The sequence below is a fragment of the Tachypleus tridentatus genome, chromosome 2, assembly GCF_004210375.1.
Source record: "Tachypleus tridentatus isolate NWPU-2018 chromosome 2, ASM421037v1, whole genome shotgun sequence".
NCBI classification, from domain to species: Eukaryota; Metazoa; Arthropoda; class Merostomata; order Xiphosura; family Limulidae; genus Tachypleus; species Tachypleus tridentatus.
In genome coordinates this window covers 97,834,989-97,945,787 of record NC_134826.1, presented here as the reverse complement: position 1 = coordinate 97,945,787, position 110,799 = coordinate 97,834,989, and the positions used below count along the sequence as shown (strand labels likewise).

Here is a 110,799-nt window from a genome sequence, read left to right as displayed (position 1 = left end):
TAAGCTAATCTAACTTAACCTCGCATCTATGTATCTGCATGGTGTCAGTTCCAAATATGCACCATTCTTTGATGTAAGTTACCCTCACATCGTAAGATGTATGGAAGCTTTCACAATGGAGCTAACTTACAGCCATCTTCTTGCTGGAACTTTAGGTCTATCTGCTGTTTTCATCAATTCCTCTTATTTGACTCAGGAAGCAATCTTTCACTGTTTACTATAAAATTAGGTTGAATATTTGTAGTTCTAGAACCTATGTCATTCATCACACCGCAAAGTTTTCCACCAATAAACCAATCAACTCTTGTACGGGTTTTTCAAATAATGGACTTTTTATTTCGTTTGTCGTGGATAGTGTTCTCAGTTGAACTTAATTCTCCTGATTCCTGTTTTTATTATTATTGATTAACTCTTTGTTGTTCCCTTGATCTGATTGAGTTTTATCTCTCTGGCCTATTACCAGCTGTTAATTCCTCACAATCTTGGCTGTAATGCTTCCTTTAAAAAGAAAGAAAAATTTATTTTGAATAAACCTAATTCTCACACCCTCGCTTGTTACGAAATTTATAAATTGGTTATGTGTTAACAAATGCATCATTTTACGTGAAGTGTACGGGTAAGACAATTGAGAAAACCTTTCAACATCTTCAGCAAGTATTTCTAAAGCCTCTTCTTTCCTTTGTACACTTTTCTGAAACTTTGCTCCAGATACTTCGTTTTGGTGTGTCATTCCAAATTTGTTCAAATATGTTTGATAGTTGTTGCATCTCTCAGCTGGAACATTACTTGATATCATTAAAGACTGTCCCTTTTAAATAAACAACAAGATAAATAACCTGTTGTTTAACATTCCACCTATTCATTCTGGAAATTATTTCAAACTGAACTTGATATGCTTCCCATGACACATTTTGATGATTGTCCATTATTTTCACTATGGCACAAAGTCGTTGGAAAAGCCAAATAAATTCTGGAACTGGATGTAATTGTGATGTGGCTGATTTTTTCTTCGCATTTATCAATTTATTTTCCAAGTGCTTTAGTTTGTCATTAATATATTTTTGTACTTCTTTGATCTTCTCATTATAGTATTTTTGTTTCTTGTAGATATTTTTTGTGCGACTTCAATTTAGTTTTTAGTCTTCATGTACTTTTTCAATCTTGTTATAATCTTTCTCTATATCTTAAATACCTTCGTCAATCTTGTCTTCAATTGGATATTTTATTGCTCTTAATTCTTTGTTTAGTGTCTTTTTCTTTTAATTCTTAAGTGCCCGTTTTTACATTTTGACTTTTTCAAAGATTTTATAAATTAATTTTTGGTCTTCGTTACTCTTTCTGTAATTTTTTCTCATTCTTCTTTTAATTTTCTGTTTGTCTGTTTTAACACAAAGCTACCCGAAAAGCAATCCGCATTCTGTCCACTACTGGAATCGAACCCTGCACTTTAGCATTATAAGTGTGGAAATTTACTGGTGGTCAACTTACAAATTTAAAATTTTACTTTGTATTTGAACATTCTTCATCTTCCTTCAATGCTCTTTCTCTTTCTATTTGTTCTCCTCATTGTTTTATCAACTCTAAATTTGTGCACGTGTGATCAGTTTTAAGTCGAAATTTATGGCCCGGCATGGCCAGGTGGGTTAAGGAGTGCGACTCGTAATCTCAGGGTTGCAGGTTTGGACCCACGTCGTACCAAACATGCTCGCCTTTTCAGCCGTAGGGGCGTTATAAGGTTACGGTCAATCCCATAATTAGTTGGTGAAAGAGTATCCCAAGAGTTGGCGGTTGGTGGTGATGACTAGCTGCCTTCCCTCTAGTCTTACACTGCTAAATTAGGGACGGCTAGCTCAAATAGCCCTCGAGTAGCTTTGCGCGAAATTCAAAAACAAAACAAAACAAGTTGAAATTTGAAGCTCAGTCAAAATTCTGTTCTATTTGATTTTACCAAAATAATCTCACTTTTCAAACCGATTATAACACATTCTATCATTAGGAGGATTATTTTGGAACATGTGTTGAAAACAAAAAGAAATCCAGTCTACATAGCAATTAAAAATCAATTTAGTTTTTGTATAATATTACTTTAGCCTTTGTTCAACTGTTGGCCTAATTTCAATTATGTAAAGTTTCAACATAATTTTCGAAACTACTGTAGGCCTAATATTAATACAATACTTTCTCCATCAATAATAAACCGGACTAAATTACTGGTTAACTGACAGAAGCACTAACTGTCAACGACCTGAATAACTTTATTCAATCCGTCTTATCTCAATTATTCACCCTTGCATTTATACTAGACAATGAAGTCTACCATGTGTAGAAAAGTTTTATATTCTGGGACTACTTTTATGAGACTTTTAGGTCTAGCATCTCTCTCTAAACAATTACATTATAACATTGAAAATATAGATTACAGCATCGCTTTGGTTGTAGCTTTGAATTTTGCTTTTGTTATATGTGTATTTACAGCCAAATACACTTTCGCAAGTAAGGTACTAGAGTGCTCATAATCCAGTTTCAAGTTACAGTGGTTTTTTTACAGATTTTATCTTATTTTTCCTTCTCTATTTCTTGAATGTTTACTCAAGTACTTAAATGCATGTATTTATTATGAAAATACGTACTGTAGTATGGTACTTTTTTCACTGGTAAGTTTTTCAAATTACATGTTTTACAAACTCGAGCGGTCGTATAACTCCATAAATTATCAGTCTACATTTAAAATTATGTTAACTAGCATAACACAAATTAACTTGCTCAATAGCTAACACACTCACTGGTTCATTTTCTGTCTTTAAATCCCTGCACACTTTAACTGACATCACGAATCTTCACAGAACATCATATTTGTTTTAGATGTGGCAGAACACTTTACATCACATTCCTAGAGTTTTCTAGCAAACAAGTCTGATTCAAAGTTCTGTCCTCAATTTGAGCAAAGTTTTATGGGAACTCCAACTCTTGAAACAAATTAATTGAAAAGTTTTTTGTTTTTTCAAAAGTTTTGCATCCTGATTTGGAACAGCATATCTTTCCGGCCTTTGGTGAAAAAGACCATCACATTCATTATTAATCTATTCCCACTGTTATTCATTAGAAGAGAGCCAAGAATATGAGCAGCAACCCCATTCAGTAATGCTCCCACACACTACAGCTGTAGCTGCACATGTTGTTTCTTTTATGGACTTTTCCATTAACAGCACACTTCACATGTTTTACAGTAATTCTCCACAGACTATAGTGACCAACTCAGCAGAAGCATTCTCTTATATGCCGCAGCATTTTCTTAACACCACGTGTCCATCTGTTAGAAATTTATGGAAATTATGGATTGCTTCTGAGTGTAGGGATGTGGAAGTACCAATTGCAAAAAACATCATTTTATGAAGAAGTTTTGGGTAAGATAGTCGGGTAAGTCTCTCCAAATCTTCTGTAAACTAATCTAAGATCTTTTTTTTATGCCGTATTCATAAACTTCACTCTGAATACTTGTTTCTGGTGCAACATTCCGAACATATTAGATAAAATGGCCACCAATAGTTGATAGTTGTTACAACTTTCGGCTGGAAAGTTACTTGATGTTATTGAAGCTAGTCCTTTTAAATAAGCGCGAAGATGCATGTCTTATGTTCACTGTTTCATCCATTCAGTTTGGAAATCGTTTTAAACAGAAACTGGTATAACTCCTGTGGTGCTTAGCTATTAAAATTTTAATTTATAGCAATGCTTTCTACTCTTCTTCGCACTAAAGCCCTCGATCAGATCGGGAAAATTTAGAGAGTTTGATACATCGTGTTTTTTTTTTGTAGATAATATTGCTAGCGATTCTAATCTTTTTTGAGAGATGGTAAAATGAATATAAATTTTGATAAGTTTAAGATGAGTAAAACTTGTTTCTACTGAAGAAACAGTAGTTGGAATAGAAAGGGCTATGTAAAGTGTGTAACAGATTTATCGTTATGCATTTATTGTACTGCCTACGTTTGTTTCTGTCTAGTTTCCTTTTCTGATTGTGACGTGTATTCTTGATTGTGTATTGTGCAAGTTCTGCCTATTCTCGACAATTATAGGGAATTCTCGAGTAAGGATCAACAATTTACTATGTGTATATAATACTGGTGGTCGACAGTACTGTAGCGAGCTTTGGTGAATGTTCGAGAGTCTTGCGTGATTTGTATAAAAAGCAGCCAACCGAGAGACATGGAATGTGAATATCAATATTATTGGACAGATACAGTCAGTATTCTATAGGCTTATGAAGTTATAATAGTAATTAACGTCTGTTAATCGGAAAAGGTAAACTACAAAATTCGGCCAGGAACGTTTATAGATTTCGAACGTTCAACTTCAGTGAATTACTTCGAACATTAAAACTTCTACGAGGACATTAAATATATGTTTGTTTTTGAATTCCACGCAAAGCTACTCGAGGACTATCTGCGTTAGCCGTCCCTAATTTTGTAGTGTAAGACTAGATGAAAGGCGCTAATCATCACCACCCACCGCCAACTCTTGGGCTGCCCTCTTACCAACGAATAATGGGATGGACCGTCACATTACAACGCCCCCACGGCTGAAAAGGCGAGCATGTTTGGTGCGAGTGGGATGCGAACCCGCGACCCTCAGATTACGAGTCAAAACCTTAACCCATCTGGCCATGCCGAGCCTATATTAAATATCTCCCTCGGTAAGAAGTGATTTTTAAAATATCATCTCAGTCGTGGACTTAAATTACGCTGCACAACAATTTTTTTGAAAAGTTTTTGCTGATTGTGACAGGTACCTGGTGGGTATGCAGAAATATAGTTTTGGTTTTGCTTCATCGCGAAGAAACTCTGAGAAATTTACAGTTAACTGTTTACCGGCAATAACGTATTTCATTGCGTTTATGTTTCTAATACGCTATAATTAAAAGTGTTTTGCTCCTGATTTTTGTTTGTATACAATGTCTGGTGCATCACGTTGCAGTGTCCAACAGTTGTCAGCAAGCAATGGCGGATTGCAGTTGCTCTGGTATCGTTTTTTTATTGTAGCAATGTCGTGGTGACACTGAAGATTTCGATGAAACGATACGTGATGGGCAAATTTGGATGTGATTTTCGTGCTCAGCAGCCAAAAATCTATAAGGAACACTGAACAGTGTTCAAGAAGCAAAGACTTTGTTGTGAAACGTTGTCGTTAAAATATTTAATTCTAGACCAAATATAAGACACAGTATGGTTTGAAAGTTTGTAAACTCTTGTATATAAACCATCATTTGTAATAGCTATTAGTAATAACCGTTATTAAAAATTTCATTGTTTTTATGTTTGTATATTGACATATATTTGTGTTAAAAAAGAAACTGTATGTATCGACCATGTTGGCAAATAACATAAATTTAATGCATATCAACATTTAATTAAGTATAGAATTCAAATTCTGGTTATTTAAAATAGTAATACGTTAACATACTTAACGTAATAAAAAGAAGAAAACAAGTCCGAAATAAATTATAAGACCCAACAAGTGCTTCATATATATATATATTTGGATTGACTGATTTTTAAATTTCGCGCAAAGTTACACAAGCTAGCCGTACCTAATTTAGCAGTGTAAGACTAGAGGGAAGGCAGCTAGTCATCACCATCCATCGCCAACTCTCGAGCTACTCTTTTACCAATAAATAGTGGGATTGACCGTAATCTTATAGCGCTCCCACGGCTGAAAGGCGAGCATATTTAATGGGACGGGGATTCGAATCCGTGACCCTCAGATTACAAGTGGAGTGCCTTAACCACCTGGTCAGGTAGTGCCATATATTTGGATATACCTCAGTTAAATTGTTTCCTGTGACAGATTTCAAACCACACTTTATACTTGGAATCGATCCACTGAGTTTAGCATTGTACATCCGATGACCTACTGCTGTCTCACGGGGAAGGGAACATTAATATTGGTATTAGGTAGATTGATCCTGCAAAGAATTTTAAGCTCGTCGTATGTTTTTCATTCATTGATATCGTATGAATCATCAACGCTGAATTTAATCATACGATCTTTGCAATGCTGCAAAAGCTCTTATTCTGTAATAATGTGAAGTTAAAATACATCATATAAAATCAAACAAATTCCCCATATTTTTAAAAACTTCGAATCGGGTTTCAGTACTTACACAAATTGCATCAGCAGTAACATTAAAGTAATGAATTTTTAGCGCTCTTGTAAAATCATTACTACATTCATCCCAACTTTCATACGTAAACATTTTGTTTTTATTCGCTGTCACCCTTTTAAAAATTATTTTTCAATATCTAAAGTTTTCATCAAATTGTTGGCAGTTCAGAGTGCCGACTCAAAGGCCATTGATCTATTTATATTCACCAGTGTATTTTTAAAATATTCTTATGTGATATACAGTGCTCACCAAATGCATGTTATTACTCTACCATAATTTACTGATAATATATACATTTATTAAGAGATCGTGCTGTGCTATAAGTGATACTAGAAAATCATATGATATAATCTTATTAAAGAATCGTATCACAATTGTCGTATTTACTTCTACAGAGATCAATTCTAATACAAAATAGCTATGGAATAAAACTCAACCTAGTTGAAATAATTATCTTTTCATGTATCAAATTACATATGTTACATTCTCTTTTTGTTTGTGAACCGATACTCAACGTCAGGCGGTTAGGGTGCTCGATGCGTGCAATCGGAGAATTCGCGGGTTTGAATCTACCCCTACAAAACGTAATAATGTTATGATCAATACTACTATTGATCGATAAAAGTGTAGCCGAAGAGTTGGTGGTGATAACTGGCTGCTTTCTCTTTGGTCTTTGTTGCTAAATTAGGGACGGTTATCACAGATGTTCTAAGTGTAGCATTGCTCGAAATTCAGACCATAACGGCCCAGCATGGCCAGGTGGTTAAGGCACTCGACTTGTAATCTGAGGCTCTCAGGTTCGAATCCATGTCACACCGAACATGCTCGCCTTTTCAGCCCTGGTGATTTTATAATGTTACAGTCAATCTCACTATTCGTTGGAAAAGAGTAGCCCAAGAGTTGGCGATGGGTGGTGATGACTAGCTACCTTCCCTCTAATCTTACACTACTAAATTAGGAACAGCTAGCGCAGATAGCCCCCGTGTAGCTTTGCGCGAATTCAAAACGAACCAAACAAACCAGACCAAATCGTTTTCATTTTGTTCAGCTTCATTATTTAAACCACGTTAAGAAGACTCAATTAAGTTATACAATAAAAAAACACTCTCCTTATTTCTTGATTGAATATGTAGTTATTAGCAGATCTTTTTATCTAGTACTTGTTGAGCAATCAGTTGTATCTGAAAATACCAAACATGTAAACTTTAAGAAGTCTAATCAAGAATAGATTTGAGCGAAATTCAACAAACGAACTTATAATAATAAAATGTAATCATATTTGGTTTTAAAAAAATCGTGGTTATTTGTTACTTAATAAGTAACATATTTCCAGAGCATCACTTTATTGGCATTGTAACAAATGAATGAGCTATCTGTATTACGGTCCTCTAGGAAGCCAGTATACGTTTCCTTGATTTTTTTTGTAGCTTTATAAATAGTTATTCGCTTGTTGACCCGGCATGGCCGAGCGTGTTAAGGCGTGCGACTCGTAATCTGAGGGTCGCGAGTTCGGATCCCGGTCGCGCCAAACATGCTCGCCCTCCCAGCCGTGGGGTTGTAATGTGACGGTCAATCCCACTATTCGTTGGTAAAAGAGTAGCCCAAGAGTTGGTTGGGTGGTGATGACTAGCTGCTTTCCCTCTAGTCTTACACTGCAAAATTTGGGACGGCTAGCACAGATAGCCCTCGAGTAGCTTTGTGCGTAAATTCAAAACAAAGAAAACAAATATTCGCTTGTTAAAAATATTCTCCTTAGCTTGTATAAAACGAACTTGAAATGTTTAAATAGATTATATACCTAAAGAGAAATAATTTTAAAAAAATCAAACTGAATACATTTAAAATCATTTCTACGAAAGTACTAATATCAAAATAACTACTTCTTGTTAAATTGTTTCAGAATTCCAAATCAAAAATCCTAATTACTGGTGACATTTACTTTGTACCACGATAACAGATCCTGGAGACAGTCTTTAGCTAAAACTCTGTAAAACAAAAGAACCCGTTCATAATAAAAGTATGATTTATGAGTATAAAGTGCAAAAAGTATGATTTATTTAAATTTCTTCAAAAACTGTTTTAAAATTAAAATAAATACTACTTTTTTTAGAAAAACTAGCTCTGTGTGACTTGTATTTAACTTCTAATTCAATAATCTAACTTTGCCTTCCAGAACTGCATCCCACAAGCTACCAGAGGACTGAGTCTTAACTATTCATTTCGATGATCTAACAAGCATTCTTCTAACTTAAAGTTTCACTTTAATGCGATATTGGCTTTAAATCTAAGTTTGATCAAAACGATTACTTCAAGTATCTCAGTTAGACATCATCATTGGAGTTTCTCTTCAGGTTGAGTGTTTGATCAACTGCACCAAACAGAGATTTAGTTATATATAGTTCTACTTGGTTTTGTAAAGTAAATACTTTCACAGAGATCTATCTCGAGAAAAAAAATGTTAATTCATTCTCTGATCCAGTAGCAGCACTTGTCTTGTGTCGGCATCACTATGCATGCTATCTTTTTCTTTTTGTTTGACCTTATCATTCATATAAAGATTGTTTTTGCTTACACTTTACATCACGTGTCCAGTTTACTTATTTCTCACAAAGCTTAGAACAATATCGTTTAATCAAACATACAGATTTACAGATTTCCTGTTTGAATCCCCCCCGTTATTAAGCAAATGTATCTGATACATGCAGAGAAATACGTTTACCTGAGAATACCACACAGTGTATTACACATCAGCAAGTACACACATTTGTTTGTTTGTTAAATTTAATATAAAGTTAATTAGGAACTATCTGTGGTAGTCATCCCTAATTTTGAAATGATAAGATGTAGGGAAAGTAATTAGTCAATACCACTCAATATTAATATGAAGCTAGATATCAAACCAAATAGTGTGATTTGATCATACTTCTTACAACCTATCGACAGCCCCAAGATGCAGCAATTATTTCTTGGTATTGTATGCATTTAAATCCATCTTTTCAGATCTGAAATCTAAAGATCTACTGCAGGGCTAACCCACACACACACACACACACAAAATAGAAAAGATAAGGAGAAGCTGAGTCATTCAAAATACCACTTCTTCTTCTTCATGTGTCAAATCTGCGGCAGACATCGATGACCATGGCATGCCAGACTTCTCTGTTGTCAATCCTCCTTATCAACTCAATGTTGCTCATTGAGTTCATGGTGACATAGTTATTGAGGCTGTCGATATATTTAGTTCTTTGACACCCTCTGCTTTTCCTCCCTTCTATTTTTCCACATAGCATCTGTTTCTCTATCCCATTCTTCCTACAGTTGTGTCCTAGAAATTCCATTTGTCTCTTTCTTATAGTTTTCATGAGTGACCTTTTGTATCCTGCCAGTTCCATGACTTCCACATTTGTTTTTCCTTCAGTCCATGATATTTTAGCATCCTTCTAAGGAACCACATTTCAGCAGCTTCTAATCTCTTCTCTGTAACTTTGTTCAGTGTCCAGCTCTCACAGCCATATAAGAGAACAGACCATACATATGATTTCAAGGTGTTAATTTTAGTGACATTTGTTATGTTCCTGTTTGTGAATATGGACTTCATTTTATTGAAAGTATCCTTGGACATTGCAATTCTTTTCTTTATTTCTGTGTCACTCTTTGCATTTGATGTTATAGTATATCCAAGATATTTGAAGCTTTCGACTTGTTTTATTCTCACGTCCTTGCCGGTTATGCTGCGTGTGGGTGTAATTGATTGTTTTGAGATAACCATGCATTCTGTTTTCTTTGCATTTAACTGCAAGTCTTTTTCTTCACTCTCGTCTACTGTTGTTGTGAGGAGAGTCTGTATATTTCGTTCGGAGTCCGCAATGAGGACTGTGTCATCAGTGTAGCGCAAGTTGTTGATATTGCATCCGCCTACTTTGACTCCCTGATGTTCATTGATGTTTCGTATGATACCACTAGTAGCTTTAAATAACGAGTTAAAATGTATCTATATGTATCATAACAAGTGCTAGCATTCAAGACATTAAGAATTTTATAACAGTCCAAAAACAAAGTATCAACATGGAACTTTCAGGACCAATTACTGTTGAACAACATACCAAATTACTAATGTTCCAATATCAGGGCAATATTCTTGTGATCAACGTAAACAGAAAAAAAGCTGAGAAGAATTACAGAGGAATTAAATAATGTATATGCATTTTAAAGCAGTAAATGCTAAAATCATAAGTAGCAAACACAGGCCAGAGGGTTAACAGTGCTTTGTAAAGACTGTCAAAAGAAAGTAAGGTTAAAGCCCTGTTTCTAAAGTGAGAAATTTTCAGCACACTTATTATTAATCCTTATTAGGCAATTTATGGAGTCAGAAAGTATGACGTCAAACAAAGTATAACTATTTCTGAACATTGGGAATTATCTTGAGTGATAAGTACAGTGGAGGGATGACATCTTTATTATTATTATGATATCATGCAAAAATTATTATACTAAGTAAATAGATTATGCCTTTTCTACCTTTATGTTTTCGTAAAGAATATTTAAAAATTGTTCAGTTAATCTGAATATGGGTAGCTTCTATGTAACATCTTATAAAATTTCTTAAGTTTTTGTTGTAGTTAGTTTTGCTTATTATCATTCCCTTGAGATAGTATTTGGTCTGGCCATGGACATTATGGCCGTAAAGTTGTGTCTTGTGTATGAAAACAATAAACAGCAATTTCCCCATTGGCTGTTAAAGTAATATCTCAAAGTTATAATTTCCATCTGATGGAATTGATCAAAAATTAGGTGGAATTTACATTTTCAGAAGGACAGTATTATAGATTTCAGCATTCATAATGTTAAAAAAATACGTATCTCCAAAAATTAATTAAATGCAAAAGTAAAAGATTCTGTAATCTAACCACTTTCTACAGACAAACGTTTCTTCAACTTAATCCAATTGAAATATATTATACGCTATCCTTTCTAAGAAATAACAGGTAAAATTGTGCTGTGTCTCTTTATTATATTTATCATTTTCACAATAATTCACTAACTGTCAAATATTTTAATGTTAAATTTGGAACATTATCTTACTTGTGTTAATGAAAACGGTAGATGCAACGTAGATTGAAATAAAACCATCCAAATCAGTTTTCTGAACCATAATAGTGATTCATAATAGAGATTACAAGGAATTGCACAAAACTCTTATAATAATTGGGATAAAAAAGTACCATAAATAGTAAAAATTCAGTTCAAACAACACTTTAAAACGTTTACTATGGACTACTAAGTCCATACACATATAAAGAAAAGCATGTCTGTTAGACTTGCAAGAAAACGAATATTCTCTCAAAATGGTCCATTTGTAATTACTATTCTTCGTTTTATTTTTATTTTCTTGCCAGCCTTCAACAACAACGATTTTGGTGCAATATACTCTTTGTAGAATACTAAATAAAGTACTGCAAAAGCCTTGCAAGATTCGAAAAGTTGAGTTGTTTCTTCATTATTTTATATAAGTTTAAAACATTATAATTCTAGTATAAACAATGTTATCATTAACCCTCAAAGTTACTTTTCTTTCAAATATTTGGTATTTCTTTAAAACGTTTAAGTGCACAGTGACATAGAAACTACCAGTCAATTATAAATGAACATTAGATGACTGACTGTGACATGTAGATATTCAATGCTTTGTTCCTCCATACAATCAGTCTCTATAGGGAACCAACCCTTATATTATGTTGAAGTGAAAGAGTAAAAAAAAATTAGTACACATAATAATAACTTTTATTATACATGTTCGTAAAATAATTATTTTTTTAACAAGCGCGAATGTTTATTTAATGTGATGTTTTAAACTATATATTTTATTTCTAAAGGCTGCTTTTCTACTGGTAAAATTTTATCTGTGCTAAGTTGAAATTGTGTCTTAGTCGAGGCATATATTTTACCATTATGCATTATACACAGAAAATTTAGTTACACAGAGACTATAAATGCTTATTATATTATAAAAAAATCTCCATGAGAATTTCCAGCCACAGCTTATCATTTTACACCTAGAATTAGCACTATCAAATAGTCAATAGCTACAATAAATTTTCATGCTAACCACTAGCTACTTTTGTTATCAGTACGATGAATAAAGTTAGCTACCACATCAAATAATCTTTTGTCCATAGTTGAGCATAAAAACCACCAGCAAGTAAGATAAACAAACAACTGAGAATCTAAAAACTTCCATGTAAGGATCGTAAAAAAGTAAGAAAACAAGGCTGTTGATACTGTAAAGATTATTTACTAAAACTACAAATTCCAATTTTGACTTCATCAAATGTAATTCTAAGTAACACCAAGGAGTCAAAATAGTGGTTTTAGTTTGATTAAATAATGTTTACAGTATCTCCAGCTTTGTTTCCTTACTTTTTATGGTTTATATTTGGAGGTTTTAATTTTCAACATCGCGTTTAGCTTGTCGTTAACATATAGCCTTAAATCTTAACATTGCGACCAAATTATTTGTCTCCATGCCCATGTTGTATACTGTCATGTTTTTGTGTATTATATTCATTGATATTATACAGTAATGAATGACTCTGTGTAATGTTCGTATAGATATATATGTGTATGTGTGATCTCAAACACATTTACTTATGTATAAACATATATAGTTATGTATTAATGTGTCATGGTTTTATGTATACGAATGGGGATGAGATTTATCTTACAGTATGCGTCTGTGACTTGTTGACGATAAATTTGAACAATAAAGAGATAGCACACAATCCACTTGTTTTAAAATAATATATTCAAAATAAGTCAAACGTATTTGCAAAAGTTCTTTACACAGTAGGATATCATAGTTGTATCTAAAATTCTAAATAATTATTTCAAAAGTCCACATAGGTCAATTCAGTTACATGGCAGTGGCAAGACAGAGTATCTTCCTTATCTCTGTTGTTACAATACAGCTGTAAAATGCTATGGAAATCACCCATTAATGCTAATCACTCACACGATGGCTAATCTCACGTCCCTCCTCTAACTTATTTTTTTTCTATTTTAACTTTTCTTTACCGAACGTCACTTTCGCTTCACTACTTGCTTGCATTCACTAGTCTTCCTGGACTTTTAAATAAAGTAATTTGTAACTCGTGTAAAGTTGAACTCAAACGACTGGCATGCACTAGCTTACCCGTTACACAATCTTTACACTGGGATATTCATTTCTTTACTATCTCGTTATTTCACTTCTGTTTGAGTGAAACCTTTCTTAGTTGTTATCAGGCAAACTGGTGCACATTTACTAATGTAGACCATGATATCGACATTGTATGATATAATTTCGTTGGGTAGAGCGATACATCACGTCAATAGGGAATATTATTTCCTGCTCAAACATGAAAATGCTTGATGGATAGCTTCATTTGACTAGCATTAACAAACCTGGCAAGAAACTGCTTGGTGGTCTGTAATCTCTGCCTAATCTCTATACTGAAGTGATAAATTAAAGTACACAGCTTCAACACACCTAATACTTTACCCACTTCAAATGTCATTTGATCATTGAAATTGGTTCTGTAATCTACACGGATTTCTTGTGGTGCTCCACCAACATATCATCAACAGACTGTGCCATTGTTTTGATAAATAGATATCCTCAGCCTTAGCAACAAGTATCTATCAAAGACCTCTCTTAGACTCAGAAATGGACATATGACATTTAGAGCTACCATTTTCAGATTGCAACCCAACAATTTATTGTTGATATTTATCCTTTTATGACCAATACTTTCTCTGGATAGCACAGATGCAATAGTTTTATACCATTGCTGAACCTTTCCACTTAAGTGAAGCCAGCAGAACTACCATCTAATAAGCACGAGTATTACCTTCGTGCTATCAATCTTTCTGTTGTGGATATTCTCTCGCCATAGATCTCTGAGGACCACTAGCTATAGCATAGTTAAAGTACCCTAGCTCAGTGATCTTTTTTGTTCTTGTAACTGACTATACATAGGTTATGTACACCCATTCTTTCCTCCTTTATTTCCCAGCCGTGGGGGCGTTATAATGTAACGGTCAATCCCACTATTCGTTGGTAAAAGAGTAGCCCAAGAGTTGGCGGTGGGTGGTGATGAGTAGCAGCCTTCCCTCTAGTCTTACACTGCTAAATTAGGGACGGCTAGCACAGATAGCCCTCGAGTAGCTTTGTGCGAAATTCCAAACAAACAAATCCTCCTTTATTTGAGTTGGTTGGGCTTTAACTTTATGCACAGCAAGAAACAACCGTGTTAGATCGAGATCCTTTATTTCATCTTTCCAGAGTTTCCAAAGAATTAATCGCGACATTCAACCATTAGCAGACTGTTGACTGTAACTAAAGCTATTATTTATTTGTCACACAATATATGTATTTGGGGTCCATATCTATCATTTGCAATTAAATATTCTATCCCATTCTACAAATATGATAACTGGCATTGTCACTAACATTTTTTGCCTAGCAGGAAATTACTATTTCATTGGACTGGGGCACTCAATAAAGGAAGCATGTTTAGTCACATTCTTAACTCAATCTAAAGTATGTCTCAAGATAAGAGGGTGTAGGCAATGGTGCAACTTCTTGGAGACATTGACCACAAATAACCTTTATTACAATCTAAAGCTGAGAAAACTGTAAGTTTTTTGCTTAGTCTCAGGTTAAAGCTAATCTTCCCCCACTGTTACCTCAGGTGAGTCCATAGAAACTGCGTTTTTTTAATTTCGTGCAAAACTACACAAAAACTGTCTGTGCTAGCCGTCTTTAACTTAGCAGTGTAAGACTATAGAAAGGGCAGAAGACAGCTAGTCATCACCACCCACCGCCAACTCTTGGGCTACTCTTTTACCAACGAATAGTGGGATTGACCGTCACTTTATAACACCCCCACGGCTGAAAGGGCGAGCATGTTTGATATGACAGGGATTCGAAACCGAGACCCTCAGATTAAGAGTAAATCGTCCTAATCACCTGACCATGGCGGGCCTACTTTAAGTAGACCACAAAGAATACTGCTATTACATATTTTATCAGAAATGACAGTCTCCTTCTTTTTTTTTTTTTTATAGAAGTCTTTGAAGTGTATTTTTATCTTTTCTTTAGAGCCATTATCCAACACTTTAAATTTTTTGCTTGAGTAATTTGAGATGGCATAAATGTTATCAAGGTGGATTTATTTATTGAAAATGACAAATTCCATTTTCTCTTTGGGTTTCAAAGCCCTAAATTACCTAAAATTTTAAAAGTATTCAAGGCTTCTGCTTCAGTATTTTACAGATTACTATTATATGTTTTAAACTGATAAGGATATAAACCAAATAAAGCTATTCCTGATTCTCTGTGATAAAGTTATCAAAACGGTACCCTTTTTCGTCCAAATGCTGAATTTCTAAGTTAGTTAGTATATATATATTTTTAAGATACAAAGAAATAAATACATTTTGTTTTATCATAGTGATGACGAAGTTGAAACCACGTAAAAACTCTTTTTTTCAGGGACAGTTACAACATTATTAGGAAGTTATGTAAGAATCTTCCCAAGGATTATTTGGCAAGCTTCTCAAGCTATATTTGCAAACAATATCCCTATATTTGCAGTATCGCAATATGCTACTAACTATAAGTCATCAAAGTTAACATGCTTCCTTTTCAAGCATTACAGCGTAAATAACCACCAGAAGAAATTAGCTGAAATAAAAATTTTCGTCTAAAATACTAATCATCTAGGTTTAATGTTCATGCTATTACTACAGTGTATATAGATAGATACATACCTATATACTTCAAAAAAGCAAACAAACACGACATTTAATCCATTATGACTACAACTACAAATGAAACTGACAGTTAAACTTTGCAGAGTTTAATCGTATAAATTCCCTCTAAGGAAGGTGTCGACTAATTTAGCAAGGGTGTTTCTTCTGCCACAGCGATTACTATGAAATGAATCTAAGAATACAAAACACTAACGGAAAATTTACCAACAGATTGGTAAAATTAAAACAAAAATACATTTATTTACTTTTTGATGCAATAATTAAATTTAAAACTGCATAATATGAATTATTAAAATAAGATGAAAGTCCATATGATAATATTATTAAATATGTTAGTCAAACCACCATATGGCACATTGACATGTCGACAGACTTATAACGGTGGAATGTGGGTTTTGATAACGTGGTGGGTGGGCAGAGCACAAATATCCCATTGTGAAAGTTTGTGCTTAATTATAAACAAGTCAATGTTAATTTAACACTGACCAGTTTTTAAAAATATTAATTTTTTATTTTGCTGTTTTTGTTACTTTTTGAATATAATGCGCGCATCGCGTTTTACGTCACTCAGTTTACAAATACTGAATGAGGTAGGTGTTTTGTTGAGTTGAAATTGGCGGTTTTGGTAATACATTTTCATTTATTTAAAATTTAAATATCTAATTTTGAAATAAGATAAAAGTAAAAAATTTCTGAGCTTCTGCTTATGAAATGATTCAAAAAATTTTGTACCTTCTTACTATTACTAATAATATTAGTAAAGGTAAGAGTGAGAATGTAGTTGTGCTGAATTATACTGTCGTACTTGAAAGTTGTACTGTTGTAGTAAGTACTAACACTAGGAATAGTAATTCCATATAAAATAGCCCTAGTAACAAGCTAGTTTCTGTTATTATTACAGTTTGTTATTGTTAAAAAAAATGAGTACGTAGTTCTTTATTAATAGAAATGGCAATTTCGAATTGTAAAGGAGTAAACCATTTTAGATCGTTATTTAGAAATAAAGTATAATACAATTACAATGGTGTCAAACTCAAGTTTCAATAGTCTGTATTTAAATAAAGAAGAAGAGATAAGCCTACTTTAAGTACGTAGCACAATTTTTGTCCAAGGTTCATAACAAAGTACCTTAGTGCTTGGTATCTTACCGTTTTTTTTTCAATTTTAATTTATATCATTGGTATACTTGAAGGAGTGATCAATAAATAACAAGTTTGCTGATGCAAATCATGGAAACATAACTAATGTATGTAAAAGCCTGCAAGTGTTATATCACTTCATGCTTAATTCTCGATATATAAATAAATAATAAATAACCAGTTTGCTTATGCAAATCATAGGAAAATAACTGATGTATGTAAAAGACTGCATGTGTTATGTCACTTCATGCTTGATTTCTTGATATTGAGAAGTCATAGCAACCAAAATGCATTTATTCAAATAGAATAGTTCAGTTATTATTTGCCCATTATAATTTTAGTGTCAAGTTCAAGGTAGCCCATGAGGGAGAGGAGGGTGTGTGCCATAAAACCTTGTAAGTGTTGGTATAATAAACCTGAAGTAAAAATATAATGTGGGATTTGCTAGCCTAGAGCAAAGTGCATAAAATTTATTCAGTTTTCAGTTTTAACATGATGTATCATTTTTGGAATAGGAACATAAATCGTAGTTTTGGTACTTTTTCAGTCACTACATCAGTGTTTAACCAAATAGGGATAATTATTGCATAATCGGATGACAGTTTATTTGGTAGAAGTTGTTGAATTTTCACTCAAAGGAAAATAGTTGACAAGAAAGTAAAAATATTACCATTCAGACCATTGTTCACAACAACAATCTTCTGATTTCTAAGTATATTTAAAGCCATGTCCCTATATATTTGTTCTTTTTTTTTTTTTTTTACACAACACATGCAACATTATTCACCATAGAATAAAATATAAGTAGTGTAAACAATCTTTTTGTATTTCCCATTTAGATTATAATTAGGAGTCTGCAATGTTCATTTATGATCCCATGGATTACTTCAAACTCCACTGTTATTTGCTTTCAATTGTGGATTTATATAGAGATACCATAAATAACTTGGGTGTCATCATAAAATCCATCCATAAAGTAGAACAGTCACAAATGAAGTTTTCAGTAGACATGGAGGTGGTCAGAGGCACACGACAAATGACCACAGAGGCAACTTTGAAATTTTTAGAAGGGAAGGATTTATCAGTGACAGAATGCACTTTTATTACATCAGATGGTGCATGAAGCTTTATAGGAAAAAACAATGGTGTAGATGCTCTCTTTCAAGAAGCCTTAGGACCTGTAGGATGCCTCTCAGAGTGTGCCAAAGATGAAAAACCAATAATAAAAGTGTGATAAAACTTAATCCAAGATGCATTTATTTGTCAGTTAAATGGAGGAACAAATATGAGTTGTCAAATGAGACCTTTAGAATACTTCTGTGTGCTAGTAGTAATGTAGATCTATGCCTATAAAATGAAAAAAAAGAACAAATAATGGAGGACATTTCTCTTTCAGATTTCATTAATTTATTTCAGTTTGTGCAATAAAGTTGATAGAATGTGGATTCTTTTGAATCTTAATAAAAATGGATAGAATTACCTAATGCATAGATAGAATAAAAGCTGAAATTCTTGTGCTTGTGCACACAAATGTGCATCAGTTAAACTCCATCCTGCCCCCTTCTCAATCAAGCGAGGAGTTTGGCATGATACAATTTTAAAGCATCTTAGCTATTTCAACATCAGTGAAGTTTCAAAGTACATTTTCTGTAGTCATAAAACTGTTATCAATACAACACAATGACATAATCAACTTCACTGTACATGATTACCACTTAGAATTGAACCAATTGTGTACAATAATAATTGGCAATCGGTGATTCCTAATGGTGGCATAATAAATAAAATTGCATTTAACAGTATGTTAAGTATGTTGTTGTATTTCAGCATTTGTACCATATATTAGAGCAGTGGTTCTCAACCAGGGAAGCTTGCACCCCCAATGGGTGTGAGATAGCATTCCAGGGGGTGCAAGATAACATTTGTTTTGGTCACTTTCACCTTTATTCTTAAATAAATAATTACTGTGAGGGGTGCGAGAACATATTAAAATTTTGTAGGGGTGCGGGGCATAAAATAGGTTGGGAATCACTGTATTAGAGGAATTTAATCATTTTGTCAAAACATGACAGTGATAAAAACATTTTATTTTTGCAACTGTATTGCCATTGCAAATTCATAAGGATTAATAGTAGAAAAACAGTTTGGTTTGTAAATATAAATTATTAAATATTTGGATGTTCTCTTGCCTGAAACTTTCATAACTTTTAACAATGTTTTAACAAAATTTTTGTTGTTGTAATATTATAATACAGTTAGGATGCTTAACTGTATTTCTGTGCTGCCTTTTGACATGTATTATGTACATAAAACCAGTTGTAAAGTCTTATGGTCTGTTCCAAAATTAATAAATATGTAAGCAGTTGAAAAATTGAGTTGAAAGAATACAGAGTTGATACACTGTATTAAAAAAACTGCACTTATGTACTTTATTATTGTTACTGCAAATATACAGGATGGTATGTAAATATTAATAGGGAAAAAAGTTTTATAGGCCATAAAAATTTCTCATTTTTAGGGCAAGAGCACTTTCAATTTTCTCTTATTTTCAAGGACTCCAAGACGAAAAAAAAACATCACAGAAGGGCACTGAGGCCACATTAAACATTCATATTGTGGAATAAAAATGAGTTTCCCAAGAAGTTAAGTAAATATGATGATAATTTTTTTTCTTTTACTGGAGGGTTGGGAAACTGTCCTTTAAGATTATGTTTATTACGTGTATTAACTTTAACCACTGAGGAGACTTATGGAAGTAACTGTACCTCAGCTTTAAGTTTTAAAAAGTATACTTTTGAAATGCTCCTTTGTAATGGGAGCATTAATAAAATAAAACATTTAAGTTGAAATAAACAAGGATTTTTCCTTCTGTTTTTCGTGTCCAAATTCAACTTTTGCATCAGCAACATTGAATTTACTGCTTCTTGGCCTGTGTTATCATTGTGGAATTTGAGTGGTGACCAGTATGATATGCTAATCATAAATGACACTTCTTAGACCTGAATACAGCTTTATTAGGAAGCCTGATAAATAACAGTAGAATTTTGTTGTATCTGTGTAGCAATTTATTATTTCCAACTTAACAAATAATTTTTGTTTTTATATCTTTCATGTGTGAAATTTGACATAGCTTAGTAAATACAATGCACAAAAAAATAGCTTTGCAATGTCATTGTTTTCTGTATACGTTTTATTTATGATTGTATGTTTTAAGTAAAATAACTGAAGTTTATTAATTTGCAAACTAATAATGTATAGAAATGTAATCTGGTAACTGAAATATGATTGTATGTTATGAAGTAGTGGTATGCTAGTGCTTAAACCAAGAAGAGTAAGATCTTTGTGCTTTATAAGTCATTTTTATGCTATTCAGTAGAAAAACAAGCTGCACATGCATTTCATGATTTACAATTTGTGTGGCAGGATAGTAAGTCAGGCATGGTTCAGAGGTCAGTAAAACAAAATATTAAATATAAATAAATGTATATTGTTACAAGATTTATGATATTTAGAATAAAGATTTGGGATTTCTTTTACAATTTTCAGTCATTCTAGATTGGAAGAACGATTAATTTTCAGTAGTGATTGTGAAGTTATTCATATCAATTAACCCTGTATAGAAGATAAAACATAAATTTTGCCTGAAAAAAAATTGATAGTTATTTAAAAGGTTATAGAGGTTATGCAAATACAGTTTGACAATTTTCAAATGAAGAAAAGTATTTTTATCTTAAAATCAAAATCACTTTGCATGTTTGAATATTCAACTTTTCAAAGGGTAAATTTTTTAAGCAAATCTTTAACTAAAAATTGTAATACTTAAATTAAAAAACCTGATATTTTATGTTTGAAAATCTTGTGATGATTATTGCTAATTTGCAGAATCTCTTGAAGATATGCTTATATTATCAAAAATTATAGTATAGTTACATCCTGGATGCATCATGTCTAACCCCTAATTCAAAGAGTTAAAATCTTTGGGTTTTTATAAGGCTAAAACTGAATATGGATTATGGTTGTCTATATTTAATATAGAAACTGTTGTGCTGGATGAGAAAAGAAGTAATTGTTCTTTCAGCATTCAACATAGTTTTTGTGTTACATTGATTGTCAGTTGAGAGTGTTTAATGGATTTATAATTTTGGTTGTGATTCTGTAGGCTATGGAACAGTATTGTAGGAGTGTTTTTGGGTCTTGTTGGTTTGTGTTTTTATGTGTGTGTCTGATCTGAAATAATTATTAATGTATTAGATTGTTCAGAAATAAATGTCAGAATTTTAACATTGACATTTAGAAAGGGAATGTTGAATAACTGATCATTGGATGGTTGGTTTAATCCAACATTTGTCACTCAGAAGGTATTTTAATTGTCTGCTGTTCCAATGCTACTCAAAGTAAGTTTTGCGACCCCCAAGGCAACTGAAACTGTACAGAACATTAACCAGGCATTCGGCCATGTATCTGTTACTTAACATACAGTTCAGTATTGGTTCCAAAGGTTTCGATACAGAGATGAAAGTCTTAAAGACCATGAAGGTTGTAGAAGGAAGCCGTCCTTAGATAAAAACACATTAAGGGAAGCAGTTGAAACAGATCCTCACACAACAATACGTGAGCTTGCAGAAAAGCTAGACATAAGCAAATCAAGCATTGCCAACCACCTAGGTGTGATTGGAAAGACAAAGAAGTTGGATAAGTGGGTTCCACATGAACAGACTGAAGATCAACAAAATTTGCATAATGAGACCTGTCAATGATGATGCTCCAAAAATTGAATGAATTGGGAATTGAGGTTCTGCCTTATCCACCTTATTCCCCAGACCCTTTTCACTATATATTTTCATTTTTTCAAGCACTTTGACAACTTTTTGAACAATAAACACTTTCAAAATCAGGCAACTGCAGAAAAATTTTCAGGGAGATAATTGATCATAGAAACTGATTTATGCAGGTCAGTATTAGGGTTATTGGCAAAAGAAGGTTAATGCAAATGGTGCTTACTTTGATTAAAGCATTATTTACAACACTGGTTTATATTTTTCCAGACTTTGCACTTCAAAAATGACATTTATTTCTGGACAGTCTAATAATATTTGGAGTATCTATATTGTAATGGTAGTGTTTTGCAGTATTTTTGTGTTGTTTGAATAACATCAGATGCAAGAAAGTTTCAATTTGTTTTCATTTGTTCTTTTGTTTTCTCCTTTTGACTTGGTTTTGATAGGGTGATGTATCATGAAGAAGTAATGACTTCTTACATTTCTTGGAAAAATAGTTTTATGTATATATAACATCTTGAAACTTTAGGGTCACATCTAAGAAAACAGTTTCCTTCTTGGTTCAACAATTGAGTGTGAACTTTAATGTGTAGAAGTATCTTAGGAAGTGTTAATGTTGTTGTTCATTTGTTTCATGATTCTCGGCAATAAATATATTGTAGATGTATAACTCTTCTGGAGCCACATTTTGTTTCTGTATTATCAAGAGTTTTCTTTTCTAGTGTTTACCTGGATATAACTTCAAATATGACTGTTGTTTTGTTACCCATTGCTATTCCTTTCTTTTATTTGTATAAAGTGTCTTCAAATTTAAAGGATAATTAAGCATTATGTGGATGGTTTTGTTCATTGTGTTCATTGGCAAGATGTATTTAATCAAAGATATGAAGTTAATTATGCTTTTTATGCTTTCTATAGGTATGGATGGGTACAAGACAATTACATCTGAGGTAAGTAAAATGGGGTTATCATATATGAATTATGTTGGAGAACGTATTTTGTCTAAGAATTCTTTTGCATTGTTTAAATAAATGTTATGGAGCATACCTTAAACATGATTTCAACAGTTGATCCAGTAACCAGGATATTGATTCAGTTGCAGATTTGTGTGTTTGTACTGTAGTTTATGGTCTTTATGGACTCAGTATAGTTGAAGTGTATAATTATAGGAAGGTTATAGTTCTGTCAGTATTTGTTCTGAAAATTACTTCCGACATTTGGATGCTTGATTAATTTCTTGGTGTCCTCTTCAACAATCTTGATTAAATTGGATTTTTGTTTGTGACTACATGTGTAGATGTGTCTTGAAGATGTTCTATTTTACTCTTTTTAGTTAAGACAATGAAACCTTTCTCCTAGTTCAGTTCTTTCTGTTTGGAGTTTGTTTATAATAGATTTTTTCTCTTGAAATGTCTTTTTCATTATTTTTATGTGTAGTCAGAATATTTTTATCTGGTAATATAGAGAGAAGATATTCTGTGGCTACAGATTATTTTGACAGTTGATATTTCTTGGAGTTAAATGGGTCATTGCTGGTTGATAGGTAATTTTGGTTATATTTCTGGCACTATATATATCTGCTATGGGGTCTTGGTTAGTGGCAGGAGTAACATTCTCTAGAGATCTATAGTTGACTTGTCTTTTTGTGTGGAGTTTCTACAGATGTTTTTCCCAGTGGATGCTCAAGTTTTTTGTTGTTTTTTTCAAATTATTTAAAATCTCGAGATGAGTGTTACCTTTTAGTCTTCTTGAGCACAAAGTTTTGTATCTTTTAACTTAATGTTTTTTTGACTGCTTCAATATTTATTTATTTGCAGAATGGTCACTCCATACCAACTCACTCAGAAAAAAAGAACTTTTCCCAGTTCATATTATAGATTTTCTTTAAAAAAATTCAAGTAAAAACTTCATTTATTCACCCATGCAAAATCCTAAAGCTGCACTGGATGGCTGAATAAATTAAAATTAAGTTTTTGTTTGAATTTTTTCAAGGAAATGTGTGACATGAACAAGAAACCCCTAGGTGAGTTGACATGGAATAACCCAGAATATAACATTTTGAAACCGTTTCCAAGTGTATGTTTCTCACATTAGTAATTATGTGAAATGGAAAAATAGTGATGTAGTTAATATCATAATTATGCTATAATATTAGAATAATTACTAAACAGTAATATTCTAAATGCTGTTAAAAGTATATTATGAAAGTATTGATCAATGGAACTCTGAATGTAGATCAATAGGTTAATGTGTATTTTGATATCAAACAGTTCCTGTAATACTAGCTCTGATAATGCTGTAATAGTAAAATGTTGACAGAAATGAAATATTTTTATATCAATACTGGAAGAGTAAAGGTTGTCTTCTCTGACTTCATTGTTTCTATGTCAAGTACATACACTGTAGTTGAAGTGCATTTTATTTTTATTGTATAGGATTTATCTAGCAGTAATTTAATGCAAGCTGTTTAAATGCATTTTGTAATAAAGAGTGGTAGGAAATACAGAAAAATTATTAGATACCCATACTTTTTATTGATGTAGTGGAGAAAGCTTTATGTAATGTATAATTAAGAAGTTTGTCCTTTATGTACTTGTATTTCCAGTAGCCAGTATTAGTATTTCAGATTTCAGATCTCAAAAATGGACAAATTTATGGAATGCAAAGACTGTTAGTTTTTACTAATTGCTGCAATGACTTCAAAATCAAGAATCATCGATGAAGTAATTATATCTTCTGACTCTGATTCAGAATCATCTCTCAGTCAAGTAAGTGTAGGAGCTTTCATTGTTTTAAATATTTTTTACTTTTCTTAAAATATAAGCCTCAAAAATGCAACTTCACATAAAGCTTTACATTTATCGTATTTACTACGTGTGAAGACAACCTATTTCAAAGGCTAACCAGGTTGTTAAAAAAGTAAAACTAAGCTGAAAATGGTTCATGTCCTGCCAAAATTTGAAAACATTTTCTTGTCTAATGGTTAAAACAAATGCATCTGTACTATCATTTTTTTTTAATGTTGAACACTTTGGTTATATCTCTATTAACTTATTTTTCAAGGAAAATAAATTTCAGATATCCTTACCATCTTGGTAATCATCCTAGTAGCTTTCCTTTGAACCCTGTCAAGTAATTTAGTATCCACAAGCCTTTTATCTCACCTCAGTTGGAACTTACTGATTCCAGTGTGTCTCATGCAAATAATCATGGAACAACCCTCCACCAATGAGAGTGCAACACACACAATGTTCGTGATTTCCTCCATTTTATTCTACAGAACTTTCATTTTTTGTTTGGCAGTACTCGTGTTCAGATTTTTTTTCTTTGGTGCTCTTTCTGTGTTTGACATTCATGAATAATTGTATAATTTCTAAAATTGTATTCCTTCATTAATTTTTTCTTTATGATTTATGATGAAGATGCAGTTTGCTTTAACACAATTTCCTGGTGGGTTTTTTTTCATGCTCATATTTTTGTTTACATCAAATACTTTTCTTTGATATGTGTTTCTACAGTGAATTCTAAGGTTTGTGTTACCACTTTGAGTTTCATTCCTCCTACTAGCATTATGTCACAGGCTGTAGGTGGTGAAAGCTCATCATTAGATTTATCTTTGATTATCCAACATGCGTTTGATCATTATATGGGTCAACCTCCTCCTTCTGAATTTGGCCCAATTCCTCCAGACAACCTGAACCTATTTGGGCAGATGAAGATATTTATAGCCTTTTTCTGCAACCGAATTTTGCCATGAATTTTCCTACACTTACTTGACTGCAGAATCCACTTGGCCCAATACTGCATTTTAGACATAAATTCTTAGGTATGTATTATCCATTTCCCCAATTTGCTATAATCCCTTGTTCTTCTTTGTTGAACAATAATTTTTCTTTTTCCATGTTTACTTTTCCCACCCTCCCCGAATATTAACGTTCATGATGAGCAATTTGCTTCACAACTGTTGAGGATACCTGCATGTGTCATCTTCCACAGGCCATAGATCAGTTTGCATTAGCTTACCATTAAGCTCCCCTTGGTGTGGATCACCATGTACGGCAAACACATGGGTGGATATTTATCCCAGAGGAGGAGAGGATCCTGGTGGTTGAGGGGTCCAACCCTAACTCACCACTTTGGCCTTGATTTCCTGTAGATGGATGGCCTTGGGTTATTCTGCTGGTCCACTTAGGCTAGGGTCAACCAACTACAAGTATTGTGGACCCTGTATCTGATGCTGGTGTTTGGATATAGTGCTCACAAAATCCTGCAGTGTCCTTGTTTGGCATTGTAGAGCATCCCCTCGTAGGGCTCCATGGTGGGGTCAGTGGGCACTAAAATATTCTTTTTTTATTATGGATCCCTGAAATAAAAACTTAAATTAAGAAAATTGTCCATAGGTAAACAACCACATCTTGAAGATTCCAAGCAGCAATCTTAAACATCTGTACGTCATTTTCTTATATGATGTTTTTTTTCAAAAAAACCTTCAGAGCAAATGTCTCCTTTTTTTATTCAGAAGGGACTTGCTGGCTCTCCAAAGTCAGTAAAGAAGCTTTGCTTTGGTGACACTGATAGAAATACCCACATCTCAACACAGTGAACTCCTTGCATTCAAAGGCAATTTTGGGGATATACTTATTGAGGTTATGCCTCATGCTACTTTGAATTTGTCATAAGGAGTTATTGTTGAGAGGGATTTGAAGAACATCCCAGAGTCAGAGATTTTCACTGGTTTCTCCACCCAAGGAATTTCTGCAGTGAGGTGTATCTCCACTCGCAAAGATGGAATTATGATATTGACTAGTGTCCCCATTCTGACATTTACATCACTGCTTCCACCTACCACCATCAAGGCAGGTTATCTTAATTGTAAGGTACAACCATACATTCCAGATCCTTCAGATGTTTCCAGTGTCAGCAGTTTGGTCACTCGAAGACATCGTGTTGTGGTTCCTTGATGTGTCCTTGTTGTGGTGGCAAAGACTATAATGCCTATGAGTGTGAAGAAGACCCTCATTGTGTCAATTGCAATAGCTCTCACCCATCCTACTTTCGTTCTTGCCATAAATGGTTGGAAGAAAAAGAGGTGCAGTGTTTGAAAATGATTCAAAACATTACTTACCCTGAGGCTCAAAAGTTGTTGTTCACCACTTCATCTTGAATGTATGCTGCTGCACTTCGTTTTACAACTACAGTGGGAGTGCAGACAGATCTCTCTGTGCCTTCAAAAGAATCGTTCTCAAACCAAATGAAGTCTTTTGACCTCCATGGTTAAAAAAAGTTGATGAGTTAACTTCAACACCCATTTCTGTCCCCAATATACATTCCAGCAAACCTAAAGATCCACTTCTTCTGGTTCTGGGTACGGTATTTCCTTGGGTACATCTTCTTCTACCCACTCCAAGATTCAAAATTATCATTCATTCACGTCCTTAGTCACTGGAACCCTCTTCCAACAACAACAGACCTGCCCAATCGACCGAGGGCAGGATGCACTGAGGCCAACAGACTCCCTTGAATAAAGACAATAAGAAAAAGACGTGGTCATAAACAGAAGGGCTCTCCCCCCAGTTTGCTTATACATATAAATAAAAATGGCCACCTTGATGCAATAGAACTGTTGAAGGTTTACCTTCTAATCTGGATGACATAAAAGCACTGATTGCTTCCTACCATCCTGTATGTCTTTCCTTACAGGAAACATTTCTGAGACTTGCCAATGCAATCACCTTTCAGCAGTTTTATTTGTACAGAAATGACAAGCTGTGTGATGGATGAGTGCATGGAGGGGTGGCACTATTGGTTCATCAGCATGTGCCCACCCTGTCTTTGCCACTCAACACACCTTTGGAGGCCGAAGCCATCCATGTTTCCTTGGGTCTTACTATCACTGTTCTCTCCACCTGTTACCTGAGAGAGCTATGATCAATCAGATTTTGATGCTCTCATTGAACAGTTGCCATCTCCCTTTTTAATCCTGGGGGAGTTTAATGGACATCATCCCCTCTGGGGAAGTGCTGATATTGATGGGAGAGGTCACTCTGTAGAGCATATGCTCTCTGATCACAACTTCTTTTCAGTAGTGGTCCTTATACTTTATTTTCATGCATCTAGTCAGTGCTTTACTGCTATTGATCTCTGTTTGCTCCCCTTCACTATTCTCCCACTTTTCATGAAGGGTTGATAATAACCCACAAGGCAGTGATCATTTTCCTATAATTTTGAGAGAGACTGGCTTTGGTCGATGCCACCTAACTTGCGTTCTCTGGTGGAAGCTGGATCAAGCAAACTGGTCCTCATTCACTGCTTTTGCAGAATTTCATATTGCCATTGTCTGTAAGCCATTAATAGACGACCGTGGCAGTGGTAACTGACTATATTATACAAGCAGCTGCTCAGTGTATTCTTAAAATCTTGACATATTTTCCATGATATCCTTGTCTGTGGTGGAATCCTGCCTGCCACATGGCATGGAGGGCTCAAAAATGGGCCTGGGATACTTTTTGTAGTTATCCCACACTCTTCCAACACATCGCTTTCCAGCAGGCCCATGCATATGCTTGGTGAGTAAGACATCAAAGCCAGAAGGACTTTTGGATAAAGTTCACAACCAGCATATCTTCTACCACCAGTTCGAAAATCATATGGGAGAAGATTCGAAAGGTCAGTGGGCAATATAATTCTGTCCTCCTCTCGATTTTGCTCTCTGGCCAGGAAGTAGCTGATACTCTAGGTGAAAGCTTTTGCCAGGTGTCTGGCACTTCTGCTTTATCCTCCACCTTCATAGCCATCAAGACTCGGGCAGAGCGATCACGTCTTTCCTTTTGAGCTGATTGTCTTTATGACTGTAATCGTTCCTTTACATTGGTGGAACTCAAACTTGATCTTCATTGACCAGGCAGTACATCAGTCAGACCTGATGATGTACACTGTGGAATATTGTGCTATCTATCTTCTGCTTCTCTTGCTATCCTTCTGAATGTTTTTAACCGAATCTGGCTGGAGAATGTTTTTCCTGATGCCTGATGCCAGACTATTGTCATACCTTTCTCTAAGCCTGGGGAGGATCCCAAGTTTCCATTAAACTACTGTCCAATTGCTTTGACAAGCTGTCTCTGTAAGACTTTAGAGAGGATGGTTAATGTTCATCTTGTTTGGTTCCTCAAATCAAACAACCTCCTCTCATCCACCCAGTATGGGTTCCAGCAACAGAGCTCCAATGTGGACCACCTGATTCGACTTGAAACATCAATCGGAGAAGCCTTTCTCAAATGACAACATCTTGTATTAATATTCTTTGACATTGAGAAAGCTTGTGATACAACATGAAGGTATGGCATTTTGCAAGACCTCCATTTATATGGGTTACATGGCCATTTGCCCATTTTTATTACTTTTTAATGGACAGGCAATTCTAAGTTTTTGTGGGTTCGACACTTTCTCATTCTTTTATACCGGAACTTGGAGTCCCTCAGGGTTGTGTTTTGAGTGTCACACTTTTAAGTATAAAATTAATGCCACCACTGAACAACTCCCTCTTACTGTTGCAAACGGGCTCGATGTCAATGACTTTCATATCTCATGTTAGTCTTCAAACATGAGATATAATGAGCGGTAACTACAGTCTGCCCTCAATCGCTTACTGAAGTGGACCACAGCAAATGGTTTTAATTTCTCTTTCTCTAAAACGTTTGCATGCACTTTTGTCACCAACAGGGTATTCGCCCTGATCCTGAACTCTGTATCGATGAAGTTGTGCTGCCTGTGGTTCGTGAGACAAAGTTCTTGGGGCTTATCTTTGACCCTAATCTGACCTTTATACCACACATCAAGCAGCACTGAACATCCTTCGTGTCATCTCTTCCACCACTTGGGGAGCGTACCGATGTTTTATGCTAAAGATATAGCGTGCTGTTATTTAATTGGTATTAGAATATGGATGACTGGTCTATGGTTCTGCCAAGACCTTGGGCATAAAGATGCTGGACCTAATTCATCATCAGGGGCTTTAGCTCTGCATTGTGCCTTTCTGCACTTCCCCAGTTCAGAGCTTCCTTCCTTGGTAGGTTATGCTTTTTCAGAACAGATGATCTGCCATTGCTTCCTTTGGCCTTCATATTCAGGAGCAGTTGGGTTAATTGTGTCTGTTCTTGGATAATATTGCTGTATCCACTGGTCAGCCCATCCCTTCATGGTTTATTACAGTCCTCAAATGTGACCTATCTTTAAGTCATTTGAGAAAAGCATACGCTTCTCGATGGGAAATACTGTCTGTTATATGCTGAACATCTTTTGAACCATTCTTCCATTCCTATTTATACAGATAGATCGAAATTAGGTGACTGTGTAGGCTTTGCAGTGGTTTGTTGTGATTTGGTGGTTGTGAGCAGAATCCCCACTACAGTTTCTGTATTTACTGCTAAACTTGTGCCATTTCTCTTGCCCTGTATCACATAGAAGCTAAGCAGTACTCAAATTCCATTATTTGTACTGACTCACTTAGTCCTTTACTGGCCCTGGAATCACTTCATGTTAGTTCACAACCTGTTCTCCCCGATATTCAAAATCAACTGGCCCATTTCTCTTTAACATGTACTACTATCCAGTTTTTCTGGATACCAAACTACATTAGTATTTGCGGGGAATGGGCTTATTGACACTGCAGCTAAATCTGTCTGCTCTGGCACTATCACTGCTGTGTCTGTCCCATACATGGACTATGGTCTTGTATTTAAAGCTCAGCTCCGTGCTAGCTGGCAGTCGACTTGGAGTGGGCAACATGAAAACAAGCTTTTCCAAATAAAATCATCTATCTATTAGACTTTGGCTGTTTTGCTTCCATGAGGATCGGAAAGAGGAAGTTGTTCTAACTAGACTATCCATTATTCACAGTTTTTTAACTCATCATTTTTGTATTATCTGGCACTGATGCATCAATGTGTTATCTGTGTAACACTCAGGTCACAATGAGCCATGGTTTACTGTCATGCTGTCGTTACGACTCTCAACGACAGCTCCATTTTAAACATGTTTTTTCCTAAGGTTTATTTATAACATTAGACAGTGTAATTGGTAATGGTGATGCTGTCTACCTTGGAAATGTTTTTAGTTTTTTAAAGACCATTAATCATTTTAATGCCATTTAAGTTTTTTAATTTATACATCAGACACTTTTTAATGTGATTACCTTTTAAGAATCAAAGTACATCTACTTCAATTTGAAATAGGAAATGGTTGTAATGTCAAATAACTTGAAACCAGGACTAGAAAAGCCAACTTCAGATGACTGACGGTGGTTTTTGTACCTACCTGTTAGTTTTCCTGGCAAGTTGTTATAATTACAATTTTGCTACAGAAAGTCCTTTACAAGTTGTATTACTGTAGTTTTTCTCTTACTGCTGTAGACTGGATGTAAAATTTGGATTTAATGCTATTTGTTTTTAATTCAAAAATTAAACTTTACCTTGTTTTACCTTAACTTCCTTTTATGAATTTTAATAATTTTACTTTAATTTTAACTTTTTACCACATGTTTGGTGCAGATAGCCTAGTTGCTTTGAGCCATAAAACACCAAACCAACCAACCAACAAGCTGAATATCCATTTCTCAACTTTTGACACTCCGGATTAATTCTACCTGTGTTGTGAGGGGTGGTCCTTGATTTTCCTATGCATTTCACCCAAGCCTACTTTACATGCCTTTGTTTTATCTTTACTTCCCTTCCATGGTCTTTATCTACAATCTATATCCTTTCCAAGGTGATCCATTGAAACCTTGAATGTTTCACTAGGAAAAGTCTCTTCCTTGTTACCTTCCCACTTTACATACATAGTTGCTCCATTTTGGATATATAATGGATCAAGATGCAGCATTGCCCAAAGTTTGTGTGCTCCCCTTCCCTCCATTATCTTAGAGATTTACATATGGCTCTTTTTTTTTTCTTTGGCAGTATGTTTGTTATCATGTACTTTAGACTTTGAAATCAGATGTATAGTCTGTGCATCAACATTCAACCCTTTCCTCTTTGGCAGTGAGTTTGTTACACAAATTGGGAAGACTTGTTTCTCACATTTAATATTATATTACTTGTAACCAATAGAAAGCCAGAGTCTTATTCTGTCAAATATGTCATATTGCATTGATGTTTGTTCAGAGAATTATCTGTTTTACTTCCTGTCTAAACTTGATTCCCCTTAGAAACCCACTGATAAGCTTAGCTGAATTTTTAATGGCTCTTGCTGCATAGTTAAAAAGCTAGAAAATTGTGGTGGCATAGAACATTGTGTGGTTTTTTATGCTGTTACTTGATGTTCTTTGTTGCATTATTTAAGTAAGTAAAAAATATTTAATGCAGTAATATTGTTTGTATAAAAAGGCAGGTTTAAGTTTCATGAAAAGTTGATAGCAAAAAAAAAAGGGGGACCCAGATAAGTGCTATAATTCTTGTTTATCATGTTAGATTTTTTATTTATTGTTATAAAATTAACTACAAAAGTATAAATCAGAAACCTTTTAGGTTAGATTAAGTAAAATACATAATAATAGTAAAACATTTTCTCGAGGTACTTTTTAAAGTACTCTATGCATTACATAGTATGATAAGGCAATGTGAACTTTGTTTGCCAAGTGATTTAGAATTTGTGTGATGCATGGGAATATTAGTTAGACAATACTCATAGGGCAATAAAACAATAGAAATGTATCTATTTTAATAATAGAACAAATGTATACTATTATGAGTTTAAAGCTATTTAAGATAGACAGATAAAATTTGTTATAATTTTCAAGATTTATTTTGTATTATGTTATGATATTGTTTAAGTTGAACAACTTTGTACAAAATTAATATAGAGAAAATAACAGACAAAGTATAAAGTTTTACTGAAGAAGAATGATTGGAATTTATTTAGGATATTTTAGAGATGGGTTTGTTTTGTTTGATTAAGATAGCTTTTTTTAATTCTTCAGTTTGGTTCTTTGTATAACATTATTGTTTTGTATTGATATACTTTGTTTTTATTAGTTGCGTTATTGTGTTTGGTGAATCTGATCTCCATATTTCTTCTGTTTTATCCGACATAGAATTCTGAACAGTCATTGCACATTGTTATAAGTAACATTGATATTGTGTAATTCTTTGTAATTTTAATTTAGGGTCAGGTTTTTGTTTGAATTTGAAGTCAACAGTAATTTTACATTTTCTTTAAGTGTTGATTACTTTTAAACTGATATCAGAGATAAATGGTTGTGTTGTTATTTGTTGCATTTGTGTCAGTGTCAGTTTTGTTTGTGAGTTGAGTTTTTTTTAGGTTTTTGCTCTCGTGGTTGTGTGGACATTTTTTTACAATGGTTATTGTAAATTTGTTGCTTTGAATGAAGAAATGACTTTATAAAGTTCATTTTTTGATCTATGTAATCAGTTTAGCAATGTCTTGAAGCTTGAAGTTTTTTAGTATATTGATTTTTTTCTTTGGATTAATGACCATAATTTTAGGGAATGTGGAGGCCAGTGTGAATAATTTTGTGGTGAATTTTGGTTTTTAACTGTGTGTTGGATCTAGTAATGTCAATGTTAAGAAATGTTGGCTATTTATAATTTTTATGTTCAATGGTGAATTTAATGTTAGTGTGAATGGATTTTGTGTTCAAAAGAAATGTGTATGTGTTTGGTAGAAGTGAAGCTGGCAAAATTATGAACATATCTGTACATTGGTTTCAATATAGAGGAGGATAAAGTGCAGACTGTATGGCTTGTGTTTTGTTCTAGATCATAATTATGCTGACAAGAACATGTGAAATGGGGTTGCCCATGCTAAAATTATCTGTTTGAAGAAAGTATTTGTTGAAAGTGAAGTTGGTTTATTTTATTGTGAAGTCTAAAGGGAAAACAAAGTGTAATGGGGATGTGAATTATTTTACATATTTTTAAAGATTATTGATCATAAAAATACTTTTATACTTTCTGTTATGTAGTTTTTCTTAAAATGTTTGGCTTAAGATAATATTTGTAGTTAGGCCTAATGACTTAACTGATCTATTTCAACCTCCCATCTCTTAAAGATAAATAGATATAAAAACTTGTCTGTTAAACAACACATCCTTTTTTTAGTTTTCTTGTGAAAAAAGCTTGACAAGTCTGCTAGTTTTCTCCCTGACTATAATGTTTTCATCATTATTTTAGTTATGGCATACTGGACTAGCTTAAAATGCTGACTTATCAAGTGTTAAATGATAGTGCATATAACTGTGTCACATAATTTGTGTGTACATATCTGTCAGTTTCTGAAGGTTGGAGTTGAAGCTTTTAACCGAATTAATGCCTGTAAATTAAGAAACAGAATGCTCTTGCCATCATATCTGTAGTTCAGTACAGTAGATAACAGTAATTCTTTTGATAAGTTTTTAAAAAATCTAATTTTGGAACTATTAGTATATTTTTTTTCTTTCCAGAATTCAGTTGAGATGAACGAACAAAGAAAGCTTGCTTCACATACTTATCCCTTGGTAGCTAACTCCTCAAACAAGTAAGTAACCTTTTATTATGTATACCTTATGTAGGCTATTGAGTTACTGCTACCAATTGAAGCTTTAATTTTTGTGTTCATTGATGATTTTAATGTTAATGCAAATGGAGTTTATATGTACTAAAAAGTATGTATATATTTGGTAGAAGTGAAACCAGCAAAAGTGTTGTTGGCATGTCTATACCAGTATACAGGAAGATAAAGTTCCAGTTGTATGGACTGTGTTCTGGGTGTTATTGTGTAAATCAAATTGAAGAAGTGAATAGTAATGAGGGATTATACATACTGTTAATGCAGAGTGATGCAAGTATCAATGTTGTAGCTGCACTGAGCAAGCATGCTTCACGGTTCAACACTTATTCAGTAAATAAATAAGAATTTCACTTGTTTTTCCGATGATTAATTTACCAATTTTACTAAAATTACTGAGGAAAGAGAAAAGAAAGAACTTAATAAAGTAATGTCAAAAGTTGATTTGAATGAGAAGATAGACAAAATAGTATGAGGAATAATATGGTGTCAGACTATTGTTTTGTTACATGAAGCATAGTTTCAATGTGGTGGTAAAAAACCTTGTTCTAAATTGCTGAATAAAATGATATAACTGTAGCTATTGAATGAAGATAATGATTATTAACTTTGTTCACATTTTAGGTATGTATATTTGACACAGTAACTGGCATCTTATAGGCCTAGATTTAGGATAGTTTCTTTGGTTGTATCAACTACTTGCTGGTTGAAGCATTTTACCCTTTTTGTGGACTGTGGTGTGATTGTTTTGAACAAGCTGAACACATTTGCAACAGACCTTGGTTTTACTTTTCTTTGGAGTGAAGGTCCAAACAACATAATATGTAATATATATTTGACTATAGATGAGGACTGCATTGCTACTGGCACTTTGTTCTGTTATAATTAGCACTGTCCTGCATTGTAATAAATATATTTTCAAATTACATCATTTATGGTAAGGACTGATAATACAGCATTATCTACCATATTTTTCATTTTAACTCTGATTATTTGAAATAAATTTATCTTTCATAAGAACTGCCAAACCAGCAAGTGGGTCAGTAGGAGAAAACTACTTTATTAATTCTTAAGAACTAATGATATTGAGATAAATATGTGTTTCTAAACTTCAATCAGTTTATAGATTCAATATCCCACTCAGAGATGTGTAGTACTTTCAAACATGTATTATAAATACCAAAATTACTTCCTCCATTGGTCAAGGTCAGGCTAACAACTTTATGGCAATAATAGTGTACTCATACATGAAGTAAGCTACAGTAGCAGGTGCAAACACAAAAGTTAGACTGTCAAAATTTAAATTGTATTCTTTATGTAAACAGTTAAAATATAAAACTGTTATCAACAAAATAAAGTTAAATAATGCATAATCTTAAAATGCCAGTGTAGTGTCACTATAACCACATGTAAGTTACACTTGTTTACTGAACTAACCACGACAGTGCTCTGGTACTAAATATCCAACATGAGAAAAGGCTGTTTTTTTAAAAAGGTGAAATTTCATCTTAAAAAATTAAAAACAAATTGCTACAACTAGCAACAAGCTTATGGTTGAATCCTAAGAACTAAGTGATGCATGATTTAGGAAGTGGTTTTGAAATGTTCATTTATCATTTTTAGGCAAAAAAATACTTCAGTTTATAGTCAGATTGGGATATGATCATATCTGAAGCATGGAATCGGTAATGCTTGCACAAGTTTAAATTAGTATATATGCTGTTTCAAGGAGAGTGATCAAGCATGCACTCAAATTTGAAATAAGGAGCACATTGAAGCAAGATGTCATACCTCAAAATGAAAGGACTAATTTAATGAATGAGCACATTCCTGTGTGAGAAGTGTGCTGTACTTTGAACATGGAAGTCCTAAGACAGAGCCTTTGCAATGGAAACTATTCTGCAAGATTTGTTAAGATACACAGTCATCAAAAGAAAGTAAATATGATCATAATGGAAAAAAATCATAAACATTATCTCATATATTCATTTTACCAAAATAAAATAGAAAATACTATTCCTATTTCAGAAAATTTATTTTTGCTTTGAGAACAACAGACAATTAGTCTTAGCAGAGTCAGATAAATTAATTGAAGCCAGCATATTGAACTTTGTGAACTTGAATCTTGTTTAGTTTATTTATCTACCTGTATATGCATGAAACTAATAGACATTGTCATTTTTTTATTTCACAGACAATTGTGTACAAAGTTAAAGCCAGTATCTCTCCCAGAGAAAAGAAAGAGCTCTTTAGTTTCCAATTCTATTGTTGCTGGGAAACATCCAAAAGTGATTCAGATTGAGAATTGTGTGAAGACAGGAAACAGAGTTCTCAAGCATGTAAAATCATTTAAACAACAACAGTTTGGAGAAAGCATTAGACTAAACTCTGATGATACACACTGGTTGCCAGGTGTAGATGATGGAAATCCATTGGCCAGAAGAACACCTAAATATAACAATGAAAAGCTTTTACTGCACCCTGTGATGAAGTCAGACAAATGCTTTAGAGGAAAACAGTTATCCAAATCAAATGTGTTTAAAAGCCATACAAGTATTCCAATAATAGAAATAAGTTCTGATGATTGTGAGTCTCCAGATAAATTGAACAAGCATAATAATGGCTCTTTTAGAGTTCAGTCAGAAACTTATGCTGGTGATTCCTCTTTTAAATTTGTTTCTTTTTCAAAGCCAAAATATCAAGCCCAAAAGGTTATTTGTCATTCCCATCAAAAAAATAATTCTCTCTCAAAAAGTATCCAGAAAAAACTTAACTCAAATGAGCTTGGGAATTTTAATGGACTGAGGCCAAAAATAAATGAGAAACAAGACAATCTGCAACTGGATTGCAGCAAAATGATGAGATACAAAAATGTGTTTAGAAAAAAACCCAAAGAATATCAGTATATTTGCACTCCTAATGATTTTGATGTGAATAGTTTACCATCAAATCATGGATTTAATAATTTTTTTAATAATTTAGAAAAGAGGTTTTGTAAAATCAGAAAGACAGTTGATTCAAAAAAAAAATTAAATAACTTAGATGACTGTGATAAGTTCATTAAAAAAATAAGTTTTTGTCCTAATTCTTTATCTCTAGGATGCTTATCCAAAAGCAGTGCTACAACCCCACTGTCTCTTACTTTGGAAGGTGAGAGTGATAGGTCAAGTGAAACTTTCTCACAGATAACTGAGACTTCAAAAAAAAAGGCAAATGATTTGCCTGTCCACGAATTTTTTAATGATCATAAAGCCCTCAGTGATGCCTGTTCTGATGATGCAATAAGCAGCTTCATAAAACTACTAAAAAACAACTCAGGTGCTGGAGAGAATATATGTTATGTTGATTCATCAAGAGTTGTCATTGGCAATAAAGATTGCATGGAAGATAAGAAAAAAGTTGTAAGTGATAGTTCTTTAGACATGAGTCAGTGTGTACTGGCCTGTGTTCCAGTAGATAAACCACAAGATTTAAGTACTTCAGAATTTATAGGTAAGCAAAAGTTAGAGGAGCCACTCACTTGTATGCAAACTTCTATAAATGAGTTGGTCATCCATACAAACACTGGAAAGTGTAAGCAGTCTGTGGGATCTCTTAAAAATAAACCAGGGTTTTCTCGAATGAAAAGTGTTATAAAGCAGTTGGACTTCAAGTTAATAAATAAGAAAAAGATCATTGAAAAAGTAAATATGCAAAATAAGATGGATGTTACACCAAGTACAACAAGACGTTTAGAAACTAAATCATCACTCAGGAAAATTTCATCACAGGTGTTTTGGATTTCCCAAAGGTATGTTGTTTTTTAATGAACTTTTTTATTATATATGCTTACTTTCTGACAATTTTACATTTCTAGATTTTGTTTTTACTTACCTGTGTAGGTCTCAAAATTATAAAGGAAGTGATTCTCCTTTCTGCCACAAATAAATGGCAGTCTTTAGTAATGTACATAAGAAGGAAAACCTAGTTAAGACCAGGTATTATGTACAATGTATTTAAAATACAGAAATACACTTATAGACAAATTTTAGTAGATAGTTAAATCATTAGTTTCTTAACCTAAAATGAGAAAATTAGTTTGCTTTTTATTTGAAAAATTGCATATGAGAGCAGAGAAGTTGGATAATGTATTCAAATGTATTGTTCTTAAAATGGACAGTTTTTAATGTGTGTGTGAGTGTACTTGTTTTTCATGAAGTGTATATTATAATCAAATACAAGTTATGAATGTTTTTGTAAATTAAAACTATGTATCTCAAGAAGACTGGTATGGGTATTAAAACTTTTTAAAAATAAAGTAGAGAACAATGTTTCAACCTTCTTAGGTCATCTTCAGGTTAGCAAAGAGGTTAACCTGAAGATGAGCTAAGAAAATTAAAACATTGTCTCTACTTACTTTAAAAAAAAAGTTTTATTCTTATACCAGTCATCGTGAGATACAGTTTTACTTCAAGTCGGTTTCTCGTCATCACGAATTACTTCAAGTTAAAATTGGTTCCTCATTTATTGTATTTACAGAGAGAATACTGTGAACAACTTCAGAAAAAATATAAAGCCATATATTTGTTGCAATAAAAATTTAAATTATATTATCTAAAGGAAATTAAGAACACCAATTCAAAACCAAGTTTTAAGTAAGTGGTTTTAAAGGTGGTAGTACTTACAGTCTAGTCTCAGGCCTGGTAGGCCTTGCAATAATTGGATTAATGTTTGCCAGTCATTTGGGGGCTGTTTACTCTTCATTTTTGATTTTTTTAACAAAGTGATTTGTTTCTTAGGGGCATTTACCATGATTATCTATTTGTTACAGTAGTTTTCTGTTTCATGTAACTGTGGTTCTAGATTTGTTGTTGCTGTACTTGGAGTGTAGGAGCTCTTCCAGATAGCCACATCATCTACAAACTAAGAGAAGTAACAAAAATTTGGATCAGACAGTGATATTTTACTCACATACATAATGATTAAAATAGTGCTAACTACCTCTCCTTCAGGACCTGCTTCTGGGGTAAAGTACTTCAAAAGGTGTCCAACACATTTATCCTAGCTTTCATGTTGTCTAGAGTTGGGAGAGCAAGTAAATAATACCTTGCAGTATTTTTATTTGTGGTAATCAATATTTTAGTCCATTCTTCCATAAAGTGTTGAATGTCTTCTCTACATTCAGAAAGCAAGGGACAGTTCATTTGTTTCAATTAAAACTACCTACTACAATTTTTAAAATCTTACTAGATGTTTTTTTTTTACCTAAAGCCATTTTGTATTTCCAATAATTATGATGTCCATTTCAGATGAACATCTTGAAAAGTCTTGATTTTTTTCTAGTTGTTTTCCAGTACATTTGGTAAGGCTGTTTTGTCTGTAAAATACTGGTTTATTTGCTGGCTTTCTTTTTCTCACAAATGTTAAAACATCCACTTGCTTCCAAGTACTTGATATACGCACGCACGCACACGCACAAAGTAAAAATGAACTAATCACGAACTTGATACAGAAATAAAAGCTTTACATGATGGTATTAAGGTCATTTATTTGCAGTTATGCGTTTCATGCTTCATTAATCACACTGCATTATAAAATGGCGAGAAAATACAGACATTAGTATGTTCGATTGTTGATGAGAACGTCATCAGAGTTATGTGATTTGTAAAGTTTTCATTCATAAAATTATTCATACCACTATTTTAGAGGAATTTCATTTAATTCTGGATAAAATATTTCTCCATAGGTTTTCTGGTTTTCTGTCTTTTCCAACCTTATAGAATGGTATTACACTGAAGTTTGGGTGTTTTTCCTTCACACATTGGTCTAAATGTTTATTCAGTCCAATTTTTTGCAGTTCTGGGTGATTTATCTGTTGTCTGTGGATAGTCATTGTGTTCTTTAATTGGTCCCTGGTCTGCCCAATATAATCCAATCTACAACCTGCACATTTTATACAATATATTAGATTTTTTTGATGTACAGTCCATCTCTGTGTTGATATGAAAAGTTTCTCCTGAACTTCTAAATTTTAAGTCTTTACTTTCCTGAATGAGTTCACATGTTTTGCAATGTGAGTGATCGCATCGTTTGGCCCTGTTTTCTTTTGTGACTGCTTTAACTCCAAATTTGTAAGAATTCTTTTCAAATTATGAGTCTGTCTCTGGCTTTTCACTCTTGCTGCATTAGCCAGATTTTGTAGACTTTTTCTGATTCGTGGAGTATTTCCTTTGATGCTTGGATTATCTTGTAAATATCTGGATTATTTGGATTGTGTGCTTTTACAAATGTAATTTTTTTGTCATCATTTTCTCTTTGTTTGACTGTCCTCAGGGTTTCTGCTGGTATATTTTTGGCCCTATCTATTCCCGTCTCAATTAAAGTTATTGGGTAATTTCTTCATTGAATCTATGTTCTCTTATTTTGGGATCTGAGACTATGGTACTTGTGCACCAGGCCATGTTGAAAGGAATGTTAGTCTTTGTATGTCTTGGATGACAAGATGTAAAGTCCAAATACTGAAATGAGTCTGTATCCTTGTGATAAATATCTCTTTGCAATTTGTGGCCTTCTTTGTATATTTTAATGTCCATTAAAGGTATTGCATGTTGACTGGTCTCCATTGTAAATTTGATATGATCATTGATGATGTTTAATAACTGGTGGAAGTCTGAAATATCCCTCAGGTCTTGCTTCCAGATGATGAAACAGTCATCCAGAAATTTTCACCAGTTGTCTTAAATATAGATCATGCTCTCTGCTCTATACCTTTTTGCTATTTTTGGACACAAAAGGACTTCTTCGATGTATCCCATCATAAGGATGGTATTCGTCGGGGCCACCTTAGTTCCCTTGGCCATCCCTTTCATTTGGAGAAAGTAATCATTGTCAAATTGAAAGGTGTTGTGTTGCATAATAAGCATTATGCCATCTAACATAAACTTGTGATCAAATCTACTTTCTAGGTCTTTTGCATAGGTTTCAATCCAATACTGTATTGCTATTTTCCCTAGGTCATGGGGAATGTAAGTGTGTAAGCTACATACATCAAAGGTAACTAAGAGTGGATCATTTTCAAAAGTAGTTGGGAGTTTAATTAGAAAGTCCAGACTGTCTCTGACATAGCTTCTTGTCTTATGTACTAATGGTTTTAAAATAATGTCAAGAAAATGTTTGAGGTGACTTGTTGGGCAGTTTTGATCTGCAACAATTGGTTTAAAAGTTAGATCCATTGGGTCCTGTGTTTTGATGTATTCATTCTGTTGTTTAGATATTGCATGTTTTATGATCTTGCTTTTGTGCAGTTTAGGGAGACCATAAAATTTGCTTATAGAAAAATCAAATTTGGTCACATATTTAATCTCTTCTGCTGTCAAGCATTTTGCATATTTTTTTATGAAATTATCCAGTTTCTTCATTACCATAGCTTTCTGCCAATTTTCCTCCAATTGTATATAGGCTTTGCAGTCCTGCAACATTTCGTGGATTTTTTTTGCATAATACTCAGTGTTCATCAGTATTGGCCCACTTCCCTTATTGGCTTCCTTTATCACTATGCTGTGGTCATTTTTCAATTCATTAATTGCTTCTTTTTCTTTTTTATTTATGTTTCAGGGATAGATAAAATATAGCAGCTAGATGTTGGAGTCTGACTTTTTTCATAAATATATGCTGTATTTTGTCTTGCCCAATACTTTTGGTTTTTATCATTTTGAGAGTGTATGTCTGTTATTGTTATTGGTTTTATGAGTTGTTGAGTCATGTTTTCTTGATTGTTGTGCTACTTGGACCTATAGGAGACTGACCAGGAAAGTATATAAGTATAGAATTTTGTTTGTGTTAATATGGCTCTTAAGTGTATTGGAGAATGATGTGTTTGTTGTGGGCTCATTTTCAAGGTGTTTTGTAAATATTTCTGCTTCATTATGTCTGTGTGGGCAGTGGTGTTATTTTGTTTTAGAGTGCAATGTATGGGTTTGTCTGCATTGTGTATTCTTTTTAAGTGAGACTGGAAGCTTTTGAGGTCTATGTATGTATGTATGTGTGTGTGTGTGTTTTAATTTTGAACAATATTTGTCCCAGCTATCTGTTGCTTTATTTCATTTCTGAGTGTTTTTGAATGTATTTAGTTGGGTTTTTTAGATCAGGGTCTTCTGTATTCATATATATTTTTTATGGTTTCCTGCATTCTGTTGTTTTTCAGAGTTGTTCGTGGGATTTCCATATTTGGTTTGAATATTGTGTTTTGTTGGAAAACATATTTTTGCTGCTTTTATAAGGCACTCCATAATTGTACAGCAGTAATCATCAGTTGTAATGTGGATTCCAAAACATATACCATCTGTTGATACTTTAGCTATTCCTTGACCCTGCCCATTTAAGCATTGATCTCACTTTCTCTTTTATATTTCATTTAAATGCTCTTAGCAATGTTTGGCCTGGTGACATTTTCCACTTACATAAATGCACCCTCTTTTCTGGCACTGTATACAAGTACCTCATTTAGTTAATGTAACCACTTTTTCACAACAAAGCATTTTATCACAGCTTTCTCTGATGCAGTGTTGTGCTGGTTATGTTATTGATTACAATTTTTGATGCTACCTTGTAGATCTGCTCACAGTTAGGATCTCCATTGATTGATGCATTTGCCACTCATTGGAACTCTCAACTCCAAACCTTTTGGCTCTTAGTACCTCATTGGGCTGTGGCAGCAGATGCATGTATTCAGGACTGGATAGGTTTGCACCTATATGCCTTTCCTCCAGTTCATTTGTTGCCCAGGGTTATGGCTATGACTGTATCCATTCCTTGTCTGTTGTGGCAACTTCAATGTGAAATTTTACACAGACATATAGAAACTCAAACTTCATGCTTGGTTGCTGTGTGGTCCTTTACAAGACATCAAGGTTTAACTTATAAAGGATCTTTATATTGGGCCATTTACCAACATAAATGGCACACTTATATAATAACAAAAAGTTTTGTATTTGAAAATTATTCCAATGATAAGATATGCTTCTTAATACATATTTGACCCAACATGGCCAGGTGGTTAGTGCAGAGATGCAAACCATTATGATTTGAGCATAATCATTACGCTTTTGGTGTATACATTACAACTATACACTCATACAGACAAATATTATGATTTGTTGCAACTCCCAAATTATTATATATTATATAGGCCTATACAATAAAGTGATAAATTGTTCTTCCAGGGCTTGAAAGGGGTGAAAAGAAAATTTCTAGTGAGATACAAATAAATTTTGATAATAAATAAAAGACATAGTCCAAATGGCTACTTGCGATAATCATGTTTGTGCTTGAAATAATAAAAAATATTTGTATCTTTGACGTCTACCAATAGTTTGAGTGCAGTGATTTTTCATACTGGGTACGTGGGGGAATCCATAGTTACGTCATCAGTGCTTGTCAGCCAATCAGCGCTCGCGTAGATGGGTATTTCTTGTTTTCTAAGCAGCATAGAAACACCAATATGATCTTTCACAAGATGGGAAAAAAAAGAGGCCTTGTTCACCAGATTGTCTTGTTCCTGGCAAATCTAAAAGGACTAAAACTGTGAATCAAAAATTTAGAAAGAGTATAGTGCAAAATATCCAGTCATTGCATCAGAAGTCAGTGACAGTCATGCGTTTTGTACAGTTTGTCCCATCAATTTTTCTGTGGCACATGGCGGGATAAACGATTATTCCAGACATACAAAATTGGCATCTCACCAAGAAAAGGCTGAGGTGAAGACAAAAACGATGCAGATAACGACATTTATGAGTAAGAATTTCAAAATAATGTTTTTTAATCTATTTATTTAATACACAAAACAGTCATAAATGAGCAATATATAGCAGTAATAAATAATAATAGTTATAATATAATAATAAACAGCTTAGAGACATTGGTCAGGCCTAGTAGCCGCAAATGATAAAGGGCTCTGTTTACAATCATTACGCTCAGTCATTTGAAATAGTTGGCATCTCTGTTAGTGCACTTGGCTTGCACTCTGAGAGTCCACCAGTTCAAATACCCATCCCACAAAACATGCCTCCCTCTTAGTCTTGGAGGCATTATAATGTGATGGTTAATCACACTGTCTGTTGGTAAAAGAATAGCCGAAGAGTTGGCAGTTGATGGTGATGACTAGCTGCCTTCCTTATAGTTTTATATTGCTAAATTATGGATGACTGTAGATAGCTATTGTGTAGCTTTGTGTGACATTCAAAACAAAGCAAACCAAATATTGCATATTTTGTTGTAATTTGGTTTTCCCATGCTCCCCAAATATTATTTTTCATGCTTACCAATTTGCTTCTCAGTTAGTTGAAGGTGCCAGCATGCTTTGCTCTCCATGTGCTACAGATCAGTTTTCTTTGACTTACCATCAAATTGGCTTTCTATTTCTTGACTCTCAGCAGTTTGTGTCTATATTTCCTGTGCATTTAACCCATGCCTAATTTTCATATCTTCATCTTATCTACTATTCATTCCCTTTCTGAAGCAATCTACAGAGCTTCTGAGGGTTTTTTCAGGAAAGGTCTTTCTCTATTTACTTACACGTTGGCTTGTTTATCATTCTCAGCTCTTGTTTTACATGTATGGTTTCTTTGTTGTTTAACTGTTTAGGGTCAAGACACATCCTTTTCCCAGGTTTGTTTACTGCCACCTTTACTTTAAGGACTTAAAAATGGCCTTTTCTTTGGCATTCTGTTTTCAGTGGTGTACCTAAAACTTGAGAATCATTTGTAAAATCTGTTCATCATCATAATACATTTTGCAGTATTTTGTTAGAGCTGAGATAAGCTCCCATTCCTGTTGATCATCTTACTTCTTTTCAGTCTTTACCTGTTCTTCCAACCAGGAGTTCCTCATCTTATAATTTTATTTGACATAGATGGGCATGGCACCTATAATACCAGTAACTATCTGGTGGTTTCTGTTTCAGTGGTAGTTTTCTTGAACAAATTTGTTTCCCTCTATCAGCCTTTTGCCACAAATTCATGGGATATGCAGGTTTTATTCAAGAGACTCATCCTACAATTTTTTAACCATCCTCCTTTGTTTCAGGTACCTGTTTCCTTCTCCTTGCCTTGAGATCCCACTACTAGTTAACGTCCGTCAAAAGCAGTACAAGACCATCTGCCTCAAGAGGCCATTAAATCTGTTATTAATTTTATTCCATACTGTTTATCATCCACAAGAATGGCCTGTAATAGATTTATCTTGCCTAAGTACTTTTCTGATTCTCCTCAGTTTTTACAGTGGAGTCGTTTTTACTCTCAGGTGGGTGTATTTTCCTCCAGATTTGTGTATGTTGTGAATACTTACTTGGATATCCCAATATCTTGTCAGTTGCAACCCTATCTTCAGTTTGTTCACCACAGGATAGTTTATCAGTTTTTTCATCTCTCATGTTTTTGTCAGGTGGTCAAAGCATTCGCTTGCTACTTACATGCTTTCATGTTGCATTTTTTCATTACATGGACTACTAGCTACTGCTAGCTTACTCTGAACAGAAGTATACAATCAAACTTGTAGGCTGCACCTGCATGCAGCTCAGGTGGGCTGATTAATCAAATTGGATAAATCATTCGTTCAGTATACCTGATATCGTAATCAGTGATGACAAGAAAACCCACTTGTAGAGAAAAATATTTATGTAAAAACGGCTGGTGTGGGTTAAAAGTCGAAATGTTGTTTGCTCCTCAATATAATTTTCTCAACCCAAACCAGCCATTTTTACATATATACCTAATATCTTGTTCACTTGAGTGTGTTTTTAATGTTAATCTCTTTTAGGCCACCCCTACTGCTTCATGTGTTACAGTTTTGAGGTTCTATTGCTTTTGTGAGTGATTTTCCATGATATCTTTTTATTCCCCGAGGTCATGCCCACATGGTTTCTTCTTGACCAATGGAATATTGTGCATGATGCTTTGATGGCTTCTGTTTCCCTTTCTCCTATCATTGTTAGCAATCTGCATTGGTTGTTGGACAAGACTTGCACATTGACAGTAACCCACTTCTTTCTCTTCATCAAATTTACAGATTTTCACAGAAATGTCCCTTTATAGCTTGGGGGCTTGGATCATTGAATAGGAAACTATGGGATGTTGATTTGTGACTGAAAGGTCTTATCATATCCACATACTGGAACTTCTCACTGTACATTGTGCTTCATTTCAGTTTCTCCATTTGTTCAGAAATCATTTGGTAATGATCCATTCTAACAATAGTTGCTTTTCTCAATTACCAGGGTGGAACCTGTTCTTGATTCTTATGTTTTCATAATTTGGGTCTTCTTTTTGGGTCCCATACATTAGATATTTGTATCATTGCATGTTATGTTCTGGATGCTTTCAATCTTGTTGTGAATCAGCTTTCCCATCCACACAGTCTATCTGACAGAGTGGTCTTGTGATCCTCTTGTTTTCTATTGGCTTTGCCTTCTGTGGGTACTCTTCACATCACTATTTTTGTCTCATCTCTTAACAACAAATTGCCCCTGTTTTGAACTCCACTCCCTTATCTTCTTTTTCTGACTGTAGATGCTTTCAGTAAAGATTGGACCCACAAACATCTGTATGTTTATCTTGCCATTTCACTTCTTCAGAGGATAATTTTGATCATCTGTACCACTCCATATTGGGTCCTTCTGGTTGCTCCTTACTGGCCAGCCCAACTGTAGTTCTTATGGCTACTACAGCTCAAAACTATCCCTCTATTATATCTTATTACTCCACCCATTCTTAATCAACCTCAGTCACTGGTATGTCATACAGTTCTTCTCATCCTCTCTCTTCATGCTTGGTTTTTATCCAGTTTTTGATAAGGAAAGTTAGCTTGTCCTGATGGGTAGCTTTTTTCTAATGTCCTAGTGTCATTCCTCCAGGAAAGTTTATTAACATAAATTGAACATTTTCTGCCATTGGTCTTTGGGTCAAGGGTCTTCTCCTGCTCCTCCCACTGTTCCCTCATATTGCATATTTCCAAAATCAGCATTTTGAATAGGGTCTTCCATCTCTTTTATCTCAAGTCATATAATTATCAGGTGCTCTTATTCCATGCTTTTTGTTTTTCTCAATACCATAGGGTGCTTACCTCTCTTACTCTTTCCCTTTTGATGCATTCCTGTCAAATTCCATCATTCAATTTGCAGGTTTGTACGTTTGGATTGGATTGTGAATGTGATCCTTCACTGTCTCACTTTTCTGCCATTTGAACCATTGTCCATGTGCTTGTTTCACCTTTCCATGAAAACCTATTTCCTTCTCCTCTTAGCCTGTGGACTTTATAGGCCAGATTTATATGCCATTAATGTTTCACATACACTTTATCATTCTACATATATTTTTCTTTAAATGGATCTTTCTTTCCTCCCCAAAATTTTGGTGGCTTCTGAGTGTAACTCATCCTTTTTGCCAGTTTCCCGTATCTGGATAGACTTTTATGGTCCTGTACATGCTTTTCACTCTTATATAGTCCCCATGGCTTCCTTCCATGGTGCCCATTCCCACCTCTGTTTCTTGGCAGCTATTCTCCATTTGTTATTTTTCTCCCTCTTCCCTCACCAGTTGGGTTTGACTTTTAATTCAGTTGGCTTATTCCTCTTTATCAACTTTCATATTTTCTTCTGGATGTCTTTTTGTCAAATATGATGCTTTACCTTTTTATTGACATCTCACCTTTGTCATTTCTTGTAGGAAATTCTTAAGTGAGGCACGTGGATGACCCTTCATACATTTGTCTCTCACTATTTGCATATAATCATGGTATCTTTATCTTCAGGTTATCATCTTCTGTTTCTAGCCATTCTTCAGGATTTATTGAGACTTTGACTCAGTATGTTATCTTTTATTGCACTTTTCTTCCTTTTGAGGGACCTTTTTCTTGTTTTTCCTTTTTTGTTGCTAATCGTTGTCTGGACCTTACTCTGTGGCAAGTAGTGCCTGACCAAATATTCTTAAACCATTCAAATTTGTTCCCCCTCGGTGTGGATTCCTGTACGTGGTGAGGGGACCTCCCAGGGAAGGTTCTGTTCTATCTGGTTACCTTCTCTGGGATCTAAACATCCACCCACGTGTTTGCCGTCCGTGGCGACCCGTGAAGGGGAGGAGAGGATCCTGGTGGTTGAGGGGTCCAACCCTAACACACCACTTTGGCCTCAATTCCTGTAGACGGCTGCCTTTGGGTGGCCCCCCTGGGTCAATCGGCTGGTCCACTTGGGCTAGAGTCAACCAAGTACCAGTGTTGGAAGTTCTCAACGGGTGTTGTGGACATTGTGCCTGATGCTGGTGTTTGGGTATAGTGCTCACGAAACCCTGGCGTTGCTGCATTGTCCTTATGTGACTTTGTAGTCGCCCCCTTGTAGGGCTCCATGGTGGGTGGGGTCAGTGGGTACCGAAATTTTTCTTTTCCTATGGATCCTCTAAAAATTTAAATAAAATTGTAAAAAAACAGTCAATGGGTAGTTTACCACGCCTTGAATACTCAGAACAGCAATCTTCAACATCAGTAACACACGCACCTCATTTACTTATATTACATTCTCTTCGAAAACCTTTAGGGCAAATGTCCCCTTTTTTTATTCAAAAGGGACTAGAGGGACTTGCTGCCTCTCAAAATCAGTAAAGAAACTTCGACCTGGTGACATATTGGTTGAAACATCCACATCCCAACACAGTGAACTCCTCTTGAAATCAAATGCAATTGGGGATATACCTATTGAGGTTACACCCCATGCTACCATGAATTCTTCACGAGGAGTTATTGTTGAAAGGGATTTGAAGAACATTCCCGAGTCAGAGATTCTCGCTGGTCTCTCCACTCAAGGAGTTTCTGCAGTGAGGCGCCATCTCCACTCGAAAAGATGGAATTACACTGCCAACAAATACCCTTGTTTTAACATTTACTTCACCACGTGCACCTGCCACCATCAAGGCAGGTTATCTCATTTGCAGGGTTCGTCTATACATACCAAACCCTCTTCGATGTTTTCAATGTCAGAGATTCGGCCACTCAAAGACATCCTGTCGTGGTTCCCTGACATGTGCTCGTTGTGGAGGCTAGGACCATGATGCCTATGACTGTGACATGAACCCGCATTGCGTAAACTGCAATGGTTCTCACCCCTCTTACTTTCATTCTTGCCCAAAATGGTTGGAAGAAAAAGAGGTGCAGCGTTTGAAAATGACACATAACATTAGTTATCCTGAGGCTCGGACATATCCTGCTGCACTTCATTCCACAACTATAGTGGGAGTGCAGACAGATCTCTCTGTGCCTCCAAGAGAATCGTTTTCAAAACAAATGAAAAGCCTTTTGACCTCCGTGGTTAAAAAGGTTGATGAATCGACTTCCACACCTATCTCTGTTCCTCCCATACCTTCCAACAAACCTCAAGATCCACGTCCTTCAGTTTCAGATACAGGCATTTCTTCTGATACATCTTTTTCTCCCACCACAAGAGACGAAAGAATTATTCGTTCGCGTCCTCAGTCACTGGATTCCCCTTCCAATAACAAAAACCTGCCCACCCGACACAGAGCAGGATCCATGGAGGTTGATAGACCTCCTCCGACTAAAGACAGTAAAGAAAAAAGACGTGGTCGTTAACCGAAGGGTTCTTTAGCCACTTCACCTACCCGTTCTTAAAAATGGCCACCTTGATACAATGGAACTGTCGAGGTTTACGTTCTAATCTGGATGATATCAAAACGCTGATTGCTTCCTACCATCCTGTTTGTCTTTCTTTAAAAGAAACATTTCTCAAAACTGCTGATACTGTCTCCATTCGGCAGTTTTCTCTGTACAGAAATGACAGGTTGTGTGATGGTCGAGTACATGGAGGGTGGCACTGTTGGTTGATCAACACGCGCCCACCCTGTCTTTGTCACTCAACACACCCTTGGAGGCTGTAGCCATCTGTGTTTCCTTGGGTCATACCATCACTGTTTGTTCTCTGTACCTGTCCCCTGGAAAGACATGTGATCAATCAGATCTTGATGCTCTCGTTGAACAATTGCCATCTCCATTTCTAATCCTAGGGGATTTTAATGGACATCATCCCATTTGGGGAAGTGCTATTATTGATGGGAGGGGCCGATCTGTAGAGCAGATGCTCTCTGATCACAATCTTTCTCTTTTCAATACTGGTTCTTCCACTTACTTTCATGCACCTAGTCAATCCTTTACCACTATTGATCTCTCAGTTTGCTCCCCTTCATTATTCTCCCATTTTTCATGGAGGGTTGACAGTAATCCACTAGGCAGTGATCATTTTCCCATCCTTTGAGAGAGACTGGCGTGGTCGATGCCACCCTACCCGCGTGCCCCGGTGGAAGCTGGATCAGGCAGACTGGTCCACTTTCACTGTTCTCGCAGAACTTGATCCTGCCATCGTAAATTAGCCATCAATAGACGACTGTGTAGCAGTGGTAATTGACTGTATTACACATGCAGCTGCTCAGTGTATACCTAAAACCTCGACACGTTTTCCACGATATCCTCGTCCGTGGTGGAATCCTGCTTGCCACTTAGCACGGAGGGCTCAAAAGCGGGCCTGGGATACTTTTCGTAGATATCCCACACTTTCAAACTGGGTTGCTTTCCAACGGGCCCGTGCACATGCTAGGTGGGTAAGACGTCACAGCCAGAAGGAATCTTGGATTAAGTTCACAACCAGTATATCTTCTACCACCAGTTCCAAGATCATATGGGACAGGATTCGAGAGGTTAATGGACACTACAATTCTATCCCCCTCTCGATCTTACTCTCTGATGGTCAGGAGGTGACTCATGTTCGGAACATCGCTAACACTCTAGGTGAAAGCTTTTGCCGGGTATCTAGCACTTCTGCTTGTTCCTCCACCTTCCTGGCCATCAAGACTTGGGGAGAGCGATTATCTCTTTCCTTTCAAACTGACTGTTTTTTTTACTATAATTGTCCCTTTACCCTGGTGGAACTAAAAATGGCCCTTCATCGGTCTGCCAGTACGTCTGTTGGACCTGATGATATTCATTATGACATGCTGCACCATCTATCTCCTGCTTCTCTTGATGTCCTTCTGATTGTTTTCAACCGGATCTGGCAGGAGAATGTTTTTCCTGATGCCTGGCGCCAGGCTATTATTTTACCTTTCTCTAAGTCAGGGGAAAGATCCCAAGATTCCTTCAAACTACCGTCCAATTGCTTTGACGAGCTGTCTCTGTAAGACATTAGAAAGGATGGTTAATGCTCGTCTTGTTTGGTTCCTTGAATCAAACAACCTCCTCTCGCCCACCCAGTGTGGGTTCCGTCGACAGCACTCCACCACAGACCACCTAATACGTCTTGAAACATCTATCAGAGAAGCCTTTCTCAACCGCCATCTTGTATCAATATTCTTTGACATAGAGAAGGCTTATTACACAACATGGAGGTATGGCGTTTTGCGAGACCTTCATACATATGGGTTACGTGGCCATCTACCCATGTTTATTAAAACTTTTTTAATGGACAGGAGATTCCAAGTTCGTGTGGGTTTGACACTTTCCCGTTCTTTTTTACAGGAACTTGGAGCCGCTCAAGGCTGTTTATTGAGTGTTACACTCTTCAGTATAAAGATAAATGCCATCACTGAACAACTCCCTCTCACTGTTGCGAATGGGCTGTATGTCGACGACTTTCGCATCTCATGTCAGTCATCAAACATGAGATATATTGAGCGGCAACTACAAACTGCCCTCAATTGTGTACGGAAATGAACTCTGGCGAACGGCTTTAATTTCTCTCTCTCCAAAACTGTATGCCTGCACTTTTGCTGTCGACGGGGGTATTCACCCTGATCCTGAACTTCATATCGGTGAAGTTTTGCTGCCAGTGGTCCCGGAGACCAAGTTCTTGGGGCTTATCTTTGATCGTAAACTGACCTTTATACCACACTTAAAGCAGCTTTGGGTCAAATGCACAAGAGCACTGAACATCCTCCGTGTTCTCTCTTCTACCAGTTCGGGAGCAGATCGCTGTTCAATGTTAAAGGTATATTGTGCTCTTATTAGATCGAAACTCGATTATGGATCAATGGTCTATGGCTCTGCCAGACCCTCGGGCCTTAAAGATGCTGAACCCTGTTCATCACCAAGGTCTTCGACTCTGCATTGGGGCTTTCCGTACCTCTCCAGTTCAAAGTATATACATTGAATCTCATGAACCTTCTCTACACCTTCGCCGTTTGCAACTATCTTTACAATATACTTCGAAACTTCATTCCTTACCAAAGCATCCCACCTGGAAATGTGTTTTCCTTCCTCGGTGGGCAGTACTTTTTCAGAACAGACGATCTATCATTGCTCCGTTTGGCCTTCGCATCCGGGAGCAATTGGATGAATTGGGTCTGTCCTTGGATAACATTGCAGATTCCACAGGTCAGCCCATCCCACCATGGCTTATTACAGCCCCCAAATGTGACCTTTCTTTCAGTCACCTAAAAAAGGCAGATACTCCAGATTGGAAGTACCGTCTTTTATTCAATGAATATCTTTCAAACAATCATTCAGTTCCCATTTATACAGATGGTTCCAAGTCAGGTAATTCAGTGGGCTCTGCTATGATTTGCTATGGGTCAGTAGTTGCGCGCAGAATCCCTTCTACAGCTTCTGTGTTCACTGCTGAACTGTATGCCATATCTCTTGCCCTGGATCATATTGCAGCTGAGCAGTACTCCAACTGCACTATTTATACTGATTCGCTTAGTTCTATACTTGCCTTGGATTCGCTACACGTTAGCTCACATCATATTCTCACTGATATTCGAAACTGACTGGCCCATTTCTCATTAGCAGCTACTTCAATCCTGTTTTTTCTGGATACCAGGCCATGTTGGTATTCGCGGGAATGAGCTTGCAGACATGGCAGCTAAATATGTCTGCTTCAGCACCATCACTCCTATGCCTATTCCGTACATGGACTATGGTGTTGTCTTCAAGGCTCGGCTCCGTGCCAGCTGGCAGTCCACTTGGAATGAGCAACGTGACAACAAACTTTTTCAAATCAAACCCAAAATTGGACTTTGGCCATCTCGCTTCCGTAAAGTTCGGAAGAAGGAAGTTGTTCTCACTAGGCTACGCATTGGTCACAGTTTTTTAACTCATCATTTTCTTTTATCTGGAACTGATGCACCAATGTGTAGTTTGTGTAACACTCAAATCACTATCAGCCACGTTTTACTTTCTTGCCATCGTTACAATTCTCAACGACGGCAATATTTTAAACATATTTTTTCCCAGGGTCAATCTGTAACATTGGACAGAGTTATTGGTGATGGTGACTCTGTCCACCTTGATAATGTTTTTAATTTTTTAATGGCCATTAACCTTTTTAATCTCATTTAAGTGTTGCATATTTATTCATTACACCTTTTTAATTGTGGTTCCTTTTTTACAGTTTTAATCTCTCTCCTTCAATTTGACATTGGACAATGGCCAGAACATTAAATAACTCGACACCAGGACTGGAAAGGCCAACTTCAGGTGACTAACGCTCCTGTTTGAACTACTCATTAGTCATCCTGGCGAGTTGTTATTATACTTTTGCTTCATATCATTTCACACTTTTACTACTTAACTTTTTAGTACTGGCCATATTGACTCATAACCCGGAACCAGGACTGGAAAGACCAACTTCAGGTGACTGACGGTGGTTTTTATACTTACCTGTTAGTCTTCCTGGCGGGTTACGATTGTTACCATTCTGCTACAGGTAGTTCTTTACAACTTTGTTGACTGGATGTCAACATTGGTTTTTACGCCATTTTCTGTTTTAATTGCCGTTTTGCTTTTATCTTCAATTACTTTTACAAATTTTACTCCATTTACTTGACTTTTATCTTTTTTACTGGACATTTGGCTACTCATTATTATGATTTTGCAGAGTGTCTTTTAAAACTTTTATTCTTTTACATTTTGATAATAGCTGCTATGACACATAACCCAGAACCAGGACTGGAAAGGCCAACTTCAGGTGATTGACGGTGGTTCTTGAACTTACCTGTTAATCTTCCTGGCGGGTTATGATCATTACCTTTTTGCTAGAGTAAATACCTTACAACTTCTTATACTCTGCCTTCTATCTTAACATTGTAGACTAGGTGTCAACATTGGTTTTATACTTTTTTGTTTTACCTTCATTTCCATTTATGTCTATTACTACATTTATTTTTATTTTTTTTTTACATTTTTACCGAATGTCTGGCGCAGATAGCCTCGCTGCTTTGTGCCATAAAACACTAAATCAATCAATCAATCAAATTTGCTCTGTAAGATTATGTTGACTTGCATATTATTATTCCATTGCCATGCAACACACTGTGGAGATGGGGTGTTCTGCAAGATCACTTGTAGGTTTATTCTTGTGATAATTTTGCTTTATCAAGTTTACCTGTCCTGGAACTATACTCATACATGGATTACTTGGGTATAGCAGAAGGGGATAGCTGCCCATCCCTGTCACATTTTGTGTTGAATAAATTGGTATGATTTGGTTTTCATAGTAGAATTTTGTGGTTACCCATTGCACTGTCTTAGGTGTTGTTTTTCCTCCATATTCTCCCCCCTTTTTCTTCTAGTGGTATTTGACAGTCCTTACTACTTTCCAGTTGCAAGTTGCTGGGGTACTGGACCAAGGAGGTATTCTCCTCAGTGTGTTAATTATATATAAATTATTATAAAATCATTCAGTTCAGAGTAGAGTGGTGGTGGTCTGCTGGTGTATATGTCATATCTTCCACTATGTAACAAAGGAATGAGCCACCAAAATTGTATCTCACCCCCTTTGATTGGAATCACTCATCTTCTCCCCATATGGATGTTTGTTCCCAGTGGCTGGGTTTTGGATTTAAGAGATGAACCAATCAATGTAAGTTTTCACACACATCTGCTGCAGGTGTGTGTATTCTCTCATGCATTTATACATTTGTTATTCCATTTGTGTTGCTGGTCAAACTGGAGGTACTTGCAAATTACTGTAGTTCTTCCCATTCCACCATCTCTTGATTCTTATTATTCCAAAGATGTGTTTGGGGATGCTCCAGTTATATATTTTAGTGAGGTGGATTATATTATTATATATAATTATTAATAATTATAATATATTATTATTATTTATTATGGTATGTTATGGGCTCCTGTATTGATCATTGAATTTGTCTTTGTTTTCGTGTGCCCATTTATAGGTTTGGTGGTACAAGATTCCCTCTGGTTTCACAAATTTGAGGTGAAGATGATATGATCCTTCTTCCAACACCCACTTGGATGATGGTTCCCAGTGGCTTGTGTTTTGAGTTGTAGTTGATATGTTGTGGGTATGATCGTCTTTCCTACTCGCACATAGATGTTGGTACTCAATGGCTAGGTTTTGGGTCATAGTTGACATATCAGTGGTATAATTCTCATTTTACCTTCATGGATATCCATTCCCAGTGGCATGGGTTTTGGAGGTTCTTAACTTGCTGTTTACAGTCTGTTATACCCTTTCCGCACTTCACCTAGGAGCATTTCCTTTAACATTACCCATGTTTATTATTTCTGGGATTGAGTTTAATAAATAATGTCAAGCTCAAATCACTATCTTGCCATAGTTCTCTCCCATTTAATGTTCCCCCATTTTTCTGCCCATATATGCAACATCTTTCTACAATGGGTGAAAAGCTTACCTGGTTCAAAAGTGGTGTGGTTTTCTACATATGATCTTCAAGTTTAAAGACTTCTTTTTGGGGAGTGTCCTTTAGATGCTTTTTTATTTCCTTCACACTAGTCCCTCCACCCATTCATTGTGGGATTCTAGCTATTCATGTGAGAAGAGGCAATGTACCATATCAAAAGTTATAATTTTCATATACTGAAAGTGTATTTCTAATGGGCAAGTACCTCCACTTAAAATGATAGTTTGGTAGAACTGAATGGAAGAGTCCATGTGTGTCAAGAGAGTGTGTCACACTTTTGTTGATTTCACATAATAATTTGCAGGCAAAATGCATTGGAATTAGTCAATCCCAGATGGGTGGAAGTTTCAAGGCAAAATATTTTTTGCACATAGAGGGCAACACTGAACAAAAATAGCTATTTATGTGAAAAAGGGTAAGTATGTATTGGAAATATATTTTCTGCATAAGAAAATTATAACTTTTTACATACCTACGTATCAGGACATTTTGCATGGCATAAAAGTGCTTTATTGACAGAACTATATGTTACCCTTTAACAGCCATTAACAGTCTCTAAAACTATCACAGGCATATTGTTTTTGATATTTGTTTGATTTTCCTGAAAAATGAGTAATTTCTGAAAATATGTTCTTCATGAGGTGGCTTTTTTTTCTTTCTGAGCTTACAAGTTTAAATTTCTTTACACAACTGTTTTTCATGAAAATATGAATACACCTTGTTTAGGAACTTGTTTTGCTTCCTTCATTGTTTCAGTAAAGTTGTATATGGATGTAATCATGCTGATTTTGCAGTACTGCCCAAGAACACGAGCCCTTACCGGTGCCTCAAATTAGCAGACCTGTAGACATGCCAGTAATATTTTCTGATGTCAGTCTAGCAACATGGAATACACAAAGACAAAAGAAATATTTATTTGAAAAAAAGCATATTAGTGGTAAGTTGTGCTGAGTTTTGTTTATTAGAGTCATAATGAGAGATAAGTTTGAGGATGGGGGGGGGGCAACATGGCACTTGAGAAAGTTGCCTAATGCAAGTACATATCAAGACCTAAAATATATGTGAGATTAATACCCTTCAATTTGTTAACTTCATTTTGTTTGGATTGTAATAAACAATAATCTTAGGCACTTTTAGCTAGGTAGAAATAAAAAATAAACCACACATGCTTCTCAAGTGTGTATCAACTGTCAGAAGTATGTTCTCTCTAACATTCTGTTAGTGTTTAATTTACAAAATTCAAAATATTAGGTTGCTTAGAAAATAATAGCAGATTTCACTTTTGTAATTCAACATGCACATTGTAACAAAGAGGGATTGCTTTGTCACAACTTGCGTATTACAGGAAATTTGAATGTGTCGTCTATTCATCAGTATTCATTTTTTTCTAGTGTTCATTATCAATATTCTAGAACCCTTTTGTCAAGATGGAAAAAATGCATTTAAGAGTAATTTTTCTACATGAATTCAAATTTGGTGTTGCCTAGGCAACTAGCAATATCAAGCAAGCATGGGAAGATAAAGCCATTTCTGAAAGACATTTCAGCAGTAGTTTTCAAAGTTCAGAAAAGGAGACTTTAATCTCTAAGATGAGGAGGGTAGAGGGCATCATTCTACTGTTAACTTGTTAGTTGAAGAAAATTCACAATTTACTGTTTAAGAAATGGCACAAAAATTGGATGTTTCAATATCCACAATATATAAAGGAAATTAGAAAAGTAAAAAAGCGAGAGAAATAGATTCCACATGAACTCAATGAAGAAAAACTGACATTTTGCATTGAGCAAGACACTTCTTGCACACAACAAAAATGACCCATTTCTTGACCACTTAATCACTTGCAACGGAAAGTGGATACCTTATGACAACAGAAAGCGATCTGCACATTGGGTTGACTGTGGTGAACCCCCTAAACATTTCCCAAAGCCACAGTTGCATCAAAAGAAGATTGATCACAGTAAGGTGGTTTGGAAAAGGCATCATCCAATACAACTTTCTTGAACAGGGCAAGAGCATTACTACAAAAGTTTACTTTCAACAATTGGAAGAAGTGCATATGAAGTTTTGTGGAAAAGTGTGAGTGTTAGTTAACCCTAAGAGACCAGTCTTGCTTGATGGCAATGCTTGACCACATGTTGCACAAAATAACCTGCTAGTTAAGTTTAATGAATTGGATTATGGGGTGTTGCCTCATTCACCCTGGTCACCAAATTCACCTACAGACTACCACTTTTTCAAACATTTGGACAACATTTTGAAAGGAAAACACTTCTGAAACCTAGAAGCAGCAGAAATGCCTTTAAGAAATTAAGTTCCAGGACTTCAGGATTCTATCACAATGGAATAAGAAGTCTTGTTACTCATTTGCAGAAGTGTGTTGATTCCTTAGATGCTTATTTTGACTAATAAACTTACTGTTATCCTTCTGTATTACTTCTTGAGATAGTCTAAAAAGCTGTCTTTATTTTTCAAACAATTTAATATTACCAGATTTTAGAGGGATCATATTTTTGTGGGACAGTTGAATATTTGTTTCATTTCATCTTCTGTTTCATTGTCATCATTGTTTTGATTTTCTTATTTTTTGAAATATTTTGAATTGTTTGCACTGATTTGTCTTCATCAGCATTAACCAAATTACCATGATAAATTTATCACAAAAAACCAGTAATTCACAGAAACAAAATTAACCTGTCTTACTTCATTAACCCTTTCGCAATGTGCTTGGTATAATATACAATAATTTGTATTCACATTTGCACATGTTAAATATTTATACTGTATCTCTTGATACAGTGTGTTTATCTTCATAACATTTGGAAGACTTTTAGTAAAGATTACAAGTTCTTTTGTACACAAAAAATCAGGTTTTTTAATGAAATATTTTTTCTAAAGATTTGTTTGTGATGATATCGAGTGTGTTTGGTTAATACACTGAGTGCAGAGTGATTTCATGTTATGATGAAAAACATTCTTTGTCCCAAAAATCTCAAATATTATTTGTGTAATCTCTAAACCCACCTAAATACATTTCAAATGTTTATTTTCAGTAAGACTATATTTTATGCTATTTTCTACACCCTTTGTGGGGTTTGTCAGCTGACTGACCTTGATACCATTGTAAACAAAGTAGGAAATATAATTTTTTTTTCTTGCTAGGATTACATATTATAACGTGAAAATACAAACATTTAGTCTAAGTAGCTTCAGTTTGATAACATTATATATATTTATTATTTTTTAATTATATTGACTTTCTAGCTGTGCTTGGCTAACATTAAGTAACTTGCACTAATGTGGTGAACCTGCACTTGTGTTATCATATCCAGTAACATAAAACTGACCTGGTTTTGGTTTGTGTTAGCGAACTAGTATTTCAGATTATACAATAACATTTAAATTATTTTATATTATATATGTATATATAATATTACTATTTAGAAATAAGTTATAAAAATTATTTTTCTTAAAAGATAAAACAATAATGAAGTAAAGCAAACAATTACCTCTTGTAGTTATGACCTTCGAACTCAGTTGTTGCTGGACATAGGTTGCTAAGTCTTAAGATTTTGGAAGTCGAGGATATCAAAATTTTTTTAGGCTTTATGTATACAGTTGAATAACCAAAAATCATAACTAACTATACTGATACCATAGAATTTCATTGTAATTTATTAAGCTTAGTACTTTAGTTATATTTAGGTCTAAACAAGGTGTGAAACCTTAAGCAGAGTAAAGATACAACGTACTTCCTTGAAATCTTGGTTGTGAAAGGGTTAAAGTATAATTTTCAGGATAATATTATCATATAAAAACCACAATCAGTTTGATGGTTAAATTGCAAAAGCCAATCAGTTCACAACATATTTTATTAATTGACATAGATCTAGTAGTAAAGTGAACAAGAAAACTCGCATAAGAATTGTATTGTTTTACAGAAAAAGAAAATACCTTGTAATCTTACAAGAAAGTAATGCAAGCCAAAATCTTTAGTGTCATAATTACTTTATTCAAAAATAAATCAGTTTATACTTATATTTAGCTTAGTGTATTTTCATAGCTTATACAACTTGTAGAACTGAGTGTTTCTTATTCTTTAATTTAGTAATTGAGGCTTGCTTTGAAGAAGGACCAGAATATTTTCATGTTGCTCTTCGAAGTATTCGAGACTTCACTACAACAATCCGAAGACCTCATCCAGCACTTATAGAAAGACTATTACATAAACTAATGAAAGTGCAAACCACAAGAGATGCTGTTGAAACTTATATCACTCTGCTTCATATTCACAGGTATTTTTCCTTTTATGTCTACTACATGTGAGGCTGAAAAACTTTAATTTCTAAGTTATTTTTTAGAAATGTATTAAGAATGGTTGGGTGGTTTATTCTGCTTTTAGAAAGAAAGGCTTGATGTAAAATAGTCATTGAATTTCTCTCCTGCACTTCAGGAATGCCACTGAATAAAATCTTATTTTTCTAGCTGGATAGATACCTGTATTAAGATTATATTATAATGCAGTTTTAGTTATTATAATTATTGTCAAATATGACATTACTGATCCAGTTTAAGTGAAAATAGTTGCAGAGAGATATTATTAAGCATTTAATGATTATTTTTGTTTTTATTAATATATGGACAGGAGTTAACTATTTTACCATTTTATTATTTTGTGTTCGTAAGTATGTATTTGAAATAAATAATTATTTCATGATCTAATGCCATCATTACAAAAAAGTAGACAAAAGTTTCATTTGTGATTTGAGAGCATAAAAACAAGAGGCCAGATATATGTATTAAATTTATTTTTTCTTGTGTATATTTTTTATTTATTATAAAAGTAAGACATTTAAAAATTAAGATTTACTAGTTTAGTTAATGAAAAAACATATTCTCCATGAGATATGCTTGCAACTAGTTTTTGCATTACATCATTCATTATGGTAACTTTAGTTATGCATTTGCAGTAGAATTTATAGCTTAAATATATGTGATTCAATGAGCAATAACATTAAGTAAAAACAGCTCTAAACTCTTATAAACCATAACCTGTTTAGAATAAAATAATTGCAACATTCTGCCACAATTTATTGTCATTTTAGAAATAAAAGAAGGTAATTTAGATTTTTTTGTGATCATTACATAGTTGGTCAAACTGACAGATTTCAAATGGTGTTAGGGAACGGAAGATAATAGATATAAAATTTTGTTAAAGTTTTGAACTTCATTTCGGAAGTTTTAGAATTTATCCAAATGAGATGTGAAAGTTGTAAAATTAAAAAAAAAAAACATTTTTAATCTTGAAAATCTCTTTGCACACTGACTTCATATATTTAGGACAAATATTTAGTGAAATATTTATTTCTATGCAGCTTAGTTGGGTGTACTTAACGTAAGGGAAGAATGCACGATTGAAGTAAAGAAAATAAACTTATACTTGTTATTCCATAAACCTTTCAAAAATCTCAAAGTTTTTAATTTAATTTATGCATATATTTTTTATATCTGAATTGTTGATTGTTTGGCTGATTTCAGTGAACTCTGAACAAAAGCATTTGTTTGTAAATTTGTGTATTATTTTTCATAATAATAATTTTTTTGCAATTTACAAGGAGGGAGTTTGAAATGGTTTTAAACAAAACAATTGAACATTTTAATTTCAATACATACATATTGTTTTATTGGTGTTAGCCAGTCTCTGATTCTCAACCATAATTCTCTTATGATTTAATTGCCAATATCTTAGCTTTGAGAAATCATAAGCTAATGATTTTCACATTTAATGAAAATTATTTCTTCTTTTCAACTGTGTGAATTTCATTGAAGACTCATGTAGAGTTTAGAACAAAATAGTGAAAAGTTAGCTTGGCAATATGTTGCTAGAAGAAGAGATGTTTGCTAACAATTGTCATAATTATAATCCTGATTTTTTAAAGGTTGAAAAAGAAGACTGTTTTATCATTTAATAACATATATACATGTATAACAAGCAATAACCTAAAATTGACCTCCTGTTTCTTCATAATTGGGATATCAGTACATTTATCAAACTCACCAGAAAAGCCTCTCCCATTTCATTTTGAGTTTTTACGTTGATTACTAATCACCTTTTCATGGCTGGATATGTTTGTAACCAATAGGAGGAGCAGAATTGGTGCATATGTTATGTATTTTACCAAATTGTCAGCTGCATGATAATTATGTTGTTATCCCAAAGAGCTAACAGCATTTTTTAAATTTATTTATATCTTGGTTAGAAAATTAAGAGTTAGTTAGATTTAAAACAACTAAGATAAAGTTTCTTGCACAGCATGATGCAAGCCAGCTTCAAACTTGCAACTATCAAGTTGAGTCCACTAATAAAACACCTCAAAAATCACTTTAGCTCTATAGGAAACAGCTGATGAGCTTCCCCTGTGATTTATTGCTTTTTGTATAACAGTAAATACTTAATTTGGTACAACTACAAAGAATAATAAAACCATAGAATGAATAGTAAAACTTTGCCTTGAACTTTATTTATGATCAGTACTGCAGATAGTGAAGTATTATTCATTGTATTTCCTGTTCTTTGACTATTTTTCACTTTCTATTGATGGTTAGTGTTTAGAATAGAGAAAATAAGATAAAATGTAAAGTTTAATGAAGATAAATATTTCTTATTCATTTAGAAAATTGTAGAGGATATTTAAATGAAATATGAAAAGATGAAAAGAAATATTCTTAGCTTGAAAATTGTTTACTCAGACTTACTCAGTAATAGTTTTATAAATTCACTGGTTAATCTTCAGTAAAAGCATTTTAATAAAGTATCTGATTTTTTATGCATAAAAGTCGTACAATGTTTACTAAATGCCTGATAATTTTTGTGAAGATGCTTAATAAATTCAGAGTTTTTAAAAAGAGTTAAATCAAGAATTTTAGCTCATATGAGAAGTTCCTTCCTAGTGCTAGTCATGCTGCTGCAAGATAGTCAGCTTCTGTTCCTGATTATGGGATAGCAGTTAAAAGCATGAACACTATCTGTAGCATGCACTTATAATTGTATAACTTTGAACAGTGTTTATTTGACCATAAGGCAAGTTAATCCTTTTTTTGCCACACAGCTCTTTGTTATAATAAAGATGACAGTAACTTTCTATTTCCTTGGGGTTCATTATTTCTTTTTTTAATCTAGTAGTAGTTTTTAATGTTTTGATGTTTAAAAATTACATTTTAAGAGTTTAAGAAAATTGAGTTATATACACTTCTGCCCTCAAGGCTAGACGATATACTTCTGTCCTTCACTCCAGTCAGTACACATCTTTCTCTCCAGATGATCAATACACTCTTACTATCTGCTCTAGACAATACAGTCCTACCTTTTGTTCTAGACACTCAGTGCATTCCTACCTTTAAGGCTAGAGAATACAGTTCTGCCCTTCTTTATACTCAACAAACTCCTAACTTTCACTAAATGATACATTCCTACCTTTAAAGCTATGTGATATATGCATATCTTTCTCTTTAGTCAATATTCCTGTCATTAACTGTAGAAAATTTACTTCTACCTTACACTGGCCAATACAATCTAAACATTCACTCTGTACAACTGAAACACTGTTATTGTCAAGGCTTTCTTCCACTTTGAATTATACACTCCTGACCCCACTCTACATTATCAATATGCTGCTATCTTCATGTCTGGATGATACACTCACATCTTTCATTCTTGTTAGCATACTCTTATCTTCAAACGTAAGCAGTACACTCCAAGCTGACAATCTAGTCAACACACTTCTTTCATTCCAAATGATACACTCCTACCTTCAAACTGGTATGATACCTTCTTGTCTTCCACTCCAATCAACATTTATTTTCATGTCTAGACGATCTTCAGTTCAAGATGGTACATACTGGCTAACATACTCCATCATTTTATCCTAGAAAATTACACTCCTACCTTCCAATCTAGACAGTACACTCCTTCCTTCTATTCTAGAAGATACATTTCTATCCTTGTAGCTATACAATACATTCCTGTTTTCTATTTTAGTAAAAACAACCAACTTCTGTTTGAGATGATGCTTCCTACCTGCCATCCAAGATGATACGTTTCTACTGTACAGTCTCAGTAAAATTGTATAGTGAAAAGTAAATACATCACCTATTGTGTATCAATTACAGTGGAGCGCCATTAAGCCTCGGTATTTGGGGGGTCAACCTGCTTAACCGCGGCTTAAGTGCTTCGCGGCTTAAACCTTTGTGACTGAAAAGCCGAAGTCGCCAACAGCTCCGCCGAGGAGCCTCATTCGGGCCATTGCGTGATCATTATATCGGATTATCGAATTAAAAATAATACTTTAATTGTTGATCACTTTTTTCACGGATTTACCGCGGATTAACTTTAATGTAGGGAGAGGTGTGATTCGGTAACAATGACGGCCTCCATAAAGCTGACATAGAGAGGGGATAAGGTAGATTAACGGTCGATTTCTATTGTAATATATTTTATTTATGTTCCAAATTAAAGCAGATCCTTTTTAAATATCCCCTTGAAGTTATAAAGCCAGGATTAAATTCGTAAGCCTCGTTTTTACACGTTCTTAAATTAGCGGTGAGCCTCGATAATCCTTGCTCACATCCCTCACAAGACCTGCTACAGCAGCTTAAACGATTTCGCAGTTTACTGGTTTGCAGCTTAATGGCGCTCCACTGTATTTGGACCCTTTGAAGCAGAAGGATCTATCACAATAGTTAATACTTAATGTTCAAAAACAATTGGTACTTCATGCTCAGTGAAGTACTGTACTACACAAACATGGACAAAGTTGGTCTGTTGGTCTCACCTTATACTAAAGAAGTAGTCTACACTATAATTCCAAATTTAGCATGTGTATTTTCACAAAATGTGGCAAACTTTTGGTAAATAGTACAAGCTTGTTGTACAGGAAAATGTCAGTAAGATTTTTGTATTAAAGGTATATCTGTGAATTGATAAAGTCAACCTGAATGAGACTTTAACAAGGCAAAGTACAAGGTGATATTCATGTAAAGAATGAAAATAATTTTGTTTGTTACTGTAAAGTTTTCATAGCTTCCAAAGTACATATCTTTGGTTTTATTGGCTTGCAGATTTATACAATAAAGAACCATTGCTTTCTCAAGTATAAAGAAAATGCCACTGAGACAGTAACCTAAAAACACATGTTGCAACAATATCAAAAGAAAGAGCAACCAAACTATTACAAAACAAACCTTTTAACTTCTTAAGCCTTTATGTGCACACTATTTTAATTCTATAGCATACAGAAAAATTATTTGTGATGCATTACTTTCAAATGCTAATATATATAATATGAGAAATTAGGAACTAGACTTGTATAAATGTATAACAGAACATAAACATTTTGAGTTAAGCGAGTTTCTTTCTTCTTCCAATAGTATACAAATATAAGACAATAAGAACGTTTTTTATGTAACATTAGTAATAAGTGTTCTAACAGTATTTTACTACATAAAAATTAGTGCCACATTGTGCCTTTTAAATCAACGTGAAAATCATTTCCATTTCATGTTGTGATGTCATCATTAGTTCAGCAATTTACCCCAAAGAACATATAAGTTTAAATCATATTAAACATATTGTGTAGTATTATGTAGAATTAATTTGAAAAATAAATAAAATGCAAGTTTAGTATTTAGTGAACAATGCATTACTGGACAAAGATTTTAAAAAGGATAAAGTGTGTTGCAATAACAAAGATATTTGAATGATAATTTTTTTTCTTTTGATTGTATTGAAGTATGCAATAACAAAAATGTTAAGTAAATAAACTTGTATAATATTTCTTTTATTTTTTAATAAAAGCATTTCATATTTTTAGGTATCACAACGTCATTAAAGAAATCTCGTGGTGGACTTACATAGAATTAGCCTTAGGTGAGCTGAAAAAGACAATTTACAAAATTGAGTCAACATCCTCATATACAGCATTTTATGCCTGTTCCCTCCTTTTGAAATTTGTTGTACATGTTCTACATTCTGAGGTTATTGGACATCATTTAGTGCATAATGTATTCACATTCAGTCAATACACTGTATATAAGTTATTGTCGCCAGACATTTCTTCAAGTCAAGTTAAGACTATAGTTGCATGGTTAGAGAAGGCCATTGCTTGGGAGAAGATTCTCATATCATTTAGAACATGTAAAGTAAATGTAAAAACTATGAATATTCCATCAGAGAGAGCTTTGTTCTTGTTACAAAAGTTACTTGCTTTAGCTGTACTTGTTAGCAAGGTCCCATCTATGGCAGTACAGTCATTAGCTTGTACAATGCAGCATTTATTTCAGAGGCTGGAAACATGGTCTGAGAAATGGCTGTTTATGTGTTCTATCCAGTCTGACTATCTCAGGTTGAGCTTATCAGAGATGATTTTAAAGAAACACTTTAAACCTTTATCAGATATTAGTCCCTTAGCTAACATATATCAACACTTGCCATTGTCCTGCTCCAAGATTCTTTATTACTACTTCTGTTTCACCCCAAACAACCATGAGGAGAATCACCAAACACCTTCAAGCTCCTCACCATTTGTGGAGCTAGTGTGGTTATTGACTTGGCTGCTGAAATCCTACATTGATACTGTTGCAGGTGAGCCAGAATTTATGTTCTATTCCACTTGAAATTGAATTTTTTTTAAATGAAATATCTTCAGATTCATGATGCAGTAATCAGCACAAGTGTGTTACTAACATTAATTAGCATATTAAAAGTAATCAGGTGTTTTAAAGATTGAACTCAAGTGAAACATTGACATTTATAAAAGTGTCTATGTCAGAATAATCAGTACTCAGTAGTCACATTAATGCAAAATTTTCTGTCCTGAGTGCAAAATGAATTCACTGAATGGAGAAGAAACTTGTTCTATGTTCACAAGATGCATAAAAATAATAAAGTAAGATACATTAACCCTTTCCTGATTGGGAAAATCTTGCTTGCAGGATCACAAAACTTCTTGATTCTTTCATTCAAAATTTGAACTACAGATATGCAGTTGGAATCATAAATGCTACAGATAAGAATAATGTGTGACTTTAAATATGCATGTCTACTTAATTTTAGGCACATGGTCTTAGAGCTCTTTAACTGTTTCAAAACAGGTAGGGGTCAGAGGGCATGCATTCACGTGTGTAGACTTACATTCAAAATTTTATTAATTGAACTAGTATTTTATCAATGTAAGTCAATAAACTTGGTATCAAATTGTAGATTATAATTAAGCTCTTGCTGTTATACATTAGTTAATTTCTTAACTTGAAAGTAAATATATATTTAAAACAAAACAACTTGGTGTTGATTTTTGTGTATCATATTTTCTCTCCATCATCTGGGTTTGGTAAGGTTACATTCTATGACACCCACTATACAAAATCTTTAGTTTCATATGAATTATGAACACAGATTTCTGATATTGGCAAGCTAGAATATAAAATAAGAACATCCTACCTTTTCTTTTTCATGAGATATAATATTTATTGGATCCACCAAATTTGCTTGGCCTACCACTTCGTCGTTTGACAAGAAAGTTGTAAATACTGCACTAGCTTTTCTATATCTATAAGTTTATAACCAACCAAAAGCTCTACATTTCCTTTATTTAATTCTGTGAGTCTTTCTAAGTTATTTACTTAATAAAAGCTTTTACATCATTGATGAGTTTGAAGTATTGTGATCAGTGCTATTTTCTAAAAAGAAGTTAATTTGTTTAGATATGAATACAGCATAGTTAGGGAAGCATGGTAAAGTACAATAGATTTTTGTGGTACTGTATAGTCACTTATATTTTTTGGTATTCAAAAGTGCATGTATAACATCTGCAAAAATTCTTTTTCTACATCAAAATGTGAATTTGGATAAGGTTTACAATGAGGGTTAGGAAGTACAAGTAACATGTAACAAAGAGAACTTCAAAACATCAAAGAGTGGAGATCATTGTTTTCTGGTTATTTTTTTATTTACTACTGTTCTGCATTTTAGAGAAAATTTAAATATTTATTTATAAATAAATACACACACACACACACACACACACACGTAATGTATGGTGACCAACTCCTTATTGTACTTTACAAAATATTGTAAACTACACATTTATTGGATATTGTGCAAGTATGATACAACACAATAGGAAACAATAGTAGTTTAGACAATTCTTTTTGCAGTGTTTTTAAGCAGGGAAAGTTCTGGGAATTATACCACAAAAGTTTGTTTGATGTTGACTATATCAAAATTCTTGAAGTATGATATCACCTAGACAGAAGTTGAGATTCCTTGGTTCATATTTGGCAGATTTGTACTTCAGCTGCTAACAGAAGAATAAACAGAGGAAAAAGGTGTAAAAGATTACAAAAAACTCTCAGGGGGTTTACTTAGAAACTTCATTATCCATACCGAAAAGAACAGACAGTACTATTAATTTTATTTCTTGTAGTTCTTAGCCATCTGCTAGCAGTAAAATAAATGTGAGATTGTAAGAAGTGTAAACTTTGACTTAAATTACTTTGAAATTTTTGATTAATACTAACAATGCTATACATTTTATTTTGCTTTTACAGACTTTAATTTCTTTATACTTTGATTACTTACCTACAGTGTGAAGAATCGGATATAAAGTTAAGTAGAGAACTGATATTATCCAAACCTTGCCACTCAGTAGACTTTTTATTAAAATCTGAATTAAAAAAATAAATCTTAAGAAAGAAAAAAATATTAGAAAGAAAACTAGTACTTCAACATGTCTCAATTAACCTTGATAGAATTGTATTTTAAATAATTAGCTACAGTATTATTTTTCAAAATAATGTAAAAGAATGTCAGTTAGTTTTATGAAAACAAGTTCTGCATGTTACAAATCAAATTTGATACAAGATGATATTAAATATTAGACATAATGTGACTGGTTATGTCATCAGGTTTGAACAAAACCTAATTTAGATATATATCTGTATATAGCTCAGAATATTCATCATGAATGTGAAGGTGCTTTATGCATATGTACATACAGTCCACGACATGCGGGTGACATTTCTTTAAATCAGTAAACAGTATTTTCTCTGGCTTTGTGTTGAATTTAAATTAGTGAAAATCACACATACACATATATATATACTGGTTCCTTGTTACTTTAAATATTATAAATAAAGGAGTCAGCATTGTGATTTATTATATGGTCATATTTATCTGTTAAAAAGTATTTATTTTGGTAAAAATGGAAGATTCCATTTATTCTGATTGAACAAGTGGTAGTTAAGTAGTTGGATGCATCTCCTGAAAGATGGAATGTGATGTTTTTAATATATGCCTTTTGAAACACAATGACAAGAAGTGTAATTTGACTACTGAGTATGAATCATAAATGGCACCATTAGTATGTTTTTGGTGATTTAAACTCCATATTTGTTTTCTTTAAAGTTGTAAATCTGTAATTTGAATTAAAGCTCAGTATATACTTATCGTGCTGCTTCAGTGTGATATTACTGTTTTATTTTCAGATTTTTGTATTTGAATTCAATGCTTATTATTGTAAAACTTACAAAATAAAATCTTGTGATAGCATGCACAGGTTAATCCTTTAAATAGCAATAATTTGCTTGATGGCCAATATTGCCATGGATGCCTGCCTAGATCCATAAATTTATGATTAAAGAATTTGTTATTCTTATTGTTAAACTTGCATCTCTTTTGAAGATTTTTTTCAATAGTGCTGTTTGTCAATTGTGTTTATTTATTAGTTGTCTTTTCTTCACAATATTGTTGCTTTGTACATGAAACAATCATAACTTGGGAGATTACTGGTTAGTTTCTTGATTTTCAGGTCAAGATTTTAAACCTATTTGAGACAGTGACAACAACAACTACTACAGTTAGTTTAACATTTTCAAACATGCCCAGTAATAGTACTTTTAGTTTTAAAATTAGTAAATAGCAGCTAATTAGTCTGTGTCCTCTTGTTACATCATTAATTGAGTTGAGATAGAGCTTTTATCTACAAAAAAAAAAGACTCAATTATTAGAATTACTTTTGCTTCCTAAAGAGTGATTATTAGGATCTGTGAGATGTTTTTGTGAAAGACTAAATAAAACATCAACCACTTCTCATTGATGAGAATCATTATGTTTTAAAGTCTTTTTTAATTATGGAAGCATTCCAAAGTTAATGTAGTTTTTCATTGATCATCCTTATGAATTACTCAGTTACTATTAATTCTGAAATTTAATGCTTTCATTTGATAAAATTCATCCATTTCATACAGGTAATTTCAGAGAAGAAATAAAACATTGAAAGCATACATGTTTTTACTTTATAATAGAATTAATGCCATTGTAAGTTATCTACAAGAACCAAATTCAAAACTTGCTTTTTGATTTTTAATGATTATACAAGTTTTAGCAAAGATTTTACATATCCAATGGTTAACATGGTGGGCTGTGGAGCAGGGATTTTGAGTTTTGTATTCCATTGTTGCCAAAAGAAAACAAAGACACTCCTTACATTATAAAAGTGATGGTCAGGTACCACTGTTTGGCCTGATAAGAGTATCCAAAGGTCTATAGGTGGATATTGTTGATTATCTTCTCTCTGGTTTACTAGAGATGGATTGTGCAATAGCTTTGTGCAAAATTCTACAAACAAACAAATATAAAAACATTGAAAAATCTGTGCAATTATGCTTTGAATCTTGTACAAATCATTCTAAAGTTTTATGAAAAGTTTACAATTTTTGAAGACCCAGGTTAATTTGTAAAACAGTAGTTGAATAGATTTCTAGTCTCAGCCTTTTCACAATATATTTTAGTTCTGTTATATTTAGTTTTGTTTTGCAAATTTTGTGTTTTTGACCCATTCCAGTCACAAACTCTGAAAATATATATATATATATATATATATAATGAACAATATTAAGTTCTTGCTTTTATTTCTTTTTTATAAGGCCAGCAGAAGTTGCCTCTTCATCGAAAAGTACATGTGAGGGAAATAGGAACTCTGAGTGACAAAGATAAAAAGTGCTTGCAGTGTATCGATGATTGTGTTGATAAACTTGAGGTAAGGACATCCAATCTTGTTTGATTTTATGTATGAATCAACCTTTTTCAGACCAGAAAACTGCTTATAACAGTTAATAAAACTTGCTGTATAATATCTAGTTTGTTACATTGTGAACTTTTCAAAATTTTGTAGTCAGACACTATTTTGATGAAACATTAGAACTGCTTGCTTACATCTTGTAATCACAGTTGTTTTTTTGTTGTTGTTTACCTTTTCTTGGTGGGCTTGGTATAAAACACACAGGTTCACATATGCTTTTGTACATGTTAAGTATTTGTACTGTAACATTTAGTAGAGTAGGTGTACCTTTACAAAATTTGATAGGCTATAAGTGAACATTACAAGTGTTTTGTACAAAAAAAACAGAATTTTTTAATGATGTGTTTGTACTAAGGATTTGTTACTAGGTAAAGTACAAAATGATTATCATATGATTTTAAGAAATTTGTCTTTATCCAAAAAATCTCAAATATCATTTGTGTAATCTTTACAACCTTTTAAATACATTTCAAGTATTGTTGTTATTCTTCAATAAAACTTTATATATTATCTGTTATTTTCTCAACCCTAACTCTGTGTGGGATTGATCTTTGTAACCATCATAAGCATTTTTTCATTCTAGAATGACTATATACCATTGCATGAAAACACAAATGTTTAGTCTTAACAGCTGAAGTCTTGTAATATTATACATGTGTATATATATATATTTATTATATTGACCTTTTCAATCATGCCTGACTAGTACTACAGAAGTTGCAATGATGCAATGCACCTGTACTAATGTTACCATATTCAAGAACATAAAACTGACCTTTACAAAGTAACTTGTCTTGGATGTGTTTTAGTGGAGTAATATTTTGTTCACATTTCACTTACACATGTATACACATTATTACTCTTCTTAAAACATAGAACAGTAAATAAATAAACAAACAATTACATCTCGTTACAATAACCTTTGTACTCATTTGCTGCTTAATATTACTTGGTAAGCCTTTTAAAACTTAGCATGTGAAGGATGCAAAACTTTTTTTTTTAGGTTTTATATATGCATTTCAAATAACCACAAAATCATAAATAACTGTATCCATACCAAGAATTCCAGTATAATTTATCAAGCTTAGTGTCTAAGCAGTATTTGGATCCAAACAAATGTGAAATTTTGAGCAGACTAAAAACTCAACTTATCTCCTTGAAATCTTGTTTTGAAACAATGAGTTGCTGTTATAATACTTCAGAATGGCTGAGAAAGTGACTAGGGAGTTATTATGAGCTTTTGATTGGTTATTCACATGTCTTAGACAGAAGTGTACATATGGAAGTATTTCCAAAAGTGAAAAGAGGTGAGCAGAGCCACTTTGTTTCATTCAGTATGTAAGCCCTATCTCAACAAATAGGAAAGATAGGAAGTTCTTATTTAATATTATAGCTTGTTAACATAGATAGTTTGTATTTATAATTTGTAAGAAACTATAGACGTTGTACATCATAAGTATATAATTTCAGCCAATGCTGCTTTCAACATACCTTGTGATACAAAAGATTGATATTTAAGAAAAATAAGTTTGAATACTTGTTTGTAAATATTATTTATCTATATACATATATAATGTATAATAATTGAAATGTGACTGTGTTTTATAAAATACTGGTACACTAAAACACAGCTAAGATAGGTCACTTTGTAAAGACTAAATGTCAGTTTTATACCATCGGATATGGCCACATGAGTGTGGTGCACCACATCATTGTAACTTTTGTATTGTTAGCCAGGCATGAATGAAAGATCAGTATTTTAAAAATTGTAAATCTCTATAAATGTAATAAGACTTGTGCTATTTAGTCTACACATTAATGTTTTTGTGTTATAATCTGTAGTCGTTCTACCACAAAAAGGGATAATTTATATTAATATCCTAATTTTATTTCGTGATTACAAGTTCAGTCAAATAAACTGAACTCGTACAGAGATTCATTAGTGAAAATGATATAAAAATTTTTTTCGTAAGAAACATTTGATAAAACTATGGACATTATTAGGATTTTGAAGGTGAAATGCGAAATTTTTCTGACATATAAAAGCATTTTTAATCTTAAAATAAAAATTACTTTGCACATTTAATAGGCAACACATGAAAATTTGAAAATGCAAGAAAAAAAAACATTGCTTAACAAACCTTAAGACTTAATAAAGAAATCTTATATTTTGTGTATGAAAGCATTATAATGATTACTGACAAGCTACCAAATTTCTTTTAACATATGCTTATTAATTTGAAACTAATAGTATGAAAACTGTAACAAGCACAAAATGGTTACAAGGCCAGTCCCAGGGACTGAGCCTATGCTGAAAGGATTGATCAGAAAGTTGTGTTTTATACATCTAGATAGTTTTAACTGATGGATATTCATTATCATATTTTTTTATAATTTATTTGCTGATTGCAGTAGTCACTACTTCTGGCTGTAAATTTTAAAAGTTATGATAGAAATTGACAAATATTTATTGTTGATCTAGGATACGAATTCATAGTGGAGTCGTCATTTTTTTTTCCAGCTAGTTAATAGTATTTTTGCTGATAAGTCTTCATTTTGTCCTGTTTATATCAAATAAGACATGTAAATATAAAATAATTTATTTTCTATCAAAAATAAACTTGTACATTAAACTGTTCAATAACATACTTAAATAAAAATTTGAGTCAACAGAATATTTTGCTGTTACCTACTTTTTTTACTAAACTTGCATAAACTTTTCTGATGTCTCAGACATAGAATAAAATTTCTTGTAGTTTGAAAACAAATATTTTATGTGCAAACATTTTCAGGAACTAAAATAATATATATTTTTTTAAATTCCCATACAAGTAGTGTATTTCTAGGTTATTTAAAACTTCCCATTAAATTATTGTTCATCCCCTGCAAAAATTCTAACCAATCACTTTTCCAATAAATCATAAATTACTGATCAAATTACTTAATTTACTCCACACTGGTGTTAATACATTATAATTTGTTCTATCCACTGATATTTAAATTTTGCTAATAGCTGTTTTCAAAGCTGTATGTCTAATGTAATAATTTTAGATCACATACTGTAACATCATGAGAGGATGGAAATGAAGGATTTTAGTAATAAAACTCTTTAACTAGAGAAGGAAAATTGCATAAGAAACAAGACCTGGTTGTTAATTTCAAAACAAATATAAACCCATGCCTTGGGATTTGCAGAAAGATGTTTTAAGTGTTGTTTACAGACAGTTCATCTGAGTTGTACATAAATTAAACATTTAACGTGTTTTAATTTTTTTCTGAGAATCATGCTAAATAAATGTCAATTTGACAGTATTTTTGAATTGAAATTTGTCAAAGTTAAGGTATATTTCTACTTAATGTTTGAAATTTTATGTACATTGCAATTATGATAGGATTGAAGTTTTGGGAATTTATTCTGTAAGCCAAAAGAAACTCACTTTAATTCAAGTATTTATTTATGAGTGCAAGTTGAACAAGTTAATTGTTGAAATATGAAAAATGAGATACACTTGTATGTTTTATACTTATTAAGCTGCATGTATATACTTTTATAAACAAAAATATCAAACAAACTGGTTTATTCCTACAAAATATGACACATTTGCATAAATTTAATTATATCATGATTACTAAGATTAACTATCAAATGAATATCCTTATTTATTGGTTTGATGTTACTGATGCTAAGGTGAAGAATTTAAAAATGTTAAAGGTTCCAGTTCTTATAAATACCTCATTTTCTGTCAAGCGATATGGATTCTTTGTGTGAGAAAAGTATTTAATTATTTAAAAATTTAAAAGTGAATGAAAATATTTTTAAAAATTTTAGTTTCTTGATTTTAATATCATTTTGGCCTATATTTTAATATTTCAATTTAGATATTTATTTGCAATAAGGGAGAGATGTGTGTTTGCTCCCTCATAGTCAGAATGGGGTTCTAAATGGCATTTTGTGAAAGACATTTTTCTTGAGACTATACTATCACATCTGTGCAAATTGCATCTTAGGATAGGGTTCCCAACTGAATTGGGAATTCCAAGTGAGGTCAATTCTTTGTCCCCCTCACCACCAATATATATATATATATTAAAAAAAAAAAAAAAAGATTAAGTTTATTGTATTTGAATTACATGCACAAAAGAAGAAATGTATTTGTTGAAAATAAAGTGTGCTTAGTAGATAAAAATTGATTGTAACCAAGAATTGTGGCAAAGGTCATGATAACAGTGAAGCCATTTATAAATGTCAAATCATAGGTTACCATTAAATCTGTCAGTTTTTATCCTGTTTTTGTGTTTTGTAGTTGGAAAAAATTACTGCTTCATTTGGCAAAATAAAGTATCAAATGAAATATGTTAATGAATGCCAAACAAATTTATATTGACTGTAGTAAAATTTGTTTTTCTAATCAGTATTAAATTGACAGCAAGAAAGTAAATTTTTAGCATCTTTCAAATTAGTGTCTCACAATAAATTTTTCTGAAATCTTACAAACTAAAAAAAAATATAGTGATACTAAATCATATCATTAATTTTTTAAAGTGGAAACTAGATGCTATTTAGAAAATTCATATTAAATTTCATGTTGTATAGTTTTTTTTATTTTTGCTGTGAGAAAGGGAAAAATCCGTGATTACCATCAGTCCATTTTAGTTCATCAAAAACATTGTTCTGTTGAAATTATAGATTGAATAATAAATATTTTCCAGTATATTTTCAACTTGTATTGGAAATTTCTTAATATTCATTAAAGAATGTCATTCATCAAAATGTTTGTTTATGCAAAACCCTCAACATTAAGTATAAGTTGTTCATTAATATTTAGAATTCTCTTGTTATTCATAAACTTCAATAAAACATTAATCAGTAATACAAGTGTTCTGGATATCTGTAACCTTTGGTATTAAATATAGATAATTTAGTTAACATTCAGAATGCTCCTGTTAACTACATTGAAACATTAGTAACTTAGTAACACAAGCTTTTTGGATATCCACAACCTTCAGAATTAAGTGTAGGTTGTTTGTTAATAGTCAGAATCATTGTGAGATTCATAAATTTCACTAAACCTTTAATTAGTAATATAAGCTCTCTGGACTTCCATAAGCTTTGGTATGAAATGTTGGTCATTTGTCAGTATACAAGCTCTGAATACCCACGAACTCAAGTATGTAGTATAAGGTAGTTATGAACTTTTACAAGTTTTAATGGTTTATACGTGGATATATATATATATATATTGATCATATGATATAACTCGATCAGATTCAATTTATCATTTGTTATCATAATGTTTTGAAGGTTTTGCGATTATTAATCAATCAAAGTAATGTGTTATTTCAATAAAAATAAATAGATTAACAAGATGTCTCCAAAATGTATCTTTATTAGTTCAACATTTTAGTGTTACAGATTCAACTGGACTAATGAATTTGTAGGATATCAGTAGCTCCTAATAAACTGTAATAATGAAATTTTGAGTTAATAAAAACACATCCTGGAGTTATTGGTTACTATTTACCTCAGTTGAAATGTATTGTAATAAACTGCAGTTTGCCTCAAACAAAGTTATGAATGTTAATATGTTATTGGCAAAATAACTACTGCTTTATGAGAAAAAGTTAAACATAAAATTTGTATTATTGTAAAAATATTTTAATTCTTGTGATAAGTGTAAACCTATGTGTGTGCGTGTGTGCATGTGTGTATATACACACACACACACACACACACATTTTGTAAATTCTCTGTGCAATTTTATAAATTCAGTTTGTGGTTTAATGTTTTAATTCTTTTTCAGTTTAGGATATATAATGTGGTTTCTTCTCCTGAAATTGAAGAAGCACTGTTGAATTTACGCCTGTGTGGGATGAATATGTGAATCTTAAGTGTTTGTTACATGTGCTAGTTGAGTTTCATGCTCTTGTACACCATTAAACTGTTGTTGATTCCATGAAAAGTATTTTTTCATTGCTTCACACGTATTTTCAGAAGCAATTGTATGCTTCAAATATTACAGGGATTCATCAAACTACATCAGTTTGTTTTTTTTCGCATTATGCAGTTGATGATGATGTCTGTGTTTGTGAAGTGTGAAGTATCCCATATGTTTTTTAAACATTTCATTACATAACAGAACGTTTTTAAAAGACAAGGTAATTTTGAAATGTAATTTTAATTTCTCAGACTTGTGTGTAAATAGTTAAATGCATGTTCTAATCAACAAAAGCAACAGTCATGAAGAAAATGTTTTTATTTTGGAATGAAATAATTTTACTTTTCCAATAAGTTTTGTATTATTATGCTGGGATCAAAAAAGTATATTAATCTTTCCATGTATTTTAGACATATTGTCAATCAATTCTTCATCATGTATGCCATCCAGAACAAAAATAACTTAATAAAATTTATTTTGCAGTGTTGTGTTCTATGGTTTTTGGAAAGTTGAAGTTATGCATTTTATCAAAAGGAGGCTAAAGATTGCCTAAATGGATCACCTATTTGAACTACTTACACCACTTTACAGTATGTTGTTGTCTGTCAGTCAGTCGAGTAAATACTAAAATGATGTCACATGAACGCTTAACATTGAAATTTATATTTTTGTGACATCACAGACAGTAATGTTTTCATCCTCTCCATCCTTAACAGACTGCAAGTAAATTGCAGGATAGACTGAACATAGTTTTGAGTGAAATGTCTTGCAGGTGAATTTTAACCTCAGATCAAAGTACATCTAGAATCCACATAAAGCATGGCATCTAATTTATTCAAAGCAGTTGTGAAAATTGGGGTATGGAGTACATTTATGCAGAAATGCTAAATCTAGGGTGCAATTCTTTAACCTCTAAATGAACTTGTTGTTAATTCTCAATTAATTCAAATTAAATAAAATAAGCTTTAAGTTTGTTTAGCCCACTAGCGTTAATTAATGAAACAATTACTCTTATAGAAATCTTTGGTTTACCTTGCTTCCAACAGGTGCTGGAGTTCTGGAATTTGGATACCAACTGTTCAAAATAATATATGCTAGAAAACAGTAATTGTACCAAGAAAGAGAGTGTCATTATATCACAATCATTTATTTATTGCATTCCTTTTTCTATGGTATTACATTTGTACAAACCAAAATAGATTTTCAGAAAGCTTCTTCATTACTGTGCAAAATCGATGGAAGAATATTACAAGAAAACGTATGGGATTTTTTTTTCCTTGAAGGAATGATGATGTATGAACATGGTGACTTTTTGTGTGAATTTTTAGAGATAATCAATGGCATAGTAAGAGGCCAAAGAAAAGTGATAACGGACCTCCCATTAAAGTTTTACCATTATAGTCATTGTAGGCAAGCTCCCATAGTCAGATTTGATGGGTTTACTATTTCTAATGCTGGTTTAATCCACACTGCAAATCTACAAAATAGTGTAAGTAAATTTTAGTTAAAGCATTTACTTTCAGTTTAGGGTTAAATGCAACTATGGGTGTTCAGAAAAATGTTTACTCCTTGCCACCACTCATAGCATAGATAATTTGAAAAACCAAAAAATAACTGATAATTTTGAACATCACATGAATTGTTGATGGTTTGGTTGCAAGCAAAAAGTAGAGAGAAAACCAGGATCTGTCAGCACAAAACAAACATCCGATGTAAGTGTAAGTCATGTGGTCCTTCAGGGAGAGGTGGGGGATCTATAAATCCAATGTCTAGAATTAGATGTAGGATAACAGAAGTACCATGAGGAAACCAACTTTCATTGGCTGGCACCTAAAAATTGCCTGGCCAGTGCCCGGTTTAACTTAATTGATGGCGTGTTGGCTCGTGGAGAAGAAGAATTTGGACTACATGATGTAAACTTAGCATGAAAGGAAGCTAGTTCTCCTAAGTAGACGGTTAAAAGTGACGGGTTGTTTTTGGATAGGTCTGCCTTCATCGCCACTAGTCAGAGAGTGATGGAAGTTGTAGTTGGTGCAGCTTGGTTCATCAGTTACATATTTATGCAGTAATTATGAGTCAGCCAAAGTATCCATTAAGAGAGCATTTGATAAGTTTGATGATTGGGTGGAGTGGATGGACACTAATGTTCAGGGGGGTTCAACAACACAATGGTGTCTTGGGGGGGGGGGGGTTCTAAAGACGGTTGGGTCTATGTCACTTTCCTTCTCTTATTAGGTTTGGTTTGGGGTGACTGGTTGGTTGTTGCTGTGTCACCAGTCATTATGATGGCATGACGTGTGTTATTTGGGGTGACTGTTAATGTTGTTCAATGGTAGGAGCTGGACTTTGTGTTTGGATAGTCTGGTGACGGCATAGCACGTAGATGATTGAGCCTTTGGGCGAAGTTAATTGGAAGTGGCTTCTTAGATATGGGTATTGTGAATAACAGGGAAGTTTTTGGTATGGCTTTTTTGCTGTAAAATGATGTAGGTAGTAGTAAATGCCTTGTGTCAGGTCATGTTTTGAAGTTTGCTGCAAGTCTGTGACTGACAATATTTACATGGTTAGATGGCTTGCCAGTAATTCAAGAGTTGATCCAGTGGGCTGTATGTAGTTTGATATTAAGAGAATGTTCAATAAATGTCTCAATGTCTGCAGGATTGATGGATTTTAGAAACACGTTGGAACTGACTACTTGGGATGTTACAAGTTACTGGCGTGGTCGAATTCCAGGGATCACAAAGATATTTTAAGACAGCTAGTGATGTAAGCTGTAAGAATATGCAGCCTTTTCTTAGGATTCTGGTCTTGGTAGGGCCGATGAAATCATTGACCTTCCTCGGCTTGAAGAATAGCAGTAAACTGTCAAGGATTACAGGTGAGATAAGTATTGTCGTGGGAAATATAATGCTACCAATACCATATACCGATGATCATATTGCATTCTTGCAGCTGTATATATGCACTTTATAATTGTAAATTTTGGTTTACAATGCTGTCTCATTGAATGTCTGCAAGATTGCGTTGGTTTCTTTGAGCTGAGTGAGAATTGCCATGTCCAATATCCAAGAAACTGCTGTGACAGCGACATTTTCAATATTTACCTTCATTGTAGGTATTTCGAGTTTTTATGTAAACTCGACAACATAAAGTGAATAAAGAAACTAAGTTCTTATACATATGCTAAGTGAATAAAGAAAGAATTTTGTTATTTTAGGATGGCTAATTCCCCCTTCCTCCTGCAGATGTTTATGCCTATTGTATCTTAACCAACATGACAGTTGTTTCGTTTGTTGTTGGTTTTTTTTTATGGTAAAGATTGATTCTTTATCAGAGTACCTGTTGGAGGTGTTACAATTTGTTTCTACAGTTGTTTTGTAAAATTCAAGTATTTTATACGTAGAGCTAGCCCAAAATACGTTTGGGTTTAAATGAAAATAACTTGATTAGCTATGGGTGGCCCGGCATAGCCAGGTGGTTAAGGCGCTTGACTCGTAATCCGAATGTTGCGGCTTCAAATCTCCGTCACACCAAACATGATCGCCCTTTAAGCCATGAGGGTGTTACAATGTTACGGTCAATCCCACTATTCGTTGGTAAAAGTGTATCCCAAGATTTGACGGTGAGTGGTGATGACTAGCTCTTTTCACTCTAGTCTTACACTGCTAAATTAGGGACGGCTAGCGCAGATAGCTCTTGTGCAACTTTGCACGAAATTCAAAAACGAGCAAACATATCATTAGCTATGTATTCGCTGGAGTGATGGAGTGTAAAATACATGTAGAACACCACTAGAAAACTTAAATAAATGGCATCGAATGGATTTTGAAACTATTACGCTGGGATTTTTACACTTAGTCATCAAGTAGTAGCATTATTATAACTGTGTAGTAATTGTTAAAATTTAAACTGAAAATCATGTTTATCTTTCTGTGATATTTGTTGTTGAAACTTTTATGTGTTTCAGTTTATCGTATTTTATATTGTGGATATGTTGAAATGGACATTAGAACTATTGAATGTGCAAGTAGCAGTGATAATACTGAATTCATAAGATGAGCTAAAAGCTACTGTATTTCATGACTACCTATGACCGATTTGATAAATGTTTTTGAATATGCTTTTATATACCGATATCAACCAGCAAAGATCAACATTTACACCAAAACATCATTTTCCACTAATTTTCAGATCTTATTAGCTGTCCAAGGTCATTTCGGTAAAACATAATCCCCTTTAGTAAAACACGTGGGGAGGGATGAATTTAAACGGCCCGTCTTTATTTCAAAATTAATAAAAGCAGAGCAACAAAGATATAACTTTATCGACCAGTTTTTCGCTGTGAATTGTTGGATATTCTCTGTCACTGAAATACATGTATATATTACACATGTTTGAGTAGATTAATGGCCATTACGGATAAAATTATTAATCTTAAAGAGGTCAAGGAATCTGTTAAAAACAAGCTTAATTGGATATAATTTATAAACTGTTAGTTTCAAGCTAAACTGGAAAGATGTTCGAAATGTGTTGTAAGCCCGGAGAGTGGATGTTGCTAGAAACGTATTGCGCATAGACTGTAAAAACTGATAAACTATATCTTGCGTGCTGTTTGACTCCTTGATTGTTTGAAATTGAGCACAAAGTGACACAATGGGCTATCTGTTTTCTGCCCACCACGAGGTATCGAAACCCGGTTTGTAGCGTTGAGTCTGCAGGCATTCCGCTGTGCCACTGGGGAGATGCTGTTATGACACTAAGAGTTTGCTTTTTTTAATTTCGCGCAAAGCTGTCCCTAATTTAGCAGTGTAAGTTTAGAGGGAAGGCAGCTTAGTCATCACCACACACCGCTAACTCTTGGGCTACTATTTTACCAACGAATAGTGGGACTGACCGTCACATTATAACGCCCCCACAGCTGAAAGGGCGAGCATGTTTGGTGCGACAGGGATTCGAACCCACGATCCTCAAATTATGAGTCGAACGCCTTAACCGACATAGCCATGTCGGGCCTGACATTGAGAGAAAATTGTGAAACATAGAAAAGACTACAAACCAACTAACTGTTCGATGTCTGGTACTCAAAATACCCCAGTATCAGTCCAGAGTTAGTAGGGAATAATATTTCTCAATTTACTGTACCCATTTGTGATGATATGTATATATTATGATAATCAATATGTCTTCAAATCTTTTTAATGTAAGAAACTTATGTTCAGTAATTCCAATAATTATTGATTAGCTTAAGGTCGATTAAAACAAATGGTCTACGTTAAAATTATACTGATGTTTTATTGTTTTTTTAATTACGCGAACTAGCATAACAAGTAAGGTCTTTAAAGGTTTTTAAAATTAACATGAATTGAGCATGTAGAAGTTGAAATATGTTTATAATAACGTTATTATCAGTTGTCATCGCTAATTCCTTTGTTTTTAATGATAAATTTGTCAGTTCCCTTTTTATGTCAATACAATGTTTTATTATTGTTATTTTGTTGATTGGTTATTTTAAATTATATGATGAAAAGAATTCGACATCTAGCCCGCGTAACTGTCAAAAATGAATCCACTTGTATACTGTCGTAACTTGTAGGTTTACGTTACAGTTGATATACAAACCTCTAGTAATACTAGGATTGATGTAAAGCCAACTTGAACGGAGTAACTCAACAAGCGCATAGTTAATTATGCCCAAGTACAAAGGCTGTCCAAAAAAATACGTGTTCCGACCTAAAAAAAAAAAAAAGAATATATGACTTTTTTTGTGATACGTATATTACGTTTGAATGTTTTACGAGTAAATAACGTGTAACATATAATAACTAATAATTTATTCTGCGTGTTGTGGATTTTCGAAGGAAGGAAGTGAGCAATGTTAAACATCATGGAGAATGCCAAACTTCATGCCGCGATCAAATATTTTGTTAACTAGGAAGAGACACCATAAGAAATCCACCAGGACGTGGAAGCAACATTAGGAGTAGGTGCTCTAGCATATTCAATAGAGAAAAAGTATTGTATTGAGTTCAAATGCAGTAAAAATTCTTGCGAAAATACTTTAAGTCAGCTCGACTACAGCAGAAATTATAGTTAAAGTTTACAATTTGGTTATGTATGATAAAATAATTACCATTAGGAAGTGGGAATCGGTGAAATAATTGCAGGAAGCGTTTTGAGTGACAATTTTTTCATAAGGAAAGTTAATACCGGATGGGTTGCAAAAGTTGTCACCTGGGCAGAAACAGATGTAAGTTGTTAAAAGTCAATGTCTACTCCAAAGGTTTCAGTAGATTCGTAACTCTGTGTGAAACGTGTGTTTACTACTATATATCAGAGACAAGAATGCAAAGTTTACAATCGAAACATTCAAGTTCACTGAACATGAGGAAGTTCAAGCCATAATCCTCTACTGGGAAGATAATAGCATCAATGTTTTGGGATGCTAAGGCCTTTTTATCAGTTTGTTATTTGGAAAATGGTCATCCCATTAAGGAGGATTACTATGCACCTTTAACACTTTACAGTTGTTGCTTTGAACGCTGTTCATGATACTGGCTCCGAATTACTCAATTATCCTCTTACTCACTGTATTTATCTCCAAGTGACTTTTTTCTCTATCTAGCTTTAAAATATTTCTGAAAGATCGAAAATTTCAGAGTGATGATGATCTCGTACATACTGTCTAGTCATGGGTTGAATACCAAAATGAAGAGCTCTTTCAGAAGGGCATAAATACTTCAGAACATTGCTGATGCTAGTGTACAGACTTAGAAATAGATAGTCTCTTCTTTATAAGTCAGATCAAAACCTTTTTGGATATACCTTGTACTTCAGGAAAAAATACATTGACTGATTTAACTTCCCATCTCTAAACTGCCTTCTCTCCCTATCTATTTATAATCGCTTTTAGAATATAAAATTTATGTCAAGTGTTAAAACTTTCTAGGTCTATTTTAACATCATCTGTTTGTCCCACAATTCCCTTCAGTTAACAGAAAAGTTACAATGTTAAAAATATAGCTTACAGCAATAGTAATAAGGTGATAGGATAATGGAAATATTGCACTGGTACTTTTGTATTGGCCCGGAATGGCCAAGCGCGTTAAGGCGTGCGACTCGTAATCCGAGGGTCGCGGGTTTGAATCCCGGTCGCACCAAACATGCTTGTTATTTCAGCCGTGTGGGCGTTATAATGTTAGGTCAATCCCACTATTCGTTGGTAAAAGAGCAGCCCAAGAGTTGGCGGTGGGTGGTGATGACTAGCTCTCTTCCCTCTAGTCTTACACTGCTAAATTAGGGACGGCTAGCAGAGATAGCCCTCGAGTAGCTTTGTGCGAAATTCAAAAAAACAAAACACACACAAATTCGAATGATTTCTTTACATTTGATAAAGTGTAAATGAAATATATTTCTTGTAAATAAGGTAAAGCTACCTGATTCAGCTGTGTATTGGTAAAAAAGACTTTTTCAACTTAGAAGTAACCTTTGTCATGCAAGTCCATACCCCATCTATATAGCATTTAGTCTGAATATATACATTCACTGTTTCAAAAACATAAGATTTGTTATGGTGCTACTCAGGAATATAGCAGTGTTGAAGCTAGACTAAAATGTTACTAAACACAAACATAACTTTGAAGTTTGTCTGTTTAGAGGATTTCAATGTTGCAAAGTTTTATCAATTTTATTTTTATAGCATGATTTAAAGTGAATAATCTATACACAACGAAAAGTTTTTCTATTTCAAATATTTATAGCTAATTCTCTAAATATGTGACGACTCCCACGACAGTGGCAACCTTTTCTTTTTAACCACTGATGACTTGTTGAAACAATGATGTTATCATTGTTTGCTCACAGCATAAGTGACTGAGTGATCATCTTAGACACATGTTCGAGATCATATGAATCTACGAATTAACTTTAATGTCTCAAGAACTTTTAATAGAAACGGTAAGTCATTCATTATTTTTTTATTTGTAGCAAAGTAATTGCACGGTTTGTAATAAAATCAAATTTAGTCGTATAATTCGTGTACATTTTTAACTTAAAACATTGCAAAGTTTATAACATATACAAGTGAAATTGGTTTTTGAAAAGGATGAGGCCAACATGTTCCCCAAAATATTTTAGACAATTATGTGTGTTCTGTGTGTGTTTCTTATAACACAGCCACATTGGGCTATCTGCTGAGTCCATCCAGGAGAATCGAAACCCTGATTTTAGCATTGTAAATCTGTAGACTTACCACTGTACCAGCGGTGGACTGTTCTGTGTGTAATTGTTATGATATTGATTGTTAGTGTAATAAATCCTTATGGAAATCTTTATGCACACAAAACCTTTCTCTGTCTTTGATTTAAAATAAACTTATCGCTGCTGATAGACAAATCAGAATTGGCCATTGTCAATGATTTGAAAGCGTTGTCTGATATATAGCAATAATGTTTTTAAACATTAGATAATTAAAATAATAATGAAACCTCGCATATTTGAGTAGAAATCGTTCTTTCATTTTGTTCTAAGCTGACTGACAGTATGTCAGGTATAAATGCAATAATTGCACTATAACCCTTCACACATTAAGAAGATACAGTTAGTGTTTTGTACGACTATTTAATGAACTTAATGTAATGTAATCTAAAGAGCGAAGATGTGCCATCATTGATAACTGCATTTTAGATATGTGCAGTTTAATTAGCTACAAAAATTGATGTGTGTCACTATATATTTGCAGTTTTGTAAAGTGAACCATCTATTTTAAATATACTGTAAATACATAGATAGCGACAGTGTATTATAATTAACTATTATTTTAACAAAAGTTTTTCCATTAACATTAAATATATTGTAAATAAATAAATAGCGATAATGTGTTATAATTAACTTTTACATTTCTGTACGTATACTGTTAAGGTCACGTGTTTAAGTAGAATAAAACTTTCATTTTGTTTTTAGCGGACTGAACTAATGATAGTTTCTCAGACACAGTAAATAATAATCTATTCTGAGTGATAAATTAATCATTTAAACGTTAAGCAAAGAACTTTTACACTTCATTAATTAAAGTGTAATGTACATATATAAAGTTCATTATTAACTTCATTGAATACTATAATTACAGTCTAAATGAATACATTTAACGATCTTTAAAAGTGAATATTATTTATATTTTCTTATTAAATTCATATAGTGATTGTCGCATATATACAAAACATCAATTGCTATAAACATTGAATTGTCATAAAAAACTTTGATTACTTGATCATTGGACTATCTATCCAGTTACTGTGAAATAGACTTGGTCATTCTCATTCTATGCTTTTTCTTAAATCTGTGTATTTTCTTAACCAAGACAGTCAGTAACTTTGAATATCAACGACGGTTTTATGTATAATCACAGAATACTATTTTGTAATTTATCTATAAAGTAAAATAATTAAAATTGGTAATGTTCTTTTGTGTATTTGAAAAACATAATGTACATAAAGTTGTGAAAGATGTAGAAAGGAATATGTAATGTTATTTTCAATGTGACTAATGAGCAAAGGTCATTGACTGGTTAATTTGAAATATTTCACAATCCTACACTATATCTGTGATCGCGTAACACCCTCCAAACGTTCTTGTCGAGACATCACTGTTCACACTTATTCTATCTGACCTTACATTTCTGTTTCCAGATTGTATAAATGCGATTTGCTGCTAGTGTCTTAACCTAAAACAGCCTGAAAGAGGGCAGATTGCCCTCGTATAGCTTTGCCTAAAGTTAAAAAAAAAAAAGAGTCTGAAAGTTGTGATATTTCAAATAATAGCAACCAGCAAGTCGCTCATTTATTATATTTAGTAGTGAGACAAATATTTGTTATAATAATTGTTTCATTCAATCTTTTAACACTCGATTGATAATTTGAAAAGCAAGTTTTAATTAAGATATCGACCTTTTAGGACAGGAAATTTAATTAGCCAATGAATTAACATTAAGCATCGTTTTAAAGAAGAATTAACTATAGCTGATTTAATACTAAGAACCTTTTTTTATGACGATTTATAAGTGAGTTAATTAATTACTCTTAAGCATCCTTTTTAATGATTTAACTAAATCATTTACTTAGCAATAGAATTAGTGATTAATCATGGCTGCCTAGAAACATGTTTTGTTTATTTTTGAATTTCGCGCAAAGCTACACGAAAGCTATTTGCACTAGCCGTCCCTAATTTAACAGTGCAAGACTAGAGAGAAGGTAGCTAGTCATCACCACCCCCAGCCAACTCTTGGACTACTCTTTTACCAACGAATAATGGGACTGATCGGAACTTTATAACGCCCCCACAGCTGAAAGGGCGAGCATGTTTGGTGTGACGGGGATTCGAACCCGCGACCTTCAAGTTACGAGTCGAGTGCCTTAATCACCTGGCCATGCCGGGCCTAGGTACATTGTGTCAGTTGATTGTAGAAATTTCAAGGACCTTCTGCAATACAACACTAAACTTCAACTAAAGTTCAGCACTTATAGTAGTGGAATTGAATGTCACATTATAACGTTCCCACGGCTGAAAGGGCGAGCATGTTTGGCACGACGGGGATTCGAACCCGCAACCCTCAAATTACATGTCGAAAGCTTTAACCCACCTGGCCATGCCGGGCCCAACATGTTCTGTACTTTGTGGTAAGACGAGTGTGTGTGTTTTGTTTTATAACAAAGCCAGGTCGGGCTATCTACTGTGTTTACCGAGAGGAATCGAACCCCTTATTTTAGCGCTATAAATTCGTAGATTTACCGCTGTCCCAGCGGGGAACGGTAAGATGATTTAGTTATTAATTAATTACCTAATGAATTAGCATTCACTATTCTTTTTAAGATTAATTAATTAGCATTAAACGTCCTTTTTAAGGATGATTTAATTAATTATCGACATGATGAGACATGTATGAGTCAGGGCAGCATAGAAATACATTGTGTTTGCCTATCTGGTATCGAACTATAATTTTAGCCCTCCATAATTGTAGTTGCCCTTTCAGATGATACTGAGGAATTATGGCATCATGGCGACATAGCAACGAGTCCTTAATGTTCCTCTGATGGCAGTATTTGGAAATATGATCTCGTCTCTCCTAGAGATCACCTCCTCTCCTTTTCCCTGAGGCAGCCAATCAGTGCGAAGGGGCATTTTTTAACCACCTTCACTACGTGTAATCCTTGTCAATGCCCTAAGTACAGTTGCCAATTTAGCGGCTAGGTTTGATTTCATTCCTCTAATTTTCACAATTAATCCTTTTTTCTTGGCCGCACTTTTTCTTTCACACATTACGTGTTTTTGATTAGGCATCATGACTTTTTGTCAATATACACCAAGTAAGAAAGTAATACTTGATAGCAATGAATATTAGCTTTAGGATTGCAACCCTATAATCCGGAATAGGCTTACTTTACAGAACCAATCAGATTCTTTAAAATATATGGTGGTATTTATTTATTTTTCTGAAACAATGATAATAATTTTCTTTATAGTAACAGCAGGAAATTTAATTTAGTAGTTTCTAGTCATCAACTCCTTGCAATCAGTACAGCCGTATCTAGCATCGTATTTATGCTGATTGCTTAAGCTAATATTACGTGACGATAAACACACTTTAATTAAGATAGTGTTATAAAATTTAGTAAATATTTTCTGAAAAACTGGTAATGAATAATTGATAATAACTGTCCACCCGTAAGATTCTTTTTTTTAAAATCTTGAGCTACCAACTGCTAATCTAGTTTGGTTGTTCAAACCCGGCCCCGGGTAATCCGAGGGTCGCGGGGTCGAATCCCTGTTGCACCAAACATGCTCGCCCTTTCAGCCGTGTGGCGTTATAATGTGAGAGTCAATCCCACTATTTGTTGGTAAAAGAGTAGCCCAAGAGTTGGCGGTCGGTGGTGATGACTAGCTGCCTTCCCTCTAGTCTTACACGGCTAGCGCAGATAGTCCTCGAGTAGTCTGTTGTTATCAATAAACACGGGCTCTTTTTTTTTGTGCAGGATAATATGTCCCTCAATTTTCATCAAAACTGATTCTTTTTGACTGAGTTATATTATAGAGTAAAATTAGTATGAAAAATAGGTTCTCATTTTAAAATATAGGGATATTTTTTATATTAGTGACATTTCTGTGACACTTACCAACCAAAATTTTATCACTTCTAAATTGGTAATTGTACAAATGTATGCCAACTTTTCTCTAATTCATTCAGCCGTTTTCCAGAAACCTTGCTGACAAACACACGACGTGAAAATAACCTCCGTCCATTTTTGGTAGTGGAAGTAAATATATATAAAAAACGATACATGATAAGTATGACAAAACCAAATTATTGGGAAAAAAATCCATTCATGGAAATACTATTTAATCATTTTCAAATAATTTCAAAAATGAAGTTTCTCGGGTATTTTCTATCATTATGAAGTATTTTAACTAAGAAATATAATAATATCGAGTATCTTGGTAAATCATGGCTGGAAAGAATGAGTCTGAAACATAGAATTACACTAATAGTATTTGAAGTGAGAAACATGCAAATTGTAAAGGAAAATCTGAGAGTGGTCTACTAAAACATCTTTTAATCTTGTACAATATAAACACCGTTAAATGAAAGGGAGTTGAAATACCAGTTGAAATCACTCCATCTAAAAAGATCAAAAAGCAACCTACAAAATCACAATTCTTGAAAAACCTGAAACTCTCGAAGATACTGTTGCTAAACTCGCTGCTTTTAATGGATTTACAATTAGTGTAATCTGCAGTTCGTTCATATGATATTCACTATTAGCTGAAGACTTCATAGTGCCTAAAAATAAATAAGAGAAGTTTAACATAACATTTGATGAAACAAATGATACATCAACGTAAATCTACGTTACAAAAATGAAGATTATGATAACTTGAAGTTGGCAAGGGTTCGTGGCAGATATCCGGATGAAAAACCCTTTGAAACTAGTAACAAGAAGAATAAAATAATTTACAGTCGATCCAGGAGAAGATTTTATTAGTTTAACAACTGATGGTGCATCTGTAAATGAAATATTTGGTCATTTAACGAAATTTATCCATGAAAAATGTTACAATTGGGCAATTAATTTAGCAGCTATTGATGTCTTTTTCAAAATCACCAGCTCAGCGAAAGATTTTGTGTGTTTGTTCTTATTGCAAAGCCACATTGGGCTATCTGCTGAGCCCACCGAGGGGAATCGAACCTCTGATTTTAGTGCAGCGAAAGATGTTTCAGATCAGAATGATGGAGGAAGACAGACTATAAAGCTACTGAAGCAGACTGTGGAAGATAATCTATCAGGTAATAATTGCCTTATTTGAAAGATTTTACAATTTTGCTGAGGGAAGTGCAAAATATTTTAAACACTTTCAGAAACTCTCCAAAATTCATTTCTCCAAAAGTGTGCAAAATTCATAGAAAAACACATACAATGGAAATAACAAACTGGTTTTCTAATAATGTAATCCATCAAAAGTAAGGCACCCTAAAATTCCTACTAAATTTAGCATCATTATATTTACCTCTGAAAACAACGATGACGAAGCTGCACACTTAACTCAGTGCTTTACTAACTTAAAAAAAAACAATTTTCAATTGATCAGGAAATTTAGAATAGTGTGGAAAGCACGCTTCGATGTGCAAAGCATGTCAGTGCTAGAAAGTCTGAAACAGGACATAACTTTAATATTAGGTTAAAAGGACACCAAACATTCCCTTCCCAAGTTCCTTAACACAACCAACCACAGTTTTTCTAAACAGAATATCACAACTAAAACATAAACCTGATCTTAACATAAAAAATCAGAGAAGCTTTATTAATAAACTCAAACACAATTTTTAAAAAATTCTAAGCATATCTTTCTATGTCTTTAATCATATTTTCTCAGATATTCCTTATCTTATGCAGATATTTAGCAAAACGTTTTAACATTTTCATGTTTATTTTTTTTTTCTGTTCAGCGATAAATAAATAAGCTGTTAATACACGCTGACCGATATGCATAAGTAACCACTATCAATTCTAAAAGCTAGAAACATTCCTAAGTTGTTAAATGTTGATTTAAATACCAAAACCTTCTCTACCGTTGAATCGAGGGGAATTGGAAATGAGTGCACCAGTAATCAAAATGTCGTACCTGTTTTAAAAAATATTCTTACTTACTGTAAAAGCTGTAACTTGTTTTAAAATAATACTTATAATCAGTAAGTAAACTAAAAAGGAAACTATTAAGCTACAGGCTTATTGAAAAAAATGGCTTTTTTGTTTAATGGATTTAGAATTAAGAAAAGATACTATTTAATATTACACGAACCGAAAATGCTAAAACTATACTACGAGAATTGATACTCGTATACAGAGTAATATAAAAATCATCTTTAAATGATTGAAGATCTAAACAATTTTGCATGTGGTTAAAATATTCGTGTTTCTAACACAGCTGTTCAAGTAAATGTAATACTTTTATTTCTTAACTCCCTTCAATTGCAACTATAAATGTAAAGTTTAAGTTATTCAAACAAGATAAACCAATATTTTGTTCCAACGCTTCAATATTATATTCACACTTTTCATACTATTAAGTCTGATACTTGTTCTCGCCATGCCATAAATTTTATTAATTTACAACTAAGTTTCCTTCTTGAACTTTGGACAGCAAGGTACAGCCAAGATGCCAACCGATAAACAACCTAAAATAGAATAATTTAATATTTATAAATATTGCTAATAGTAAAAATTAACATAGTAATATGCAGCAAACATTCACAACTTCATAATCATTGAGATACATCAGTTCGTGTTATATTTCAACCGAAGTACGTGTTATTAGTTATTTTTTGCCACGTATTTAGTTAAATTACAAAAGTTAAAACCACACAGAAACTATACTTTATCAAACATTGTATTTAGAATTAATTTTGTTAGTATTTCCACTTTTTCAAATTTGTGGAATATCTCCTCCTAATCCTTTATCATTTGAAAAGAAAGATTTTATTAACCATCTTTATATAACAAATGTGTCAAATTGATAGAAAATATTCTTCTTAACTTTGTAAAATAACAAAGAATACAGGATTGACAAATTATGCCTTCCCAATCCTTTGTATTTAGAAAAAACACAAATATTTGGTTTTTAATTTAATGGAACACCTTTCTAACACTTCTCAGGTAAGAAGTACAAATGTTTAAGAAATTGATGTGATATACCCAGTCCCATATCATCAATAATTTATGATCTACAACAGTAGCTGTCCTCTGGATGAAAATTATGTAGATTCATGATTAATGAAAGGTTATCTTGAGGTAAGTTGTTTCCCTTAAACGCAGTTGTAAAAAAAATGCCCATAAAACTTCAAATCCCAAAATGTGAAATTGCAAATTTATATGTATCTACGCATGAGCCCAACAAACCTTCATGCCAAATTTGGTGAAAATCCGTCACCAGGGGCGAAGTAGTGGAAAAATGCCCATGAGAACAATAAAAGTAGAACTGAAAATTTGTATATATCTCTCCAAGAACTCGATGAACCTCCAACCAAATTTGGTGCAGATCCATCCCTAGGAGGTGAGGTAGTGATTTTAAAAAATGTAAAAACATCTATAAAAACTACAAAATGCAAAGTTGAAAATTTTGTATGTATATCCTCAAGAAACCAATGAACGCTCATACCAAATTTGCGTGTTCTTTCGCATGGAGGAAATGAACCTTTGATGTTCACTGTGGACAAAGCAGAGATATCCCATTGTCTAGCTTTGTGCTTAATAACAAAATTAACAAATCAGCAAAGTTGTTCTACATTACGAAAGTATCTACATTACGAAATGTTTGTTTGTTTGTTTTGAATTTCGCACAAAGCTACACAAGGGTTATCTGCGCTAGCCGTCCCTAATTTAGCAATGTAAGACGAGAGGGAAGACAGCTAGTCATCACCACCCACTAGCACCTTTTGAGCTAATCTCTTATCAACGAATAATGGGATTGACCGTCACATTAAAATGCCCCCATGGCTGAAAGGGCGAGGATGTTTGGTGCGACGGGGATTCGAGCCCGCGACCCTCAGATTACGAGTCGAATGCCTTAACTACCTGACCATCACGAAATGACAATACTTGCCTCATTTAGTAAACATCATTCCAAAATTTATTTAATACTTTAAAAGTATTTAAACGTACGCATAAGACTTGAGATATTTGGCAAAATGTATAGTATAGAAAACGTTTTATTCCTTACTCACATGAATGGTATATGCCAAAATGTAGATAGTTGTACTAAATCTGTTTTGTGGCTAATTATTCCTTACATCTTAACGTCACTATATTTTAAAACACTAATAGGTTTTGCTAACAATTTTCAAGCACAGTCAGGATGGTGTTTTGTTTTGTTTTTATCAAAAGTAAATTTTATGGGTAAACTATACAAATAATAACAGTGGAAAAATTAATCAGATACATACGTTTATTTAATATTATGATAATATAATTATTTAAGTAGCCAGTATTTCATACAGCTATTTGAAGTAAACCTGATACTTTTGAAAAGTATTTTGCATGTTCCTGGCCTAATGGTTCGCAAAGCATACTGTGTATGCGAGAGTTCATAGCTCACGCACAACTATCTCAAAGAAAGAAATTGCGATCTACACTTTTGGGCTTGCTTGATAGTTAAAGTGCTTGACTCAGAAGGATATGCCCGCCCTTTCGGAAATGGAGGACATTATATTATGACAGACAATCCCAGTCTTTGTCCCTAAAGAGTTAGCAGTGATTAGTGTTGACTAATTGCATTTTATCTAATCCGTGTTTTCAAAATTAAAGATGACTAACAAATATATTGCACTGGGTTAGCTTCTTGTGAAATTCAACACCAGTTTTGGAGCCATGAAGAAAGTTATAAGAGTGGGGAACAAATACAATTATTCATTTGGAATAGGCTATAATTTGACAGCAAGTGTTATTCACTACTTGCATTTCTTCTCTCTATAATTAGAAATGGCAGGTGCAGAAATCTTTTTTTGTACCTTTGCACAAATTTCCAAAACAAACAGATCTCGTTATGCTGATGTATCCTTAAATTTTGAAATAATTATTCGTCAAAAACTGAGCCCTGAATCATGTCATTTTTACGTACAATACTTATATAATATTGTAAATTATATTATTGTATTAATTTTCTAGATGGCATATTCCCAAATCCTCCTAGACCGAGTTGCCTTTCGCAGCAAAGGAGCTGCTGAAAGCAGTACTTTCAAACTCTTATTTTAAATCTTTTTAAGCACCTCCTCCTCACAACGTCTTCCTAAATCACTAATAAATATAAATTTACTCGTTTATTGGTTTACTTAAATGAAGATAAAGATAATTAAATTGTGCTATTTATTTTTTAAAATCTCGCAAATTATTTAAATATTGTCAAAAATATAAAATTGATGTAAGCAAAGAATTCGTTTAAATTGACAGAGTCATAACCATTTCCTACTGATTGTTTATTCTAGGACTAACCAAAATTTAGCCTATGTAAATGAAATAAAATCATTTTCAACCGAAAGTTGATAAAATTAGTTAAGATTTAACTTACCCTATGCAACCACCAAATGTTAGAAAAATTACGTTACTTAGAAGCACCGTTAGCATTCCCTTCGAAAATACACCATGTTTCATGGCCTTGGAATTCCTTAAGCTGAAGTTGTTGTGATGTCTGAAATTCCATTTCCTGAAAAGATTATTCAATAATTAATGTTAGAATTTCTTCTGCACACTTCCTCCACTATGGCTAAGTGGTAAGTCTAGAGGCTTATAACGCTAAAAACAGTTTGATACCCATAGTTTGCAAACCATAGATAGTAGTAGTTAGAGGCTTGTCCTGTGTCTAAAGGGTGTGGTCTCAGTGGGGGTCGCCAGATGAGTTGAAATCAAAGGATGCTGCTTGAGGATTGCATAATTATTACGTAATAGCCGCCTCTGCGGTTGCCTAACTATTATACAATATACACCCGAACACTGCAAGTTGTTTTGCAACAAACATCTTAGTGTTGTTTAGCTATTGCATAATATACACCAAAGAGTTACATACCTCTTGTATAATGGGCAAAATACATGTAGTACTCAAAGGGCGCGTTACTGGGAAATGTTACTAGGTCACAATGACAGGTAAGTTGATGATGTCCTAATGTCATGTAGTGGTATCACAGAGCGTGCAGTTAGTTCGAGAAAACCAACAGAGGTAGTGTAATTCACCATGTCATCAATGCTTATACTTAATTGCAGGTAAAGTTTTTGTCTTAACATAATAAAAGCTCTTGACAAAATATTCATTTTATTCTTGTTAGTTTTTTATTCTCACTTATGTCTGTTTCATAAAGGTAGATGACATTACTAAAGGTAGCACTTGTATGGACGGAAGATGATTATCTCATTTTAGGGTGTCTCAATGTATCTTTATAAGTAAAAGTATATTTGGTTTAACATAATAATAAACAAGTTCTTGAAATGTTACTTTATAATTTAACTTACATATGATTTAGAAAGGTAGCATTTCTTACTAGATATGTGCATGTCTTACAAAGGTGGACAGTTTACACAGCATTGCATACAGATTTCGACTAATATTTATATTTTTAACCCACATATCCTTTAAAAGGCAGATAATCTTTAACAGGATTCTTTACCAAACAAAGTGAATAATATTTAACAGGTTTGCATAGACATTTCAATTTACATTTCATTGTGTATGTTTTATGGGGGCATTATAATGTGATGGTCAGTCCTACTATTGATTGGTAAAAGAGTAGCCCAAGAGTTGGTGGTGGGTGGTGATGAGTAGCTGCTTTTCCCCTAGCCTTACACTGCTAAATTAGGGATGGTTAGCGCAAATAGCCCTCGAGTAGCTTTGCGCGAAATTCAAAATAAACCAAACCATAGGACAAAATGCCTCATCTTATTGTTCATTTAGTTGTGTTTCTATAGAATGAGAGTGTTAGTAACACACCTCACTTACTACCGAAAATGTTATCATACTTAATGTTTTATTAATATTGAAGAAGGCAGCTGGTTTCGATATAACAGAATGATTATAGTTTTAGTTTATGTTTAGGCACACTTCTCAAATTAATGTCTGAAAAGAACGCTTATTTAAATATCAAGAAATAATTTAACATAAACTCTTGCACATTCGCTGTTTTGTCTTTACACTGTCCACATACATGATTTATATTGTCCTTTACAAAATATGCCATTTCACACATGTATCCTATGACAGTTTTCACTATCATACTTTTTACAAAATATGACAGCACTTCTATGGTTCAAAAAGCTATTATTACAAGGTATTACTAAAGATAGTGTTACTTTAGGCAGATAATGTTTCTATAGTTTCTTGTGATTTTAACACATCTGCTGTTTTGCTTTCATAAATAAAACCTTATTCCAATTGAGACAACTATTATAACATTATACATTATTTAAATAAAGCAGTTATTATAATTAAAAATTTAACTTACGTAATTTTAGCATCCCGAAAAGGCTCTTATTTAATTCTCTATATAATTTAACATACAACTGTTTCAGTTTGTAAGTATATATTCACAAATGATGCATGTTTCACTAGTTATAATATGTCTGGCCTAAGGCATATTCTTATATTAATTCTCTAAATATAATAAGTGAACGACTTACTGTTTATCCAATCATTTTATAGTTATAGAATCTATTTGAAATAGCATCACTTACCATTCAGCTGAAGTTCTATACAATTAAAACGCATAAAACTTTGTAGTTCTACAGTACTACCTATAATGTGACTATATTCTTATAATGTAATTAAAATTAACAACTATTATACATACTTTACAAAACTTTAACTGCTATTTACGTAAACATCTTAGTTTATAAAATACTGGATAAGCATTCATACAGTTTTTGTACACTATGTGTATACTACTATTTGTTCATTTCAACTTACCGGGTGAGAGCTTATGTAGTTTATAAATGAGATAGTGCGATTCTTCTATTTCGACAGTATTTTACAACAAAAAGCATTTTATGTTTGCTACTTAATACTGCGCCAGACACCAAAAGTTTAGATAGTGTCGGTCAGAAAATCTAGCTTAGGTTATTTTCAAAATCAAAGATAATTTGATTATGATTGATTCAATTCTATTTAATAGTTATAATATATACTTAGACTTAAAAACTATATCAATACAAAATATGTGCAGGATTTACAATTTCATTATACAATACAACATATATTTGTATTTGCTCTAATGGTAACAAAGTTTGTTGCTTCCAAGTTTTGTTGACAAGCTAGGTAACAAGTTTGGAAATATCAGCCTCTCAATGGTACAATGGTATATCTGTGGAATTACACCACTAAATATCGGGTATCAATATCCGTTGTAGGCAGAGCACAGATAGCCCATTGTGCAGCTTTGTATTTAACTGAAAAAAGCAAAAAGCGAGAAGAGATATAATAATTTTTAACACAATCTAAAGTTCAGTCAAATCTGAGTCACTTTCAAATACCTGTTACTAATAATCAAACTGATGCGGTTCTACTACATGGAAGAAAAAATGGTGAACCAACCTTTAAATGTAGGTATATCGTGGCATATATTCTTTTCTTATAAATCTAATTTCTGTTTCTTCAGCAATGTTTTTCCAGTTATATTCATTACATTAATACATAAAGTTGCTGTGTTTTAATAATTATATACTATATATCAGTCCATTGGAAAGAAAATAAATGCTGTTGAAATTAATGAAATAGAGAAAAGAACAAATTCAGCAAAGAAAAGAACCAGTAACAAAGAAAAACAACAACAATTAGGTTCATCTACTATTGTACACCATGAAGAAACACTTGATTCATCTTATGTTTATCGTATTTGGAGCAACTGTTTGAATATTCATATTCGACAGTTCAAGGAATTTGGAAAAGGAAAATTATATTCAACCGGAGACAGTATCACTTTTTCTTTAACAGAATGGAAGAAACTTAAACAGTGAATCTCAAACATTAGTGTAATAATATTTTATTCTAGAAGAATGGAATCCTGTAATTCGTGCTATGTGTTAAAAACATCCCCTGTATTTTGTTTATGTATCGATTTAATTATTATTATATTTGTTTGACATCTGATAATGATTTCTATATTTGATAATACCCAGAGAGATAGAATTTATGTGCATGTATTTCCCATTTTGATGCTATCGTAAATTAGTTCATTACGAAAATAAACTTAATCATCAGATTCAATAAATTCTCATAAATATAAACGCTAAACAAGTGAACCGTACTTTACAATTACTGAAGAAAGAACAGTGTGAAGCATGTGAAATCGACAATCTTTGTCAAAATCATCGTTCTCATAGGACGTTAACTCATGATGAATGTGTAAAGTTGTATTTGAGATCTGCACTGACAAGAGTGAATATATTTATTGTTCAATACGTATTTAATCACAAAAAACACAGTTAAATTTATCAAGTCCTATTAATGAAACTTTCAGAGATATTGTTGAGAAATATATATTATCCAAGATTTATTAAAAATAATGTGCATGTATCCTACCTTTAAAGATTTTAAGAACAAACAAAATCTGTAAATAACTGATGACAATAAAAACGTTCTTGACAAAATATTTCAATTTGTTGTTTCTTATGACAAAGGGTAGTCTACAAGAAAGTTCATATCTTTTTTCATATTTTATAAATTCATGATTTTACTGTGCAATTTCTATCACCGCAGAATATCTTTAAACCAAAATAAGCTGCAAATTCACCATGCATCAATTTTGACAATGAAAAATTGATTTTGTATGCCACTGAATCTAACAGTTAGTAAAACAAATTTACCTATTCTTACACTATATGATAATACGGTAAGCTAAATGGATATGTGTGAAATTCTCAGCATCTGACGGTACTTCTGCTTCTAAGTAATTACTTTTTGTTTTTGAACTAGAACTCGCATATTTAACGCTGAAGTATAACTTTATAAATACAAGTTACCAAGATATATACATAGTCTAATTTCTTGAAGGTGTAATTGTTTAAATACGTATAAACGTAACTGTATCGTCTATCTTACAACTTAAAATTTGTTCTTCAAATGTATACAAGTGGTCAATTCTTCTGACAAGCTCACAATCTGATGAAGTTTGATATTTACAAATAACACTATGTAGCAAAATTTTTACTTTTTGTTGTTCCTTGGCAGAAAATGTTATTTCCCAATCGCTTATGCCTAAAGTAAATGCAAAAGACCTATTTTTTCTTCACACTTTGCTTTTGTAACAGGGTAGCGTATAACGAAAGCATAATAGGAGACTATATTTGGGGGCTGAAAGTGATTTACATTACAGTCGCACATCTCGAAAAATTACTCACTTATAAACATTTTTGTTCATTTTTGTATAACTTTAGTATAAATACATGTAAATCTTGATTCATATGTTGTTTTATTCAGATCTTACGTAATTTTGCAAATTTGCCCGTTTTTGCATATAAAATAGGTTAATTTCTAAATTTCATTATCCAGGTCACAAAAGCAAAGTTTGAAGTGAATAATGACCATTTTCTGTACTTATACAACGTAAGCAATTAAGAAATAACATGTACTATCCAGGAACAAAATTTGTGGCACATAGTGTTATACAAACTGAAATATGTATAGATTATAATACACTGGACTGTCAAGATTAAGTTAACTTTCATACAAATTTTCTAGCTTTCAGTTGGTGTACAATTATTGTATACTTTCTACTGAGTTCGACTTCTTACTGACTTTTGTTCATTAGTCACACATATGTCAATGACTAGTAAGTGAGAAACAACCAATTCTCTATCATGCAATGGAAACAGAAACTTAATGTTTCATCTGATATATAACAACACAGAATACTGGTTGTGGTTCTCATGTATTATAAAGCATGAAGAGTGTGTTAAACACTTTGTTATTCCACCTTGTCATTAGAATAATAAGTGCCATTGATATTAAAGTGGACGTTTTTCAATATCATAATACATTTCTACATTTTGTGATATACTGCCAAATTATACGGTCTACAAGAAAATATATCTGTAATTTACAATAAAAGAGTTTATAAAGGGCATTCATATAAATTTACATAAAATATGTCAAACATTAACAATCGTGATTAGATTTATCTCTAGAGACCATCATTCAAAGACCATGCTCAGTATAATTAGAGTTATTCCTACCATATAACATAATAATTTCAAAGGTGAAAAGGGGGGAAAAAAGGCACCAGCATTTGACGGCAGCCTCCAGGTCTCATGGTAATACTGTTAATATACAAGTACAAGCGTCTAAACTAGTACTCCATCAATATGTGCCATAGTTTCCCTTGTATAATATAAAGTGTGTTTGTGTTTTTCTTATAGCAAAGCCACATAGGGCTATCTGCTCAGCCCACCGAGGGGAATCGAACCCCTGATTTTAGCGTTGTAAATCCGGAGACATACCGCTGTACTAGCGGGGGGCGTATAATATAAAGAGACAAAGATACATTTCCAATCAAGCTATTATGTTTTTCTCGTTGAAAACTCTGATTAACACAGTGCTTGTTTACGTTTTACTGGCCTTTTTCCTGGTAATATATAAAACTGGATTATAGGTTATACTTTAAAACTACAAATGTTTATGTATTTTAATAGCATAGTACTTTAAAAGAATGGTAAGTTTTGCTATTTTAAGTACATTCTATAATAGTAAAATGATTAGATAAACAATAAACCATTCATTTATTGTATTTAGTTGAAGCAAAATGATATAAATGAAATCACACATAGAGGATTAACATGAGAATATGTCTTACGCCAGACATAAAAGCTAGTGAAACACACATTATGTGCAATATATACTTATAAACTAGAACAGTAAACTTGTGTGTTAAATTGTATAGAAACGTAAATAAGCGTCCTTTTAAGGATATATATATAATATAAGGTAAATTACTAGTTATAACATCTGCTTTATTTAAGTAATGGATAAAGCGTATGATAAAAACTGATAACTTATAATAGTTGTCTCACTGGAATACCGTTTTACTTACAAAAGTAAAACATAGTATATGTTAAAATCGTAAGAAGCTACAGAAAATTTCTACCTAAACAAACGCTATCCGTAGTAAGACCCCTTAATGATAACTTCTTTGGCACACAGAAATACTGTCAAACCTTTTTTTTTTAACATGCTTAAATATAGAAATTAAAACTATTATAAGTCTTTGAAATCAAATTTGGCTGCCTTGTTTAATATTAATAAAATTAGATCTGATAAAACTTTTCAGTAATGAGTTAAATTTGTTAGTAATGCTATCATTCAATACATTTGTTTCTTTGTTTGTTTTGGAATTTCGCACAAAGCTACTCGAGGGCTATCTGTACTAGCCGTCCCTAATTTAGCAGTGTAAGACTAGAGGGAAGGCAGCTAGTCATCACCACCCACCGCCAACTCTTGGGCTACTCTTTTACCAACGAAAAGTGGGATTGACCATCACATTATAACGCCCCCACGGCTGGGAGGGCGAGCATGTTTGGCGCGACTCGGGCGCGAACCCGCGACCCTCAGATTACGAAGCGCACGCCTTAACGCGCTAGGCCATGCCAGGCCTTCATTCAATACAAGCACAACAAAATGAAAAATGAGACCTGTTGAAACCTGTATGCTGTCTTACAGAAGTATGGAAACGCCTTTGTGAAAAACACTATTAAATGCAAGTTGAAATATGTATGCAATCCTGTTAAGCACTGTTTGCCTTTCTAAGACATACCTAATAATGGCATATATCTATAGAACCATTGAATCACAATCCTAATGGTACAATCATTTAGATTATTATTCTCGTCTTTATTATGTATATCATTTTCATCACGTTTCAATCAATGAATTCTCCAGCCATCATCATGCATTATATCAGACATTTTTGTATGCATCATACTGGAAGCCATATTGGGCTTATGTCTACACTTCACTTACTGATGGGATTAGTAACCAATGCTTTGTATGCTGCTTCCTTGAGCTTCCTTATTTATTTTTTGTACAGCCTACCACGACTACATGGAAAGTCATATATGCAGTTCTTTGTTTTTTAGATATTAGTGGTCTGATTCTGGTGAGTGTATTACTTCTGAAGATGGTCATGAATATCATCCACAAATTCTCTGTATCTTTTCTGGTAGACTTTTGGTGTATAGAAGTGACAGTTGCAACTGGCTTCTCTTTAAGCTGTGCCTGTTGTTACGTATGTCCTCTGTGTTTCTATTCTATGAAACCTTTCAGGTATAAATTTCTCTGGAATGTCTCTCTTAACTGATTCATTTAAGCTGTGCCTGTTGTTACGTATGTCCTCTGTGTTTCTATTCTATGAAACCTTTCAGGTATCAATTTCTCTGGAATGTCTCTCTTAACTGATTCATTTCTTGTTTTCTTCTTATATTATCAACACTGATGGCATTTAAACAATGCTTTTCCTAACAGTATCTTGGTAGTGTGACTTGAAGCTGAGGTAGTAACAATCATTCCACAAAACTATACCAGATCAGTATGAACCCGAAACAATTTCCAACTGGCAAAAGTTTGAATAGCTAAATATCATACAAACACGTGTAACGAATCCTCTAATCTTGCTATGTGCCATCAGAATTAAGAATAAAGGTCCTGATCAAGACCAAGTGAGCCATACTAATAGAGAAGAGGGCAAGTCATTCTCTAATAAGGGAATGGATTTTATTCTCTTGGAGTAAAAGAGCACTAAAGAAAGCAGCATCAAATCTTGAGTCAACCTTCAGATCCCAGTTAACATCAGATGAATATATTGGTCACATAATCAACAGCATCATCCGATTATCAACAAAGGAAAACCAAATGGTGAAGAATAACCACATACAAAAACTGGAAAAACTCATGAGCCAAGCATCCACCAAGTCAACATACCAACCAATAAAGGTAGTGACAAATCTAACTGACAAACAACTGTCAATGTATGAAGATACAGTATGGAAAAAAGGGCTAAACTTTACAACCACCACCAAATTAATCAACCGCCTCAACATAGTATCTCCCAAATAAGAGACAGCAATGTGGATTGGTAGAGAAGAAAGAGAGGAGCTAGAATAGAAAGTCAGACAAACACTAGAGAAAGCAAAACATCTGAAGATGAATCTATCCAAACAGCAAGCGGCTATTAAGATGTTCAAGAATGATGACACAGTCATCATATTCCCAGCTGACAAAGTTAATATCACATTTGTGATTGAATGAAAAATGTCCAAGATCCTGAAAAAAAGGATAAAGGATATGTGACTGATGCATGATATAGACAGTTGAATCAACATTACAGAAAACTACCACACATATATGGCCTACTAAAAATACATAAGACTGACATACCACTAAAACAAACTGTCAAACGCTAGAGCTCAGCATGTCAGACATTGCACCAATTCCTAGTCAAAATAATCTTTCCCCTCAGTAGGGAATCATTCTCATACTTTAAGAACTCAACCCACGTTGTCTCCTTGATCAAGCACATGCCTGTAATAACTAACAAATAGTTAGTTTCGGTGTTGTGAGTCTTTTTACAACGTATCAACAGTCAAGGCCTTAACTGTAGTGAGAAACAGACTGGTAATGAATAATACTACTAGAAATAATATACATCCTACCCAATAACTTCATAAAATTGCTCACATTCTGTGTAATCACCACAGCTTTTCAGCTAGATAATGTGTATTACGAACAGAAGGCTATGGACTTATCATCGTCCCACGTGATTGACAACAGCTATATTGAATAATTCGAGGGTCTAGCATTAGAAGCTGCGTCCTCGTACCATAAGTGTGGCTTCAATACGTTGACGACACATTCGTCCAATGGAAACATCAAAAGGGCTTAACATCAATCCTGGACAATATCAACAGTCTTCAACCATCAATCCATTAATCGTGGAACGTGAAAACAACAGCAAACTACCATTCTTAGACATCTCAGCAGAAAGATGTAAAAATTAGTTAAGACATTTTGTGCTATAAACCAATAGTCACCTGCCGCTACATTAACTTCAAGTTTACCATCTGGGTATTGTAATAAATGACACCGTGAGATGCTTAAACAAAATCACTGATAAAACAATAATAAAACAAGAAATGGACCAATTAACAAAGACATTCCACAGAAACAAATACCTGGAAGGTTTCATTGAACAAAAACACAGAGGACATATCAGATAAAAGGCACAGCTCCAAGAAAAATCAGTAGCAACTGTGTCACTTCTATACACCAGAGGTTTATCAGAGAAGGAACAGAGAATTTGTAGACAACAGAACATCTAGATCATCTTCAGAAGAAATACAATTTTCCAAACAGGGTCGTCGAGAGCCATTACAGGTCCTAGGACAGCAAGCATCAAGCCCCCCGCACACATACCAAGTACCAAGGCATTATATGTAGGCTCTCCTCCCGGGTCCCCTAGAAACCCGCGCTCGGGGGCACTGGTCCCCTGACCCCCCTCACGTCGGGCCTGGTTCCAAAGAACACTCAAAAGTCAGTCCATTAACATCTAGGAAGCAAACGAAGAACTGCATATATGAAATTTCATGTAGTGAGGTAGATCATATAAATGGCAAACAGGTCATCCTCTGTCTTATAGATTGGATGTAGTAGGAAGACAACCATCCAGGGGAAGATCAACAAGTCTAGCATAGCACGGGACGAAGTTACTATTGCCAACATGGAGTCACATTAGAAAATATAGAAGATCAATGAAGTGGCACATATAGCATTGACTACTTTTCGCATAAATAAGCTAAGTGTAGATATAACTTTCAGCATTACGAAAAATATTTAGACCAAAAGTGCTAGATATAAGTACTTCCAGAACATATCATAAAGTTTCCTTCTCATAGGTAAGTGGCTGGAGTGTTTCTATTCGGGATTCTAGTTTTGGAGGTTCAAATCCTCGTAATTCCATTAAAAAGTTTTTTGTTTGATATAACATGATAATTTTGTAACGTTGTGCTTAGCATCAAACAAAAAGGGCTTGTTTTTTAAATCACTTATTAACCTGCTGAAATTAGTGAATTCTAAAGGCATTAACTTAACACTAGCAAGGAAGTACAAAATAGCATCAAGTTTGTCAGATACGTCTGATAATTTTTTAAGGGCAAAATATTACACTTCCTGGCCACTTTATTCAGACCTCCCTACATATATTGGTAAAATAATCCACTTACTTGCAATAGACTTATGGCATGTCAAGTGACTGTTTGAAGTCTATAAATGAAAACATGTCATCATGTCATGGGTAACTTACAAGACTACAGGTAAAAACAGAGATCTCTCAAACTGCAAAGGGGGCTGATAATGGGCATTTGTCTATCTATATGATACAATGTCTATCTTATTAATAGTGACAGTTCAAAGATAATTTATCGGCAAAGACAACTAGACAGACTTTTAAAATGCACAGATTGTGCCCCAATAACCTAGGCCTAAAACGTTGTTAGAATGTAATGTTTTCAGCTATCTTGCAGGAAAGGCATTATGAAAGCTGTAGCAGCCAAAACCTTCTTAACTCATATCCAACCAGAGATGAATCGTTTCAATGGTACATATATCAGAAAAGGTATGTAACGTATATTCAAAAACAACGTACAAATATTTAAAACAAAAATTGGTTCAATAACATTCTATCTTTCAAGCAGTTTAATTTTGTTCGATTGCTTATTTTAGTAGTTTAATGAGAAAAATGTGCACTTTTAGAATAGTATAATGTTAGATAATTAAAACCCGAGGAAACTAAATGCATGAAGATTTCACGTACTTTGTAGTGCTAGTTATTTGTACGAAAATGAGTAATCTCCGATTCTTAATGTTGATTTATTGAGCATATGAAACTGAAAAGCACTGTAAATATAAAAATATTTCATTTGAAAGTAAAATCAAACGTCCTTTTTAAATGCTCAAATTGTTATACACGGCTTCAGTAGTATACATTTTAGAAGAATGTGTTAAGTGCTTTTTTATGTTAGTCTGGCTTAAAATATGAAATACGTCAAATCACAATGTATTCTCAAGACGGCTGGTATGGGTATTAAAACCTAGAACAATGTTTCGACCTTCTGATGTCATCTTCAGGTTAATAAAGGGGGTTTCCCGTCATCACGAATGTCGAATCACATGTTTTCATGTAAGAACTGTAATAATGGTTCAAAAACTTTTACTGTGTTTTAACAAATTTACAATTAAGTGTCATTTCTTATTTAGAATTAAAATAAATATACAATAGTATGCGATATATTTTTTAAAACCTTAAGAAGTTACAGTCATGTGAAAAAGTTAGGACACCCTATGAAAGCCTGTGTATTTTTGTAACATTTTTGGATATATAGATATTTAATCTCAATTTCAACAATACTGAAAGATTATAGGAATATAACTAAACAATTAAAACTGAAGAAAAGACTTTTCAAGATCTTCTGTAAATGTAATTCAACAAAAATGCATATTCTAACTGAGAAAAAAATTAGGACACCCTACCCCGTAATAGCTAGTGTTACCCCCTTTGGCTAAAATAACTGCAGTGAGACGCTTCTTGTAGCCATCTACCAGTTTCTGACATCGGTCCGAAGAACGTTTGCCCCACTCCTCAATGCAGAATTCTTTCAGCTGTAAGATGTTTGAGGGGTTCCTTGCATGTACAGCCCGTTTCAAGTCACCCCACAGCATCTCAATGGGATTAAGATCTGGGCTTTGACTCGGCCATTCCAGGACTCTCCATTTCTTAGTTTTCAGCCAGTCCTTGGTGGATTTACTGGTATGTTTTGGGTCATTGTCGTGTTGCAGGGTCCAGTTCCGCTTCAGCTTTAATTTTCTTACAAATGGTCTCACATGATCCTCAAGCACCCTCTGATACACAGTAGAATTCATGGTGGATTCTATGATTGTGAGCTGTCCAGGTCCTGCTGCAGCAAAGCAGTCCCAAACCATGACACTTCCGCGTCTATGCTTCACAGTTGGTATGAGGTGCTTTTCCTGCAATGCTGTATTTGGTTTACGCCAAACATGTCCTCTGTTCTGGTGTCCAAATAATTCAATTTTGGATTCATCTGTCCAAGAAACGTTATTCCAGAAGTCCTGGTCTTTGTCTACATTCTCTCTGGCAAACCTTGATGTTTCTCTTAGAGAGCAAAGGTTTCCTCCTTGCACACAAATCCCATTCAAGTTAAACTTATGCAGTCTCTTTCTGATTGTAGAGGCATGCACTTTCACATCAACAGTAGCCAGAGCCTGCTGTAGGTCTTGTGATAAAATGTTAGGGTGCTTGGAGACCTTTTTTAGCATCTTGCGGTCTGCTCTCGGGGTGAACTTGCTTGGACGACCAGACCTGGGCATGTTGGCAGTTGTTTTGAAAACCCTCCACTTGTTGACTATTTTCCGGACAGTGGGATGGCTGATTTCAAAATCTTTTGGTATCTTTTTAAATCCCTTACCAGACTCATAAGCTGCTACAATTTTCTTTCTGAAAGCCTCAGACAGCTCTTTTGCTCTCACCATGGTGCTCACTCTCACTTCAACAGTCAGGAGCCCGTCAAACTAAATGTCTTAAGTTTAAATAGAGCAAGACTCATTCACAATGCTGAGTAACGATCTACTAATCATGTGCACCTGGTGTGATACATCTGTGTGTGAGTTAAGCCATTTTAAGTGGGAATAAATGTGGGGATGTCCTAACTTTTTCTTCAGTTAGAATATACATTTTTGTAGAATTATATTTACAGAAGATCTTGAAAAGTATTTTCTTCAGTTTTAATTGTTTAGTTATATTCCTATAATCTCTCAGTATTGTTGAAATTGAGATTAAATAACTATATATCCAAAAATGTTACAAAAATACACAGGCTTTCATAGGGTGTCCTAACGTTTTCACATGACTGTATGTGATAGAAAACTAGGTCTTCGTTCATTCTTTACAAATATTTTACACAAATAACCGTTCCTGCAGTTCCAAACAATTTTAAGTAAGATCTGAAATATTCTGTGCTGTAAGATTCTTCAAACACAACTTGTTATTCCAGGGGAAAATTGAATAAAATATGTATACTTACATTGGTGGTTCAAGATCAGGACGACTACTCCAATCTCATATCCACTCATTCGATATATGTTTTTCCTTAAGTCGACCTTTGTTCTTGAGCGTGGAAACATACGGTAATGACGGATTTCGGTTTTCGGACTGGTCCTGTGCAATAAAATGATGTATCAAAGTATCTCCGGAATGACCTCTGTTCTCCTCAGTATTAACATCAATTAACGGTGTATGTTGTTTTTTGGACTTAGTACTGTCTTTGTTTGGAAAGTAGGGTAAAAGGGTGTGTTGACGTTCAAGCTGACCAATATCCTCTTGAATCAAAAGGTAATGTAATAACTGTGCGTTTTCTACTTCAACGTAATCACTGTCATTCTGATTAAAAGGTTTAAGTAGTGGTTTGTTCTGTCTTTCGTAATATCCACTTTCTTTTTGAGATTCAAAATGAAGTAGCGAGTTGTTTTGTCTTTTTGTATAGCCACTTTCTTCTTGAGATTCAAAATGAAACAGCGAGTTGTTCTGTCTTTCCGTATAGCCACTTTCTTCTTGAGATTCAAAATAAAACAGCGAGTTGTTCTGTCTTTCCTTATAGCCACTTTCTTCTTGAGATTCAAAATGAAACAGCGAGTTGTTCTGTCTTTCCGTACAGCCCCTTTCTTTTTGAGATTCAAAATGAAGCAACGAGTTGTTCTGTCTTTCAGTATAGCCACTTTCTTTTTGAGATTCAAAATGAAGCAGCGAGTTGTTCTGTCTTTCTGTATAGCCACTTTCTCCCTGAGTATCATTGTGAATTAAAGGTTTGTCTTGTATTTCGGGATAACCACTTTCTCTTTGAGTACCGGATGAAAAAATGGTCTGTTTTCTCTTTCAATGCAACTATTGGAATCCTGAGTAATAAAATGAAAGAATGATAATGAAAATATGCTGAATAATTGACGCTGATTAATAAATAGGTTAATAATTCCGACCTTAAATAACTTGGTCACTGAATTATTCAAGGATCAAAGGAAATTTAATACTTAAAATAATTTCCATACGAAGATTATTTAAATTATTCCCTCCCATCCAAACATGCTAATCTGTAAATGGTTTATATTCTACAAAAAAATTCTATTACATTGTCTTATTAAATTAAGTAAAACTTTTACTTGCTTGTCCTGTATCATTATACGTTGTAATATAAACCTATAACTGTTGCTTAAATTGCTCTTTGTTTCATTGGTTAGGTTCTACGTAAAATTGTTTGTTTTGAATTTTCGCACAAAGCTACACGAGGGCTACCTGCGCTAACCGTCCCTAATTTAGAAGTGTAAGATTAGATGGAAGGCAGCTAGTCATTACCACCCTCCACCAACTCTTGGGCTACTCTTTCACCAAAGAATAATGGGATTGACTGTCACATTATAACGCCTCCGCAGCTGAAAGAGTGTGCATATATGGTGTGACTGGGATTTGAACCCGCGACCCTCAGATTACGAATCAAATGCCTTAATCACCTAGCCGTGCCGGGCCGTTTACGTTTAATATTTTTCAAATAAACATTTTACAAAAAATATTTTTCTTCTCTATTTCAATCATAATCTGTTCTGAGAATGATAACGAGTACTGTGTCCTATTACCAATTGGCTGCAGACTAATCGTCATACCTCTAATAACTACAAATTCAGAAGTTGACTTTTAACATCTTGGATGTAAAAACGTAGGATAGTAACATCTGCTGATTCTCGCATTATAACTGTAACAGATGAATGAATTTTTTGTGTTTCACTGATTGGTAGTCCATTTAGTTCATCACTAACAATATTTCGTTAAATTTTCAATTGCGTAGCTATTTCGAGAAAAATAATAACACTCTTTGTTTATAGTTTTCCCCACAATATGTTTAATAAAACCACGTTTGCAACATTCGGTATAAATTCGTTTCACTTTCTCTTCCTCAGCCAGAGGCAAAAAACAAGAAATTCCGGTAATTGCTTCTTCGAGGTCTAGCATACACTTTGAACATTTCGGAATCTGCTATATCCTAATGCTTATTCCATAAGATGGTAACTTGTTTTAATCAGGAATTAAGAGCAATTAAAGAGACAAAGTTTTGGAGTGGCCGCACCATCTTACCAGCAACGGTCACAAAAACACTAATTTATTAACTCTTTCTTAGATCCTTAAACCAAATTATGCGACCTTTCTTCATTGTCTGTTTGAGGTTGGATATGTTGTCTTTGGTCTTCTGATTTGGTGAAAGAGACTACAACTACCACTGCCAAAACTGCACCAAACCTATTTGTGAGTGCCGTCATAGCATTTCTGCGCTTAGGCTTGGCATGGCCAGGTGGTTAAAACACTCGACTCGTAATCTGAGAGACGTGGGTTCGAATCCCCGTCACAAACATGCTCGCCCTTTCAGCCGTAAGAGTGTTATAATGTCACGATCAGTCCCACTATTCGTTG

The 110,799-nt window shown here is 33.7% G+C and overlaps 2 protein-coding genes across 2 annotated transcripts; one reads left to right on the top strand and one right to left on the bottom strand.

The window, feature by feature from the left end:
- Window positions 1-16,583: 16,583 nt before the first annotated feature.
- LOC143244659 (uncharacterized) lies at window positions 16,584-77,692 on the top strand. Its single transcript, XM_076489744.1, has 9 exons — window positions 16,584-16,601; window positions 22,812-22,843; window positions 34,348-34,421; window positions 36,646-38,241; window positions 56,938-57,080; window positions 60,249-60,435; window positions 66,010-66,779; window positions 71,120-71,232; window positions 77,076-77,692. Exons 2-9 carry the CDS (start codon window positions 22,814-22,816, stop codon window positions 77,154-77,156), a joined length of 2,994 nt encoding a protein of 997 aa, XP_076345859.1. The 5' UTR covers window positions 16,584-16,601; window positions 22,812-22,813; the 3' UTR covers window positions 77,157-77,692.
- Window positions 77,693-90,727: 13,035 nt separating this feature from the next.
- Window positions 90,728-110,343, bottom strand: LOC143245568 (uncharacterized). Its single transcript, XM_076491927.1, has 4 exons — window positions 110,278-110,343; window positions 108,371-109,215; window positions 94,818-94,952; window positions 90,728-91,932 (listed from the first exon to the last, which is right to left on the bottom strand). Exons 1-2 carry the CDS (start codon window positions 110,341-110,343, stop codon window positions 108,406-108,408), a joined length of 876 nt encoding a protein of 291 aa, XP_076348042.1. The 3' UTR covers window positions 90,728-91,932; window positions 94,818-94,952; window positions 108,371-108,405.
- Between the last annotated feature and the right edge of the window lie 456 nt (window positions 110,344-110,799).

Excerpts from the sequence above, each read along its gene's own strand:
- LOC143244659 (XM_076489744.1), top strand. The coding sequence starts at position 22,814 with ATGGATGGGTACAAGACAATTACATCTGAG. Across the intron at positions 34,422-36,645 it reads GTAGCTAACTCCTCAAACAA|ACAATTGTGTACAAAGTTAA; the intron begins GTAAGTAACCTT and ends TTTATTTCACAG. Across the intron at positions 57,081-60,248 it reads TGAAAAAAAGCATATTAGTG|TAATTGAGGCTTGCTTTGAA; the intron begins GTAAGTTGTGCT and ends TCTTTAATTTAG.
- LOC143245568 (XM_076491927.1), bottom strand. The coding sequence starts at position 110,343 with ATGCTAGACCTCGAAGAAGCAATTACCGGAATTTCTTGTTTTTTGCCT. Across the intron at positions 109,216-110,277 it reads CTCTGGCTGAGGAAGAGAAA|AGAAAACAGACCATTTTTTC; the intron begins GTGAAACGAATT and ends TTGCATTGAAAG.